Here is a 114,802-nt window from a genome sequence, read left to right on the forward strand (position 1 = left end):
TTAACAGGCAAAAAACGGAAAAGTATAACCAGTAGGAGTTATACAAAAAAAGCAAAAAAGTAATGGAAATGAAAACAAAAATAAAATAAAAAAGTAACAGAAAAACAAAAAAAACGCGAAGCACGAACCCAAGGAACCGGCCTAGGGCTGAAGCCGGTCGTCGGCGGGTGCTGGAGGTCCACCAGACGGGCCGCGCCGAAGATCCGCATCCCTCAGGTAACCCCGGCCAGGACTAACGGCCGAGGTCGTCTGCACGCCGGAGCGACGCGCAAACGCGTCCACTCCCCACGAGCGCTAACGGGCGAATGACCGCTCGACAATGAGTCGTCGATTCCGGGACGACGAGCGGCGGAGGTCCGACAGCTTCGGATGTCAGGGAGCGACTGCCGACCCAGCGGGGACGTCGCCGATAATAAAGGAGCCTAGCAATCAACTATAGGGACATTTCGTATCAGATGACCCTAATTTAGGGGCAAAGGGGAATGGCGGGCCGACAGTGCGCAGACTGCTTGGCGCCTTGAAAGGCCACTGACCTTTGCACTGACGTCACACATCGCGGCACCATGGCGGCCCTAGGAGCCAATTATTAGGGACTTTTTCGTATTTTCTATTCGAGGCATAGGGGAATAGTGGGCCTCTAGCGCGCAACTGCGCAGAACACGACCCAACGGTCGTTGCACCCGGCAAACGCAGACGACAATTTGCTTGCGCTTCTGACAAAGAAAGTGAAGATATTTGCCAAGATACACTTAAGTCTCAAATAAATGGAACCGTAATCTTTTGACAGCTGGGCCGTTCCTTCTGTTGTTAATTATTCTCCCGAAATACTGGCCACTGCTCGCGAAAATATGTGCTCAGCAGACGACAACACGGACTGGGGACGGAAAATAAACGGTTTTCTCTCGCACGGCGTTTGTGCGAACGCTGGCATTCGCGACCACAAAATTTCCTTACACCACATCTCGCAACCGAATAGAAAACAACTGTCCCCATTTCGTAACGCGTTCCAAATGTGGAACGTCAAATACTTTTCTGAAGCCAATAAAGTGATCCGGAGACTGTGTTATCTTGATCAGTTTCTAGAATTAGTAAGCGCAGCTACGCTTGGAGCTGTTGCTCAACAAATTTTGCCTATATCGCGCTAAAATGCGTGCTCTTGCGAGTAGCTTGGTGGGAGGTATTTTAATCTGTAGAGATTTTTATTCTAGAAACCGTGAGAGATAGGTGCGGTCGGTAGAGCTGGGTTGCGCAGCAAGGCAGACATTATGTTGTACCGGGGACAAGAAGTTTCCAGGACGCATAATCGAGAACAAGCGCCGATATCTCTCTTATTAGCTTCCTGCTTAGCTGTCCTGTTGAGCTTATTAGGCAGTTGATCAAAGCCAAACTTGCGGAAGTGATAGCGGCGCTAATGCGCTTCAAAGTGGTTTAATGAAAGCAGATGTTCGTTGGCAGGCGTAACACCTATGCGCCCTAGACCGCTTTTTCCACGGCCTTTAGACTTTTGTCGCCGACAGCACTTTGTATGCGTCAATATTGTCACGTAGTGGTGTCTGCATGCTGTCATGAGAGACGGCAGACGGCCTCTAAACAAAACTCGTTATTGGGGCTGACTTGCGCCCGCAAAGAAATGAATGATTCGGTGGCGGCGAAGCTACAAGTGTTCTCGGAGGTCGTCAAACCGAATGTCCGCCGCTCTCGGCCGAGCTCGATTTGAAGCTTTCAATACAAGGCGTGCAAAGTTATTACAACAGTATGGAGCAACGTACGATGACTTCAGGCTCGCTACGACCCTTCGAGATAATTTTGGTCGAGTCTTGCATCACAAATAAGGCGAAAAAGCTTCGTTGGAGGACCTTCGTCGTTTCCTCGGCAATCAACCTGAGCTCCGCAGGTCTGTTTTCCCCTACGGGGGCTATAGCTGCGGCCAGGTGATGCAAAACCTGTGGTGGACGGCGACGTTAAGCGGGACAAACGGCTTGACAGCACGTATACAGAGGGCAAAACGCTTGCCTAGGACACGTTCTGGGCGTGTTTCAGGCTGAACACGGGATATCTAGCGATAATATTTGGTTAGAAATGATACGGGTGTAAGCAGGTGAAGTTAAACTCGTAGGAGGCGCCACATTTTGCATACATACATACATACGTCATAAATAATTTCGTGTGCTTCGGAAAAATTTTTTCGAGCAAAACCGATTGCAGATTGCTCCTTTCCAGTGATTAGGCAACAATGTAAAGAAATTTCAAATAAACTGAAGAGGCTGACCCACCACCCTTTGTTCGACCTTCCGACGAAACACCTGCAATAACACAGTGTCAGCAGAATGTGTCATCAGAGCATGTCCCCTCGATCTGTCAATCATCCATAATCGGATTAATAGAACAGTCGAATAAATAAATATTTAATTACCATGCTTGAATAATTAGGTCACAAAGATAATTAATTGAATTGAAAACAAATATCTTGACAAAGTAATTAATCAATTGATTAATCATTTACCAAACGAATTAAGCTGCAATTTAACAAACCTTGTGAATTGGTTAATTAATTGCTTAATTAATAAACAATTCAGACACATTACATTCGGTTAAGCCACCAAAATGGTAAATTAACTGGGTATTTAAATTGTTGGCTCAATTAATAAAAGACAAGCCACAGATAACAATTAGGTGCAGTGCTCACACGCAGCCATTCGTGTTCTACTGAATCAGCCCAGCAAATACAGCGCGATAAAGCCGTTTTTCGCCAATGCGTCATCTCATTTTCGGGGAGTATACGTTATCGATTTCATCTCATCTCGAGGGGTATTTCAATCCAGTCCACCCGTGTGCTTTACGGCAAAGTAGATGCACAGGTAATGTTCGTAAAATTATTCAATTGAATAAGGCAGAGCTGTTCTCGAAATCGAATGCTGACACGCGTCCAGCCTCGAGATATACGCGGGGGCACAGAACGACCGGCCCTGGCCCGCGCGGCCGGTGGCGCGGGGTCACGTGACAGTTTTCCCGCCCTTTTCTTCTCTCGGCGGCGGCCATCATGCCCTCCCGCGGCGCGGGCAAGGTCACGTGACAGTTTTCCCGCCCTTGGATGTTCCCGCCTTTTTCGCCTCTCGGCGGCGGCCATCATGCCCTCCCCGCGGCGCGGTGTCACGTGACACAGGTTTTCCCGCCTTTGGCGCGCTCTCGGTGGCGGCCTGACGGAGCACAGCTACAAACTATTTCCATTTCACGGCCTTCTATCGCGCTATTAGACGCGCAGAAGGTTTAAACAGGCGCGTGCCCTGGTCTCAAAAGTTCCCTCCAGCATTAACCACCCGGCGTTGCGGTTTTCGCGCGCGAATCGAACGACTCGACGCGCGCTTGACTCGCCCACGAGCGGACGGATTCTTACCACGAGGCGCATTCTCGGTCGCTCGTCGCGTTCGTACACGTGCAAAAGGATCAGACGGGCGCATGCTGTGGTCTCAAAATTTCCTTTCGACATTGTCCAAGCGGCGGGCGATGTGGTACAAGTACGTCAACACGCGCGAAAGCCTAGAATGATCAAAATCGCGGCTGAAGGCTAACGTGAAAAGCGCGACATGGTTAACTGAGTACGTCAACAACACGATCAAAATCGCGGCTGAAAGCTAATGCGAACACGCAGAAACAACGCGGGCCTCTCACGGCGCTATCGTTCGTGCTTTCGGTTATTATTTTTTCGAACCACGTAGAAATGAGGCGCTGAAATCTCTGCGCTACAGTTTCGTTATGAGAACAGGGTAACTTTATAAAGAGACGGCGCGGACGAGCCCGAAACCTAACGTGAAAAGCGAGAAAGCCTAGCATGATCAAAATCGCGGCTGAAAGCTAAGGGAACACGCGGAGCCAACGAGCGCAGTTTAGTTACAAGAACAGGCTGACTTTAAAGAGACGGTGCTGGTGGTGGTAAACATTTATTTATTAGTTACCTGCATCGCCCCGCATGGCATTACAGCAGGGGGGGGGGGGGGGTGTACAGACTTCATCATAGGTATAAAAACAATTATTGCAGTGCATGGAAAAATGCATCATTAGATGTTACAAGCAATGCTCGATGGCAAACTGTTCCAGTCCCGAACAGTTCTAACAAAAAAAGAAAAACGCAAGACGTCACCCTTGCAAGAAAATTCCCTGACCTTCAAGCAGTGGTCCAGTGGCTTTGAGATATAATGAGGTGCCTGGATATATTGTTCGCGGTTTATGCCAGTTTTCGAATAATAAATCTCATAAAAAAATTTCAGTCTGATGTAGTACCTTCTACGGTCCTTCAACTCTTGCCAGTTAAGTTTTCGTTGGCTTTCTGTCATACTAACTTGCCGATTATAATTATTATTTATTAATTTTTAAAATTCATTTTACGAGGCCTTTTGCGCATCTAATAGCGCGTGCTCCACCAGGCCGCCACCGAGAGCGCGCCAAAGGCGGGAAAACCTGTGTCACGTGACCGCGCGCCGCGGGAGGGCATGATGGCCGCCGCCGAGAGAAGAAAAAGGCGGGAAAACCGTCTAGTGACCCTGCGCCACCTGCATACGGGCGCACATTCGCCACTGCCGCAGCCAATCATCGTTGGGCGCGCGGACCTCACCCACACTCTTTCCCCTCTCTGCCATTTCCGTCTGATTCGTCCGTGGGCGTGCGTGTTCCCGCAGTCTTGAGAATGTCGTCGGTCCGGTTTCGCGCAGTGTAGTTGTAAGAGGAGGCTACTTTAAACAGCCGGCGCGGACGCACGCGAGTCGGTACTTCGCTGCGCTAAGTCGCTTCTCCTCCGCTTTCCCGCATCCACCCGCAGATAACGAAAACGGCGGGAAACGCGTGTCAGGAGATGACGCGCCAATAAAAATACAACAAAAAGGGCGGGAAACGTGTGTCACGTGACGCCGCGCCAACAAAAATACAACACTACGAAAAGGGCGGGAAACGTGTGTCACGTGACGTCCCACCGACAAAATGCAACAAAAACGGCGGGAAACGCGTGTCGCGAGATGACACGCCGATAAAAATACAACAAAAAGGGCGGGAAATATGTGTCACGTGACGCCGCGCCAACAAAATACAACACAACGAAAAGGGCGGGAAACGTGTGTCACATGATGTCGCACCAACTAAATACAACAAAACGAAAAGGGCGCGAAACGTGTGTCACGTGACGCCGCACCAACTAAATACAACAAATCGAAAAGGGCGGGAAACCTGTGTCACATGATGTCGCACCAACTAAATACAACAAAACGAAAAAGGCGGGAAACGTGTCACGTGACGCCGCGCCAACAAAATACAACACAACGAAAAGGGCGGGAAACGTGTGTCACGTGACGTCGCGCCGACAAAATGCAACAAACAGGAGATAAATGGGTTTCAGAAAGCAGAAGGCGTATATAAAAAAAGGGTGAACAGGAAAGTGAACCAAGATAAATGAGAAAAAGTACAATAATTTAATAATAAATAAGTGATCTTAATTAATCAACGATAATATATAACTGCGAATAATAATAATAAATAATTAATAAATGAATAATGAAAGGTAGGGGAAGAAAGAAAAATGAAAGGAAGAGTTGAGTTCAAAACTAACTAAATGGGCAAAAAACGGAAAAGTATAACCAGTAGGAGTTATACAAAAGTACAAAAAGTAATGGAAATGAAAACAAAAATAAAATAGAAAAGGAGCATACAAGAAAAACAAAAAAACTGCTAGCAGAAGACGTATAAAAATAAAAGGGGAAAGTGAACAAATGAGAAAAAGTATAATAATTTAATAATAAATGATATTAATTAATCAACAATAACAGATAACTACGAATAATCTTAATAAATAATTAATAAATTAATAGTGAAAGGTAGGGACTGAAGAAAAGTGAAAGGAAGAGTTGAATTCAAAACTGACTTAACAGGCAAAAAACAGAAAAGTATAACCAGCAGGAGATATAAAAAAAGCGAAAAAAGAAATGGAAATGAAAACAAAAATAAAATAAAAAAAAGGAACAGAAAAACAAAAAAAAAACCGCGAAGCACGAACCCAAGGAACCGGCCTAGGGCTGAAGACGGTCGTCGGCGGGTGCTGGAGGTCCACTGGACGGGCCGCGCCGAAGATCCGCATCCCTCAGGTAACCCCGGCCAGGACTAACGGCCGAGGTCGTCTGCACGCCGGAGCGACGCGCAAACGCGTCCACTCCCCACGAGCGCTAACGGGCGAATGACCGCTCGACAATGAGTCGTCGATTCCAGGACGACGAGCGGCGGAGGTCCGACAGCATCGGATGTCAGGGAGCGACTGGCGATTCAGCGGGGACGTCGCCGATAATAAAGGAGCCTAGCAATCAACTATAGGGACATTTTGTATCAGATGACCCTAATTTAGGGGCAAAGGGGAATGGCGGGCCGACAGTGCGCAGACAGCTTGGCGCCTTGAAAGGCCACTGACCTTTGCACTGACGTCACACATCGCGGCACCATGGCGGCCCTAGGAACCAATTAGTAGGGACTTTTTCGTATTTTCTATTCGAGGCATAGGGGAATAGTGGGCCTCTAGCGCGCAACTGCGCAGTACGTTGACCCAACGGTCGTTGCACCCGGCAAACGCAGACGACAATTTGCTTGCGCTTCTGACAAAGAAAGTGAAGATATTCGATAGATACACTTAAGTCTCGAATAAATGAAACCGTAATCTTTTTAGAGCTGGGCCGTTCCTTCTGTTGTTAATTCTTCTCCCGAAATACTGGCCACTGCTCGCGAAAATATGTGCTCAGCAGACGACAACTCGGACTGGGGTCGGAAAATAAACGGTTTTCTCTCGCACGGCGTTTGTGCGAACGCTGGCATTCGCGACCACAAAGTTTCCTTACACCACATCTCGAAACCGAATAGAAAACAACTGTCCACATTTCGTAACGCGTTCCAAATGTGGAACGTCAAATACTTTTCTGAAGCCAATAAAGTGATCCGGAGACTGTGTTATCTTGATCAGTTTCTAGAATTAGTAAGCGCAGCTACGTTTGGAGCTGTGGCTCAACAAATTTTGCCTATATCGCGCTAAAATGCGTGCTTTTGCGAGTAGCTTGGTGGGAGGTATTTTAATCTGTAGAGATTTTTCTAGAAACCGTGAGAGATAGGTGCGGTCGGTTGAGCTGGGTTGCGCAGCAAGGCAGACATTATGTTGTACCGGGGACAAGAAGTTTCCAGGACGCATAATCGAGAACAAGCGCCGATATCTCTCTTATTAGCTGTCCTGCTTAGCTATCCTGTTGAGCTTATTAGGCAGTTGATCAAAGCCAAACTTGCGGAAGTGATAGCGGCGCTAATGCGCTTCAAAGTGGTTTAATGAAAGCAGATGTTCGTTGGCAGGCGTAACACCTATGCGCCCTAGACCGCTTTTTCCACGGCCTTTAGACTTTTGTCGCCGAGAGCACTTTGTATGGGTCAATATTGTCACGTAGTGGTGTCTGCATGCTGTCATGAGAGACGGCAGACGGCCTCTAAACAAAACCCGTTATTGGGGCTGACTTGCGCCCGCAAAAAAATGAATGATTCTGTGGCGGCGAAGCTACAAGCGTTCTCGGAGATCGTCAAACCGAATGTCCGCCGCTCTCGGCCGAGCTCGATTTGAAGCTTTCAATACAAGGCGTGCGAAGTTATTACAACAGTATGGAGCAACGTACGATGACTTCAGGCTCGCTACGATCCTTCGAGATAATTTTGGACGAGTCTTGCATCACAAATAAGGCGAAAAAGCCTCGTTGGAGGACCTTCGTCGTTTCCTCGGCAATCAACCTGAGCTCCGCAGGTCTGTTTCCCCTACGGGGGCTATAGCTGCGGCCAGGTGATGCAAAACCTGTGGTGGACGGCTACGGTAAGCGGGACAAACGGCTTGACAGCACGTATACAGAGGGCAAAACGCTTGCCTAGAACACGTTCTGGGCGTGTTTCAGGCTGAACACGGGATATCTAGCGATAATATTTGGTTAGAAATGATACGGGTGTAAGCAGGTGCATTTAAACTCGTAGGATTTAATCGTAATTTTTTGCCTTCCTGGTCGCAGCGGCTTTGGGAGCTGTGGGACACACAGTTCGGTCGTTCTAGACGTGTTTTGTCCTCTGTGCTCTCCTCTGAGCCGGTGGTCGCCGATTTCCCGTGGTCGCTGGCCGGGGAGCGGTCGTGGGGCGTCGATGGCGAAACCACTCTGGCCGTTGCGTATACTGACGAAAGATCTGGCCGGCGTAACCACAGCGGAAGCGCTGTGGGCTTGTGGGCTTGCGGGGGCTAGGAGGCATCGTTCTTGGAGAGCTGGTTCTCGTCGAAGAGGGCTTGGGGGGGGGGTCCCGTCGTGGCTCGGTATTGCGCAGTGCGGCGGCGTAGTTCATGGCTTCACCTTCCGTTGGTGTCGGGGGTGACAAGGGGGGGGGGGGGGGGGGGGGCACTTCCTCGTTGATTATGTTATCTCTATATTATCTCAAGATATCGCTACGTTTCTAAAGATCTTAAGATGACGTAGTCGAGTAATGCGTTTGCCGGCCGACGGCGGCGCATGGTCGTTTCATGAACGCGAAAAGGCAGCAATTTCAAACGGGCTTTATTAAATGCAGACTCAACATTGAGTCGAAATATTTCGGAATTAGCATGTCTAATGTTTATGGAAGCAGCAAAAATTAAAACCGAGCAGCTTCATTTTCTTTTCACAACCCCTTTAAATAAGAAAATAATGGCGCATACCCGCTGCGGTAGACTGGCCAAGACACAGGCAGCCACAAGTGCTGAAAAACGCTAAAAATAAACTAAAATAATAAATTTCTAAATAAATAACTAAATGATCTAGAATGCAGATTTGATTAATTAAAAAAAACACTGAGATTGGTGACTGAAAATGAGAATGGGGCTAAACGAGCCGTGTTTAGGAAGCTTTGGTTGCCGGAGAATTTTGAGCATGAGTAGCCAGAAGATAGATTTATGAAAGATTTTAGGATGGCAGCCGCTTCGTGTCTGAAAGGAACGTTTGAATGGCGGAAAGCACATTCCTGTTGCTTTGTCCAAGGGATGAAGCATCAAAGAAACAGAGTAACCCCAGCCGACCGGCTTTAGATTGAGCTGTAGTAACGGGTGCTCTAGCAGGCGCCTCCGTAAAGAGGAGAAGCGGATGCAAAACAACAAGAAGTGATCTATCGTTTCGGGTTCAGCGCAGAGCGGGCACAATGGGGAGACCGCCAGACCACACCTATGTATGTAGAAGTTTAATTGAGGCACGCAGCGCATACGTAGACGCGTGAAAGAAACCTCAAACTTGCGCGATCGCCATTCTTTATCAGGGTGGATGTTTGGGCGAGTTGGTTGCTCATGATGAAAAACTGTAGCGCTCGAGACGAGGACACAACGAAGACGACAACACATGCGCTATTACTTTCAACTGAATCTTTATTTAATGCACAAACAGTTTTTAAATACTGTGCAAGCATCAAAATATCTTCCCACTAGCCTATCATACCGCAAGTCACTTTTCACACTTTGTACAAGCCACCAAGAAAAATCATCTCCTTCTTTGATAAATATACAGATGGGATGCTTACACTCTTATCTTCTAAGTTTTTTATTCGTTTTGCTTCAACAATCTCCCGTGTTAGCTGTTTCCTGCTTCTGTTAATAACCTGGCATTCATCGAACTTCGGCATGCATGCATCTGGGTTGCATTCCTCGCAGTGTTCTGAAAGATTACCTTTTTTATTTTCTATATTCCTACTGTGCTCCCGTAGCCTCTCGTTTAGGCACCTCCCGGTTTGGCCTACGTACACCTTACCACATGACAGTGGCAAGGAATACACAACACCTTCTGCGCAGTCAACAAATTTCTTGGTGTGGTTCTTTGTACAACCTTTATGTTTCACAGAGTACGGATTCTTTACTGCACCAGGGGTAAAGAAGACGCTGTAAATAAAGAGCTGAAATTCAATAGCAGATACCTACGAAACCTGGCCGCTGTAATATATGCGCAGGGCACAAGGAGAGATATGACGGGTCCTTGAAGAAATGCATTCGCCAGGGTAAAAGCAACCTAATTTAAATGAATTCCTCTGCGCCCAGATACCCGAACCAACCTTAATGAACACACGTGAATTGGTACTAAGCATTTGAGTAAGCGGAGTGCCTATGATTCCGTAGACGCGGTGAGAGAGGAACACCGGGATAATGAATCTGTCATAATTATCATAATTATGACAGAAGACAAAGAGCTGTTTAACTTGCGCAAAGCCAGGACCAAGGGCGTCCGCAGAATTTTTTGCAGGGGGGGGGGGGCCCATTGGTTGTTGGCGCCGGAGGGGGAGGGGGGGGGGGTATGTTCGTAGCAAAAAGGCACTATTTGCGGAGTAAATTTATTTATTTATATATAAATAAAAAATAAGTGAAATACACACATGAAATAAAAATTACAAACAGCAAATTAAAGCGTGGCTAGGAGAGATACATTGGAGTTTATCAACGAAGAAACAATTAAAATTAATAAAAAATGCAAGAAGATACTGTCACTTCGTGGAGAAAAGTGCTCAGTCTTGCTGCATACGGGTTCTCGACTCACCCGGATTGATGACCAGCACACAGCCCAATATCGTCACAAACACGCAACTACTGTCACTCAGTCAGTCTTCCTTGAACAGCAACTGTAGACGCCTCGGATTTTTCTGGGCGAATTGCGTGATTACACGGGTGACAAATTCTTTTCTGTACTTCATTACAAGCTCTCGGTGCACACTCATCACGCACATTGATTGGAAAAACGGTTGAACGGGTGCGTTGAAAACAAAAGATGGCTATATATACAACGAAAACTTATTTACAAGATAAATGCACGCTCGCAGCTTCATACACCTCGCTCCATCTTGCTCGCGCATCAGCACAGTCGATCAACCGCACACACACTGCTCGCCGCTCGTCGTTTTCTCGTCCGCTGTCTTGGTTGTTCTCAGCTTGGTTGACAACCGGCCACTAAAACACCGAAGCACAAACACAGAGGCGCGCACACGTGCAAGGGTTTACTTCCGCGCGACTTCCAAGGGGAAGGGACACTCGCCACTCCGGTTGGAAAACTTGTTTTGTGTGTTTTTATGGGGTTCAGTGCCCCAAAACGACTCAGGCTATGAGGGACAAAGTAGTACAGAGTTCCGGATAATGTCGACCACCTGGGTCTCTTTACCATGCACTGACATCGCACAGTACACGGGCGCTGTTGTGATTTGAGGCCCAGCCAGAGGTGACAGGCGAGCCAGGCAGGCGCCATCGGGCTGCGTTGACCAAAGACGCTGGTTTTGGGAGAAGGCGCAAGGAACGCTGGTGTGGGAGACTGCGTCGCCGTGAACAAAAGCAGCTAATCCCCTTTGCCGAAGATTCTGAATGCGGCGCTTCTACCGAACTGCGCTCTCCCGCCGATCGGAGGAGACAGCGAGCGGCGGCGGCGCCAACTCATCGCCCGCTTGCCCCTGAGCAGCCCGACAAAGCGGGGGTGGACACGGCTGATTTGTCCTTCCCTCCTGAAGATGCCCTGTGCACTGTCTGCCTCCGTGTCGCTATCTCTCTAGAGATCAAAGAAACAGACACCCATCTCAAGACGGCTCGAAACACATGCTCGCCGGTGCCGCTGCAGCATGTCTGCAACAAGTCGCCCTTTTGTAGAGCTAACGATGGCGTGGTTTGAAAACGGCGTAAAGACGCGTGCCCGGACGCTGCATTTCGCAGATGTGACCCAAAGCGTGGAAGCGGGGCTGCTTTTACCCTTTTGGCTGAGCGCACCACCGCCCCTGGCGTGCGGCCATCACTCACGCTTCGAGTGAGTGATTTTCCAGGGGGGTGCAGCCGCCCCCCCCCCCTTGCCCCCCCCCCCCCCCCCCCTCCGGACGCCCATGGCCAGGACTACTGCTAAAAATTCGGCCCAATAAATGAGGGCGAAATCGGGAAGGCGGAGTAAGAACGACCGGTCGAGGGAGTGAGAGAGAAAATACCAACACCGGCCTTTTCTTCACGCTGTGAGGCGTCTCTCGCAATGAGCTCATCTGAGTGAAAGCACGTCAAGAAATAAACCGTCCAGCAAATGGAAAGGCATAAATTTTGTAGGGTTTGGAAAGACATCATCAAAGACAATCTGAATAGACGTAGAATTGGCGCACACCGAATGGATGTCCGAAATGCGACGTTTAAGGGCTCAAGAAGAGATTGCACAAAGGAAATCTGTGGAGTATGGAAGCGAGATCAGCTTTCCCTCAAAGATAAGAACTAAGAACAGACTAAAGAGGAAGAAGACCAAAGCGCCGCCTGTGTCTTGGCCAGTCCCCCATTGTCTTCTTGAGGACAACATTGTGACCTCACGGAGACCGCGAACCGCCGCCTTTAACTATGGCCGCCGCAGTTGATCTGGATGACCTTGACGCCGAAGAGGAGCAGGCACCGGCGCATTCGGCGCCGCCCCCCGATCCCCGCCTATCGATTCAACCTTCCCTGGGTGGAGCCGCCACCGCTGCCGCCGCTGAGGACGTGGCCAAATACGGCGAGGCCGAACAGCGGGCGCTTCAAGTGGACGCCATCAAAACGCGGGAGAGGCTGTACGGCAGCATCACCTGCGGCGTGCTCCTCGTCATAGTCGCCTGCCTGCTCGCCTTCGTCACAACAAAGATCATGATGGCGACGGACCCTGAGGTCGCCTACACGCATGTCATCCGCAACACGCACACCCCGTTCGAGCCGGTCCTGATCGACACCAACAGCAGCGACACGCCTAACGAGACCGACTTCAGGCTGGCTCCCGACGTGGATACATTGCTGGACGTCAGCGCAGCCGCCGGAGGATCGGTCGAGCTGCCTGACGCGCCTGCCGAAGGCGCCTACTTCTTCTGCGCGACTGAGGCGTGTAAGAACATGGCCGCTTACCTAGAAGGCCTCCTCAGTCCCCACCGCGACACCTGCAGTAGCCTGTACGACCACGTCTGCGCTGCCTGGACCCGGAGTCACAGACACCTGGCGGAGTCCAGGGGCCACTACAGCGTCGATGACGCCGTCCTGGACGCCGTTCTGGAGAAGGTGGGGCGTCTATGGTCCAGTACGGAGGGTCCGGTCTCGGAGCAACGAGATTTCTACTCCGACTGCATCGCGGGCCGCCTGGTCTCCGAGCAAGACCTCGAGGATATTACCAACGACCTGGTGTCACTGACAGAAGAACGGACGCCGGGCACATTGGCCGAGATCATCGTACGTATGGCTTCTATCGGCGTGTCACCATTTTTCGAAGTCTCTGTAAAAGATGCAAACGACACCTTCTACGTGGACCTCGTTAACTCTGGAGACAGTGCAACGAAGGAGCACGTAACAACGGACCATGAAAGCAAACTAGTGGATCAACCTAACACTGACGAGGGAGACGGCGCTGCAGCGTCCCCATCTGACGGAAAAAACGAGAGCACCGAATTCTTTCTCAATTTGGAACGGCACATGTGCCTCAAGGTTACCCAGATGACTGGCATTTTTAACAGAACTTGCGTCTTGTCAGTAAACTCCTCCAAGTCGCCGGGTTGGGATTATGAGTGGTACGCATCAAAGGGACCGGCACGCTTAGCGACCGCCGTCGCGTTCATGCTTGAAGACCTGTCAGCGTACCATAAGGAAATTGAAAAGATGATTAGTTCGTTTACTTCGTTCCGGATCACCGTCGCCCCTAAGCGGGAACGATTGATCAGATGCCTCCGATTTATCGACCAATATGACCCTGACCTCATATCACACCTAGTAAGAAATAACCTCGCATCGTTGTTTAAAGCGGACGCTGGAGAAATGCTTGGACAGCTGAAAAAGTTTTTGCATAAGAAGATGCCAAATGCGTCCGCTATCAACCTTTATTTGGACGTAGCTGGGCTTTCAAAGAATGCCTTATACACGTATCAATACTCCGACGACCTTTATGGCAAAGATGCAGCGAACGTCTCCAGGCTGAGAAGCTTCCTCGAGAGGTCAACCTGGAAACGATGGACCGGAGGCTTTATTTCGAAAACCTCGGCGCTGTCCCTCACGCCAGCGTTTTCTCAGAACTCGTCCACACTGGAGGTTCGCATTGGCGTGTTCAATCTCTCGACGTCAGAAGACCAGTGGCTTCGTGACCTAAGCATAGCCAGAACTGGTCCTCGCGTATTCAAGACATTGTTTCTGGGCCCGCTTTCTCCGGAACTTGCGCGAACTCGCTTTTTCAGGTGCATCTCGGAAAGGTCGAAGTCTGCGCGTCACTTCAACGAACGTGGTTTGCGGGGCGTCATCCGAAAGGAGGCTTCCTTCGCTGGAGATTCCGAGCTTCAACTGGACTTGGAAGAGCTCGCATCCTTTTACGTCGCGCTTCAAGCCTATCGCGCGCGCGTCGGCGAAGCAGTCGCAGTTCCTGGCAGTCTTCTCAACAGTGACACACTGTTCCTGCTGTACTACGTGTTCAACAACTGCGAAGCTGAGTCGCCTGATACTGCTGGAGGTCGGCTGCAAGATACGACAGGCCCCGATGATCGCAGCTCTGGCGGTTTCATTTCCCGCCGTCGTCGTGTGGACTCTGTGGCAGCCATGTTTGGCGGTATGCTGCTAGAGAAATGTGTGACACTCTCCGACCTCTCTTCTTGTGAGGTAGAGAGTGACGATCAGTTCTAGGCGGCATAGGTTCCCGGTAACTAGCGGCACCTGTCGGAGTCTTGCTGTAACAATTAGAATCGTGTGTGGAGGTATCGCGAGAAAAACAAAACCTTTCCAAATTGAGCCTCGTCATATTCTGTCTGAACTGCTGTGTGCATCTGGCTTATGCCGTGTGCACATGACTGTCCAGTGAGCAGCACGGCGATACCTGGGGTTATTGTTGCGAGTGTCTGCGCTGGCTGAACAGAAGCTAGCGTTGAAAGCATAAGCCGCTAGGGGGGGGTCAGGAACACTGAGGTACTACGTTCGTTAAGAACACCTTCAGCCCCTAGCACACTTGCACGAGCCAAGCTCGTCATAAGCCGATTGTCATATCTGGCTACTGACGAATCCAGCTCGACATGTTTTCTAGCGCTCTGTGTCCAGTTTAAGGCGAGTAGTGCTCGTTCAAAACATTTCTGGTTCGCCAAAAGATTGCAGCACGGTTACTAATTTACTATAATTACCATTTGGGTACCGTTTTCGAAAAGAATTGTGCCCGTAAGGCGGTCAAAAGTAGAAAATAAAGGGAAAGAAGAGTGCTGTCAGAAAGTGTGCTTCTCCTCCTGCCCATTCTAGGGTACCCTCGCGCACCTTTGATTAGACGGGCTCTGAAACACCTTCCCAGGAGCGCACATCAACTAGCTCAGTCACTGCGTTGAGTTGTCACAAATACCTGAGCCAAATAATAGGCTTCTACCTACACGCAGCGGAGAACCCACAACCTTCAGTAAAACAGCAAGTTGAGCGAGTTGATACATTCTCCCCAAACCCGTCTCGCGTCTCCTGTCCCGCCTTTCTCTTCACATTTTTGGGCAAGGTGTGTGAACTGTTTTTTTTTCGCTGCTTTCTCGGTGTGGTTTGAACAGCGCTAAATTTTTTAATTTTGGTGCCGTGCTCCTGAACGCGGCTTTCTCTCTTCTCAAACAACAGGCTCGGCCAATCATGTTATATTAATTTTATGCAAAATCAAGACATAAATTTAGCCTTTCTTATGCACACCAGCCACGTAGTGTGTAGTTCCTTTGTATTTTCATATTCCTGAAGATATTATTCTGATATTCTGCTCAGATTATGTCATACGTTATCAGTTGCATGCGTTTCAAGTGTTTGCGCTGTATTTTTCGCATTTATGTTTATTTGTTCTCAACGAATACCTTCTGCTGTATGTGTTAGCACCCCCTCCCCCTCATTTAATACCAGGGATACCGCAGCCCTTCTGCGGGAGCTCCCAGGGATATTTAAATAAATAAATAAATAAATAAACAAACAAATAAATAAATAATCTTATGGCTGTGACCATTACTCCTCATTGAAGGCCAGGAAAAATCGACTGGATGGGTAAAAAGGCTACACTGCACAATAATCAGATTAAAAAACAGTTGTAAGCTAGTAATACCATATATTATATAGGTTTTCCCCTCCCTTATTCATTTTGTGATCGCAAAGGACCATCTACCACACCCTCTCTCTACCATATATTATTCAGTACATTATAAAGGCATATCAGACCAACATTTTTTGTAATCCAGGTAGCTTTCAAAGCCGAAAGTTGGGCAAGTTGGATAACTTTCATGATGTAAAAATAGCGCGAAAGAAACACGAGGGACGGAAAGGGAACGACGCAGACAAGCTTTCATGCATTGCATTCGGACCTACATTCGTCGGGAGCCTTGAATTTATAAATAATTAATATAATTCTTGTATAACTGAAAAATATGCCTCAGCAATATCCCTGTCTGCTTGGTGCTTGAGTGCTGTTTGAGAGAGACAGCAACATGATTTTCAGAAAGATTGGGGTCACGAAAAGGGGTAGTCATCCCATCTCCATGGTGGGCCTCTTATTCCTAGGCCGAACGGCAGTGACCTGTCCGGCGATGCCGGCCGGCAACCTCTTCGGCCCTTCTCGTGACCCGGAGTTCAACTTCCGCGTCCTAGCTGAGGAGCACGGCCTCCCACTGAAATCCGTTTGATTGATTGTAAAACATTTTATTCGCCGGGAAGAGCTTGGCAAGAGGTCGCGTTTGAAATCGCGAACAAAACTATGTTCACAACTCGCGCTCACCACGAGCCATAGTTGCCGACTGAGAGTTGCTGGCGTTGCTGGGAAGACTCTAAATCTAAATATACAGCGGAAATAACAGTCTGCCAGGCTGTGAGACAGATTCGGAAAGCAATCGTACTCAAAGACAACAACTTGACAAACGCAGCAAACAAGACCGATAAACAGCGATCAATGCTCGTTTTCTTTTCCACACAGCTGCGCTGGTGCCATCTGTAGGGCTGCAGCGTAGAGGCGCACAGCGACTGGGCGACTGTGTCGAGGGGCTGCGGCTTCTGGGGCACGGTTTCTAGGTGGGCACGAACGCCGACCGAAGGACTCCGCAAACAGCAGCAACGGCGTCAGGGATGCCCGGTAGGTTGACGCTTCGCGTCGAGCCTTTCCGGTAGCGTTAAGCATGAGGAGGAGCGCGGCCGGGCCAGGCCCTAGCGCTCAGGAGGAGCCAGCAGCTACGGAGCGGTGGTGGTGGTGTCAACGAACCTTGCCCCACCGTCGCCGGGCCGCCGTGTGACAGCATCTACGGCGCAGCGAACGAGAAAGAGACGACTCGGGAAGAAAAATTAAAGAGCAAACCCGTCCAGCGCCCAAACCGCGGAACGAACATGCCGCGACGGAAGACACCCAAGCCGCTGTACCGCCTCTGCGTCGTCTACGTCGCCCGCACCATCCACTCGCTGTGTCCGGCGCACGACGACGCGGCGACCAGCGTATTCCCGCCGCACGTGAGCGAGGACTTGGTGGACGCGCTGCAGTCGTACAAGCAGTCCAACTTCACCTCGCTGCACCACCTGCTGACGCATCGGCTCCGCCGTATCAGGCTCAGCTTCATCGACTGTCACCTACCCGTCGACAAGCCGTCGCGGCTTCCGCGTCTCCTGCGCCAGATCTCGGAACACGGCAAGCAGCTCGTCGAGTTCTCGCTCGTCGGCGCCGTGGATCAGGAGGACGCGTCGCTGGTCGACGCCCTGTGCAAGCTCCCGCGGCTACGCCGGTTGACGCTCTGCCTCTGCAATGTGACGGACCGTGTGGTGTGCTCGATCGCCGAGCACTGCCGGGAGTTGAGCGAGCTCAAGCTGTCCGGCCAGCGCGTGACGGACGAAAGCCTCTACATGCTCGTGGCGTGCTCTCAGCTGCGTACGTTGCTGCTTGAGAGCGACATGTGCTTCGATCCGCGCATCAGCGTCGCCTCGTCGTTCCACTTGCTGCGCGGACTGCCCCGCCTGCAGACGCTCAAGATCCCGTTCCTCACCGAGGCGCTGCTTCTGTTCCCCGAGGGCTGCAAGCTGTCTCTGGTGGAGTACACGGAACGCGGCCAAGGGAGTGACACTCTCATAGAGCCAATGGGGCCGTTTTTTTTCGAAGGCGATGGTGGCGGCACCTGGGAGAGGCGGTAAACGCATCAAAAATCCAATATGGCGGCGCGCTTTTAGGCGGCTGGTTGTGGCCGGTTGCTCGCGCTACAGTGCACTGTACTCGCGCGTTCCTGGTGCTGGCGGCCGCTAGCTCGATCCAAGCTTTGTAAATAGTGTTGATCAACTGATCCCGCGCTGCAATCACGCTTTAATTCCTAAGTGCTTACGGAATCTGCTCACTCGCTTTTGTATTTCGATGTGTCTGTTGATGTAGCATATGGTGTATGGTGGCGAGCGGCGCGACTGCTTAGCAGATGCGCTCGATCGAGAACGAAAAGCGTAAATGGTTTTGTACAAAGAACAATTTATTAAAAGAACATCATCAGTGACAATCGATGTCAAAAAAGGGATTTTAAGTATGAGTGACATTGCAGTATCAGACAAGCATCCTAAAAATCAAAATAAAAAAACGCCATTATGTAAACCTAAAAGACATGAGCGCACAGAGAATATATAGGGGATAAAAAATGGTATCAAGGTACAGTATACATAATAAAATGCTACATGACTGAATATACGTTTGTACGCGACTTTGTAAAGAGATTTAGGTAAATAGCAGGGAAGTAAAACATCTGACCTGTATTGAAACATATCAGTCTGTGGCTATGAATAAACACACGCAGAGAAAGGCAGAGAAAATTTTTAACCTTTGACTCGTGTAGAAGAAATCACAGTGCGTTGGGCTAGGGACAACATAATATGCTGCAGTGCTAGTTCTTAGTATAAAGACTCCAAGAAAAGCTCACTGTGTGACTCGACATGACGCCAATGACGCTGCTGCAGTGCGAATGTCGCCGACGTCGCCGTTTTCGCTTGCGCGGCTGACCGTGCGTCGTCTGCTTGTCGTCTGCTGCTACGTTACCCGCGTCGTCATCTTCGCAACTAATTTCTTTGATGTCTCATTTTTAATACCTATGGCTGGTTATAATTTAGTTCATAAGCATGTTTTTATTATTGATAGTGGTCGAAAAATTTCACATTTATTAGGCTTAACTGCAGCCCCGTTTACCGCCGATACCAGGATCGCTGCAATCGTTTCGACCGGGGCGCACCCTCGGCGCGGACGCGCAACTTGCAACATGCCACAGCCCTGACGCGGCCTGAGCCCGCTGCTTCAGTGCACTACCGCGCTGCCTCACATCGTCAGGTATAATGCCGCTTTTACTGGTGCATTTCGCGCTTTTGTTGCTTCTGTGCGGTGTTGAAGCTGACACTGATGCGGCCTAAGCATCCTAAACCCTGCATAACGAGTGATTACCAAGTCTAGAACAGGCCAAATCTTAAAGTTTAACCCTACAACGCGGGTGCATTGTTTTGGTGCCTGTATGAGCGTTGCCTTCCTGCCGTTGAGTGTAGTGAAACACATTTAGGCATGTGCGACCAGTAACCTACAATTGAGATAGGTTTCACAAGGTTGGACACATTGCCGATGCCACTGCAAATGGCAGTGCAGTGCAAAGTAGTTTGCAAAGCTTGGCTGGAAAGCTTGCTGCTTAATTATATCTGCTATCAGCTGATAGAGTAATGTTGCACGTATAGAAGCCATCATTGCATTCGTTGTATTGTTTGTTTGCCTTCTTTGACAAATGATGTGTACCACTACTAGTTACACTTGAGTATGCCACTCATCAGCTGATCATGCATAGTTAAGGCTTCCATGCGTTGGTTTAATATTGTTACGTGCTTAGCACGCACGTGAAAAGAGATATGGAGACCCAAGTTAAGGCTATGATTAATCAGGCTCTTCCCACAACCGAGCGTCGCACTCTAGTGGAACTCCTTCTGAAGCACGTGTTCGTGTTCGACTTTGCCAAAGACGATTTTACACCACCGCCTACCAGTCGTATTCATCACACGATCAACACCGGCTCCGCACCTCCTATACGCCAGAAGCCCTATCGAGTCTCAGCCACTGAACGTAAGTTAATAGATGACCAAGTTCAAGAGATGCTAAAGCGAGGCATAATTCGAGAGTCTTCCAGTCCTTGGGCAGCTCCAGTTATCCTTGTTAAGAAAAAAGATGGCACATGGAGGTTCTGTGTTGACTACCGTCGCTTAAATACAGCCACAAAGAAGGATGTCTACCCGCTTCCACGTATAGATGACGCAATTGATTGTCTGCACTCCGCTTCATACTTTTCTTCTATTGATTTGCGATCCGGCTACTGGCATATCCCCATGCACACTGCAAATAGGGAAAAAACGGCATTCATAACACCAGACGGACTTTACGAGTTTAACGTTATGCCTTTCGGATTATGTAATGCACCTGCAACATTCGAGCGATTCATGGATACAATCCTGCGTGGCCTTAAGTGGCAAATTTGTTTATGTTATTTGGACGACGTTGTAATTTTTGGCAAAGCGTTTAGTGAGCACAACAGCCGCCTGGATATTGTGCTTGATTGCATGGAACGAGCTGGCCTTATCCTCAATTCCAAGAAATGTCATTTTGGGAACCGTGAAACAATTGTTCTTGGTCATTTAGTTGATAAAGAAGGTGTTCGACCAGATCCAAAGAAAATTGAAGCTGTCAAAAGTTTTACGGTGCCTTAATCAGTGAAAGAGCTGCAGAGTTTTTTAGGGCTTTGCTCGTACTTTCGACGCTTTATAGCTAGGTTTGCGGACATCGCTTACCCACTCAAGTGTTTGCTGCATAAAGATGCACCGTTCGATTGGACCAGCGAATGTGACGCAGCTTTCCGACATCTGAAATTTCTTTTGACCTCGGGCCCCATCCTACGCCACTTCTGCCCATCTGCACCAATTGAAGTGCATACTGATGCAAGTGGTATCGGTATCGGCGCTGTACTTATACAACGCCATGGTCACGATCAGCACGTGGTAGCATATGCCAGCCGTTCATTGAGTAAGAGCGAAAGAAATTACACGGTTACTGAGCAAGAATGTCTCGCCGTTGTTTTCGCTGTACAGCGCTTCCGCTCCTATCTGTACGGGGATGCTTTCACCGTCGTGACCGACCATCACTCGCTTTGCTGGCTAGTGAGTCTTCGTGACCCCTGTGGCCGGCTTGCTCGATGGGCTTTGCACCTACAAGAATTTAATTTCACTGTGGTGCATAAAAGTGGCCGTAAACACTCAGATGCCGATTGTCTTTCCCGTTTGCCGCTTCAAACGACTGATGACGACGCAGACAACTTTGATGAATACTTGGCGTCACTTTCACAAGGCTTCCCCGATCTTCAAGTTTTCCGAACTGAGCAACGCAAAGACCAAACTTTAACCTCTTTGTTTGATGCCGCTCAAGATTCTGTAAAGAATACTTTTTGCATTCGCGACGGTTTGCTTTATAAGAGGAATTTCGCTTCTGGAGGAGCACGCACGCTTCTTGTTGTACCCGAAAACCTACGCATCACAGTTCTTGAAATGATGCACGACGACACCACGTCTGGGCACTTGGGAGTGACACGCACACTCCACCGCACACAACAACGATTTTACTGGCCTAACATGCGTTCAACCATCCAGCACTATGTAGCCAGCTGTGTGCAATGCCAGCGCTTTAAGCTGCCGACTTCAAGTCCACCGGGCAAACTGCGACCAATCACACCTCCAACAGCCCCGTTTGAGCAAGTTGGCATTGACCTCCTTGGACCTTTCCCACGGTCCTCTAAAGGAAATCGATGGATTCTTGTGTGCGTAGACCACTTAACCCGTTATTGTGAGACAGCCGCGATACCAGCTGCTACTGCGTCTGAAGTATCTAACTTCTTACTTCGATTCGTCATTCTTCGGCACGGCCCTCCTGCAGTTCTCATTAGCGACCGTGGACGCCAATTTACAGCGGACGTTGTTGAAGAACTTCTCCACCTCAGCAGCTGCAGTTTTCGCCACTCCACACCATATCATCCCCAAACGAACGGTGTGGTAGAACGCACCAATCGGACGCTCACCACCATGCTTGCTATGTACGTCGCTGCAGATCATAAGCACTGGGATGGCGTCCTCCCGTTCATTACTCATGCATACAACACAGCGCAACATGAGACAACTGGCTACAGCCCCTTTTACCTGCTCTATGCTCGCTCGCCTCGCTGCGGCCTTGACACCATTCTACCATTTTTCATCCGCGACGAACCTTCTCTTGCGACCACACTCTGCAGAGCTGAAGAAGCTCGCCAGCTTGCCCGCGTTCGAATTTTATCTTCGCAAGAGCGTTCCAAGAACCGCTACGACGTCCAACACCAAGAAGTTTCTTATGTTCCTGGTGACATTGTGTGGTTGTGGACCCCTCTACGCAAGCGTGGTCTGTGTCAGAAACTGTTATCCCACTACACTGGACCGTTTGTTGTGTTGGAGTGCATAAGTGACGTTAATTACGTTATATCACGACTAACTGCTAGTGGTCGACGGTCACGCCAGTCTCAGGTGGTGCATGTAGCCCGCCTCAAGCGATTCCATCCCAGACGGTCTATTTAACCCGCCCGACGGGCTTCGTCTGCGAGGAGGGAAATGTCACGTGCTTCCACAGAGCCTCGACGGAAGAAGCAGAAGAAGACCAGCGGGGAGAAAGGAAGAGAAAGAGCTGAAGGACGCTGGTAGGCTTCCTGCTTCCATCCTGCTCCGACCGATCCCCTCTGTGAATAAACCCCCGTGCGTGCTAAGCACGTAACAATATTCGTAGTGGTCCAGCAACAACTGAGCAGGAACAAGCTCATTCCTCTGTCAAAATAGTGACAACTGTCAGAGTTCTTCCATGTCGAGCACTAAGCGTTTTTATGCCGTTTGCCACTGATGAAACACATTGTTTTTTTTTAATCCGAATTTTCGAAATCTGAAATCAATTTGCTCACACCTTCTTGATTGTCTGAGTGCTCCAATGACATCATACTCTTAGTACTGTGCTGTAACATTTGTTAATCTTGCAAGAGATGTCTGAAAGGAAGCTTCAACTTTTTCATGGCAGGCTTGCTTGCCGAGGCAGAGGCAGGTATTTGCCTGGACATTTGTGTCTCACCCAGTATGTGATCTGGACACTAGCTTTATTGAACGGATTGAAAGTGTGGGGTCTAACTTTTTCGTAAAATTCTGTTCGATTGGTGTGGGTTTGCAAAGCTGCAAATTATTGAGCCGTGCTCTGGTAAGTGCAAATTTGTATCCCTCGCAGGAACTGAGTATAGTCCTCATGCGAGCTGACGTGTAACACCACCCTGTTTGGTTAAGAAATCTAAATTCAGCTTGCAGATGGAATTTTTATAAATGGAGACAAGATTTTGCAGTGTTGTTGAACAGCAAAGCAGTAAATGGGATTAAGATCCGGTCACGGTTCTATTCCCATGCTTGTGACAGCCGGATTAATAGATTCTGACATGCTGTGTGCTTTGTGTGCATGTGTTTACGTGCCCTCATCACTTGAATTCTGCCGCGGCAGCTAGAATTTCTTTGGAGGAGAAATTCTAGAGGCCCGTGTACTGTGCAATGTCAGTGCACGTTAAAGAACCCCAGGTGGTCGAAATTCCCGGAGCCCTCCACTACGGCGTCTCTCATAGCCTTAGTCGCTTTGGGATGTTAAACCCCATAAACTAAACCAAACCAATATATTATTTCCCAGACAGCATAGCAGTAAAATGCAGCAGAATGCATGAAATGCAGTATCTAGCCGTATCTCATGTAATGTACTGCTTTTTAAAAAAAACGTGTTTTTTTGCCATTTTCGGAAGCGGATGGCGTGCTGAACATTGGTATAAACAAAAAGAATGAAGTCATGGAAAACAGAAACATGAAGACTATGTGAACATTTTATTGCTCTCAGTGCTTTGCATTAAAATATCTCAATTCTTCAATTTTTTTAGCTTCCTGGCAGCTACCTTCCGACTGCTGGCCTAAATGGCGTCATTCTTCAATTTGATGATCGTGCAGCCTCACCATGCGTATAGTCAAAGATATTGCCAGATGCGGAAGGACTGTGACAGCACGTTTCACATGTGGAGACGGCTCAGTTTCTAAACTAAGAAACACGATGGACTTTCCTTCGCAGTGACTGTCCGAAACTTTGTGTCGCGAATGTTGACTAGCTTGATTTGCAATACTGCAAATGAAGACACTAATTCTTCTCGCTTGCCTTGATAGAATTGTTGATGGCTTCCTGGAATGTTTTTGTTTAGCGTTGGGTTTTACAGAACATAAGATAAGCAATCAAAAGCGATCAAATTCCAGTTACTTACATTGGAACGCATAGTTGGCGTAAAATCCTTGCGAGGAACTACTATCATCAAAGTTTTCTGCGAGCTTCATCCTTGGGAAAACCAAGCACCCTAACTTTTTGACCACCGTCGCAATTTCCGTGGCACCCATGCACGCAGCACCGGCCTATGTTGTTGCGGTTACAAAATGAGAGTGTTTTGCTTCAGCACCACATCATGGTTTAAACGCAAACAAGTAAAAAGAAAACAGTTTGACGATCTGCAGCTCGAAAACAGAGAAGCCGGAAAAGACAAATGTCAGTACGTTCGCTGCCTAACCTAACCAACGTGGCACGGTCCACCCGCGTCGCCTCCCAGGTGCCATGCTCCTTTGTTGCATCCGCCTGCGTTTCACAGAAGACTCACCATCGTTCGCGGCAAAGCCTTTCGCGGTCGGGCAGCTAGTGTGACGTAGGCCACTGTGGAGAGGAGGAGTGAACAGGCCTTGTCTAGTCTAGGTGGCTTTGTCTGTAGTCGTTGTATACAGTGCACCCCCCTCCTCCTCTTCCGGGGTCACCGTCCCGCCTGATGTGGTACAGTACATGTAAACAGCGGCGTGTCGCCTCCGCGAGATACGCAAGGAAATGCGATCCGCCCCTGTCGTATTAATGTAAACGAACAAGGGTTCTGGTTGCAAAAGTTTTCCTGTAAGTCGGCTTTCCTCCACTGGAGAGCTGCAAGAAAGCTGACTTGGGGTTAGCGCGAGGGGAGATGACTCAGTCACCCTCCACTTTACTCTTCTTAGAAAAGGTGAGGGGGGCTTCCCCCTAATCTGCGTGACCTTGGAAACCCCGACCATCGCCGCCAGCTTTGAGATAGAGTGTAAAAGGGCAGTTTTTTTTTTTTTCTGGGCTGTGGGGTGAACCTGAGGGAGCTTTCCTCAACTCTTTACTGTACTGCGAGCACTGCTCAGTGCCCAATATGGCGGCGCCCATCGACCTCGTTTTGAAAAGGTTTCGCTACCATGTCATAGCGGGGAGGGGGGATTGAGTCTCACTAGAGGGGGAACTTTGGGTATTGTGGTTGCAGAGCACAAAAGTCTTATACATTGTAGCAGAAATAGAAGGACTTGTAAGCTCATAGTGGTGTTTCCGAAAACATAGGCAAATGGGGATGAGCATCCCAGATCTCTCTCGTCCTTTCAACAACTTTCCTTTCATACAGATAAAGGGGCATCTCCCACCTTGCACCTCTGCGGTGGCTCAGTGGTTGTAGCACTCCGCTGCTGACCCGAAAGACGTGGCGATGCGGGTTCGATCCCGGCCACGGCGGTCGAATTTCTGTGGATGTGAAATTGTAGAAGTCCGTATACTGTGTGATGATGTTAAAGAACCCCAGGTGGCCGAAATTTCCGGAGCTGTTCACTACGGCATCCCTCATCGCCTGAGCCGCTTTGGGGCATTTAAGCCCCACCCCTCTAAACCAAACCAAACCTTTCATTTTTTTTTTCAAGCTGTTTACACCAGTGGCCTGAAGTGAGCTATATTGAACCTGCTTTTGTCTCTGACGCTTAGTTGTGGTGACATCAACTATAATACTGTAGAGTGGAATGTTGTTAATTCTAACTCGAGGTTTATTTTAACTGATGCTTTCATCATTTTAGTGTACTGAAAAGGGTTCCCTTAACTGCAACATATATTTGGTCCCTGTCAAGTTTTAGTTACGAAGAGTTGACTGTATTGATTATTTACTTAAGTAGTAACTGATATTAATGTGTGCTGCGCGACAGTTGCATTCTTATATTTCTGCTAGGTGCTGGAAACAAGTGCCCAAATAAATTTCTGGGAAATTCACATGTTTGCTCACACACAGGACGCTACGTAACACGACGGGAGATGTCCCTCCAGGCACGTCGGGCGCGATCGCCCGGGTGCTTGGTGACGCGCTGTACCTGTTTGGTGGATTCCACACCGACCGAAACACCAACCAGCTGTACCGGCTGAACCTGACCACCCTCATGTGGGAACTGGTGGATGCCCAGGGGCACCTGCCCACACCTTGTGACAAGATGGCCGGCTGGACTCACCGTGACTGGTGAGCAGTGGACTGGTGCACAGTTGGGGGGGGGGGGGGGGGGGTGGAGGGAGGGGGGGGGGATAACCACTTGTTGTCTGCGCAGCTTTGGCGTGAAACCGTGCCCTTTCCAGTGCATTCATGCGCTCGTTGCACCTAGCTGTGACTGGCCATGGCGTTTCAAATGAAGGCGCCTTTGGCAGAAATTGTGCGATTTCTGCAAGTTAAAACTTCACTGAATGCACAACAGAAGACTACAGCATTTTTTTGTTATTTGCATCGTTTTCGCATCTGTACTGTTGAGGTGACCGAGGTAAAAAACAAAAAAGAGCGCCCAGCATATTTGAAAACGTATACTGCATACATGACTGTATGGGTTGTGTATATGTTATACAGGTCAGCTTGGAAGACGAGAAAGATGTAGAAGACAGCCTTGATAGAGAATGCAGGGGCTTCTATGCACATGCGCAGTCTAGCACTCCAGTGGCAGTTGCGCACAGCGTTTCATTAACTTTAGTCACTTTGGATGGCCTGCCATGTTTTCCACAGACTGTAGCTTACACCTGGAGCATGAGGCACAACAACCAGTTTTGGCTGTATAAAGTCTTTTTTTTTTTCAGCTGGTCATAAGCGCAAATTGTGTCATCTGTACTCAGGCACTTATTTACAAGTATTGACCTAATTTTATAGTGTACCCACAAAGTAACTGAGGTAATATATATGTTTATATATTATGTAATATAATTTATATATTATATATTCTTTCTTGGTGTGGCTGTCCAAAGCGAATACAGTAAAGCCCACTTTTAACAATATTCAAGTGCCATGGAAATACCATTGTTATAACCAATAATTGTTATAACAGGGTTGTGCCGAAAAAAATAAAAGATGACAAACTTCAGAGCATTTATTGACAGTAAATACCCGAAAGGGTTTGATTGTTCTAATGCCTGTAAAAGCTCGTTAATTCGAACTTCAGGAAACCGGAATAATGTTCACCGTTCACCGATGACCAAAGCACCGCCATCGCTGCGCCACCAGGAGCTTCGCGCACCTCCATGTCACAGGAATCAAGCCGGCTTTCCGGAAGTGATTCTTATGGGAAATTCAAGAAGCATGCAGAACCAAGGGTGCGGTGACAGCTGACAAGAGAAAAAAAATGCGCTGGCTGCATGCACGTGCACTGCACCGACTGATTGGGGGTACTCATGGCGTGCGTAGCCAATGCAGCAATGCAGCAGCTCTCCTGACGCAATGACGCCTGCCTCTTTTGCTATCATGGCGTTGCTGCGCCAGCTTAGTCCATTGGTCGGCCCCACACGCTCGAGCTTTTGTGTTGTAAGCATGGTTTTGCTGGTGTGGTTGTAGCATTTTCTTCTTTCTTTTTCTATAATAGTTGACACTCAATTACCAGATTTAATTGTTATAGCCAATAATGTGCCTTGACAGCATTGCTATAAGCAGTTTATTTTACCATAGAACACATGGCAAAGCTGATGGTGCCATGACTGACCATTGTTATATCCGATATATTGTTATAACCAGTATTGTTATAAGTGGACTTGACTGTATATGCAAGCAAAGTGGATACTATTGTGAAAAGTTTGTTGTTATTTTCCTAGTCTACACCAGGAAGTTTGAAAGCAGAATTTTTGTTGTGGCTGTGTTAAAGCTGTTGATAATGGGTTGACATGAGAATGGTTTTCCATGACTACCCTATGGCCCTACTTAATATCTCTTTAAGTAGGGCCTTAGATAGTAAATCTCTTGTAACCTCTTTGCTTGTGGATTGTCTGTGGAGTAAGAGTTTCACCTTTTAAAGCTGGCTAGTCTGCAGACAATAGTCTGGAGATTGCAATGCATTAGTGTTTGATTGAGCAGCATATGTCCAGACGTAATGTATGTCAGCTGTCGCCTTTTCCTTGTTTTACAGCCTATATGTATTTGGCGGGTTTGGTACAACACCACGCCCGGGAGTATAACGGCCGCCCGACTTCGCCTATGTCCATGACATGCAAGCACCGTGGGTAAGTGTCGAATCTGTAGCTTGGCAAGCTAACTGCCTATACTTCGTCTCACAAGATGTTTGCAGCACTACGGAAGGTAGAGCTCTCTCGTCCAATCAGGACTGCAGAAACACAGAAAATAGTCCCTCGAATATTTGAGGACTGTATGACTATTAATCAAAACAATAAGCATTGCAACTAAAAACATGGTTTGGACAGGTATATTTAAATGGTAGGGAGTGTTTCAATCACTGGTGAAATTGCCAGACAAAGCCCGTACGGACACAGCTCTGCGGAGGCCTGCTGCGAGGTAGTGATGCGTCGCCACTTTCCAACATGGCGTCGGTCGAGTCTGTTGTGTCTCCTGTGTGCTCTACACCGACAGTGCGCTGTTTCCCCAAGCAGGCGAAGCAGGTGGCTTTAAATGTTCTTGAAGCGCTTCGCGTCGAGTGCGGGGGCAGTTGGAGTACAAATGCGCTCATCAAGAGGACGCCAAAGCTCACGCAGGTGAGCGAGCTAACGCTTTACAAGTGGACAACGGAGACGTTGAATGCGGGCCGTTTAATGTGCGTTGCCTCTCACGCAGCACATGGGCTTGTTTTGCATTTCGCCACCATCGACACTCGGCTGCCTCGGCACGCTGGAGTAAATAAATTTATATGCACATGACACAATTACTGAAATTTACTGCGACGCGACAACAGAGGAACTGATGAGAACAGGTTGCGACAAAAAAAAAAAAAGTGGGGCTAGTCCCTTTGGAACGGGCGTCCGCCTGTCCAAAAACAAGCCAAAAAAGAATAAAAAGACATCAAGCGCCACCTGCTAGAGGTAGAAAGAAGCCACCTGGACATCAGGCGGATCGAGCCACAGGCGCGTAGGAACACACTAATGTAGTGCGAGCCATCCTGATTGGACGAGAGAGCTGTACCTTTCGTAGTGCTGCAAACAGCTTGTGAGACGGAGTATATATCATTTCATCTCCATGCGTTTTGTTTGCTTTTTGCAGATATCTTGCTTCCTTGTGTTTAATTATGTGTTTGGTGTTGTACTTGTGTGTCATTATTCCATGTATTATCTCTGCTGCTCTTAAAACGACTGAGTTAGTGGGCCATTAGAGTTGCCCTTAGGCAGTTTTTTCCAGTAGCCCTTTCTTGTATTTGTTTATGCATGGAAATAAACATTTGATTTGATTCCTTAGCATGGCTTCTTTGGCATGCCCATTTCATGACCGCTGAAAGACTCTCTCACTCAGTTAAATATGTTTTCTGCTGGCGACAACCATAAGCATTCCGCAATGTCATGCAGAAGCAGCATAACTTTCTTCAAGAGGAAGAGTGCTAATATCATTGAGGGGCTGTTTTTCTTGACAATGTGTCGTTCCAATAGTTAAGATTCTCCACGTTTCATTAAGGGGGGACACTGGTCTTGAAAAGAAAATTTTATTAATTTAGTCATAGTTATGAAATTTTTCAGGGCACATGTATTTTTGTGCGCTGATTCTAGATATGTCATTTCTTTTCATGTAAAACAATTCCTTGAGCACTTATGCACTTTTTATGCAAGTATCTTGCGGAGGGTTTTGAAGAAAATTTGCTGCAGGAAACTCGCTGAAATTGGGTTCTCTTGATACCAAGGAATACAATAAGGGTAAAATTATCATCCTGGCTCTCATAGAACTTGAGTAATAGGGTACTGAAGCTGCCACTTCAGAAACAGGAATACACACTTTCCTTCTCATTTCTGAAGCGACAACTTCAAAACTCTATAACTTAAGTTCTATGATAGGCAGGGAGACAATTTCACCCTTATTGTATTCCTTGGCATCAAGAGAACCCAATGGCACACATTTCAGCGAGTTTCCTGCAGCAAATTTTCTTCAAAACTCTCCTCAAATACTAGCATAAAAAGTGCATAAGTGCTCAAAGAATTTACATGAAATTAAATGACATATTTAGAACCAGCACACAAAAATACATGTTCCCTGAAGATTTCGTAACTGTGACTTCATTAATAAAATTTTTTTTTTCAAGACCAGTGTCCCCCCTTAAAGTTAACAGTGTGCTGTTTCTAATGTAGTTATTGCTTAATTAGTATTGTTTCTTTCACCTGTGATTGATTACAGATTAATAGGTAATCACAATCTGTTAACCCTACTCTCAGCCACTTGTGTTGCAGCACTTGCTGATGCTTATCCATTTTTCGTGCAGAGGGGATGGACCAATCAGCTTGTCATGTTCGACACCCAGACCAACACTTGGAGCTGGCCTCTTTACAAGGTTGGTGCCTAGAAATAGGCATAAATGGAGCTGGCCTTTTTTTTTTTTCCTCCTGTCATAAGTGACAGACCCAGCAAGGGATGCACTAAACAGCTGTGGCTTCTCTTTATAACTATTTTTAGTGACAGTGACCACCTACGGCAAACCTATTTTTACCACTTGCAAACAGCTAACAGCATGCATGTACTTGATATCTTGCATTTAGAATGTCACAAGTATTCGGCATTCAAATGTGCGACGGTTATTTGGTGTTGTGAATTGCGCCAGACACTGAATAATAAGAGCTAGATATGACGTTCTTTATAGGCGTAAGAAGAATGCCAGAAGCCACTTCTTTTGCATAAAAGAGACACAAATTTGCTCTCATGGAATTTGCTGGGGGTTGTGTTTCTGAAGGGAGGGGGCATACAGGATTTGATGTCAGTCTGCTACAACAGAAGTGTGCATCTCTGACGCAAAAGAATATTGGCACCTGTGACCTTGCGGAGAACTGTGATGGGTATTAGTTGGCTTCTGTGGGGGTGCCCTTGTTGACACTAGCAGTCTGTGTGCCTCTTGCGAGTGATAACGGAAGTCTGTTCACTATTCCAGGGCTGAGCTCCAGTGGCACGGGCGGCTCATGCAGCTGCGCAGATTGACAGCCAGGTGTTCATCTTTGGCGGCCGCCACCAGCAGAGCCGGTTCAACGACATTCATCGACTGGACCTGGACTCCATGCAGTGGAGTGGCGCGTGAGTGTGCTCAATTCTTATGTCCGCGAGCTTTCGAGGTGCTTGTGTTTAGCTTTGTGCCAGTGACCCTGGCTTTGCCAAAGTGGAACCTCGTTGATGCATATTTTTTTTGAAGTGAAGGGGAAAATGTAGAATCCAGACTGCCTAAAAGTTTCAGAAATTAAATATTTGAATGAGGTGCGAAGACATTTATTGACTTTTTTATTCATAAAAGTTTTCGGTTACTATTTCTTGGCACAAGGTCTAAACAGTCTTTTCTAGTACTTGGAGAATTCGGTCCACATTTTCTTTAGCGCGGAAACTTGGCAACAGGCAACACATCCGGCTTCGCCCCGTTGCACCAGTGTGCTGTTGGGAAGACGGCGTAGCGACTGTTCGTCGCTGTGTTTTTCGCTCTACATGCCACGTTCCCCAGATCCGGTCCGCTCGTATGTAAGCTCATCGTTGTAGTTCTCAGATGCTGCACTCCGTTGCTCTTGTGCATTGTGGAGAAGCCGCTGTGTTTTCTTCTTTTGAAGTCTCGTGCCTGCAGGAATGGCTCGCTCATATGTTAGTGCACTTTTGAAGGTTTTTTTTTTTTTATGCTGCGCCGCTTTGCACCACGGCACCGCAGAGAAGCCACCGCGGCAGGTTACTGCTGCTACGTTTCAGCTCTCAGTGTCGCGTGTGCCCAGGTTTGGCCCACTCGCATGTTTGCACGCTTCTACGGTTGGTCGCTAAATGTATTATACAACCAGAATTCGTCTTAACTTTTGAGTGTAGTTGTCAGGAAATCATGTTATCCGGGAAAACCTTAACCAGTATACAAACAGTACAACTTAAGGGAGACATTTTTAATGCCTGCAGTTTAGGGCATATGAACTGGGAACATACCACCGAGGTTCCACTACTTGCTTCGATGTTGGAAAGCGCTGGAGATTTTCGTCTGGTGTACTTGCAACATTTGTGTTGGGAAGTCGGAGTCAGTATTCTAGAGCAAGCGTTTTCAGTGGTGCACTTTCTTTTCTGTAACGGAACGTACAGTGTGCTCTTCTTTGTATGCGGCCACTTAGGTGTCAGAGCAAAGAAGCCAGAAGTTCAGATCGCCTGAAGATCCATCTTGCAGCACAAAGCAGTGCAGCTACTTTTTGCAGTCTTCCAAGCAGGATATATTTACTAAAAGACTGCACTTTTTGTGTGACTGCACTTTGGGCTTGTGTTTGCTGATCTAGGTCACCTTTGTGTAGCCCCTGACCCTGGGCGTTGTTGCTGACAGCCAAAATGTTCTCACCCTAGGTTGGACACCATTGGTGAAAAGCCACGCGGTCGTTCCTGGCACAGTTTCACGGCACTCTCCCCATTTCGCATTGTCCTCTACGGAGGTTTCAGCCAAACAGAGGAGCCACTGTGTGAGTAGACCATGCCGAACGGCTGCCATGCGCCTGTGCCTTTGAACTTGGACACTTTGTATGTGAGTGCTTATGCTACGTCCCTCACTGTTTGCAGCTGACTGCTGGCTGTTTGTGGTGCCCATCCTGACCTGGGTGCGAGTGGAGTTCCAGCTGCCTCCACGGCTCTGGCATTCAGCCTGCCTCAGCAGCGAGGGCGAGGTCATTGTGTTCGGAGGTTGTGCGGGAAACATCTTTCAGCGTGGCGGCATCCATGCGGTGAGTCCCAGTGGTGGGCTTTGCATGTGTCGGGTTGCCGAGCTACTCTTAGACTGTGAGGAATTGATGGACCGAGCTTTCCTGCTAAGCTCCTTCATTATAAATAATGACATTATTAATATATAATGTCTTCCACTCAGAGGCTCGGGCAGTTGTGTTCACTTCCCTTTGGTTTGTGTTGCACAGTGACAGATGTTTGTCGAACAATTTAAAGACAGTAGTTAAGGTAAAAACTTCAGTTGCGTTCTGCCTTTGAAGATGCAGTACGCACTAGCTAGTGTTTGAACCGTATGTCATATGTATTCAGTTGGACATGCCCACCTTTGCCGTCTTTGTTCCAATCCATGTGAACTGCCTTGCAGTTACGTCGGATTAGTTTGGGGACAGTTCCTACATTCAGTTTAATTGAAAAAGTTCTCCTCTCTACCTTTTGCCCTTGCCTTGGATGGTTGATATTTCAGACAGTTCATCGTGGCTGTAGTCATTGTGGGGTTTAGTCAGACTTATTGAAGGCTGCAAAGCCAAGCGTCTTTTGAGCGAGCAAACAAATGACTGTACATATGTCGGGGCATCTTAAGAGTAGTGGTTTTTCACTTTTGCTGTTTGTTTTTCGTTTGTGCAGGAGGACACAATCATCACTCTCTCATTTTCACCAAGGAGTCTCTATCGGTGAGTTGAGCGTGGATGGGCAACGCAGCACGTTATTCTCTTGGCAAGTACCAGGTACTGATGCTTGGTCCTTTTGAGCCAGCTGTTGCATATTGGGAAAGCTACGGCTGACAGCGACTGCCATGGCTGAGTGAACATTTCTTGATTGGCGTATTCCTGCTGATTAGCTTGTTACACATTTGACACAGTAAGTGTCAAGACAGTAGAGAAAGCAGACCCACTTCAAAGCATGTTCTCCCTGCCGATTCTACATTCTTGCCGATTCTTGCGTGGAAACTTGCAAAGTGCTTTGCTTTTTCAACTGAGATGTTGAACTTGCCTCTGCTGTGTAGCTCGTAAACACAGATGATGGCCTATATTGCGGTATGACAGTGATATTTTTTGCCAAAAATTAGACCTGAAATTCCTATTTCAGTTCTTGGAACTTGAAAAATTCCTGTCATGGCCAAAATTTACTTCTCAAATTCTCCGAATGGAACACCACTAAGGTGTGGGTACCTAAAGGAGTAATTTGTGAAACCTCCGACTTGTATGCACAACCCAGGGTTTCCTTCTCCCCCCATGTAGGATCTGCCTGGAACAGGTTCTGCGGCTGAGACATTTGCTGCAGTCTCAGTGGCCAACGCTGCCCCCATCTGTCCGGGACACACTGTACCTCATGCACGGGAACACGCGGGGCTCCGGACTGGACGGATCGTGAAGAAAAAACACAGAGCGCCGGGGCAGTCACCTTGTACATAAAATTATGGAAAAATAGTCCTAATTTATATGGCAGAATAAAATTCTTATTCACAAGGTACCTTGTGTGGAATATCTGCACAGAACCAGCTACTGCAACAGGAGTCACACTGTGGGTACATGCATACCAGATTTCCTCCACCAGCCAACGGCGAGCGTGTAAACGTCTCAAGGCAACACGCGCGAGTCACCCAGAAGCCGAGAACGGCACACTCTGTTGTACTGTTGTGCTGGTGCAAACACTGCTTTAGGAGAGAGCAAATGATTGCCACCCCATGCAGTACGTAATCAACCACGCATTAAACACTCGGATTATGTGGGAGAACCTCTCGCTGCAAACCGGCAAGAAGCCTGCTTAGCTTGCCCCTGGTTGCCATCGCTACCGGCGGGTACAATCGACAACTACAGTAAGCCTCCCCTTCCTTTTTCTGTGAACTGAACATTCATCCACATAAGTGCCTTTTAACTCGAGAGCATTACTTGGCTCTTCGTGCGAAAACCCGTGGCTGAAGCAAGCGCAGCATGCAAATAATGTCGTCGCCCCTCCTGGAGCAGACCACTCCCCATAGCCACCAATCTCAAAGCGTGATTGAAGTGTCCACTGACCCAGGTAGCCAGTTTTGTGCCTTCAAAAATCTATAAACCTTGGGTTGGTTTTGAGAACAGGAAAGGCACATAACTGCCTTCAATTGTAGGTGGACCCCACCACCTACTCAGTGTGATTGAGGAATACACTGCCCTAAGTGAGCCAGCTCTGCTCACTGCTTAAGATAATTGCTTAGGTGCCCCCTTAATTTTGTCTTTCATGCTTGGGACTAAACAGCCTCTGGTGAGCGCTGCCTCTGTATTTCATCTGGCATGGAGACTTCTCCATGCCCGCTGCACACAGTGTGATCCCCATAACAAAGCCTATTAAAACACTAGTCTGGTTTTATGAATTGCAGTACAGACATTTAGTGAGAAGATTTCCTCGAAGCACAACATGCCATCTGATTAAACTGCACGCACATGGGCCAATATGCACGATTCAACAATAATTTATTTCATGACCTATGACAAAACTTCCTACTTTGTACATGGCTGCGGTCGGCAGAACATCCCGAGACAACACAGCTGATGCATTGCCAAGCATTCGTTACACTGGCAACATCTGATGTAATGCTCCCACAGCTAGTTATGACTGCAAAAATGCTGCCATGCATCCCTCAACATGTACCCGAACCACTTCTACATTTTGCACTAAGCACGTTCCACATGCATGCACAAATTGTTCACAAAGTCGGAACAAAACCCTTCCCACAGAAAGCATCAAGAAAAAAATAGCACATGGTGTATATAAAGTTACCCCGCTGAATAAAAGAAAACATTTCCATTTATAAAACGTAAGACCAAGAAAAGAACCCAAGTTTTAAATAAATGAGAATTTGAAAGCGGCAAAACCCCAGCATCCATGCGATAACAACAACCAACAAAGGGAAGCCCACAGGCTTTCCGTCGATTCCAAAGTTAATAAAAAATCATTTAAAGAAAATGATTAGACTCGTTGCTGACTCAACGGCTCATCACAGCTCGACCACAATAAAAAGGTGAACAAAGCACCGCTTTTACAAATGGCACAATATTTCACAAAACAGCTTTTTTTTCCTCTCTTCTATGGCACAGTTCATTCGCTCCTTAAGGTTTATACACTTAAGCGTGAACGCCCTTTTTAAAAGCACTGAAATACACTTAGCGCATTAATAACAGCATGATGCAATGAGATATTGTGAAATCTTAGACAAGTCAATTGCTGTTTACTGTTTGCTCTCGGTTTTTTTTTAGTGCAGATTCGAACTAAGCTCTGGCTTTTGCTATGGCACCTTGGGGCGATATCAACCAGCAGGCCAAATGTATAATAAGCAAATATGGACACTAAACAATGACGCACAGTAAATGAACAGTGGTCCGTGATTTATCTGCCATATCACAAACTCTGCCTCTGCACGTGAACATCTTGGGAACGGCGACTTGGCACCTGTAATCAAGGTGCCGCACATGGCATCTACTGAATGTCACCACTAGCAGCAACTTTTCCCAACATGCTTGTCTTTTGTGATGGAACTAACACCTAGGCTGCCCAAGTACGCTCACCGTGGTAACACAAAATACCACACGTGAATGCCACTGAGATGCACCGCGACTTGTATTGCACATCAACGTTCGATCCACCTCATAAATGCCATCACAAACTTTGTCACTACAATACAGCGTGGAAAACAGCCGCGCTATACAAACATGCTTTTCAAAGCGCCTCACAGTAGGATGCCCTCCTCCCTGTGACATTCACACACCACTCTTATAGCACCCTGGCACCAGTTTTCACCACCACGCAACACGGGGTAAATACTCAAAGACACCAGAAAATACAGGTAGAGAATAAGACAACAAGAATACCATCCCTGTATCAACCAGATAAAACAATTCCCGATCAGGGGGGGGGGAGAGGGCACAGTCGTCACACAGCCGAGTAGGGAGGTCGTAAAACGGGCACACTGATAGTTTGATTGACATGGGACTGCAAGTGTCAACAGCTCCAGCTTAGTGGTCGAGGATGCGCAGGTTGCCAGACACAATCTTGTTCTCCAGCACAGCTGACGCCGGTATGTCAATCCGGTCGCCATGGTTGGCTATGATGATCACCGTGCCCTGAAAACAACAGTCGGAGCTGTTCGTGACACAGACACACATGTGTGGAAGAAACAGCCTGCATTAAATGGTGGTGTTTTTGTTTTGTTTACGTTGTACCTGGCCTGCCAAGGCAGTGTAAGATAATTGAAGGGGACACTTAAAGGTGCACTGAAGAGGATTCTGAACTTGTCTTTTTGCCGCGGGAACTCGATCTACACATTCCTAGCATTCTTAGAAACAGTGACTTATTGCCCTGTGTGGCCGATTTCCCTAATTAAATCAAATTAACGTCCGGCTCCCGCCCTTTTTTTTCAATTCTGCCTCGTACGATGGGCGGAGTCGACCAACGCGTGAAGTTCCTTTCAGCCAGCTCCGTGGAGGCTTTGCTTTCGCTTTATTTTGTTTTTTAGGTTTCCGTGAATAAATAGTTTCATTCGCAGATAATATAGCCGCAAAATAAGCCCGCAGAAATAAAAATACGCGCTGACTATTTGCTACTACGGACTACTACGTATTACTCCGCCGATGGCAGAGCGGCAAGCCGCCACGGGACTGGGTGAAAGGCACTCCACGTGTTGGTCGACTCTGCCCACCGTACGGGGCAGAATTAAAAAAAAAAGGGCGGGAGCCGGCCGTTAATTCGATTTAATTTGGGAAATCGGCCATACAGGGCAATAAGTCGCAGTTTCTAAGAATGCTAGGAACGTGTAGATCGAATTCCCGCGGCAAAAAGACAAGTTCAGATTCATCTTCAGTGCACCTTTAAGCTCCGCCTTATGGGTGTAACGTGATAGTGTTAAAGGGCTGAAGCCCATACATACCACATAATGCCCATACATACCAGCTAAGCCCTCAACTCGAATGAGTTTGTGACCTGCACAACCAACTGCCACGCAAGCTAAGAGAAAGAAGATTAGAAGTCTAGTGGATCACTCACCCTGAGAGAAACGCCCTTGCCAAACGTGACATCGCCAGACACCGTCAGGTGGTCCAACTCCAGAATGTCTGGTATGCTTGCAAACCGGTTCAGGAAATCTCGCACCTGTGGCAAAAGATCAAAAGATGAACTGCAGATTTTGGATGGCACATGCGAATCTGCATGTCCCATCCACATGTGCAGATCTGCACATGTGGATTGGTACTAGCGGATTTTCACTCAAGAAGTTCATAAATAAGCAAACATGCCCTTGCACTCATACTATGGGTCTGTTCGTGCCTGCATAACGTGGTCTAATTTGGTTTGGTGGTAAGTGGAATCACCACTTGCTGTTTTTTAGAGCGTTCAGAGGTAAAGTATGCAAGACAAAGGCTTCGACAGCTGACAGTGTAGAAGAGCAAGCCGCATGACAAGTACTACCTTGGAGAAGTGGTTGTCCCCGAGCTTGATGAGGGGCACAGTGGGGAAGGCACGCTTTGGACTCATGACCAGCGTGCCAAACTTCATGTGGTACAGGTTGCTCATCACCAGCAGCAGGTCCGAGGTCTTCTTCACCGGCAGGAAACGACTGCGCGGCACGTTAATGCCTGCACAACAGCGACACCACCACAAACACATTGGCAGCGGGCCCCTAGGCACAGCACAAAACGCGTTCGAGGCTGGCCTTGAGTATATAAAAAAAAAAACACCTGTGATGCTCACCAATGGCGTTCTGGAAGTCCTTCATTGCTGCTCCAGCTGCTGTTTCTAGCTGAATGATGTTGATGCCAGAGTCAAGCGTCTGTTTCGGAAAGAGAGAGTGTTGAGGGCTCACTGGCACACACGTGCAAGACAGAAGTGCTCAACTTGCCTTGTAGTTGATAATGACCTCCATGTCTATGCCACCGGTCTCCACAAGGTTGCCCACACTACTCAACTTCATCCACAGGTTGTTCGTGTTGAAGATCCTGTGGGCACGAGAGGGGAATGTTGAGTCCAACCAGAACAGAACAAAAAACATGAATGATAAAAAGCCAGATGTAGAAGACAAGGTAACTCACTTGAATTTCTTCACACTCTTGAATTCGTCAACCTGGAAGAAGAACAGCATTTCTACTTCACAGCTTTATTGCTAGGAATCATCGGTTTGCATCGAAATAAACGCCAGCAAATGAAACATTTACATTGCTCACTCAAAATATCAAAGTACTTCAGCACTGACGAGAGTCCTCTAATTAACTTGACAGCATTTGTTCATGACTGTGGGAATTTGTGGTGCTTCAATATACAATGGACCAAAACATGGAGAAAACTGTATGGCCAGTCCCTCGCAGTCAAACCATGCAGAAAGTGACCCGACTGATGATATTGAAAAAAGAAATAAAGCAATGAACTCACATTTTCTTTGGGCACTTGCGCAATTTCCAGCAGGCGAATCTTGTTCTCATACTGAATAAGTGTGCCACCCTACAAGGGATACAAAGAGTACAGTGTAGTGACATCTCTATAAGTTTTTGCTCTGTTCTCTTATCATGGCCAGCCCAGCGATCACATCCGTTCTACTGACAACAGTAAATATAATGCTAGCAACATTTTTAGCAAAAAACTGCACCAAGATCCCAAAGATCGTTGGAGATCTTTATGTTGCCACAAAAATAGGCTTGGCTATCACAACAGCTTGAGAAAATGCTGCAAGCATCTGCGCAACCTGACATGGCAACAGTGTCTCTTATCAAGACTAACAAGCCATGAAACTCTGCATCCGCGCTAAGTGACACCAAAACACAGATGCAGCGAGCCACAAAACGCACACACAGCAAGCTTTTAAAGAGATGACACCCACCTTGACGTCGGCTCTCGTCTTGTCAGTGACTTCCATGACAAAGTCGGGAGCCTGGGCACCATTGGAGGACAGCAGCATGCTCAAAATGTCTGCACAGGTTTTCCTTTGGTTAAGGAACATGTGGTTTGCTTGTATACTGCCACATGTTAGCCTGCCACAGTAACAATGATTCGCTTAGAGTGGCCACTGCCTTCTGGAGCAACTTGGTAACGTCGATCGGCAAACCAGGCTTTTGCCTTTCACAGTGAATGATAAAAAAATCCAGCCATAAGGCCATCTCCAGAGACTATAAACATGCACCTCCGACATGACCACGGTCAGCACAGCTATGCCTTGCCAACAGTGAACAATCAAAGCACCTTGACTGGCTGTATTGTACTAGCTACTTTTATGAGTGAAAACGTTCCAACTAGTTACTGTTACCTGACTACTGTGCTGTGTACCTGATTATGTATTGATCCAATTATGCATCGCAAAGGTAGGCTTCAAACATCCCAGCAGGCTGGGCTCAGTGTTCAGAATAGGCATTGCTTGACAGGAGCACAGTATGGTCATCACTTGCATGAATGTGAGTGTATAAGAGGCAGACAGGAGCAGAGGGGGGGGGGGGGGGGGGGGGCAGCAGGGGGTTGGCAGGGGCAGTAAACTAAATTAACAAATGAGCACCATATGCTCAAAAAACAGCGATGCAATGAGATGGTGCGACAAGAACTGCCGTCGCTTAAAGGGCAAGCCTCATGCAAGCAATGGACGATACAGTACACGGCGCACACCAAGGGGGATGTGCTTTCATTTGTCCAGTGCCCGCACAATACAGCTCGGTAAGCATTCTCGTGTTCCGCCGTCTTTCTCTGAGGAGGCAATGCAGTGGCAGCGGCGATATGCAAGCGGATGCACTTGCTGAGACGAGGACAGATCACAGGGGAGCAGCATACACACCAGAAGACCAGAAGTGCGTATGACGGAGTCCAATTGGCTAATCGCATACGCACTTCTGGGCAAAGAGCGAAATTTTCTGTGGATGCAGAACCAAGTAACAAACCAATCGACAAGGGCAAAACACTTAAGAGACGGCATCGATCGTCGCTTGCTGCCGTCACTTGGGCCATCGCACAAAATTTTGTGCACCTGGAGTACAGCCTTACCTCCACTGTCTCCAGTGGGCTCGACTGTACCATAGTAGGCCAGTGTTTAGAAAGGATACTGAGGTCGACCGTGGCGCCGAGGTTGTCGATGTTGGAGATGAAGCAGTACTCGCGTCCTTCCGTCAGAAAGTGGTCCATCAACCCCGACTGGCAGAATGCCGTGTAGAAGTCTCCGTGGCCCGGAGGGTAGAAGCTGAAGGAAGGGAAAGCGTATAGGCGGCACTGAGTGCACTCTCATTACAACCTACAGCCTGAAGCCGAAACAAGTGTCAGCAGTACTCTTCTGGCGCACAAGCATGTGCAGACAATGAGATAATGGCATGCACACACACACAAAGAAAGAAACAATGGTAAACGAGGAATGTCTGGAGGCATGAATTACAAGCTTCACACACTGTGTTTTGATTTGGAAAGTGATAGAGTCGCCGGTCACTGGGCACACTTGACGACTCATTTGGGTTCACTGAAAGGAATTAATATGAATGATTTCTTTTAGTGGTAAGTTCTTCACCCACTGCTTCAAATGCCAATGCAGTGCAAAGTGCTTAGAAAAATTATGATGCCGACAGGATGCAGGGAAGACTTGCAACTGCTTAACCATCATATTAGATTTCGCGTAGAGGTTGCAGGCAAACACAAAAAAATAGCCAACGATTAAGCTTCTTGGTAATGCGATTTTTGAGAGCAGTTGCTGCAATACTTAAAACACGGGCGAACGCAAACGGAACACGCAGTGCCGAATGGCGGCGGCACTGGGTTTTGGCTTGGTTTGGTTTCTTTCTATTTTTTTTTCTGGAAGGGAGGGAATAATTTTAGAATATTTTCCGTTCTTTTGTCCAAGAGGTTTTACTACTCATCATGTTATTTTTAGTTGCCAGTCATGTGGTAATTCATGTATTTTATTTTATTACTCATTTTGCATGACCAGATTACAGGTTGCATACTGTTAAGCTGTATCGAACAGTAAAAATTTCTGTGCACGTCATGTTTTGTTTTTTTTTTTGTATCCTGGTGCATGTCTAGTTCTGTTTATTTTAGTTGCAAAGGTACTCAATTATATTTTGAAAAATAAAAATAATAATAAGGGCAACAACTTTTGCCTATTTACCTTTTCCTGAACTTTTTTGTTTCATACTGAACAGATATTCGACGTACATTTCGACATTTGAAGAATTTTTTTTTATATTCATATTCGATCCATATTAGAAAATTACAATATCTGAGCACCCCTATTATAAATGTTTTTGACTGGCTACAAAAATAAAAAGTAGACGAGCGAATGAAGACATCAGTGGCCTAAAATCGGACATTCTACAGCTGTGCAATAACACAAACGGGAGCACGTCTAAACCAACTCCCATTCTCAATATGTCACATTTTTTTCTGCACAGGCCACAACAAAACTAAGATTCTCTTTCTTTTTCCCCTCTAACGAGCAATACTATCCCCTGCTTTCATTTGTAGGACTTCTGGCTGGTCCAGCAAATGACACACTGAATTCAAAAATCGATGAATATTAGGTACTAGTCCGTGCATGTAGCTAGGTAGACAGTGACTTGTACACCCCATGTCAGAGACCTAGCCTCGGAGTCAGGTAGCACAATGCAAAACCGAACATACCCGTCTTCGGATGGTGTGGTCAGCGATGTGACGATGGGCATCAGGGTTTCCTTGTTTATCCTTGGATACCTGAAACAAAGCGAACCACACATAATATCACGTTCCCTGCCAGCACCCAACTCAATTCTTGCACAGCCACCACTCTAAATCAGACATGGTGGCCAAAGTCCACTGAAAGCTGGACTTTGGGCCATACAAGGCACAGTACGAGGAGCTCTGGACTATAGATGTTTCTTTCAGCCAGTGTGCTTAGAAAACAACTTCACTCATCACCTTGTGCCAAGCAGAGAACTACAGCATGCAGTCACTACTGTCTTTGGCATCGTTGGATGTCTGTGCCTGTTGTCTAGCACCACACACAACAAGCCAGCTTTCGTCCAATCTGTCAAGCTAAGCCCCTGTATAATTCCTCCCTCTGTGCCATTAAAGAAATAGCAGCGCAACCCTGTCAACCACAAGGTGTTGTTTAACGCCCAGACTACCAATTCAAGAACTGCACGCAGGCAAGCCGCAAACGACACGAACAGGCGGTGCCGCCATATCACGTACAAACACGTCAAAAAGAAATAATGCAACAAAGCCCCGCAAACTGGGACAAAGTTGAGGCAGCATACAAGCACACAAAGAACTTGAAGAGCAGACTGTTAGTCTGCAAAGTTACAGCTACAATGCAGAAAAAAAAAAATCTTAGAGGCACCAAAAGTGATGAGCAAGGCGACTGGGGTACCTGACAGTGTTGCGCTGGCCTCTATTAAAGTTTAGCTCACTGCTGTAAGCATTGAAAAATGCTAGTACTGCGCAAACGACATTCAAGAGTGCGCTCCATGCTACAAAATGATAATTCCAAGCATCAGAGTAAAATGTGATGTGTACAGCAAAATCCCACTGTCCCTCTCCCTCGTTTACGATTCCAGGTATCAAACTTATTAAAGCAGGTGCAACATCAGCCTAAGGCAATGCTTGCAAGGCATATCCATGCAGCATCATCTTGACCGACGTTTACGCATCTCAGTAACGTGTTTTTTGAGTGCAGCTACTGCGGTGTCTGAACCGCAAGCGACCACAGATGGAACATGGAGAGCACAACGAAAGCAGCTCCATGTTTAAGCCTGGGCAGCGCGCTCACCTCGCGCGAATGGATGGCCGCGCGCGCTACTGTGGCGCCATCTCTGAGTAAGCGGCGGCCACAGCTAGCACTCGTCACAATGCGCTATCCCGCATATCTCACCAATGATGTCATCGACGAGCAGACAATGGCAGACATGGTAGCTTGCTACCGTGGTGCCGCAGGTTGCCGCCGCACACAATGCCTTCACACTACCGCCTTAACCTCGTCCTCCACTTTCCTTCTTGCACGCCTCCGTGCATCGATGGTCGGACGACGGAGCGAGCTATTCTGGCGCCATCTCTGAGCGAACGGCTCCACTCTGAGCGTATGCGCGGCATGCGCGTGTGTTTATGTGCAGAGCCCGATTACACTGAGGTTGACGGCGAGGGACGCCGCTCAATCCATGAACGACCGCTTAAGAGCTGCGCTCTAAAAACAATGCCACTTTTACTGCCCGTCAGGCCCCTTATCACTGCAGCAAACAATATACATTACATTATGCAATTCACCCTGTGTGACCGCACTCCATTCTATGACACAGCCCAAAACTCTGCTCGTACCTGCTCTGGAGAAAGGTGTAGATTTTGACTTTGAACCCCTTGTACTTCCGCAGAACCTTGGATGTGTCCTCGTCAGTGTTGAACGAGTTCATCAGCACCAGCGGCATGTTGGCGTTGTACGTCCTGTTCAGGTGCTGCAGCAAAAAAGAAAAAAAAATTTTCAAAGGATCCCCTTATCAAAACGGCACTCCAACTTCCTTAAGATCAGCTGCATCAAATGCGGTTCTAGAAGTGGAGCTCGAGCTTTGTCGGCAAATTCTTGTTGTTCATTAAGAAGTGCAGTGTCCTACACAGGAAGATATTGAGCAGACAAGAGAAGGGAAAAGAGGGGCTCGTTATGACATTATGACATGCGCAACAGAAGCCAACGATCATCGGGACCAAGGAGCTAGTTTTTTTTTTTTTTGGTGTTCATCAATGGGAGATTAGTAGGGCAATTATTTAAAGATAACTGATTAGAAAGCAGAAGAAATAACAACCACAAGCCATCGGTGAGATCCGCACCCGTGGCCTTCAAATTTCGCGTCTGGTCCAGGAGAGTATCTCCCTTAAGGACAGAACAGAACCTCGGCTTCACATATGCTTCTCGGTGAACCAATACATGAACAAATCTTTACGAGATGTGCCCAACAAGTAGCTCTACACAATTTGCACATCCTCTGAGCAATAATCTTAAGTTAAAATGCCTTCGACACCCACATTACGAGGACTGCCTTCACCACTGGTACAGCGCACATAACGAAGCAGCAGCAAACAAAGACACCTTCAAACAGGACATCTCTTACACTGCTGTGCATGTTTGGAGAAGAAAGAAAGGAACGACTATACTCTGTTTCATACATAGCAGGCAACGCTGCCAAAGCTAGCGCGCCTCTTCACGAAGGCTAAGCCTGCACTCAAAAAGTAGTTCGCCATACAACCAAAGCGAACACAAACATATTTCTGTTGTGTCCCCTTATTGCTTTTGTGTGTGTGCGCCCCCGCGTCCTCCTCCTAACGACAGTTCGCATCCTCCTCCTAACGACCACTCAATCCTCCTCCTAACGACCACGACAGTTGCCCCTCGTCGCACGCTGTCGCCGGATGCCCCCCCACGGTGCGCCCCCGCACCCTCCTCCTGTTCTGGGAAGCCACTCCCTGCCGTGGACGCTTCTCCACTCCCTCCTTTCTTCGGGCGGCCAGTTCGGCTCCTGCCTCGGTCGACGCTGGTCGCACCCTCATCGGCTTTAAATAAACGAAGTCTTAAAGTACCGTGTGCGTCTTTCGCTGCATTCAACACAGCGACCGGACACGACAGTGGCGACGAGAAAGTGGATTCGACCCGCGCTACGCAACGCTATTGACAAGCCATGGCTACGCGAGGGTTTCCCAATCAGATACCAGAGTTCAACGGCTCATCGTGGTCATCGTGGGTTGGACGCCTTCAGTTCTACTTTGAAGCTAACAACATCACAGACCCAGCCTTGAAGAGGGCCAACCTGCTGACGCTGTGTGGGGAGCAGACCTACGATACTGTCTGCGTCCTTATTCAGCCAAGCACACCAGCGGCAGTGTCTTACGACGACATCGTAAAAGCGCTGCAAAAGCACTACGACCCAAGGCCATCCGAGGTCTACAGCCGGGCTCGCTTCCAACGACGAGATCAACTGGGAGGAGAAACTGTGAGCGCCTACGTAGCCGCGCTCAAGAAGCTCGCTGCCGACTGCAATTTTGGAACGCTGTCGACAACAGCTACCGGGCAGGAGGGAGACGCAGCTTCTTCTGCTAACACCACCATGCTTCCCTTGGACGTGATGTTACGCGACAGATTTGTGTGCGGACTGAGTGACGAGTCACTGCAGCAGCGCCTGTTCGCTGAGAAGGACCTCACATTCAGCAAAGCTTACGACATCGCCGTTCGAGCGGAGAGCGCCGGTCACCAGCAGAGAGGGATTCGCCGGAACACCGAGCCGGTACACCAGACAAGCAACCAGGTGCGCAAGCCTTCTGTTGTTGTTAAATCGGTCAAAAAGGCACAACGCTGCTGGCGGTGTGACGACCAACACAACCCCCAGGGATGTCGATTCCAGTCAGCCACGTGTAATTTTTGCAACAAGCGAGGGCATATCGAAAGAGCATGCATTACGAAACGGAGACTTGCCAAGATAAAGTCACCTTCCCAGCCTAATCACAGCGTCAACGCCTCAGAGAATACGCCGCTATCTGATCTCCATGGAACAACATCAGCAACACCATCTGTGTTGTACGACCTGAACACCATGAATCTCGGCACGCGACCGAAGATTTTTACAGAAGTAAGCGTACATCACCAGCTGATTAAGTTCGAGGTGGACTCCGGCGTAGCCTGTACTCTGATCAGTGAGGACACGTTCCGAACTTCATGGCCATCTGACGCACCCGCCCTGCAACAAGACGACACGCACCTGCGAACGTGGTCAGGACAGAATCTGCCACTATTGGGCTCTGCCAACGTGCAGGTTAACTACAACGGCCAGACCCATACGCTACCTCTGCTTGTTGTGAAGGGCACAGGATCAAGCCTTCTAGGGAGAAACTGGTTTTCTCCACTAGGCGTGATGATATGCGGCATACACCAGACGCCGAGCCAGAACATGGTTGGTAAACATCAAAACGCCGATGCGCTAAGCCGTCTGCCACTAGACGCAACTGTTGACGAACCATTTCCACCAGGAGACGTTCTGATGTTCGAAGCACTGCCAGAACCTCCGCTTACAGCAGGCACAGTTGCAGCATCTACGCAGAAGTGCGCAGCTCTCCGGCTAGTTTACACAGCTGTTCAACAAGGCAACGTGCATAAACTCAAAGGGGACAACTTCGACGCTTACCGCAGGCGAGCTACAGAGTTGAGCACCCATCGCGGCTGCATCATATTTGGGTCCCGAGTTGTGATGCCGAGAGAACTACGCGCACAAGCTATGTCTCTCATCCACGCCGGACATCGGGGCATCGTTGCAATGAAAAAGTGTGCCAGAAGCTACATGTGGTGGCCTGGCATTGACAACGACATCGAAACAGTGGTGCGAGAATGCAAGCCTTGCCAGAGCAGCCGGAGCGCCCCGCCGAAAGCTCCTGTCCCAGAATGGGAAAAGCCAGACACACCATGGCACACACTGCACATTGATTTTGCAGGACCAATTGAGGGCTGCACTTTCCTTGTGGTCGTAGATGCTTACACAAAGTGGCTTGAGATAAGGCAAATGGGACAGACGACTTCAGCAGCAGTCATTGACAACCTCCGATCACTATTTGCAACGTTCGGCCTGCCACGCAAGGTAGTATCTGACAACGGAACACCGTTTGTGTCTGCGGAGATCCTCAAGTTTTATCGCGACAACGGGATCTCATCAGTTACATCGGCCCCCTACCACCCAGCGACAAACGGACAAGCCGAGCGCTACGTAGCCGAGCTAAAACGCGCCCTTGAAAGAGATCAGACAGGCTCGCTGCAGCGCCGCCTTGCGCGCTTTCTCTTCAAGCAGCACACGACGGTTCAGAGCACAACAGGAGAGACCCCCTCGAAAATGATGTTCGAGCGTGAAATGCGAACCCAGCTCACAGCCATCCTCCCCGAGCCAAAGGCAGAGACGTTCCGGGAAGAAAAAGCAATTCCGCGCTGCGGCACGCTTAATGAGGGGCAGCGCGTCCTCGCCCGACAGTTTCTGAAAAAGCCACGCTGGGAGGAAGCTACAATTGTCAGACGCATAGGCCTGCGCTCTTGGCTCGTCAACATACATGGCACAGTAGCACGCCGACATCTCAACCAGCTGCGTAGATTTACGACGCCGTCTGAGAGCTGTCCGCCAGCGGAGAGAACACGTGCACCATTTTCCCACATAGCCTGGCACCTCTTCCCGGAAGAAGAGACTTCGCCCAGGACAGACCTAGGAGACACAGCGAACAACAGCCAGCCTACAAGTGTTTCTCCCCCGAGCGCACAAAGCCAGCGCGCCTCCACGCGTGAGCGCCGACCCCCTGCACGATACCAGGCAACTTTCTAAGGGGGAAGGAAGTGTTGTGTCCCCTTATTGCTTTTGTGTGTGTGCGCCCCCGCGTCCTCCTCCTAACGACAGTTCGCATCCTCCTCCTAACGACCACTCAATCCTCCTCCTAACGACCACGACAGTTGCCCCTCGTCGCACGCTGTCGCCGGATGCCCCCCCACGGTGCGCCCCCGCACCCTCCTCCTGTTCTGGGAAGCCACTCCCTCCCGTGGACGACGCTTCTCCACTCCCTCCTTTCTTCGGGCGGCCAGTTCGGCTCCTGCCTCGGTCGACGCTGGTCGCACCCTCATCGGCTTTAAATAAACGAAGTCTTAAAGTACCGTGTGCGTCTTTCGCTGCATTCAACACAGCGACCGGACACGACAATTTCGTAGCGACAAATCGTAAGTGCCGTGACTGGCACCTCCTGGACTTCGTTTCACCTCTCGCCACATTTTCGTCCTGCGATTCGTCGAGATTTCGAGAAGCAAAAAGTACACATGGCTGTATGATATGCGGTTGGTCGGGCGAATCGCTTCTACTAAATCCGCGCCCAAAAAGTAGTTCACTCTCCGTGAAAATTATGGCCAGAGAGCCCGAACACTGAGCACCTCACAGCTTCGACCGTCATTTTCAATGCTACTACATCATTTTATATCGCTCTTTGTATTCGTCCAAACAATGACTGGGGTTTCGAGAAGAACGAATGATACGTGGCGGAGTAATATAGTTTCGCGGACACACTACTTCAGCAACCTCCGCAGTGTTGCCTGCTATGTATGAAATGGAGTATACACCCGATGAGCCAAGGAAGTAGCAGCATCAGCCAGCAAGCGACAGAAGGAAGAAGTCACTAGGCAAGACTGGAAGGAAGAAAAAAAGAAACGCACCTCAATCTGCTGGACGGTCATGTCGAGGAAGGTGAGGTCATTGCGGACAGGGATGACCGACTTGGGGCCCTTGCAGCCCATGCTTGTGCCCAGGCCACCGTTGAGCTTGACCACCACCAGCTTGTTGAGCATCGACCGGATGGCCTCCTCATCCGTGGGTGCCGGCAGCGAGTCATACTGGATGACCGCACTGTCGGGCACGGGCTGGATCTTGTCCCAGACGATGGCGGGGCCCGTGTCCTTGACGAACTTGTGGAAGAGGCGCTGGAAGCCCCGAAACTCGGCCTCGACGGTCTCTCGCTCGGCGGCGCTGGCCGTGCGGCAGAGCTTCTCCAGCTCCTGTGCCAGGTGGCTCTGGGCGTCCGCCTTGGACATCTCCTTGAACTCGGTGCTGTCGCTGTGCTTACGGCTGTGCCCATACATCTGCGCACATTGACAGGCATGAATTGCACTGCACTTGAACAATACCCAACAGAAGGAAAAGACAGTTATTAGTTTGTAAAAATTAATACTGGCTGCAACTCAGAAGCACAGAAATACATTTTTTTTTTTCTGAAACAAAACAAAATAACTTTACTAAGCAACAGAATAACAACTTCATTAATGCTTCTCATTTTCAGGCTTGCTACATTAACATTTTTCAAACAGCGCAGACCTCTAGTGCTGCTTTGCTGTCTGATTCAATTACCATGCACAGCTCAACACCAATTAGGTCCAAGGCAATGCTAATCATTTCTCAGTACTTAATTAGGTCATCTCAAACAACTTGACTAGGGACTAAGGACAGCACTGAGCCTCCATAACACTCACAATCTGCACGGCAACAGTTTATCGACAAGTCCAGCTTTGGCAGACCGACAACCGACACAGCACCTAGTTCACCCTTTACAAAGCGCCAGGTCTATGAATGCCTCACGTGCATACAAATGGTAAAATTGCACTCAAAATTGCTGTAGAAATTGAATGAGCTGTTTCGACCAATAGTTTTGTAGAAAAAAAAAGAGCGCGCATTTTTACTAGTGACTCGTAAAAAGACCTCAAATGTGCTATGTATCCGTACCTCAGTTTCATTGACGTATAAACTTGCATTAGATTTGAAAATTGCTTCAAGGGGTGTTATGAAGCAGCTGACTAACGGAAAAGACTCAAAAGCTAAACAAGCAAATAGGGTAACATGGGTCCCGCTATCCTACAACGGGTTAACTGTCCATTAGAGCTGCATGCCCTAACGTAGCACGTGTGAATTTTAAGCCAAGCGATCCCCGCTGACACATAAGCACCCGTCACGTTTATATGAATAAAAGGTATGGATAGAGAAGGCGGAAACTGCCGTCCTTCTTCACACTACAGCTAATGAACTAAAGTAGCCGTTACTGCAGCGCTGCTGAGAGTTTGCGCTCTGTACATACCAACTAGTGGCGATGTAGGCCGCAGCATAAGCAGTCCACCATTCTCACAGGACAACCGTTCTCACAGTGTCTCTCTCGCAATAAAACTATCAGAATCCACATGCTCTGAGTATGAAACTATACCAAGAAAACACATCCAAAAGCTGGCTGCACAAGAACTTGTGTTTTTGATGTCCCTGTGCAGGATAGAAAAGTAGCGTGTTTTGAATTTCCGGTAAAGATATGGTGAACGTCATGGTTTCACCACATGCGGACACATGCAGTAGCATGGTTGCAATAGAGCTTGCCCAATATTTTTCGCTGTTTCAATAAAACAAAAGAGAAGGTACTTGTGAGAGAGGTTATTCTGTGCACAGAGCTTTTAACCAAGAGTGTAGAGGTAGAAGCAATGCGCGTGGCCTCCGCGCTTCGTGAAGCACTCCCACCGAGACCTGATAAGCAAGGTCGGCTGCTCTCTCCACGCGAGCACCTTGTGCTTCTCATTCTTGGCGGCAGTGATTCATGAAGTGCGGATGTCGCGCACTTCCGTGTTCCCTCTCATATTGCTTCTACTCGCACCGAAGAGTTTGGGACATTTTTTGATAACAGGGATTACTTGATAGGCGTATTACACATAGTTCAAAATATAACCTGCCTATTTCTGTACAATCAACAATGTGGCGCCACTGAAAAATACGGACGTGGTGCACACACAAAGACTGCATGTACAGCACCAAAAAATAATTGTATATTACTGTATTTTTACAATACTGGGACCACCCTGACAACCTTGCGTTAATGCATACCAAATCTCAATGCATAATTTTTTCTGCGCTGTCCGGTGCTTCAAAAACAATCTAATTAGTTAAATGTAGGCAGCTAGAAATATGCATTTCAAATACTTTTGAAATGTACTTTTGAAATATGCATTAGATACAACAGCCATTTAACTACCATATTCCCGACAAAATGTTTTATTCTTCTTGTGAATACATCATTCCACACGGTCCCCTTAGTTGGGCCGAATAAAAGAATCACACCAATAGTCTATGCAGAGAGGAAAAAAACAACCCGATCGACATCACCCCTTCCACAGCGGCTTATCAGAGAGCTTCGGAACGCACAGTCCTACACAGTACCACACAGGTGCGACGATAACGCGAAGAACAAAAAATGAAAAAGGCAGCACTCGACAGCAGGAAGTTCTGCGGAAGGTTTGCAACGATGAAAACCACCTGCAAAGATTTGTGATCTCAAAAGAAATGAAAACCAGCAAGGCCTGTTACGTTTCGCCTTCGTCATGAGAAAAAAATCGGCGCGGTTGCAGCGGAATGCCGATGAGTCACGAAGGGCACGCGGGGTCAACGCCTGAATTAGCCACGGAAGCGGCGTCAGTCATCCACCCCGCATCTAGCCAGCCAGCTCTGCAGTGTACCCTTCAATACAGAAAGAAGTTAGCTGCCACGTTCGGCAGTACTAGACATTCCAAGGGGCCCAGGTGTCAGCCGGGTCCAGTCATCAAGTTTGACAGCAGCGTCCGTCTTCCAGGAAGAAGTGGTCAGCGACCGTTTCCCCTACACCGCGCGGACTTGCGCGTGCAACCACACGTGCGACCCTGCACGTGCGACCACATGAAAAGCGCGGGAACGCTGTTCGAGAACCTTCCAGAATCTGCACGACGCAGATGGCATCCTTCTCTCTCTCCCAACACGTGACGGGGACGTGTTCCCTATTGAGAGAGTGTGTGATGGGTGCCACAGTGAACTTTAAGGACACTCTTTCCTCGGCGGGCCCGGCCCCCATCAAGGGAGCCCAGGGAAGGGAAACGCTATAAAACTCGGCGCCTTGGACGGCCGAGTAGCTCCTGACAAGCTCCTGACCATCTGAGCTCATCGTCATGTAGCTTTGCTCCTTGTTTTCGAGACTCTCTTACTGAGACGTTCTCTCAGTTGCTGTTTCTACATAATGTAAATTCACCTGTATAAAGTTCTTCTTCTTGTCTTTCCCTTAACCTCGTCTCCGACCTTCCTCACCCCCTCTCCGGCACGACCATGCTACCTGAGCCGTAACAACTGGTGGCAGTGGTGGGATGCTGCTACCACGACTCGCAATTAACTGGTGGCAGCGGTGGGATGCTGCTACCACGATCTTTAATAGGCCCTATACCACGCAAAAAGCAATAAAGGCGGCACTTGGCAATGGACTTCTGCGAAGGATGCGCAACACGAAAACCACCTGCGTGGATTCATCTTCACCAACAAAAAAAAATGAAGGCCATGATGAAGAAGAAAAGTGAAAGCAGTCCCCCTCCTGCCATGCACACTTCTCTCTAGAAGTGTGCAATGCTGAAAAACATTTGTGTGGGTATGTGGTTGTGAGAAACGCAAAGGCATGGTAACAGCCCCACCTAGCCTTGTCATGACCCAACTAATGTGAAACTCACATTCACTTAACGACCCTAACTGCATGAGCAACGCAACCACTGACTTCAGAAGATCTGACAAAAGCTCACACATTTACCGAGACCCTCATCGGAAGAGGGTGGAGTCGGTGAGGGAACAAACGCGGGTTAATGACATTTTAGTTGAAATCAAGAGGAAGAAATGGGTTTGGGCAGGGCATGTAATGCAAAGGCAAGATAACCGCTGGTCCTTAAGGGTAACGGAGTGGATTCCAAGAGAAAGCAAACGTAGCAGGAGACGGCAGAAAGTTAGGTGGGCGGATGAGATGAAGAAGTTTGCAGGGATACAGTGGCGGCAACTGACAAAGGACAGGGTTAATTGGAGAGACATGGGAGAGACCTTTGCCCTGCAGTGGGTGTAGTCAGGCTGATGATGATGATGCAAACACTGAGAGGTGACTGAAATCGCGCATGTGCATTCTTCAAGTTCGTCAATGACCAGCCAAGCAACACTAAAAATAAAGGACTAACATCCTACATGCTGCCGAAACGAATACGCCATCCACACAGCGATCTCAGAGTATGTTTTAATAGTGAAGCTCCCCATCTTGTTTTACAAAATCTGAAATTGCAGGGCTGCCCAAAGAGTGAAATACTGACTAAATAACTTGCTCAAGTTATACTATTATGGCCCTTTAATGGACTTTTATGGAGAGTTTGAAAGGTGAGCGCAAAAACAAAAAAAAATGGAGAAAAACAGTTTTACGCTAAGCAGGTGCACAACAAGGTTCCAAACACATTTACAACAGGTGCATCTACGAGGACGTGTCAGACCTTGGTAGAACGAAGGTGATATCTGATATGAATACGAATAAAAAAAAATCGGTACTTTGTTTACGAATGCAAGCCAGATGTGAGAGACCTTTCTAATAGCCAAAAAATAAATAGCAATATAAATATACTATATAAACATAAAGTAAAGATATTAAGCCCACTACAATTGAAGCATGCATGCTGGTACACAGCCAGGATATACAGAAAAAAAAATGAGCAAAAAATCTTGGGCTAAGAGCTGAAGCCGTATGCCAGCAAAAATAGACACCTCTGATATGAACTGGGAACAGAGGCTCTTAAACAATGGAGAAGAAATCAGAAACATGAAATTAACTTCCAAGTTGAAAACTGATACGTTAAAAAAAAAAAAATGTCATGAACATAAGAGAAATAAGCTCTTTCTGGTAACGAAAAATCGGTGATGTTCCACGCCATAACCGAAAATACCCTTAATTAAACCCAAAATTCCTTATTTCTGGCTTCTTATCCCTGCACCAACTTGAAAATCCTGTCCATTTGGGGGAAAGCGAAACATTATCGGTTCTTAAAGTTCCCTGAAACAGCATAAAAGCTCCATTTTCACCGAAATTACCTCTCAAATTCTTTGAAAACATGAAAATTCCCCGAGTGAAATGTCGCTGCAAAAAATTAGACGTGCCTTGCATAAGCTAACTTACAAAGTAAATCAGTCCCAACTAAGCAGAACTGGGACCACTTCTTTGCATAAATTCTCCCTACATATAAGAGATATCTTCATTATTAACTAGGCTCAAAAGGCGAACTGAAACGAAGACAACTCATCTGTTACCAAGCCCCATGAAAATGCAAGTGATTATGTGGAATCCCATGGTCCCCTGGCCTAGCACCGTAATAAAGCCATACTATTTGTATAATGCCTAATCTATATAAAGTAAATACACACCAAGTGAAAAATCTAGCACCAAATCGTTAATTCTCGAACAGACTGAGACGATAACTCACTGGGTGTTTGCTATGATCAACAGGAAAGGTAAACGCACTTACAGCTCGAAAAGTACAAAAACAAAGCTTGCATAAGTTATTTGCATTCGCAGAGCAGCTCCAACATTCTACAAATACTGCTGATGCAAATGCTTTAGGTCAGCAAGCTCCAAAGTACCTTCACCCACCCAATGCTTATTGTCACAAAGCTAGAATAATTATATTATGTATTCAAAAGTGATGCCTTGTCAGATATGCATGCCAGCCACAGAAACAACAAGCAAGCTTTCGCATCTCCTAACATGGGTGCAAGTTTTTTAGCACTCTTTCGACAAAGCTTTTTAGAATGTTTTAGCACAGCATTACACTTTTACCACCACCACCATTAGAAGACAACTACTTATGCGCATGACGTGTGTAACTAGTGACTAGTAGTAGAGCTAACTGGGGCAGTATAAGGTAAGCTTGGCTGAACTGAGTTTGATCACACACGACTGCCTTCTGAACTAAATTTGCTTGCACTATCAGCCCTCAATATAATGTATGCATGGTTTCCACACTTCAGCAACCTGGTTCAACAAACTGTTGGCACCAATGCATAATAAAGATGGCAAAAGGTTCTCTCTAACCGCACTTTCATCATTAGCTTCCTCAGTAATGTAATGGTTTCTGGGTGCACAGGGCACGAAGACTGTGCTTTAGCTGGAAACATACATAAAAGCACTCAGACCATGACAACTACAAAACCTTAGCAGGCCATACCATGCCAATTTGCAAGCAATTCATGTAAAAAACATTAAAAAGCATTACCATTAATTCACCATTAATCAAAGAACGAATGCACAATAGGGTCTAAGTGAAATCCTTGCAACATAAAAGAGGCGCTCATACTCCTAATGTTATGGTGAGGACTTGACCAGTACAGCGGTGAATGCTTCTACACATAGCTGGGCAATGGGTATGCTCCCCAAATCATTTTTCTCCAAATCTGAGCAACTCCAGAACCCAACATGCAATGCACCACATTACTGAGAAGCATCTGCAATCTGTCCTGTCCTTGCTGAAGAGGGCAAAGCAAAGGATGCACAGCAAAGCTGAACCATACCTGATACCCCGATATTCGGCGCTCCACAGGTGCATGCTTCTGGTGACAACTGTTCTGGCTCCCGTCGACACTCGGCATCGTTAATGTCTTAATTGCACGGCCAGAGTTAGAGACGCGAAAAAGATGACAAATTAATGTGCCCGAGCGCTACGAAGTGCCTGCTAGCCTGTCAGCGGCAGATGAGAAATGGAAGGAACGAATGATCGAGACGACCATTTTTATTTGCCCCGCAAGCCATCACCAACTGTTTTCTGCACATGTGCTGCACCCAGGACGACCTTGCTCCAGGTGGTTAAAAAAAAACAAACAAACAAAAGTTTGAAAAACAAAACAAGCAAAACATGAAAGCCTTCACAAAGCAGCAGCCGTTCATGCGTGCCAATGTCGTAAACGAGCAGACAGGCAAAACAAATATAAAAAAGTTGCCTGTACCTTCCGCACACAGGAAGCAACGTACATGGTATGCGCGCACAGCTGCCTGATGCAAGCCCCAGCGGCCTGCACATGAAAAATTCCTGCATCGCCTTTAGTTCTACACTGCCATCATTGCTCCGGTGTAGCGGTGGTCATGGGTTCGAACCCCGGACCAGGACGAATTTTTCTTTAACTACGAAGTTTCTGAGAAAGCTGTATAGCTTTCCTTTGTAGCCGTATGGCTGCGCTCGGGTGGACGTCAATGAGTAATTACTCCTTATTACAAACCTACTCCACCTTGGGGGATTCCCCTAAGCATTTGACCAACACAGTTCCCACTTCCGAGTTATTGATCAATTCGCTCTCGTGCTACCATAAGCTTGCCGTCCTGGTTAGCTCAATTGGTAGAGCGACTGCTCCGGTGGAGCGGTGGTCCTGGGTTTGAACCCCGGACCAGGACGAATTTTTCTTTAACTACGAAGTTTCTGAGAAAGCTGTATACGCGCCGAGCACCGCCTATAGGGGCGCCACTGAAAGCCGCCTCGCGGCCGCCGCAGGAAACACAGACGGGGCACTTTCCCCGGCTTCCCCATTGAAGCAGCAAGCATGGCCGAAGTTCGCGCATGTGATTTGCCGTTTGTGCGGGTGCGTGAAGACTATTTCTGCGGAGACAGCCTCCGAAAAGGAAGTAAACTGTTTGAAAGCGGACATGTGTCCGACGTCGCAGCTGTATGGGACGACCCGATCCGCATTCGTGCAAAATGCTTGCCGCAAACAAGTGTCACGAAGCCCGGCTACGACGTGGAGCTGATCGTGAGTACATCGCCTCATTTTTTGGTTTTAAATCAGTGTTTACGCTTAAGCGATGTGTTTCCAGAAAGGTCTCATAAATCCACTTTATTTTTCTGCAACTGCGAGGTGCCTGCCTCGCACGCCCGATCGAGCGGCCAGCAATGAAGGCGCGCGCGACAGACGCTTCGGCGGTACGCTTGTAAACAGGCGAACATGCAAATGCTGATCGGCAGTGGTTTTCGTCGCCTTTATTAAATTCGGCAACGCTGTGATGTGTCGTTGAATTAGCGACAGAGCATCACTTATAGCTACAAGTATGTTTGATGTAACGCTAGTTTGTGCGGAGCCCGCCTCACTGCACGCTGTCTCCTCTCGATCTGCGTTCTGAGAGTAGTAAAATTGTAAATTGTAGATTTCAAAGTCTCGAAGCGGCGCACGGGCTATGAGAGATGCTGTAGATGAGCTCTCTGCATTATGTGTGGATTATGTGAAGAAATGAGTATGGTAAACAGTAAACAATTGTTTTTGCAAGAGGTAGCTTCTTGTGCTGTCGGATTCTGTCTCCCGAAGCTCGCTGCTCGCCTTGCTTTTTCGCGCTGCCTACGCGCGTAGGTCACATCACAAGCCGAGCTTGGTCGTAAAAATAACGCTTCATCGTATCGAGTAATTGCTGCCGCGCTGGCTCAGTGGTTGTGGCGCTCGGCTGCTGACTTGAAAAGGCGCTAGTTCTATCCTGTCCGCGGCGGTCGAAATTCGATGGAGGCGAAATTCTAGAGGCCCGTGTACTGTGCGATGCCAGTGCACGTTAAGGAACCCCAGGTGGTCGAAATTTCCGGAGCCCTTCACTACGGCGTCCCTCATAGCCAGAGTCGCTTTGGCACGTTAAATCCCCATAAACCATAGATTTGTTACTGACGAACTCAACCTGCAAGCAACGGGATTGTTTGCTTTCGCGTAATTAGAGCCAACGCTCTAAGTTAACATGCTTTGATTCAAATTCAGCTTAAAATGTTTTTTTTTTTTATTATTATTGACAGGTACCAGAACTTGCCCTCGAGGATGCAATGTGCACCTGCAAGGCAGGGAATGGAGGCCGCTGCAAGCATATAGCAGCAGTTGTGCACTATGTGAATTGCACACAAAACAACTCGTGTACAAGTGGCCCAAGAAGCTGGGGAAAGCCGTCTGTTAAAAGTCTGGGCATTTATAAAAAAGGAGCCTGCCTGGACAGCTTCCTTGGACGAGCAGTGGAGCAAGTTGTTTCTTTGCCACCAGCTGCTCCACCTGTGCAGGATGCAACGGCAGTTGCTGCACTACTTGATGGACTGTGGGGTGAAGACTGCTCACTGGTTACAGCAATTGGCCACGAGCTCTCTGTGAGAGTGAGCGAAGAACCTGAAGAGCAAGTGGCAGCCCTTTCACCGACACCAAGTGTCACTCGAGGCAATGTGCGCACTTCAGCACTGCACCGTTGTAGTGAACCATGGAGCAACACTGACAACGAAATGGAGTTTTACATGGGGCATGTAATGGCAACACGACAAGAAATTGCAGACATAGAAATGAAAACACGAGAACCCAAAAGGGATGTGAGCTTCTGGAAAAATATGCGTGCCACTCGCATTTCTGCTAGCAGCAAGGCACACACCATTCTGAGGTCCAGGCGGCAACCTGCTCAAGTGGCTGAAGGGCTTTTGAAAGAGAAAAGTTTTTGGTCACCAGCTACAGCCTACGGTATTGCCTTAGAAGCGGAAGCAGTGACATTATTTGCCAGTGAGGCTGGCGCAGAGGTTCACAAATGCGGCCTATCTGTAATGTTGGAGCAGCCATGGCTCTGCTGCACACCTGATGGAATTGCCTCTAAAGAATCAAAGGAATTTTTACTAGAGGTAAAATGCCCTTATACATGCAAAAACAAATCGATTGTGGACTTTGAGAAAAAGGTTTGCAATGTGCCATACTTGATGTTCAGTGGTGCAATACTGGAACTGAAGAAAACACACATGTATTTCACCCAAGTTCAAGTGTCGCTGTATGTGCTGGGACTCGAACTATGTTACTTGTATGTGTACTCCAAACATCAGCAAGTCACCGTGCAAGTTCCTGTAGACAAAGACTTTCTGTGCGCATCTATTCCCAAGCTTGAGAAATTCTATTTCTCACAGTTGCTGCCCGCTTTAGCAAGGGTAGCAAGCAATGGGGCATGTTAATTCGGACACAAAGAAGCATGCTTAGTGTCAAAGGTTTTATCATCACCTTTATTAAATAAACACATTTTCACAGTTCACATCAATGATTTCGTTTTTTTTTCGTTACAAGCAAGAAATACAGGGTTCATGCTGGTTTTCAGCCATGAAATTCAAGGATCTTCAAGGACTTCCAAGGACCCCCGACTATTTCTTTCAAGGACTTAGCAACACAGCATTTTATTAAAGAAACATTTCTTACATCTCATGTATCTAGCAATTATTGCACAAGAGACTTTTAACGTAACAAATAAACCTCTCTTGAGGGCCGTTTACCAATAAAGAGTTGCTAGTAAGAGCGGCAACTGCGATAAAAACAAATTTCTGCCGTTTCTACCCGCAGCTGTACCTCACATCTGTCCCGCGTCTGCAAGCTTCGCTGTTGAAAATGTCGTGGAACTTGACCACACCTTTATTTTATTATAAGCTGATGAATTTGACATCTAGCCTTATGAAAAGCACACCTTTCACTCAGCTCTGGCCACTTTAGACGTGCCGTTGGCTGCGGTTTCAGTGCGAAACAGGCTAGGCGTACCAACGACTACGGCAGCCAAGCAGCAGCGTAGTCCATCGCCAGACGTGCCTGCGCACGGCATCATTTTGAAAAGATTGGCACCTGAGCCAGCATGCTCAGTCTTCGCTCGAAATCATTCTAATAACAAAGCTGTTTTGACTGTTCTGGTGCGAACTTTATGCATGTATAGCGAGCTAATCTGTGCTTGATCACTGTTGCCTGCATGAAGGAATACTCCCTGCATGGAGGCGCAGCTGTGAATGACGCCGAAGCCACTATAACTTCGCTTTTTTATGGTGGACAAATTTTTCACAATGGCTTTAGGGGCATCCTGCGTTGCGTTAGCGGAGCGACGCACGTGTGCCTGCTGTGTGCTCGTGAACTGCTTATGTCGCATGTGTAGGCTCCCTACGCTTACGCCACACCAGGTTCCTGCCCAAACCACATTCAGATTGTGTCTCTTTTCGCTTTGTGCCCAAACCTTGCTCTTGGGGCAGGTTACGGGGTGACGGAAGCCATGTGTGGCGTCGGGCGGAGACAGTGGGGCTTCATCTGCATTTACGCAGAGCTCTTGCCGAAGGGACGGTGATCAAAGCCACAGAGGTGCAGTTCCAGTAAAGTTATCTCCAAAGGGTTAATTTGTGAAAAAAAAATAAAATTTAAAGGATACTAGCATTTTTTAACGGCCGTCTCCCTCATCACACCAAAATTCAAGGGTTTTCAAGGACACCATGAAAATTCCTGAACTCTCAAGGCCCTTAAAAACACTTCTTCCAAATTCAAGGGTTTTCAAGGACCCGCATGGACCCTGGAAATATGTGTTAAATTCCTTGTCTCAATATGATACGAGGGGGTACCCAAAAGAAACCGGACTCAATTTTTTGGTCGGCAAAGCTTCTAGGGTACCACGTTTTGCCACTAGGAGCGCATAGAACGAACATTCCAGAGTCAGTAAGCCGAGTGCCGTCGTTGAAGGAGGTCAGACTAGTTTAGGCAGAGTTTTAGAGTGACGACTGTTTTGTGTGAATGTCGTTTTTGCAATGGCTGATTTTCGTGAACAGCGTGCGCCGGTGGAATTTTGATTTTTGCTCGGAAAAAGTTGAATGGAAACTCTTGAAATATTAAGAAAGACGTACAAGGACGATGCTATGGGGACAACTCAAGTGTTCCTGAATCGCATCCTGAATCAAAGCAACAATCATGCCAATGGAAAACTTCAAATTCACCTCGCCTCAAGAAAGCTCGTTAGGTGAAACCAAACCTCAAAACAATGCTGATTTGTTTTGTCGACGCGAGAGGAGTCGTCCATTGAGAATTTGTCCCGCAGGGTCAGACAGGTAGCCAGGCTTTCTACTTGGATGTTTTGAAATGATTGGGCAACAGTGTGCAGTGGAAGCTACCAGATTTGCGGCGGTCGGGTGACTGGTTTTTCCATCATGGCAATGCCCCTGCTCACACAGCCCTGTCTCTACGACAATTTTGGACCAAAAATGGCACGACCCCTATTCCTCAACCCTCATACTCTCCCGACCTTGCCCCGTGCTACTTTCTTTGTTTTCTAGAATGAAAAAATAGGTGAATGAAAAGCGTTTCGCTGATGTTGCTGAGGTGAAGAAAAAAACGACGGAGGCACTGTCAAGCATCACAAAAGATGAATTTAAACAATGTTTTGAAAAATGGAATGAAAGATTCGACAAGCGTATCATTGCAAGTGGGGAATACTTTGAAGGAGATTGAAGGTCTGTGCTTAAAATGTGAACAAATAAGTTCAAACAAAAATAAGTCCGGTTTCTTTTGGGTACCCCCTCGTACATGCACTGCATTGATGACCCATAAAGTTGCCATCTATGGCTGCTCTTTTGGCTTAATAATTGGCTTCTGAAGATTTGTGAGCACACCACACATGTCAATTATTTTTGCAGCATGTGGAACCAAGTCTGCCGAGAGTTTCTCAGAAAGTATGCGATAAATCTTCATTCTTTGGATACATCGCTCAACATGTATCCTAGCAGTCGCAACCTTGTAAGTTTCAAAAACTTCTTCTCTAGTAAATGGTTCATTAGGACGGGCAAACACTGGCATATGAAATTTAACACCACGGTCTGCCAGCTGACTTCTTATTTGCGGAAACCCCTTGTCGGCCAAGACAATGTCACCTGGGTTCAAAAGATGTAATATTCCACTATCTGTTGTGATTAAGGAATCTGTGGCACGGCCACCATAAGGTCTAGACAGAAAGCTAATTATTCCACTTGGCGTGATGCCAACAAGAAACTTCACTGTATAGCAGCCTTTGTAACTAGAAAACATGAGAACTTTTTCATGCACTGTAGTTGGCGCAGAGCAAGGGACCTCAGTGCAATCAATTATGACTCGACACTGGCTGTAGTGTGGCTTGAAGCAGTCTGGCATCATAAGTTCATTTGTTGCCTTTGAGGGCCAATATATGAGGGGTCGCATTTTCTGGTGTAGAATATTCAGGACGAGAAAGAAATGACGGGAACATGTTGTTCGATGAATACTAAAAAAGACTGCTAGAGCTGAGTATGATAAGTTTAACTTAATCTTCATTAAAAACAGTAAAAGCTTGTTTGATGTGCTCACAACTTCAGCATGCCGTTGAGGATTCACAGAAGCAAGCAGGATATTTTGCAGCTTGTCAAATACTGGAATAGAGACGCCAGCAATGGAAGTCAGAACTTCTGCCCTTTTTGGGGGGTTACAAGCTGCCACACTCTGGTACCCAGTGAAGCCAGAAGTAGGCACTGTGTCAACCACATTCATTGGGTCACAGGCAGAGTCCCTAGTTTCGAAAGATGTGCCTGATGCTGCATCCCTGCAGCTTTTCTTCCAAGGAAGCACAGCCTGTTAGAAACAGATGAAAATTAGTTTTCAGTGCTGCTTGCGTGCATGTTCCAAATACCAAGAACAATAAAATAAAAAGGGGGTACTTGTTTTTGTGAGAAATGTGCAATTAAACAGGATTTACTTTAAAAACCATATAACAGAGGACAGCGAAAGACAGGAAAAAGAGATAATAGAATTTAGCAAACTATATTTTATTTTGCTTGGTGTATCATGCATGCACTCCACTGGCACATGCAAATGAAGCTATAAATATGCTACCACAATGTAAACGAAGCTGTTGGTTGGTCCAATTGCTCCGTATATATGCTCTTTTGTCCATGCACGGTGTGCACGGGAGGGAGAGGAAAATGCATCAAGCACATTAGTTGCAGTGGCAGATAAATGGCCCTTACCTGTGTCTCAGCATCGCATCCTGTCATACAGCATAAAAAAATACTTGGCAAGTCACTGCTTGAAGCCCATGTGCAAGGGTCTGTTTGTGTTTCCACCTGCACAAATATACGAGCGTAGTGTAAGCTGCCACACAATTATACCTTTCCTGCTACTTGCAGTCAAAAGTGCAATGCAGTGAAACCAAGCTTCACATCGGCAAAATAAACTGAGACAGAGAGAAAAGATCTGGCTGCTCCACCCCTCACAAACTGCCTCATACTCTGTCTATGACCTCCATTCTGTTCTGGCCTGTCCTAGCTGCCTTGAACCCTACACAACCCTTTAAGCAGGCTGGATACTGAGAAATATTGATAGGTATATAGCCGTGGGTTACGATGATCAGCATGGGTGAAACACTTTCCTTGAGGAAGGAATGCCAATTAATATTAGAATAATATATATAGACAGCATGCCTCCCCTTTTTTTAATTTGCTGAAAACAAAAGATTGCTTGTAAGAGTTGGGGCAGTGATACATACGCTCCTCTTTGTGAGCTCCAAACCACTGTGTGCAGAGCATTCTTCCTCCGGAAGGTCGGCTGGAGCAGGATCACTGGTTATTTGCAGCTCACGTGACCGCAACCTGCAGTTGGTATATTGGATTCAAGGTGTAGGTGCCCCTTACTAAGGGTTTTTTTATATAAGCAAGCAGCTAATTAGCCATGACAAACCTGCAAATTTGGCATGCTCTTAAGCACACTTGGAGAAATTTCAGTGTGTACTTTTGTCCGTACTGAAAATGAGCCACAACGTAGTTAATGTTGCCCCTTTGTTTCACTCTTCATCTCGACTTACAAGAAACCTCACATATGGTAATTTTTGATTTTGGGGATATTAGACTGGTGCAAAGCGTTCTCAAGTGGACCAAACAAATTTATAAACCATTATCAGTAGAGCCACGGCAGCCTGTGCGAAGCATTCAGTGACACAAGTAAACAAGTGCAAAGCAGCTGAGTAAAGACTGGAGACCCTGCCAGCCTGATTGCTCACCTCTGTATGAGCCAGCTGTGGTTCAATAAGCTCAAATTAAATTAAAAGGCTGGCACCACAGAACTTTTGCCTCGTCTGTCATCATGCGAGAAGTTTCACAACATTATGTCATGTAATTACCTGACTAGCATTACCAAGGTTGAAATGAAAAGCAGCAAGGCAACCAGAAAGCGAATTACCTTTGGTACCTCTCAGATGACCCTGGGTTCGAGCATCTGTAAGCAGTTGGAAATACTGTAGGTAGGTATGATGGGCTCCTCGGGTCATTTGATTTTTCGCCATTCACGAAATGCTGGCTGCAGAGCCTGCTGTTTTTGGTAGGCTCCCAAGGGCTCCCATCTTTGCTAAATTCGAAAGAAAGCAAAGCAAATGTGCGTCAACAAATAAGCTGTAAGAAGTGTTAGTCAAAAACGAATACAGGCGATTATATATTTAAAACTGTCCACGAACTTACAACCAGCTGCTTTCCGATTACATACAAACAAATGCAAAGATAAAGCAAGGTGGCCTGAAGTAAGAGCCACGATCATGACATATTTTCCGCGTAAGAATCAAACCACCACAACACTGTTACACAGCACAAATATGCTGAATTCATGCCAGCTATAAACCGCAATATTTGCGCAGATACGAAAGCCGCAGCATGCCAATTCCGCAAATACACGCAGCGAATGATATTCCGTAACAAAGCGAAAATTTGAGCCAGCTGTGCAAAATCCAGAGCGAGTAGTATGCACACAGTAGCAACGCTTCATAGCTTGCGCGTCGCTAAACACACAGGTGCATAATGAGTTCGGAAACGATCTAGAGCCACGCGTGAAACATCATGCGATTCGTGCTGCGTTCGCTGCGATGAAAAGCGCCGTGCACAAGACGGGCCATAAACGATCAGTTGAGCCACGTGAAAAAGCGAGCAACTTTCTTTCGCATACAACTATGAAAGCAGCAATCAAAATGAACTGGTGATGCTTTACAGGGCATACATAATAGCACCATTAACATTTCATACCCGCACCGTGAAAGCGCTACAGTAAATATTACAAAAGCAACGAGACGCGAGTAGCTAGCACTCACTTTTTTCTCCGGACGGCGACGATCCACTGTTTTCTTCGCTCCTGTTCGTAAGGGCGGCCAGGAAACTTGTAGAAACGCGTTCCCGGGGAGCTTTTGTAGCTGTTCGAGCACCCCACTACGCAACAGTTGTTTTTAGACATGGTCCAGGCTCTAAGAGAAGCATATGCACCGAACGAACGCGATTTTCATGCGCCAGAACCTCGACTGCGTAGAAACGAGATGAGAAAGGCCCGGCGGAAGCCCCGCTTGTGTTTCGTGACGCCGCCGACAGGCGGCGCAACCTCTGCAATGCTCAGAGCGTATAGCTTTCCTTTGTAGCCGTACGGCTGCGCTCGGGTGGATGCCAATGAGTATAATTACTCCCTTATTGCCATCATTCAAACTGAAAGAAATCAGCTCCCCCTTATTTTGCTCCTCTACTGCACAATTTTTAATTGAGGGAATCAATACAGGGCAACCACAATCCTTTATCTGACTTTTTTTTGTGTTCTTCATTTCTGTTTTGTCCACAAAAAGTTTAAGGCATCTCGCTACCACAATTTTTTCTTTCTCTCTTTCTTCTTTCACTTCCACCTTCCTCCCTTCCCTTGCAGCATTTTGGGTGTCCATCAGGACGCGAGACAATTACTGCGTCATTTCTTTTCCTCAAAAAACCTTTTCCCAGGGCAATTTGCATCATTTAAAAAACGTTCCACAGCTTCAGAGTATTTAAACAAATCAGTTTGTAACAACTGCCACAACAACGGTGCTAATGCTGAAGTTCCACACTTCAAGATGATCACGAGCTGCTACTTTATTCAACCCCTTTTAAAAAGAATGTGGTACACTACATTCATGCACTTTCTTGTGCCATTGCTAGTAAAAGGCCTGACCCAATCGAAAACCACTGCAGTATCCTACCCGCTTTAGATTAATCGTATTTGACATTTCAAGATTAAGTTTCTTGGTTGCCCTAACTAGAAGGCTTTGTGATATGCTCAAGAGAAGAAAAAAATGCAAGGCAAATTCTGCAGGAATGCATTTTTTTTTTAAATGTTTAGCAAAAGTGCTTCTTCCCGCCTTGGGCAGGGCACATGTTCTAGCAGTGAGAGAAAAATAAAAATAGGGTGAGGCGATAACTTAAGGATGAAGTCATGAAGTGTTTGGGGTGGAAGTTAATAGGCTTCAATTAAAGTGACCTGTTTTCAACAACCAATAAAGAGGCAGCATCTCCTACGACCCTGTAACTTACGCACGCAGAAGGCTCAAATGCAATACACAGACAAGTGAACAAACACATGACCACGCAGGGAGTCAAACCTATCACGACTCTAAACAAAACTGTACAAACTGTATAGTTAGCACATTTGGTATGTACTCACAGCCAAAAAGCGCAAAAAGACAAAGACAAGACGGGACCAAGACAACGCAAGCGCTTCTTTGCAACTGAAGCAGAAATTCCCACAAAAATATGCTAAGCAAAACCAAAATGAATGCACAGGTCACGTGTTATTCAAGAAAGAAGCTTTTTTTTTTTGCTTGACAACCACACAGACGGGTTTATCACGTAAGCCTCACCCATCTATTTGATAACATAAGCCTCTGTAATTTCACGCACCAATTTGGCACGAACAGTACACCCGCCTTTTCAAGAAGTGGCAGGTGCCTACAGGCATTACGTTACTTCACAAGGTAGAAAGCTTCTCTTTTTTTTTTTTTCCAAAAGTGTTTTGGTGCTGCCATAGTCTCACATTTAAAGGGACTATGAAACAAATTTATCGAGATTACGTAAAGATAGGCAATCCATCACTCGTCACCCCAGAGAAAGAATTTTCGAGCTAGCATGAATAACAACGAAGTTATGGACCAGATTTTTGAGCCTCTCCTGGGCGCGGCCATTTTGCACCGACTGGCGCGCCGCGGTGCGGGCGTTTCTTTGGGGACTGCGGGGCTGCGGCAGTTCCGCGGCCGCGCCTGCATATAGCCGCGCTTCGGGCGCTAAAAAAACATTGTCGAGCATACTTCCACTGCGTGGCTGTGTTGCAGGAAGTATTTACGTTATCAAAGCGATAACATTGACGCGTTTTAATGACATTTAGTTTGACATTCAGGTTAATTGTGCCGGCGCTTAGAACGCGCTCGTGCTTATATCGAATTCCGTCTTGGTGCTCCATCGCAAAGAAACTTTTTATTCAATATCAAGAATTAGGTGTGCGGCTAGTATGCAGTTCCAATTCCCATGCACTCTTATTCCTTCCTGCCGGCCATAAAGCACCCCCCCCCCCACTTCCACAAACGGCTTTCTTGTCGCCGCGCCAGTTTATCAACAAATTACCGCTGTGAGCTCAACTGAGTCGCAGCGCCAACAGAAAACAAATTTTGTCATGGTTTATGCAATCTTGTGCATAAAAACGTACTTTCGCTTAATTTATAAAAGCTTGAATAGATATGAGCAGCTAATCCAGCTTTCACTAATTCTGAGGTCCGAAGTCGCGTTATGTTATTCAGGGCTCTCGCCGCGTGTGAGAGCGTTGCGTAGGCGTTTGGCTAAGTGTGGAAAATGTAATGAAATCGCGCATATTTTCCTATGAATAATGTAGATACCACACCGCTGCGGTGGCTCAGTGGTTACGGCTCTCTGCTCTGGCCCAAAAGACGCGGGTTCGATCCCGGCCGCGGCGGCCGAATTTCGAAGGAGGCGAAATTCTAGAGGCCCGTGTTAACCCCAGGTGGTCGAAATTTCCGGAGCCCTTCACTACGGCGTCCCTCATAGCCTGAGTCGCTTTGGAACGTAAAACCTTAATAAACCAAACCAAGCTAAGGTAGATACCAACAGCAGAAAGATACTATAGATAAACCTTTACCCCCCAGATACCTCTGACATGTGTGCGGAAAAAGCAGCTGGATTCGGTAGCGGTCGTGCTTACAATCCTGTGCATGAAATGTGTTTAATGGGAACAAGAGCAAGCTCAGCGCAAGGATGCCGAACACGTACTAGTGATCGAAAACACGCGCTCCGTCGGGACAACCTTCAGTCTGCAGCTCGCCTATCCAGTTACTATTCCACTGAGTCAAATCAATAGATCTATATTCTGATGCATAAAATTATCATAGATGATATCGCACATAAAAGGCGACAACAAACGACACGACAGCGCAGAAATCTGCTTCGAAGTGCCGGTTTCCAGTCGGTACACTACCTGGTCGACTACCCTCGGATGTCACGTTAACGCGTAACTGCGCACAAGATAACCGCAGCACTGTCTGGAAGAGGGCAAATGTGAGTAGTGACGCACAGCACACACCCTCATACGTTAGCTGATGGAACACAAAACGGCAGAAGCGAACACGTAAACATGCGTTCTATGCGCGGCGCCGGCGCGACCCGCAGTCCCTCGGGCCGCGCGCGCCGACAGATGGCGACTGGCGTAGAGAGTAGGCGCGCGTCCGCAGCCTGCGTGCGAGGGTAAAAAAATCTGGTCTATAGACGATTAAAAATCACGCTCCTCCTCTCCCCCCTCAACTCATACACGCGGAGCACCAAGAAAAAATAAAGAAAACAGCTCCGGGACTGGGCTCCGCCCATGAATACGTCATTCGCTGACGTTCGGTTTACGACTTCCGGTTGTCGCACTCCCGAGGAGCAGCGTGCGTCGGCAGCGTCTCTCCGGTCTCGGCGCTTTCTTTGCTCCCGAACTCCCGGCAGAAAGAGGCGGCAGAGGTAAATTGAAAACATATGCGTGAAGGCAATGCCCTGGCCCGCGCTTGCCCGAGGGGGTCGCGCGGCGCCTCGAGCAGACGATTTTCACCACTACCGGAAGTGTGCCCGTGACGTCGTAGCTGCCGCGGCTCGAACGAATGACAGCGTGTGGTGGCCTATCGACGTCATGGGACTAGTGACGTCTGTTTTCCCGGTTTTGGTTTCAAAATCGCTCCCTACGAAGACACCAAACGGCCCGCGAATTTTAAAAAACGCGATTTTTAAAAAGCCATAATAAATTGCCGGCTCAGTTCCGAAGACTCATACTTGGTGTCAGTGCTTCTGAGCATAACTTCTAACATTTACAAGCGGCTTTTAATTCTTTTCATGGTCCCTTTAAGTAGCGACCGGCCTGGCCAACGTAGGCATTCAAGAGCCCATCACTCTGACAATCTGTTCCAAATCTCCTCTGCATACCACGGCGAAGGAAAAGCAAGCTGCCAACATACATTTTGCACATGCATACTCTGTTTTGAAAACAGAGAAGGACATACGCTCGCCTTTCTAATAATACCAATAGAGACATTAAGTTATTAACAACAATAAAAATGTAGTACGACATCATTATAACATATCAGGTGTTTCAGGGAAACCCGCCACCAATTTTTTAAAATAAGCTTTCTCAATTATGAGGCCTACTTCTGCCACAGGATAATATCACTGTCGGTGGACATCAGAAAACAGTATAATAAAGTTGTCTAGTAAGCCACTTAACTAACTTCTGATAATTGACTTTTTGGCTATTGGAGTTGGACACCCTGGTTGCAATTATAGATTTATTACAATCAGAATGATATGGCTGTTACTAACAACCGGCTACAAATCTCTAATTGCAACCAGGTGTCCAACTGCAATAGTGAAAAAGTCAATTATCAGAAATTATTTAAGCAGCTAACTAGTTATTCACCCGTTTTCTGATGTCCGCCAAAGCAGGTACTACTGTGCCGCAGAAACTGTCTTCATACCTCAAAAATCCCATTTTTAAAAGTTAGCGGTGGCCTTCCCTGAAACAGCTGGCACACCGGGTATATTTTTCAATGAGAGGAATAATATGGGCTTGGAGAAGCGAACCACAACAAAACTAGATCCATTAAAGAGCCTTATCTACAGATACTATGGATACATCCATGCAGTTGCCTCTAACGGTGTCATTGACACGCAGACCAAGTCAGCAGATGCCATAAAAAGGGTTCACCCTCACCACTGGCTTATCAGTGCCTCAGGCAACAGTATAAACCTCATAAATGGCGAGTGGATGGCTTCACCAAGCAAGCCGGGGCCGTTTACGTCCAACCAGCATGCTTGTGGCTGAAGCGTGTACTTACGCACAACAGAACGCATCTTCAAAGCAAGGCCAGTGCTGTGTAAGAAAATGTGGGCACCTAGGGTGAGCACAACATGGGCTTTTTAGAGTGACCCCTCACTTTCTTAGAAAGCCGTAGCTTCAGTCAGTCGCTACTCACGTTAACACAGACATACCCATTGGTCTAATTTCATGCAAGGATTCACAAACAAAACTTATTTATTTGGGCGAAAATTGGTGGACTGTCATTACACCCATGTCTAGTTATCTAATTAGATGCGGATGTACAAAGGCCATAAACATTACACACTACAATTTTGTTGAATGTATCAAGCGAATGAGATCAGTGACTGTGCCAGAGAAATAGGGAAACATTAAAGCAGCAAAAGATAGTAACACGCGAAAATGATAAAACACCTAGAAAAACTGCAGCTGTCCAGCTAGCACAGTTTTTTGCTGGATGGAAACAAGAAATTCATTAGTGGATTACAAACTATGCCACACAGCAGGATAATGGAAAACTCTTCAGTCATCTGCTCCCTGACAATAAAGATTGCCAACGTTTTCTGGCTCCAGAGACTGAAGGTATTTACAAGGAAGGCAGGTAGGTCTAAATAAAGACCAGACCACCACTCAAAAATAGGCATGGCATTGGGGTGACCTTGACAGCAGTGGAGAATGGCACAGAGCCCAACTGCCAGTTTCAGAGTACTTCAACTGAGCTTTTCATTTTTAACTCGAAAAGTGCGAAGCGAGAGGTACTACTCTCTGCAGTACTGTTAGGCCATTCTTTACAATGCTGTCTGTACTGGCTGCCTGTAGTCACCGGTCCAACGAAGAACTCCGGTAGTTCTTCAAACAATTAGAATCAACAGTAACATCACCTCTCTCAATCACCGCAAACCATTTATCAAAATACTGAGTGAAGCCATTTTAACACAGCGAAAGAACAAACCGAAAACAAAACTCGGTCCGCGGCCACGGAACAATGCTTCACGCGACGCAGCGATGGTGTCACAGGTATTACTACAAAAACACTCGTGAGCATATTGAATGGCTGAAGTAGCGACTGAAATTGATTAAGCCTTTTCATAAAATCCCTGAGACAACCTAATACAAGCTTCAAAATTTCAATAATGAAGCAGAGAGTAGGTATTAATGTGCGGGGAATGTTTGTGACGTCAAAAACGCTGTGTTGCGCATAGAAACACTCTGAACTAAGGCCATGAAAAAGGCAAACTTTAAAATCAATTTGCGCCGGAATGAAATGCTGCACGGTTGCCAAACTTGGTGGAAGTGATCAGGAACACGAGGAAAACATATAGCCTAAATTTCATTAGAATATCGCAAACTCAAAAAAAAAAAAAAATCCTCCAGAGTTACCCTTTACCTGAACATTAACCCAGTAAGGCCTAGTATACTGCAAATGACAAGGACTGTTAAAATGTTGACAGCTGTCATGTATGCTCACAAAAGAACAGCAAACTGCTTGCACAAGCGACTTGCTTATGGCCTGCTACAATATGACTCACTGAGAGCTAACACAGCGAAGCAATCGAAAATTTAAACAGGCTGACTGCATTATTCCTATGTTCTGGAATGGTTTCAATTCTCCGATTGCCTTCTGTATGCCACTCAGTATGCGTGCATAGTTTTATCATTTTTAGATGCTCTAATATGACTTGCAAATTTTAATTACACTGTAGGATTTGCTACATTACGTCCAACAGCCTTTTAAATTTCTGCGATGTAGGGGCATGTGATGAGAAAATGCTGGATTTTAAGAACTTTTATCACACATTTTTATTGCCTGGCCATTACAAGGACTACAAGGAAATATTATCCTACATGTAAAAACGAAATGAATGTAAAGTTAAACTCCACTCTATTTCAGTGAACTATAATTGCCAGATCTGATAGCATAAGCAACATGCAATGGTACCGAGAAATCTGTGCGTGCATAGTGCGGGCACTTGATTTTAATTACGCATGACATGATGTGGCAAAACCTATCATTTCACTGCGCAAGCTGTCAAAAAGTATACTTTGTCAAAACAAAATTGCATGCATTGTGTTTTTCTCCACGAAAACCACTGACGCCATACTTTTGTTCTCGGCACTAAAATATTACTATCAATTCTGTCAGCCAGAAGTAAAATTAAAGTGCCCTGTTAACCCAAGCTCCAACGAATATGCAAAGGCCACCTTGCCTAGTACAAAATGCTAACTAACCAGCAGTTCTAGAGCCAAAGCAGCAAGCACTACCAGCTGCTTTCACTTTCAAATTCATTCAGTGAGGAAGAGAACTGCTCACAGAGTTCAATCAGAGCCACCAAATAGCAAGTGCAACACACGAGAAGCACAGAAGCAGTGCATGAGAACTGACACTCACATTAAGCAAGGTCAGCTCAGCGAACAGCTGCAGTGAGTGCATTAATCTTCTTGGTGCTGAATAGGTGAAAACTCAAGGTATTCACATGTACGTCAAAAGCTACCAGCATCTCACTGACCAATCAAAGCATGCTGCGTACAACTAGGAAAGGTTGATGGGCATGAGCTTTGCGATAAATGTGCAAGAAAAGCTGTATACAAGTGAGTGCACGGTCCACTAAATGCCACTGACGTCTCTGGCCACCACATGCACCTACTCCCTCCGTTTACGCGCTCAGTTCTGCCCACTGGTCTTGACATTTCATAAAAGCCCCTTGAAAGCTGCCCAGTGTGCAAGTTCGCCCAGAGGTGCACAGACTTTGTGCCCTATCTCTCTTTTCCTTGATCCCCATGCTGGCTGCACGCGTACGACTGGTCATGCTCAGTGATCCACGGATCGGCATGTATGGGTCTAATTCATACACAACACTCAACACCTCTAGAAACGATCTAGCTGACACTCCTTTCTTCAGCAACCCCATCACCCCCACCTCGTAATTTTGCGGCAGTTGTATAAATTACTTAATATCTTGCACCCCACTCATCCCCGACTAATTGGAACTGGCCAAGCCGTATTTCGAATGAATTGGAATCTGACCGGTTTCAGTCGAGTTTTGGGCAGTTTCAACCGTTTTTGTTTTTTTTTCTGCACTGTCCGATCTCAGTAAACTTCCTTGAGTTAGAATCCTGCATATCTGCGCCCGCACGCAAGCGGCAGTAATAGCGGCACCACTGACTTTCCTCAGGCCAGGCAGGGCAATCTACAACCTGCAAACACGGAATTATCGCTTTCCTTCGCTCCCATCCCTTCAAGGTCGTGAAAGTGAATAGGGCGGACCGATTCCGCGGTAGTAGCCCGAAAGCGATGTTTACACTCGACATCGCGTGGTCACGATACCGCACTGCGCGCGTATCGCCGCAAATCACCTTGGGCGCGGGGAAGTGGCTGCCCTCATGGCAGTAAGGGCCGAGCGCCGGCGCGGTGTCGGAGGAGCGTCGCCTCCGCCGCTTCTCGCCGTCATCGCCGGCGCGCCCGCATCGCCGCTCGGGGACGGGGCGCCTCGTTCCTCCGCTCGGTGCTGGCAGTCGTCGGCGTGAATTTCGTACCGCGGCCAACGAACTAGGTGCGGGGGCCCTCTACGCTTCGCAAATTTTGCCCCATTCACACACACACACTGGCTCCACCGCGGCCACCTGACGGCCGCCAGGCTTCGGGTGCCGGCGCGCGAACATCTTTGTTCTCTTCACTGACTTGGAGTTGACCAAGAACGGAATTTTCGGCCCTTTTTCCGATGGTACAGCTTTAGGAGGGCCATGAAGGCGAAAACTGTCGGGCATTGGCGTCTGTGTGGAGCCCTCACCTAACAGTTGGCGGGTGGCGTTCAGGGAGGTTTCCTCTCTCCACCGGCATATCTGCCAAACGACCTCCTCTTTCCCCTTGTAGGGTAGAGAAGCAGGACAAATGACGACTTGGCAAAAATGAAAATGACCACGAAGAAAATGAGTTAGACAACAGCAGACGTACCTGCAAAATATACACCGTCCCCGGTGTAAACAACGTGACGTCAAAGGGGGCGTTCCCGATGGGCAAAACCGTCCACTTTCGTCTCTGAACCGGTTTTGCATGTGCCGACCGCTCCGCCCCCGCCTTTATTCTCTCGATTACAGCCCCCTCTTTACAGCGGCATATTTTGCCCATCGGACCAAAAACACATGCTCTGATAACGTAGGGCGGGAGAGGTGCAAAAATGAGGCTTGCAGGAGCTCTTATGCGACGACGCCTGTCGCCGGGTTTTTGATCCAACGAAAACCCGGCGCAGTCACACTGACGGGAAGCCGGATTGGCTGGCGGGTACTGACGTCATTTGTGACGTCGCCAGACCAGTAGTGACGTCAACAGAGTTGAGGAACCTCATTGACTAGAGGTGTTGACGTCACCAGACCACCGAATTTCAACTGACTGGAGGTAAGTGAAGTCACCAAACCAGGCTCGTCTGTGTGAAGCCCCCACCTATAGCTGCCAACCATGGCAGGTGGTTTACGGGAAGAGATCGGGAAGAGCAACCTGGGTCTCATAAGGCCCACCACAGACCGGCTGCCACACCTGCCACTACCCAAACATCCTTTCCCCCGCCGCCTCTCTCCCTTAACAACTATTACTCCTCACCTGCAAAGCAACCCACAGCTGAAACTACACCACCGAGGTCGCAGGAAGGCATGCACGTCCCACCACACAAAAGTATACAACGCAAGACAAGACACACTAGCTATATACTGACGCAACACCGCACCTTCAAATACCAGGCACCCACACAGCCGCATATCTGGACACCAGCATTAGCCGAGGAGCAGCAACCCTCAGAACCACGAACATCCCAGAGGCAGAACGCATGGCCATATTGCACCCTGCTCACAAACCACGCATCCGTCTGCGCAGACTCCCAAGCAGCATACAGAACCTGCCGTAAAGGCACGGTTCCTCCATCTTCAGCTAACACACTACGCTGCCGGCATCACAGCAACAAACCACCATTAGATGGCGCCCTGGACACGAAGAGGCATCCCCAGAAATGAGCGCGTTCGTCCGTTTACCCGCGAACTTAGCGTCCGGGAGCCGGTGGATGGCCTCCCGAACCCACAACCATATATACCGTCACACCCCAAATGAGTCCCTCAACTACCGCACCGTCATACAGCACTACAGGCAAAGCCGCATTATATACCCTCGTCCTCACTCCACACTAGCTCCTTTACACAGCACACACTGGAGACATCTTCAAATCAGCTCCTTCCCATACCCTCAGTTTGCCCACCTGTTCCACTCCATCGTCTTCCCACCGCACAGTAACACTTGCCGAGCCAGACTTCCCTGCGCACTATCGGTGTATCTAGGAATGCCCACGTCCAACGTGTATCCCACCCATTCCCTCACCCACCCCAACCTCCTAGGAGACCGCACTTCTGGCCACACCGGCCGGTGAACAGCGCTCAAGTTGATCCACTGGGCCAGGCTGGAGGGGAAGGCCAGAAGGCTCTTGGTCTGAGCAGCCCTAAGGTTTAAACTTTTCTATTAAAGTTTACTTTCTTACTCTCTCTCTCTCTCGTAATTAAAGTTTAATTGCTTTCTCTATCTCGCAATGCTGTGCGCTACCGATGGAGGAGAGGATGTGAGCATCGCGCGTTACCGCGGCTTTCCCCTGCCCGTGGAATATTTCTGACAAGGACCGACTCTGCCAGTAGAACAAACAAACAAAAACCCAAGATGCGAAGGGGATGGGGGCAGGAAAACGAAGCACGCATGCGAGTGCATGTACGGGTAGCATGTGCTACCGAGCGGAAGCTACAGCGAATGAATAGTGCACAGCTTGCACACGCCACAGGTAACCTCCGACTATGCACCTGCGCGCTGCGCACTCGACGAACTGATTGCACGAGCGCGGACCGCTTGTCAGCCTTCCTTCCGGCCTCGCTATTGTGACGTCATCGGTTCCTCTCCAAGGTTCTTGACCCCTCAATGCCACGGAGCACTGCTGACATGCGCTGGCAGTACTACAGTGAGTATAATAAGCTAGCGGTGCTCTCTGGGTGTCCCGCTACATCGGGAGGGGCTTGTTCGCATCACATCAATCAAGACCAATCTATTCGGAGGTCGCCGGTTCAACTCCCTCAGCTAACGGAGCGTCCCTGGTCGCACATCTGATACTTCGAAACTGTGAAAGGTCCTGGCGAGGAGGATAGTTAAAGGGGCTCCAATAACGTTGCGGTATGTATGGGATGTTAAAGCACGCCGATTCACGAATATTGTCCAGCAAGAATTTTTTTTTTATGCGCTTCGTAGAAGCTGAGTTATCTGTAGCCAAAATTTGCATTTCAGCGTGTTCGCGCCTTTTCCTCTCCTCTTGTCGCTTTTTGCACGCTGGAAGGTCGGCGCTCCTCCGCCGGTCCCACCTCCGGGGGCGGAGCTTCCTGACCCACCAGAGCTACGCCGCATATTGGCCGCCGCCATGGTAACTGTCTGACGTCAGAAATAATCTAACCAATTGCCATCTCTCAACTTGTATACGAAGATGCGAGCGATGGAGGAGGGTGCGAGTATGAAAAATGGCTGAGGCTTAGCTAAGGTTAAGCCTAGTCAGATGCGAAGCGTATTGATGGCTAGGCTTGGTAATACATGGCTTTCCTTGGTTGACGTTCATCCCGCTCTTCATCGGCCTCTGTGGCACGCTGAAGCTTTCGCTTCTCGTTCAAATCAGCCCTGCTTCTAGGCGGCATCCCAACACCTGGCCGCCTCTTAAGTGCCCGTAGAGCGAGGCAAGCTCAGCTTTATACCGCTGCTGTAGCGTCACGTGGTCAGCTGCAGCGCCTCTGATGTGGAGCCTCCACCGCCGCGGCCGACCGCGCGAGCCGGCAGCCCATCTCTCCTCTGCTGTGACGTCATGTTGTCACGTGGTCACGCTAAAGGTCAATGGTAGCTCCACCGCCGCGCTCGATGGGCTGTAGTGTAGCTCTAGTAATATGCTTCGCATAAAAGTCACCGGGAAGGGTTCGCCAACTATCGCGCCTGATAATGGGTTCCCTGTTGATTGTAGAGGTGTATTACTTGGCTCGGGTGATCACGACAACACAATGCGTGATTGAGCGAACTGATGTGCTTTCCTCGGAAGGTGTTTCGAGCCCCTTTAATTCTCACCCTCCGAGGATAGCGCTTGTGTCTTACTATGTGTCGCCCAGAACCTTAAGTTCTCGAACGCTCAAAAATAGCACGCGGACGATGAAGACTATACACTGCTATGGCACGGTTACAGCAACCTGCATTGCAGTAACACCAAATATCCTTGTCATGTCCTCCAAGGTATTTCCTTTGCATTTGCTGCCCGGCGCATTTTCCCACAGGAAAGTAAGGGATCCTTGACTTAGTTCTCTTTTCTTTTACGCCCCGTCTATTAATGCCAGGAGCCTTTAAAGCAGGACCTGTGGCGGAAACGAGTCAATTAAGCTTGCCGTTCAGACACCATGGCTCTCGGCACTCCGAACCAACTCTATGGCGCGTGAAACATTACTGGCAGAAAAAAAAAAAAAGAGGTCGTTTCCACATCCGGAGCCGACGTCAATGCGGCATGTCCGCAGAGCCCGATATATATCGCACACAGGAACCCTTCGCTAACGGGCACACACCCGTAGATATATGCTGCAACGTGTTTCCGGACATTGTAATTGCGAGCAGGGTTAACGCGACGAGGTCGATGTAATGTGTGTGCTGTCCCGTCACGGACAACTGTGTAAATGTATGTAACTTTCTGAAAATCCTAGCCGATCCCAACTGGTTTAGGGAACGATTCCCAATTGGGACCAATTGAAACCACTGGGTTCTAGCTGGTCCCAATTGGGAATTCTTGCAATGTCGCCAGTTTGGGACCGGTTAGATTTTCACCTATTTATGTACTGGTGATAACGCTTTTTAGGTGGTGATGATCGATTTATCACGCCCTGACAGAGGCGGCGATTTCGCAATACTGCACGAGTGCTCACATAGCTCTGCCCTATGACAAGTTTCCAAGCGCCTGAAGCTTCCCATGTAAGAACATGGCGATGGGAGGAAAGGGGGGGGGGGGGGGGGGGCGGTACCCTATAGCACTCTTAGAAAAAAGGTAGACTTGCCAATTTTGGGGTAGTAACTGGTTGTCACATATGTTACTACCCTGTTAGTAACTGCAGTTAGCAACGGTAAGGTTAGTAACAGTTACTAAACCATTGATTAGTAACGGCTGCTACCTGTAGTTTGTAACGGGAAGCTATAGCAGTGTTTAGTAAGAAAATGAATAGAAAACTCGCATATATTGCTAGATTCTTCGTACGGTGTGCTGGCGCGGCTTGTTAAATTTGTGCATACTGGAAAAATAAAAGGCTAGGTAGTCAGTTTGACTAATTCCCGAAACCAGACAGAGCGTGCTGGCGTGCGTGCGTTTAGGCGTATCGCGCATTACATGTACAAACTATGCGAGGTGATGGCATCAACAACCTTACCATGCGCACAGAAAGGTTCAGAACGCAACAAAAGCCCAAATCAGACAGTCACACTCGCGCACTGCGCGTGCACAGGTAAATCTTTCTCAGTCTTATATACTCCGTAAATCTGACTCTCATTTACGGGCTAGTGGCTCTTGACGTTTAAGATACCAGCGTTAATTATGAAGTTGAGACAGCTTAGTCTGCCTAACCATACGCCCCTGCAGAAATGTTTAATTACAAAACCAATTTATTGGCACGACAGTCTTTGTCAGTTATATTCTTTGACTTTATTTTAGGGTAACAGGAACGGTTACTAACAAGGTAATAACTGGCTATCATGGTAAAAAGGTAGCAAGGGCTACTTTTTCTAACTATACCTTGAAGAGGGTAGTAAATAGCCGATAAAAAGTAGTAAACTGAAGCCAGAGTTACTAACTGCTGCTCTTACTACCTTTTTACTGCCTTTTCACAAACTTTTTTTTAAGAGAGTACGAACGGATGGTGGCACACCGGCGGACCACATGCACAGCTCATGCGCAGTATACTTATCACGCCCCCGATCTTGTCGACGCAGCCAATCGCAAACCTTGGCCTCAATTAATACGCGCTGCAGTACTCCTACACTGACTGACAGACGAGGAGCGCACGCCGCCGACGCGGCAATACACACGCAATCTCTGGAGACGACCGCCGATAGGGAGAGATAGTACAACCTAGCGGAATGTGTACACGCACGGCGCACTCCACGCATCAGTCCGGCTTCGATAACGGCTCCAGATAACGCGCCAGCTACGTGGCCGCCCATTTTTCGAAACAACAGCAACGTATATAAGCCACGAACCACGGAGCGATGAGAGAGAGAGAAAAAAAAAAAAAACACGCGTCGGCGCGACGACAAACAGCATTCGCATATACGCGATAACGAATATCGCGCGTGCTCCGAGTTTCTCCCCGATCAAACAATCAACAAAAAAGAAAAAAAAGGATAGGCAACTCACGATTCGCCTCTCCGTAAAAGTCGACATCGCTGCAAGGTCGCCGTCTGTTTTTTCGAGAGACTCCAAGCAGACGGGCGCTGTTCCAAGCCCTCGCTAGAGACGGACACCAAATACTATATTATCGAGACCAAGCGTATGTGCCGCAGCGCAAGGTCAGAGCGGTCGCCAGAGCGGCGGCATGATCGACCTTTTCACACACGCACGCCGGCCGCCTCTCATCTGTTCCTCTATTTCAACGGCTCTGCACAAAGCGGGTCCTCAAGAGTTGTTATGACGTCATTTCTCTTCTCCACCCGCGCACACCCGAAGAAAACCGCTAGACGCGGGCACCCCACCGGACCACGGCCTCGGATGGCGCGAACGAAGTCTACGAACACAGACGACCCTCTCAGCTGACGACGAACATGGCCGCCAGGGCAGTAGCGTCGACGAAAGCGAAACTCGACGATGCTTTCCAAGGGCACGACAGAGAGAAAGAGAAAAAACAAAAAAGTTGGCGCGCGACCCGACAAGTGATCAGTGCGTGTAACAAAACTTCCGCATATTCTTCTTCTTTTCGACCAGCTCGAAGGTCGCCGGTTCAAACGCTTTCGGCCAAGGAGACTGACTACCGACTGCGCGTTTGACGATTCCGGGTCTTGAGGCAGGACCGATTGAGCGGACACGTGGCGTAATTACGGTAATTGTCTGTAACGATTTCGGTTTGTCCGTAACGAACGTCGCCGGCACGACCCTCGAAGGTAAAGCGGCAGCAGACGAACAAAGAGCTAATGCAGACGAAACCGAAACTGGTCTGCACAGCCGGCTTGATTCGCGCTTTTATTATCGATATTATTAATTTCGCAAGCTGATCTTTCCGCAGGAGTTACCGCTCAGCGTCCTAACATACAAGGAAACTCAGCAAGCGGCAATTATGACGCGTGCAGTGCTAGAAAAAAAAAAAAAGCCCATCAATCAAGCGCATCCAGCCCTTCCAACGTTCTACAATCCCGGCAATACACGAGCGCTAAACGCAAGTTCCGGTTTATTTCTACAGTGCACGCCGACGAAACAATCGACACAAAGGAATGGCGACCGATCTTTTCACGCGTTACCAGCAGCTGCATGAGCGTTGCAAACTGTAACGAAGGGAGAATCAGAAAAACAGCAGAAAGCACAAGTACGACACCACAAGTGCGCGAAGAGATTTGCACTCAGCGACAATGTACGAGCGCTTACAACGCGTGCGGATTGTATCACCGAGGGATATGTGCAGTTATAAAGTCGGAATTACGTATTTACCAACGCAACGGTAATTTCGCTACTATAACGTACGGTACGGTACAGTTAACGGCACGGTAAACCCCGCTACGGTAACTACGGCTGCGCGCCCGCCGGCCGAAACCTCTCGCCTCGCAGACATAACGGTGCTTCGCGGAGCGAAGCAGACGAAAACAAAGAGACCGAAAGGAAACCGGAGCAGGCGGACGGGGGGCAATCAATGCACGACGGCCGCGTGGCGTCGTGTGCGCGCCGTGCAGCAAAGCGGCGGCGCGGCGGCGTCCCGTCGGGTTCGTCGTGCCCAGCGTTGCGTGGAGGAAACAACGCCCTTTCCCGATAAATTCATCCGTTTCGCGTCCACCACCCGATCACGGTGCGTGCCCGCTCCAGAGCAGCAGCAGCAGTGCGTACTCCACTGAGGAGGGTGCAACGGCCAACGCCGCCAGATGTGAGATCGCGCCGACCTCTCTTTTTCCGTGCCGCCGCGGTCACCGCTCGGCCTCGCTTGTGTGTTCGCGCAGTGGTTGCGCGCCCATGTGAAACCTCGGGGAAGCCGAGGAGGCTCAAACCAGCGGCGTTCCATCGCCATGGTGCTCCGAAAGTCCGAGTACCGCAAGAACTTCAAGTGGTTCTCGGCCGACAAACGGAGCGCCCTGTGGCTCGAGAATGCGCTGTACCGTGCCGAGCGGCGCCAGCGCGAGTACGTGCACGAACCGCTCGGCGACGAGATGGACAGCGGCTACGAAGTGGGCGACTCCGAGTCCGAGGAGTGCGGCTTACCACCGACGAAGGTGCGGCAGAAACGGTTGCAGTTGGCCGCTGACGCGGCGGTCGCCGCTGCTAGGGCCATCGATGACGAGGACGACGCTTCGATGGGAGACGACGACGGCAGCTGCTGCGACGATCGCCGAAGAAGAACCCCGCTGTCTCCTGTCGCCGCCGCTGCTGCTGCACGCACGGCGGACGTTGTCGATGCCCGCCTGCTCGGTACGTGTATGAAGAAAGACGACGACTCCGTGGGCTCGTATGACAACAATGCGGGCGCGCGGAACGCGCTGTCGCACGTAGACAGCCGCGGCTGGACGGAAAGGGCGTATATGCAGACGTGTCGGAGCATACACGCCCGAGATTTATTAACTATATACACACGTCACGAAATATTCTCAGCCAGACGGCACACACACGCCTCCTTGAAGAGGAATGATAGACAGTGTGAACCGTTAATTGTTCCCGTCGCTGCGTTTGCGATCGTGTATTGCCACACACTGATGGATCAGAATTGTTGTTTCACAACTGCGTCTCACTGGAGAAACAATTAACGGTCCACCAGCCGTGCCTAAATGCGACGGGGTCGTCCGATACGTAGAGGAGGAGTTAAAAGCTCCCCGGAGAAATAGCAGTAATACACGTAGCAGACGACTCCCCGCCCAGCCGTCTGCTACCCGACGGAGACTCGCGACGTAGCAGACGACGGAGAAAGAGCATGCACGCCGAGCGGACGAAGAAAAGAAAAAAGAAAGATTGATGAGTGAGAACAGAAACCACCCAGTCTCGCAACTAGTTGGCAGTGGAAAGGATGCTACGCGAGCTCGAGGCGACGTCGGAGTACACTTGCGGATGCCGTCGCCTCGCGCTCGGAGCTTCCAACTCGATCCACTGTGCACAAGTTGAGAGGCAAAGTGACATTAACGTACCGCGGAGTCCCAGCGTTCAAAATGCGATCGCCTCTGCGTCGTCCCCGGCGGTAGCACGCCGTTTTGGCGGTGATGGGTCGTGGAACCGTTCATCGTGATGATGCGCTGCACGTCCTTCGGCCGGGCTGCGGCAACGTCAGTCGTTAATGTGAACGCGAGCGATGCGCGCGCGATCTTCGACGCGCGGCCACCATCGCGATGATACGCGTCCCCCTCTCCCACCTCTCCCCTTCGGTCTCCGAGTGTACGCAACACATTACGCATGGCTACGACGGAACGACTCGAGAAAGTGAGTTACAGCGAGAGAGAGAGAGATTTCTTTTTTCTCTTTCCTTTCTTTCCAAACGTCATCTGTTCCAGGCGTACGTGTCGTCCGCAAAAACACTCGTCGCGTGCTGACGACGTCGCGTGGACAGCGTGGGTCGCGGCGTCACCGACGGCGATAAAGGCCGAGGAGCGAGAGTGCAACACAACAGCGCGATAACAAGTGCTCCAGAGACCCATAATCTTATCCAGGACCAGGGAATGCGCCCAGATAGACCTTAATAATTACGTAAATTCGATTGGGAGCAAAACAACTCCACATGGCTTTTGCGAACTCATCATGTTTGTTACATTTACTGCGTCGTTTCCTTTGGCACAGGAGCACCTGGGGGCATACACGCGGCCACACAGACCGCACTGCCAGCGAGGAAGGATAAAGCGGTGCAGACCGTACCGGCTGAGATCATGAGGCTCTCCAGAATCAGTGAAGACCACAGGCAACGAAATCGTGAGTTCGGCGCTCAACCTACATTGTTCCACAGCACAGAAGTTCTCGACGCATGTGGTACGCCTGAAACACTGACCTACTAGTTCCAGCAGTGCACGTTACACCTACATGCACCGTTAGCCCACTTGCATGGGCTTTGCCTCTATGCAGCATTTTAATGACTACTTTAGACTTGATAGAACAATGGAACGGTGCCACTCCCACTGTAAACTAGCGCATGGCAGCGACAATACGAACTAAACACAGGTGCTTCCAGCCTGCAGGGCTCACAAAGTACAGAACACCTGACACAGCAAAGTTAGAGGCTGCAAAAACTCCTGCTCATTCTTCTCACACTGTTTGTTACGTTAATGCTAGCAATTCTATAGTGAGCAAAACAGCCAGTGATGTCCAAGCAGATTGCTTCTGGTGTCGGGATGCCTGGCACAATAATAATTCCCTGCTTTCTAATGTCTCAAGTAATATATGATGCTTACTAATACTTGCCTCTGGTAGCTATAATCGTGTATACTGTCAGCTTAGCTAGCTTGATATAACTGTTCAAGGCTGCCCATAGTTTGAACTAACAGAACATGAATAGGCCGCAATATTAGTCGTCAAAAAGTCAGCAATCAAGTTTTCAAAGTGCATGGTGAAATTCTCATCCCAGTTATCCTGGGATGCACACATGCTCAAGCCCTAGCGTGAACTTTCTTGCTTTTTCTGCAGCAGTTAAAGAATGGCAGTATGCGATTGGAAAACTGCACACATAAGTGGAAAAAGTAATTTTTTGAACAACTTCAAGTTGTCAGGCAAAAGAAGTCGAAGCAGAAAGAGCTTAGTTCCAAATTCCTTAAAGGCCAGAGCAATAAGTGGCAAACACGGACTACCCATCAAGGCACATTAGTCCAGAAAGATAGCACACACAGCATGTTAAAGAACGCAAACATTTCAGCACACCACAGCAATGTATACACCACGCATTTAGAGAACTCTATTGAAAAAAAAAAAAAAAGCCTACTTCATAAGGTGTTTGTGAATCTATGTGAAATTTAATGGCAGAAAAATGCTGCAGGCAGTTGTCATCTAGAAACAAATTGCCAGCTTCTAGACCCATTTTTACTGCACTGCATCACCTCATCAAACAGGCAGACGTATTTATTTATTTATTTATTGAAAGTACCTACAGCGCCCATGAGGCATTATTGTAGGGGCGATATTACTATATACAATAACACATGCAATGAAGATATTGGAAAACATGTCAGCAAGGATAACACAACATATTAAAGAAGACTAAATGAGTTTACAACTAGTAAGAGTGATGGCACAGCGCTGGTAAACGCACGAGACCTGGAAAAAAATACATCAGATTATCGCTTCAACAGCACTTTCGAAATCAGGTGCACAAACCACATCATTCGGAAGCTTATTCCAGTCCAGGATTGTGTTAGGGAAAAACGAATACTTAAATACATTAATGCGGCATTGATAACTATTAATCTTTTTCGTGTTACCGAGTCTCTCTGAAATGTAATATGGCTGCTTTAGATAAGTGTTTTTATTAATACCGGTACAATCATTGTAAATACTGTGCAAGAACTTCAGCCTGCAGATTTTTCTTCGGGTTGCTAAAGTCTTCCAACCAATACTGTCACGAAGTTCGGAGCTCTCTATATGAAAATTAAAATTTCCAGTCACAAACCTTGCAGCGCGTTTCTGTACCCTTTCTAACTTGTCAATGAGTGTACCCGTGAAAGGGTCCTTACACATGCATATTGCAAAAATGCAATGTTATGCAATGTTGCATCGCAGAGAAAGTTGGATATTTGTCACAAAAGTCTCAGCCTCACCGGCTTGCATAAAAATGAGGCATGGTCTGCGAGGCATAGGCACTGTGCGATGTCAGTACGCAGCAAAAAACACCAGGTGGCCAAAATTATCCACAGCCCTCCAATACAGCGTCCCTCATAACCTGGGTCACTTTGCAACGTTAAACCCCATAAGCCTAACCAAACCAAACCTAATTATTTCTGAAGTAAAATGGCTTTGTCCAGTTTCCTAGTTACCGTGACGCATACCACACACACAAAAAAAACAAAAACCAAGAATTTGACCAAGTTGTAACTCAAGACCGTGTGCAGGTCAAATCATGAGCAATCTCTATCATACTGTGCTTGGTAGGTTCACGGTATCTTTAGAAGTAAAGCCCGTGTTATTAGACAAAGTGTTTCAGGGAGAGACTCCACTAAGTTTTCTAAGACCATAGACACCTAATTTTTGTTGCATGTTTTCTTCTTTGAAATGATCCGTTAGACAGAATGCATGGTTCACCACGTGGTATTCGCCTACGACCGCTAATCAACAAATGCCATAGCACTGCAATCCATGTTTTAACTTCCAAATGGACAATTCCTAAGAACCAAGTGAGAGAAGGATGCCCTTACTGTTCCCTTACTTAAAGACATTTTTTGTATCCTACCCTAGATAGCAACACAATACTAAACACCAGCTGCTATTGTCGTTATCTAGTTACTTTCTCATGCAAAATATGTACTTTTTTCTATTTACAGTGCATGTTAATTTAATCAATTAATCAATCAATTAGTTAATATGACTAAAACCTTTTTACCAACGTGCTGTCTCACAGCTGACCGTGAAACAAGGCTGGTTCCGATACGGCATTCATCACATTCCCTCTGGTATCCTAAAACCTTTTTTTTCCTCTCTCTCCACATTGTTTTCAAAGGCACCAGAAACCGGGCCAGTCCCCGAAGAGGACCCATCCAGTGCCAGCGCTGCTTTGCCCTGTGGGGTGCCCCCTTCGAGAACTTTGGCTCGGGAGAGGAAGTCGACACGATAGGCGCCAAGCGGACATTCAACGTGGCCGCCTCAACCATTGAGGTGAGGGCCAGCTTCTGCGCAGCTCAGTGTTTCATGCATCCAAGTGTTTCAGCACAATATCACCGCCGTAATGCCACTACCATTACTTCCACTGTCAGGCATGGACTGCGTATGAGTACAATTTGCATGTGGGGCAGCAACAGTAAAGCGTGCACAGTGTAGTAGGGGTTTAAAAGATTTATCTAAATGGTAAAAGTAGTTGTAGAGTGGCAACAACTTGCTATGACGATTTATTCACATGGTACAATTTAGGAAGTGTCTAATGCTGCCATGATGGTACTAGTAGTAGTACGTGGGTCTTTATGACTAAGGCCATACTGCACCAAGCCCAAAATAAGCATAGTTATCTAGAGGTAGCAATAACAAAGGTCTAAACAATCAGTTTGAACATAGCATGAAACATGTAGTAAAGTTGTCTTGCACCATGAATGTCAATGACAGTAGTCAAAAAAGCGGCTGAAGTTAAGAAGGATGCCAGTGTTGCTAATTAAAAAGCTTTTTTTTTGTACGGCACAAGTGGATCATCACAAACTAAAAATGCAGGGTTAGGGATGCACGTGCAGTATATCTTGCCAAAATAACGATGCCACACAGATGCTGGGGGTGCTCCTTTGAGAAAGATCGCCTGAGGTTAGTTGCCACCAAAATGTCAGCAGCACTTATCAGTGCTAGAAAGACTACCTAGAAAGATTTATCTATTCAAATTAGAAACTCGTGACAATTTTGCTGAAAGGCAGTACATGATCACATTGTCAAAAAAGTGTTCTCCAGCATTGGACTAATAGCACGAGTTTAATTTCACAACTACGTCTACACTCTGTGGCAATTGCACCTTTGTACTAAATTACTTTCGCACATTATGGCCGGTGCACCTTCCTACTAAACTACCTTTGCACTCCATGGCAGGCACACCTTCCTACTAACTACATCTGCACATTATGGCAGGTGCACCTTCCTACTAAACTACCTTTGCACTCCATGGTGGGCACACCTTCCTACTAACTACATCTGCATTTTATGGCAGGTGCACCTTCCTACTAAACTACCTTTGCACTCCATGGTGGGCACACCTTCCTACTAACTACATCTGCACTTTATGGCAGGTGCACCTTCCTACTAAACTACCTTTGCACATTCCTACTAACTGCATCTGCACTTATGGCGGGTGCACCTTCCTACTAAACTACCTCTGCACTCCATGGCAGGCACACCTTCCTACTAACTACCTGGGCACTTTATGTGAGGCACACCTTCCTACTAAACTACCTTTGCACTCCATGGCAGGCACACCTTCCTACTTAACTACCTTTGCACTTATGGCAGGCACTCCTTCCTACTAACTACATCTGCACTTTATGGCAGGCACACCTTCCTTCTAAACTACCTTTGCACTCCATGGCAGGCACACCTTCCTACTAACTACATCTGCACCTTATGGCAGGTGCACCTTCATACTTAACTACCTTTGCACTCCATGGCAGGCACTCCTTCCTACTAACTACCTGGGCACTTTATGTGAGGCACACCTTCCTACTAAACTACCTTTGCACTCCATGGCAGGCACACCTTCCTAACTTTATGGCAGGTGCACCTTCCTACTAACTACATCTGCACTTTATGGAAGGTGCACCTTCATACTAAACTACCTTTGCACTCCATGGCAGGCACACCTTCCTAACTTTATGGCAGGTGCACCTTCCTACTAACTACATCTGCACTTTATGGAAGGTGCACCTTCATACTAAACTACCTTTGCACTCCATGGCAGGCACACCTACATACTAACTACATCTGCACTTTATGGCAGGTGCACATTCATACTAAACTACCTTTGCACTCCGTGGCAGGCACACCTTCCTACTAACTACCTGGGCACTTTATGTGAGGCACACTTTCCTACTAAACTACCTTTGCACTCCATGGCAGGCACACCTTCCTACTACTACATCTGCACTTTATGGCAGGTGCACCTTCATACTAAACTACTTTTGCACTCTATGGCAGGTGCACCCTTCAGCACTGGCCGCCATGAGGCAGCGGCAGAGGTCGCCAACTCCACCACCGCTACGGCGCAAGACCTTCCGCCCCGAACGACCCCACTCGGCACCCCCGAAGGACCGGCGTGTCTGGATCTCCGAGTACAGGGACCAGTATAAGTGAAACCACACTGGGAGGGTGCAACATAGTCAAGAGAGGTTGTGCCCGCTCTACCAAGCCAAAGACACCCAAAGGCCATAGTGCACGTCAGTCAGCAAGCCAAGTCAGGCCACAGCCAGTTCCTCTATGCCCATGTTTGCCGTGCCACCAGCTAGTAGAATGCTGCGTGTTGCGTTCTCATGATGGTCGGTGAACAGCTGCCCATGCAGCCTGAGAAAATCAAACACACACGTCTATCTCTGGGTTTTGCATTTGTATTGCATTTGAGAAAGTCACACTGCCAGTGCACACGGTATTTATATTTATGCAACCACACCACAGAAGTTCACACAGTATCTGATGAACAAGCCAGCAAGCTAAGCTAGCCGTTGGCATGAGCCAAAACTTAACTGCCATACTTAACCAAACACATATGTGTCACAACAGGGTACTTGTGAGTACCGTTTCATTTTTTATACTGGGGTTGTTAGAGAGAACAACTAGAATTAACATTCATGAATGCAGCCACAGAGCTAAAGAGCTACATGGCTCTCTCAAATCAAATATGCACTAAAAAAACTTTTTCCCTATGAAGGCTCAAACCCAACATAACCGCCAGACTTGGGTGGTCGTAATATTAGCAGAGAGCACTAGAAGACTGAAGTGGTCTATTCAGCCTGAGGCGTATGACTGAGAAGTGTTGTTCACTCCCTTTTATAGAAATCTGCTCCCTAAGCATACAGGCCTGGGTTAAAGCTAGTGGCCACAAACTCGCGCAGCTAGATCACAAAAATTTTAAGTACGACATCAGCTGTGCCAGTCAGTTTAAATACTGCACTGAAATTAAGCTACAGCTCTGGGCCACAGAGGAGACAATATTTAACCATGCCTTAGCTCACCTATTGTCGAAGTGTGCATTAAGAAAAGGTTTGAGACCACGATAGTAGCTGACACAGCTTTGCTTCTAAAGCCTCACATCCGTCCACACAAAGGCATAAGCCTTGACAACTCCTGTGCCTCAGTCACACCAGTAATGTAGCACAGCTGTATGGTTTTCTGCACTACCTTTTAGTTAGACACGAGTGGCTCCTAAGGGCCCCTATTACATATCAACTGTAGTCTAGACGATTTAGCAGCTCGTTACATCAGACAAAGGCGATGTTATAGCGCTGTCATACGGACACTTCTGATATCAACTAGGTCCGACCCCGACTGAAGTTTCAGGCATGCTTGACATGCAGCAGTTCTAAACGTAACCATTCAATCCCAATCAAAAAGTTGGTTTTCTACATTCCAGGTGATGCTATGTGCACATATAATCGTAGAACGAGGTGGCCAGCAAATGAATTCGCAGTAAGATGCTTCCGATCTCAATTTGCTCTTGTGGAGCAGCTGTAGCAGATTCCATCAATAAAGCCTGCAAAACATTACACTACCAGCTCGCGCATGTAGGTGCTGCATTAGAATTTACATGTTTGGTCACTAGTGACAAGACAGCCATTTCGTGTCGAGTTATATCACAAGTTTTTAAATTAAGCCACATCGAATAAAATGAAACTCTTAAAAATTTTGTAGCTTCGGTAGAATATCTTTCTGTACGTTTCATTTTTAGTTTGAATTTGAGAGTTTCCTGAGAACGAGAGTAGCGGCCCTCAACCAGAATCGAACATATTAATCGCACTTCAGAAACATGTTTGGTTCAAGTAGGATTGGGACCAATCAGCATTATATTGGTCATGCAGTCACAACATACACTCACCAAGTTCAATCCCAAATGACTCAGTCAGGATCAAATTGCCGTAGTGACATGCAACATGACAGTAGGACAGAGGCCAGAGGTGACATCATGCATTCCAGGAAGCACATTCCATGCCTGCAAGTGCAACGTTTAGTAACATGCATGCTTTACTTGTAACTTTTTTTTAAATCTTCCTCCACTGGAGTGGGGTACATGCAGACGTAGGATGCAGGTATCACTGCCAGGGTACCTCATGTACCAACATCGTGGTTGTTTAAGAGTGACTGAACAGTGTTTTTGATATCTGTAAGGCTGCAACAAAAGATATGTTTACAACGTTCACGAGTGCCTAACTATGTGTGTCAGCATGCACGTGTCGTTTGTATGATTGCTTGGATACAAATGTACACAGTGTGAGACAAGCCTGTGAATTTCCACTTCGCTGCCACAACTACTGAGCAGCACTGAAAGCTGGCCGAATTGGTGTAGTCGCTCATTATATTGATGAATTCTGCGCAATATTTTACACAAAGCTCCTCAATTCTGAGTTCCATCATATATGAATCATTCACCTAAGCCACATGACAAGTGATCCTTCAATCTGACATTAGCCATGGCACTTCAGGCCTGATCACAGACAGAAATGTAATGCTCCAATGCAGTGCCATTAAAACACTGCCTAATGCCAGTGAAAAGAGGGGGACAAGGTATCTATAATTTCTAGAGCATGAATTGAATACCTCAAGCTTTGCTGGGATGTCAAAGCTTCAGTGCTGGCTCCAATCCGTCAATTAAGTGCAAGCACAACAATACCTCAGATATCACTTAAATTTAGTAAATTGCCCTGGTGTCAATGATCTGTAGCGTTCTGAGTACCAACAAAGAGCGATTTGCCAAACATGCTTATGCATCTTCACGGGTAGCAGCACTCCTTTCAAAAGAACACGTCCAGCGAAGCTGTCTTCCAGCAGCGATAAATGTGTTTGTGCTTGGCAGGGTACAACACGAAACTTCTGAAAACACTGACGGATCACAGTTTTCGAGTCTCCACACGACGTGAGTCAGCACTAATCGCACGTTTTAGATTGTTTTTATATTATTATTATTATTGCCTTTGTATAGTCTTGGATCGTGTCCGGCGAATATTTTTCCACCAATAAACAAAGAAGATGAAACATCAATGAAGCTTGCCTTTTCTTGCATATTTGCTTCTCCATGACCTCCGGCCGGTATGGATAGCCCACCGTTCTGGAAACAAGTATGCGTAGCTGTGACGTACGCTGCACAAGAAATCTCTCGTAAGAAATTCGAAGCCATAATCCGCAGAAATGATAATAATAAACGGTAAATCAGGCGAGACAAATTTACGTCTCGTTCATCGACCCCGTGAACTCCACGATGGAGGCAGTTGTCAACTGTCAAGTGCAGTTTGACGTGTGAAACACGAGCGGCACCCAGACTTTCGCGCACATCATGACACTCTACAAGGTAGGATTGATCCTGTTCGACACAAACCCTAAAAACGAACTTTCAACCTTGCTTTTCAGTGCGAACAACTTTTACCCAGGCGGGCTGTCAAAAAAGCAACATGTCCGCCGGCGTCAGTAAAGTGATGCAGACGAAGAAATGACGCCGGCGAGCAAAGTTTTGTGCTTAAAGAAGTAATGGACTTTTACTCGACCGCTTACCATATCGTAGCTGACGCTTCGTACTCGCGGTAACCGAGAGGTTTGAAAATAATTACGTTTTACACAACAGGTGTCCTGAAGTGGAAACTTGTATGCGTCAAGGAGAGTTCAAAACCGGCTGGCATGCGCTGCGAACGACCGTGGCGCCAGATGCGGATATTTCGGGAACGCCGGTATGTCAAAAATTCGCGTAGTCTGCGAATTCAATCAAAAATTGAGATTTAAATGGATTATTTTCTCTGCTTCTCCGTTTTTCAGCCTGCAGATCACGTATGCTACACCGAGAGAAGGTGAGATTGCTGTTGCTGCCGAAAATCTTTGCAGAAAATCATAAGTTGGTAGGCCACCATCTCCAGCACACAGCCTTTTTGTCATTAAATTTGACGAATGTTGAAGGGTAGAATAAATGACAGCTATGTGCGCGAGATAGAATTTCTTTTTGCGACTAAATGTCACACTTATCACTAGCGCAGACTAGCACCAGAATCAATGATCAAGTGAAAGCTGAGCGGGCTTCGCCACTGAACTTTGAAGTATTGCCGGAAAGGAGCGATCTAACGTGTTCTCAGTGGCATGCCGAATGTATGGTTAAGACACCCTAGTATGGTGCCTAGAATATACTTATTGCTTTCCTCAGCAGCTTGTCACATTAATTTTCAATCTGAAAGACTTTAAATGCAGCCCTATACGTTGGTTTTCGTTTCTTTTATGTTGTGAATTTGTGTGCTTAGAACAACAATCGACTCGAATATTACCAATGTTACTAGAACGTACTACAGACACAAAATTTTTGCTTGCGTGTTTTCTTTTTTCAAACGATGGGTTAAGCACTGGTATACATGGAGCACCCCATTGTATTCGTTTGCGACGACCGCTAAATAGTTTATAATCGAATTTCTTCTTGACGCTGTTTCGGTTTCAACTGCCGAACGATGGCTGCGACATGTAGGTGATGTTTATAGGTCACGTGAAGAATGAAAAATCTGCTGTATAATTGCTAACAGATCCTTGTATGTCATTCAATGTCTTGAAAGAGGCTGGCTAAAGTGCTGTAGTGAATTAAAACTACGTATCAATGATGGTATCTAAACCGCCTTGAGCGTTAGCGCGTCTTACCCCGCACCTCCACCAGATGTCACGTCGGTGTAAGACGCGCTAACGCTCAAGGCGGTTTAGAAGGCTCCCAAGAACGTCCGGTGCCGAGTCCGATGGTGGCGAACTTCGTCCTTTTTGCTTAATGTCCTCACGTCGTCGTCTTCAGTAGCGCTAGCGTCAATATTAGTTATTCTCATGGAGGAAGGATGAGTTATTCTAGTGCATCATGTGACCTAACACCAACTACACGTCACAGTCATCGTTCGTTTGATGAAACCGAAATACAACGAGAGAAAAATTTAATTCTAAATTATTTCGCAGTCGTATGCGAGTACCACGTGGTAATCCATGTATTCTGATGTCGAACGCATCATTTAAAAGAAGAAAACACAATAAAATTGTATCGATGTTATGTCGGCCTCACGTAGGCGAACAGACCAAAACTGCACGGGCCGACCTTGCCGAAATACCTTGGGCCGAGGTTGGTGATTGACATCGGCCCAATGCGTTTTGCCGACTTCCCGATGTAGGGCCGAGCAGGAGCCTATTATATACAACTGAGAATTGTTTGGCAAGTGGCTCGAGATTATGTGCCAACGGCAGCCCAAAAATAACCTATCACGTACCTCTGTCCAACCATACGCCATCACTGCCCCGATAACCGATAGCAATCCCTAGTGCACAGTGGCCAAATTTCGGATTAACATACAGTAGCGACAACAGCAGACATTTATAAAGCACGGGGATACACCTTACCTTTGCATGATATGGGCGTGAATAAGCCAGGCTGTTTACTCTCATTTTCAAATTCATTTTGAGCCAGAAAAAAAAAAATGTGCAAGTAAATAATGCTTCACCACTACAGACAGCGTGAGAAGAACAAAAGAAGCAAAAGTGCATTTCTTACTCCCATCCTTTTTCTGCGGAGCAAGTCAGAATAACAACACCAATCAGTTCAGCCAAACTGGCCCATTTCTCAAGTAATGCCAATTACAAAAACACTGCTATTACATTTGAAGCCCCAAGGCTTTATTGCAGAATACTTTTAAGATGCTATCAGTACCTCTCAGTGACTACAGTGGAGCAGTTTACTACTGTACTTAACTATTTGAGAATTATAACAGAGAAACGTGAAGCAAAGGATAAAAGAAAAATATGAAACAAACTATACGCACACCAAAGTATTTCTGAACTGCTGGATCATTTTATTAAAAGATAAATCTTATATACAGAACGTCAGCTGCTACCTATATATGTATACATAATATGTCTGTTGTATATATAATATGCATATATTAAAGTGTGTGTGTGTGTGTTGACGAGAGGCCGAAAAATAAACTGGTAGCCTTAACAATGACTGTTTCTTGTACCCAAGTACCGAGAGTAACACTCAAACAGCACACCCGCCATCCGTTGGCGGTACACAAAGTATTAGAAGAAAAACAACAAAGTTGACACTGCAGGTTACATGAGCAAAAGGAAGAAGAAAAAAATCCAAATCACAGTTAGGAGGCACACTATCGATCACAACCAAGGTTGTTGTGCAGCAACTATAGTACATGGTTAACTCCTTTTTCTTATAAACATGTGCTCAGCAAAGTGTAAATGCAGCACGAGTGTGTACAAGAGCGCGACAGGGAGGGGCATCGTGCACATCTTTACAAACTCAGAGAGTGCACTAAAAATACAAATAAAACAGTGCACACGCATTACGAAGGCTCCTCGCATGAAAGCAGCACTCAACAGCAGTCTATGCACACTGGGGTGGAGGGTCTTTAGACTAAGCCACAGAAACCCATGGGACAGGCAGGATTTCATTTTCATAGCAAAACAACTAGTCACTTGACTAACAACCACACTACGTCTACACTGCCTGCCATGGAAGACTTTCGACATTTCTAGTATGAACGAGCCCCGCCAATGACCAACATCGTCATCCCAATCCGCAGCTCAATTTACGTTCGTGCCAACTGCTGTTGTTGCCGTTGCGTCCAAGGGAATCAAAGAACTGAAGAGGACAGCACGTTAGAGAACAATTCAAAACGAGAGCCTTCATAATGCAACACCCGCATTGACTGTTACAAACTTGCGTTTACCTGCACCAGCAAAAAGACCTGTAACCGAGACATTCTGCTATGGCGAAGAAATCGAAAGTGTATACGTCCCGACGACATCGGCGCACGACAGCGTTTAGTACATGCCGTGCTGACTACTAATACTACACTACAGAGGTTGAGCTCCTAAAACTCGCAAGGCAACATTTTCACCCCAACACCTGCGCGACCAAAACAGAAAAACCCGCCAAGCAGTTGAAGGAGTCGAGTGACTGCGGAAGTCGGCTCAATCTCCTCCCAAACGAGTCGTTTCCGAAAACCCCGCAACCACTTTTATTGCACACGTTTACTTTGCTGATATGCTCCTCCCAACATCTCAAAATGCAACCAAATACAAAATGAGGGAATAAATGACAAAGAAGTGCCTGCGCTTCAAACGGATGGAATGTTAAAAAGAAGGACTATTAAAAAGAAACGAGAAACTCTCGTGCCGTTTTCAGCACGCAAACTCGATAAGCACTAAAGGAATCGAGCCAAGCTGCTCTGCACTTGAACATTCAAAATCTATGCATCGTGCATGACAACACAGTGATAGACTCTCAATAAAAAGGGAACACAAATGTACAAACAGATCAGCTTAAAATAAATACCGAACACTTAAAAGCCACTGCGGATGACGCACACCCTGACTGAAATGTGATCAGGCAAGAGAGAAAAGGTGTTTATGGCTCCTGCCACCATCTGCTTTATTGAGGGCAGCCGAGTGAGGAGTCGACAGATAACCTGCGACCAAAACTGACGCCACCTGTCATCAGTAAAGAAAAAACAAGAGAAGGCCTACCTGACTAGACGAACATAAGCTAAGTAAGCTGTCCAGCCATTTTTAAATTTTTTAAACAGCCTAGAAGTCTTAGAAGCAGTCATCATCTATTACTTCCATCAGTCACGTTAGCCAGTTGCTAACAAATGCCTGAACCTGCAGAAGGAGAAAAAAACACTCTAGGCATTTCAATTGCCAATGTATTCTCAGATCGCAACACAGAATGCAAACAAGATCTTGTTCAGATACTCAAGACTGGATACCATGACATCTTCAATACAAGGTACACTTCACGTAGCCCTCGATATGTTGCTGTCAAAAAAGCTCCAACAAAGACAAGTGCGTGACAGTGCAGCTCGTCCACTTGTCACTGAGGCATATGGTCACACTGTGTGAGCTTTGAAGAATTAAATAGCAGCTTCAGCAAAACCCTGGGAGACGCTTCGCTAAAGCACAGACTTCACACTCTGACGAGTGTAAGATGCTACAATGCACAGAAAAAAAAAAAAAAAAAAACATGCCACGCTCCTCAGATGCGACAATCAAACAGACCTTTCAGTGCTCTCATCACGTCCTCACTGCTCCTACGAGTTCAAACCCGAACGAAATAATTTTTTTTTTCATTTTTTTAAGACACAAAAACAGGCCTAGCTGTGGTATACAGACTGTACAGCTCTTGATCTGGCTACAAGACATCTTGATAATGACAAAAAAGAAGAGGGGAGAGGACTGAGATTGCAGTAGAGCTTTGCAAAGCATTTTGCTCGCACAGAAAGTTGCGCTCAAAGATTCTTCATTCACTCTCCAACATTCTTCGTTCCTTGGGGAAAGCTCGTGACAGCTTGGGCAAATATCTGCTGGCAAATATCCCAAAGACTGAATTTTCTACCTCTGAACAGACTCCATCCAGTTTGGAGGTGTTTCCTTGAAGACGTTTGAAGACTAAAAAAAAAAACAATAAGAAACCGAAGGAGAACACTGCTTCTTCCAGTCTTCCTCTCTGTAAACATGTGCTCTTGGGTAAAAAAGAAAAATGAAAAGGGAGACCTCGAGGGTTCGAAACAGGACACACAACAAACAAAACAGCAGTGAATAGGGAAAGAAGACAGTTCATAATCAAGGACGGAACACACACAAAAGGAAGACAAAAAAAAAAAAGAGCGGGAGAGAGAACTGGCAAACAAAGGATGCCGCGAGCGCACGGCCCAGTTCTCTCTTCCCGAGGAGGGTGGGGGGGGTGGGGGGTGCAGAGGGCGGTGTCCGCTGAGAAGGTGTGGCTTGGTGGAGTCGGGTGGTAGGTGGGTAGGGTCGCGTCGTCCGACGACATCAGCAGGCGCAGTCCGTCCCCGCACGCCTCTGCTGCTGCGAGCGATTCAGCTTGCGCAGCGTCGCCTCCCCGTACTGGATGCCCGACCCAATGCGCTCGGGGTCGAGCTCGCCTGCGAGGAGGACCAACTTGAGAATTTCATCCCAGTTTAGGTTTCTCAGCGTCTTGTTCGACACTCTGTTGGGTCCCACCGCGGAGGTGGCACAGAGCTCACTCCCTTCTCCCGAGCGGTGGGAAGCCATGCTGGTTAGCTCGGACCCCAAGATTCAAGTACGGGCAAATCGAGCGAGCCAATGAGGTCGCCGCCAGCCATGGGCTGGCAGCCCTCTAATATGTGTCTCCTACAACCTGTTCTCAACGCAATAAATGTCTTACAATCCAATCCAATCATCCCAGTTGATTGGCTCAAAAAGCAGAGCCAAACAAGGACTGAAAAAGGCAAGTGACAACTCGTAAGCAGATTAAACAAGAAGTCTTAACTAATTAATATAAACATTGACCTTCCTTGTCCGAGCTATGTAAATGAAGCATAAAAGAAACGCATTCTCACTGACCGACTCCAGCTGCCTCATCCATACTCTTCTGCATGTGAAATTAACATTAATTTGACGTGCTGTAAGTGAAATTGTACATTTCTCTCCGGCGTCCTTGTCTTGTCTGCGCTGTTTTAGAATGAGTACCTACCAACTCGCCCAGGATTCTATTTTGGAACAGAAACGCTTCACTGATAGTTTTGGATCTAGCCTCAGCAGGTCTCAACTAATTCCCTCTATAACGAGAAAGTAGCGACATTGCCCTTCTATGCTTGTTTTCCTTCTCAAACCTCCTTTTGCCCATCACTTTCAATAGGGGCAAAAATGTTTCGGTGCATACAAAGATGTGAAGCTTTGCCACTATTATTGTGTTGCAACCAGGCTAGTACAAAAAGGGTTTTTTTTTCGTTCGAAGTGAATAGTATTTGAATACTTCTGGCACACAAAAATGTTGAACGGCACAAAGGCATTTCAAAATCACGTATTTTTCGAACACACAAGATTATTACTATAACAGAAAAAGAGAGTGCATTGAGACTTTCTCACACTCATTGAAGCTGTGTGCATGCCCTGCAAGAACAGCCATTGGAAATTGGGAAAGTCAGCCTACATGCGAAGCTGATGTACTTGTGTGGTGTGAGAGGCCTATCTATGAGACCCCTGACTGCTGGTCTTCACTGTGATTGCATCGTTGTGCAGCTATTACTTTCAAGTGACAACTCCATGAGCACCTGCTAGGCGTACACACGTGCCTGCGTGCCCAATGCCTGCTGCTAGCTCCCTTTCATGCTTACACCATCAGAGTTGATTAGCAAATTTCATGTGGAGAAGAGTGGATGAGGCAGCTGCAGTCAGTTCACACTCGCCCCGCTGAAGTCAATGCAGCCACGCTTCCTCCAATTAGATTAGCCCAGCGAGGTCCACTGCTGCTACCGGAATCCGCACTGCTATCGCAATCGCCCTGGAAATGCCGGCCAGTTGTTTACACGCCTGCTCCATCAGGACCAATCAGCATGTGCTCACTGATGGCAGCGGCTCGCGCTTTCTAAATCTCACTGCTGTGTGTAAGCCGCCGTGCCATCCTGGAGGAGGTAGGCTGAACCGAAACCACATGCAGCAAGGGCTCCAGAAATGCTATTTGCTCGAGATGAATGCTTCAAGATCTGGATACCAAACATCCGGATCAAAGCGAATACAGAATATACTTTACTATTCCCATTTTTTACTTAACTATTAATATTTGACCAAATATTCGAAATTATGTCGAATATATTTGCACAGGCCTAGCTGAGACTATAATCAGTTTTCGGTGTGAATATTCCACTCGGTGAGTAACCATTTGTGCAATCATGCACCATTAAATGCACGAATTAACACCTTTAAGTACTCCTTTTTCCCCAGAACGATTACAGACTGGAATAATCTAACTAATGATGCAGTAACCCAAACTTCACTAAAAAAGTTTGAAAGCCACCTTTAACTTTTTATAATGCCGTACCGCTGCATTTCTGTGTTTTCGTTTGTACTTTTTGCAATTGTGTTCTTGATCTTAAATTGTTGATCAATTGTTTTTGAATTGTTTGCTTGTACCTGAGACCGTTTTGCTGTTTCCAGAATTTATGTATTTCTCTATTGTGTGCCCACCCTGCGAAGGTCTTGTAAAAGATCGCAGTATCAATAAATAAAAAAAAAAGTTGCTACGGCAGAGCCGCCTGTTGCAATGGCACATTGTGACCGTTTTTCCAAGGGTGGAGCTAGGCTTACCGGATTAGCACATGAATCAGCTAAAGCTGTTGTAGCTTCGGTTCAGCCACAACTGCCCTCAGGCCGGACATTCCTGCGCCCTTGTCACAACCTCCTCCTTCGACGATCGCCACCCTCTGGGTTCTTCCCGTGGCAGCCATGTTCTTGGCTGTATATTCCTCCGCTCTCACCACAACCTCCCAACCCCCTCTTTTGCTTCCCTCTCGCAATTCCCCCTTCCTTCCCTCCCCTAGAACATCAAGGAATGATGCTACCCTCTCAGTATAGAGGGACCACAGCCTCAACTCCAAGCAGAAACTTCTATGCACTCAATCTATTGCTGCTACTCATGCATCACTGTGCCTTCGCTCTCCTTGCACACAAGCACACGTGCACCAGGCACGTAAGTAAACAATGACTCGGCAACTCACCGGACTCGATCTTGGCCAGTATCGTCTTTGCACACTTGAGAAACGCCTCCTCCACATTCTCGCCCGTCAGCGCGCTGGTCTCCAGGAACATCAGCTCTGCAAGGAAAGGGTGCAGTGCAAACTGTAAAAACACTGAACTGAAGCAGCAAAGACTGCAGAACGACAAGACCAATACACGCAGTTGTTTGCCCGGAAGCATCGAGGTGCACTGAAATGGGCACTGAACATACCTCACTGCTGCTAGCCACTGCAAGCGGTCACGACTACAGTAGAACCTCGTTAATTCAAAGTCCGTCGAACCGCGAAAAATTATCGAATTAACCGGGTTTTCGAATTATCAAAAATCGACGAAAAATGAGAAATAAACGTAAGAATCATGGCTGCATCAACACTGCACCTTTATTTTGCCTGAAAAACAGTCACTTGAAGTAGTCATCGATGCACGACTGCTTGGCGTGGTAGTTAGAGGTGCGTACATACTCCGACGTTCTCGGCGCGCGGGCGAGAGCCGGTTGTGGACGAATACGTCAGATCGGCGACGCTATGCCAGGCGCTCCGACGCGACTGCTACTTGTGGTGACGGGAGGGGAGGGGGGTGGGGGGTACGCTCACTCTTCTGCCACCCTTTGATTGGGGGCACTGCTTGGAGCGGAGCTCCGACGCGAGCGCAGAACGTTCTTCATTCGACACGCCGCCTGGGAGAGGAGGCGAGTGGCGAAGGGAGTAGAGGGGAGGAGTGGCGCGGGAGGCGTGCGCAGTGCATTCCGGGTGGGCGGCTTCGGCGCGCTCAGTGCGAAATAGAGACATGCTCCGCTCCACGGTGCGGTCAGAGTGCGCCGAAGCCGCCGGACACGTCCGCGGTCATAGCCGTGCCGCGCGAGCGCTACGTCGGAGTATAAACGCGCCTGAACACAGAACACGTTTGATCGCGGCACCGAACAACCAAAACACTACGAGCAGCGCCTGCCATGAGCTAGACAAACAATGGAAACGGAGCCAGAAAAATTGTGACCTAGCGGCACCTGGTTGTTGCTTTGTCAACTAAAGCTAGCCTCCGAGACTGGTAGTAGACTGTGCAGATTGCTGAGGCACAACAAACCACCGGAAACCGAAAATTGATTTACAGTGCCGCCTGGCTGCCACTCCAGCAACTCAACTATACTGGCCTCAGAAACTGGTAACGCATTTTTCTTTTTGTGAATCACGGAGGCCATGGTTTAAGCCTACGTATTATCCGGAGAGGGGCGCGCTGGCTGTTCAAATTATCCGGCAAATTTTGCATGGAAACTGTTGGGACCGCCGAAAACCTTCGAATTACGCGGGATTTCGAATAAACCGAGTTCGAATTAACGAGGTTTTACTGTATGTAGCTGTCAAAAGAGCACCTGAATTGCCAAAGCATATAGAGTTGTGCATTGGGCTTGTTGGTCTGGTTGCATGATTAGGGGATGAAGTGTGAAATGATGAGGACGAACAAATATGCTGACAGGACTGGAGCAAGAAAGCCACAAAAAGCGGTCGTCCTCCCCCCCATGGCATCAGCTAGACCCCCATGTCCCCCCCCCCCCATGACGTCAGGAGTAAACCATAAGATTAACACTAAAGGCCTAGAGAGGGCCATAAATGTTTTCGCATTCACAGCACGTAAGCAGTCTTTAGTACCCTCGATAACTCTTTGTTCATCCTCTAATCGCGCTACTAAAGCATGCCTCCCAGGGCATAGTGTCTGAGCATTGACTATTAGACAAAGCTAACTGTACAAAAAGCAGACCTTTCAAAAGCGTCTGACCATGTTCGATTTTTTCAATTTGACCATGTTCGACCATGTTATGATGAGAGTTTGAACCAATTCCCATTAGTGACCCCGTCAACATGGCCAAACTAGGTGCATGCTCACTGCATAAAGCACAACTTAGCATTTTGGAGAGGAGGAATAACCGCGAACTTGACAGGACTGAAGAACGAGAAGAGGACAGGACGAGCGGTAACTAGCAACTGAAGTTTATTGAAAAGAGACATGTTGCAGCAAAGGTTGCATCTGCGCATAGCGTACGAGAACAGATAGTGACACGTGGAACACACGAGATAGTTAATGAAATACATGTCACAGGATTAACAGAAACCGGGTCTCTCTATCTAAAAGCGCCACGGAAGGCTCACTCACACACATATCAAGCCCAAGTTTTTGCATGTGCGCCGTTTCTAAAATCTCCCTTTCAAGCCTCGACCTGCCCCTTCCGATGATGGTGGCTCTGTTGAACTGTGGGTAGCAGCCATCGCATTTCCTGCAGTGTCTTGGCAGATTAGCGCCATTATCGGGTTTCAAGGACCGGAAGTGCTGTCGCAGCCTATCGTTTAGACATTGACCCGTCTGGCCAACGTATACTCTGCCGTATCGCAACGGGATGCGTTGGCCAGATGGGTCAATGTCTAAACGATAGGCTGCGACAGCACTTCCGGTCCTTGAAACCTGATAATGGCGCTAATCTGCCGAGACACTGCAGGGAATGCGATGGCTGCTACCCACAGTTCAACAGAGCCACCATCATCGGAAGGGGCAGGTCGAGGCTTGAAAGGGAGATTTTAGAAGCGGCACACATGCACAAACTTGGGCTTGATATGTGTGTGAGTGAGCCTTCCGTGGCGCTTTTAGATAGAGAGACCCGGTTTCTGTTAATCCTGTGACGGGCATTTCATTGTTTTTTTTTGTTAGTTTTTTGTTCGTTTTGATGTATTTCATTAACTATCTCGTGTGTTCCACGTGTCACTATCTCAGTTCTCGTATGCTATGCGCAGATGCAACCTTTGCTGCAACATGTCTTTTTCCAATAAACTTCAGTTCCTAGTCACCGCTTCTCCTGTCCTCTTCTCGTTCTTCAGTCCTGTCAAGTTCGCGGTTATTCCTCCTCTCCAACATGTCAGATCAACTGGCCCAAAGCTTCCCCTTGTTGAACTTAGCATTTATTCATTCATCATACCAAGTGATGGATGATGTGTCCCCAGTGCCTGGTCAACCCCAGTACCACGCCTGCTCTCTTCTGCTAGCTGACTTTGTTTTCGCTACAAATTTTTCTCCCATCCGCAAGCAGGCATTGTAGCCTTGCTTCCAGAGACCATCAGTGTTCTATCAAGGGATGAACACTGCACCTTTCATTTTGAATCTCTGCTTTATCCCACACTTGCTGCTGCACCATCTCAGCAGTCAGTGTAAGTGCAGTGCTATGTTAAAGCTGCTGCATGAGCACTTCCCAATATAACATATTTTACTGTTTTCTTTTAATTCTGACACCACGGTATCATGCACCTTCCTCACACTTTTTGTACCACTTTTTTAACACTGTGTTGCAGCAGAAAGCACTTCGCTACAGCCACCTGCTGCCTGCAGTCAAAAGATGAATGTGCACACGAGAGGCTGCATGATGTTTGTTCCGACATCTTTCACCTTCCCTTGGGGGGAAAGCAAAAGCATGCAGGCAGTGGTCACCCAAAATCCAAATAGAAGCCCTTGGGGAAAGTGCACTGAAGCTGCTCAACTCAACTGTGATGATCACGACTCCACTATTGATGACTGCTCTCAAGATTTCTGGGACAGAGTCCCTTGAATGGTGCATCACAACCACCCCAGCTCAAAAATTCTGACCAGAATCTGAGCAGAAGAGGGCCAGGGGGCCCTCCACTGCGCCGCACACAGGCGTTATGCTAGAGATGACCAAGACCCACCGTTCTCCTGGGCGAAGCGGCTCGCCTCGAGGAAGGTGACCTCGCGGTCATCCTCCAGGTCCTTCTTGTTGCCCACCAGCAGGATGACTATGTTGGGGCTTGCCAGAGTGCGCGCATCCGTCAGCCAGTTCGTCAGGGCATTGTACGTCTCCCGGCTGTGGCCACAGGGCGGGGCAGGGAAGAAAACAAACACAAGGACACATCGCAAGATTGTTTTTCCTTTTCCTGTGTGTTTTGAACTGGCCGTTCTGATTTCACGCTCCTGTGACGTCATTATCTTGACTGTCAGAATACAGCGAGGCCATGACAACTTAGCCAAACGGATTCGTTCAGCATCGCTAGCAGCCGGCGTAATTAGTACCCCTGTCAAGCGCGCAAGTTAAGTGCACTTACGGGGAGTGCGCTTCGGCATCCCGAGTGACACTTTGGGCTACGCGGTGCTAAACCGGAAAGCAAAGTGCACTCGTAGTAAAAAAAAAATGGCGTCAGAAAATGAACGGAATTTATGAAGAGGTCGATGGAAAAGAAAAAGGTGTCATAATAATTGATTGCTTAACGTGATAGCACAAATAAAACAACGTTCGACCGTTTTTAACGAAGGAAAAAAAATAGAAATAGAAGAAAAGCCAAGACCAGCCAAGACTATCCAAAATTGCGGCAACAAACAAGATGGCAGCGGGCAGCGTTGTTGCATCGGATCTCGTACCTTTGTTTTGTTGCTTCGCTTGTAGCTACAACGAACGAATTTTTTCTAAAAACAGTATTATAGCACGTAAAATAAAGTTGCAAGTACTTTTTATGCACTATACGTATGTGTCTTTGAAGTCGCTGCTGGCGAGGCTACGCACTAAGCGCTCAAAGTGCGTTCTGTGAACGCACTCCGACATGAGTATGCACTTTGTCAAGTGCACTTATGTTACGACGTTTAGCTGTGCTAGAGTGCACTTTCAGCAAGTGACACTCTTCGTAAGTGCACTTTATTTTGCGCGCTTGACAGGGGTATGAGACGTATGAGGCAGTAAAAGGCGCCAGTTAAAGTGTGATCAGCGGCGCTTTCAAACCGCCCAGTGATCGGAATATCCGAGTGAGAAACGACACACAAAACTCAATCTCAAGTTTGGGAGACAGTGACAATGCCTGCAGTGTCGAGTGCAGATGCAATGACAAGCGGAGAGGGAAATAATTACAAGCGGTGGGTTGAGGGGCAGCACAGGCAGTCGAGGTGGCGGAACCCTCCCCACCCCAGTGAAAAACGGGTGTTTGAACTGCAGACTCCGGGTTGCTGGTTTGTTGCATGACAAGTGCTCTTCAATGCACAACACACCACCCGAACCACTTTACCCCGACACATGTGCAAGAGACTGGTTTCTGGTTCTAGTCGCTAATTTCTAATCTCGTGGTATGTGGGCCTCCGCGTCTCCTACCCTCAACAGAGTTGTACAGATACAGCAAGGAACTTAGTGGAATATACCAGTTGCACTGTTTGTTACATGCAGGCAGTATCGACCCGGCAGCTGAGCGGAAGCTGGAGAACCGACTGGAGAACGCACGCCGTGTGACCACTTGTGCCAGCAAGGCATACCGTGTGACTGGCAATCAAAGTTCTCATTTAGCTGCCACTGGTTTATCACTGACCACGGGAACTTGTTTCGCTTACACCACTGCCCCTTGTTTCATCTGCACCACACTTCAGACCAAATGGCACGCATGCGTGCCAATTATTGCCACTGCAGCCCATCGTGGCATGCTTGGCCGGTGGTTACGATGTGGACTTTCTATTGCTTTTTCGGGTCAGCATGTTCTTTTGGAACGGGGGTGGGCATGCCACAGAAGCCAGAAAACTCTTTCCAGTCTCGAGCTTACAGGACGCGCAGGTTTTATGGCTCCTTATGGGAGTTTATGGTGCCTGCTCGTTCGCTCCAACCGAGTTGTGATGTCACAGTCACTCACTGTATCTGAAACACAGTGCTATTGTTCTAATGTATATTTATGACTAACATCAGCCTCATGCATAGTAATCGTTGTTATAACTGCAGCCATTATAAATGGGCTCGACTGTACTGACAGCTTGCTGCGTACTCCTGCACCTGTATCCACTGTACCGCAGCCACAGAAGTAGGAAAAACTAAGAGGGTGCATGACATCATGTAGGTAACCATTCCTAAGCAAAATGTGTCCAATACCTTTTGGCACACTTGATGCTCTGAAAAAGGACTCAAATAAGGTTACCAGGTTTTGAACACTGCTTTGCTCGGCTAGTGATGAAGTGTGAAGCTGCATTACTTTGAAACTTGGACTAGACCGCAGCCCAAAAATGGCATGCCTAGATGCCCTGCACTGAGCGTAGACTTTTTCAGCCTAAGTTCCTTTCGACACTACCGCCGCTCTCATTCCAAATCTTGAGTCGCACGGCTAAGGCGTGGCGTTCACTAAACTCATCAGAAAAACCACAGCCCCCGAGTGCAGAACACTTTATGGTGAATATGTGCCCAGGAAGTCTAGACTGCCATGTCGACTTGGCCGACAGCTAGACCCAAGTTTGCCAGCACCATGGAGGCAGCGGACTAAGACTGATAAAACCACCTTCCACGGTGCAGCAAAAGCACCATCCGAGGCTGTGAGGAGCTGCCAATCGCTGTTCGGTGTCTTATCAACCCAACTTCTTGCCATTTTACTTCTTGTATGAGATACCACTGCCCCTTCAAGTTTCTTCTTGCCCATAGCAACAGACAAATCAGCCCACACTGTTTCCCTTTTCAACAACATTCCCATTTCCTACGCATCTCACTACTGACGTCTGCTGTGCACAACATGACAAGGCTCCCATTACAGCCCATTCTCCCTGGGCAGGTAATAATGGGTGTGTGGCGTATTCTCAAGCTATAGCCACAAGTTCAACCTCTCTGTCTTTTTTGTTCCTTCGCACACTTGCACATTACAACAGAGTGGTAGCAGTTTCAGTAGTGATACTGTACAACCAGCAACGAAAGTCACACACTTGGTGACCAGTGTTTGTAACACTAGTTGGCATGGCACTGCATACTGGACCAACCATCACCACAAGAGCATCGCAAAAGAGCGGACCACCCACCTCGTAATGTCGTACACCAGCAAGGCACCCGCCGCTCCTCGGTAGTAGCTCCTGGTCACAGACCTGGGGAGAAAGGAGGAAAACCGTGAGGCTAAGACAGCAAGTGTACCGGCACCACCCACTGAATGGTTTCCAGCTACTCAGGCAATTTCGGAAGTCTACCATAAGCCATTTTGTCTTTCCAGCTGTGACCAAGTTTGCAAGCACAGGCAAAGGAGAGGAAATTTGAAAAAAGTACTAGTATTACCAGTAGAATGACACGGCTTATATTATCTTCCCCAAATTACACCGCACGACAAAGGCCTCTCTAATTCGTCCTCAAAAATAAAGAGAGATATGTGTTACTCTGCGCTTGTTTTCTGGCCGGGTGGTCTAAGGCACGAGAAAGGGACAGCATGTCGTCAGCATTAAGAGCGCATTTATTCCAGCTCATGACAAATGTATCACGTAAAAAGGCTGCAGGAAAAGCGTTTACCGTTCCTCACTAAGCAAAAGGAACACGCTACTTTTTGACCGCGGATGTAGGCAGCGCAAACTAAAGCACTAGCCTTGGCAACGTTGCACCTGATGTATGAAACAGACTATAGATCATTTTTTTCCGACAATTCGCCGCCTATGTAGATGACAACCTGATTAAAGATCACTCATTAAAACATAATCAATTCAATTCAATGTCTCGCTGTTGGCACATTCCTCAAGAGCATACTGAAATACTGGCGTGCTCTGAAGGCATGGAAAAGTTGCCCCTGACATCTGCATCCGCATGGCAAGAAAGCTTTGCTCCGAAATCACAGAAATGTCAGATAAGCGCGATGAGATAGGCCTGTCTTATCAGGTTACACTCACAATGCCTCTGGGTGATAAGCTGATAAATCGAACAACAATGTCGATGAACTAGATACGGGCTGGGCAACCTCCACAGGCAAAAACCACTCACGACAGGGAAGTATGAACAACAGCGAAAACAGTGCATTTGCGCACTGTTTGCCGAGCCAGGAGCAACCTCTTGATGAAAACATAGCCTGTTTGCTCGACCTGGCCTTCAGCACAGCTTGGCACAATTTCAACTAATTCGTTGCCTTTGGGCACAGCAAGGCGCAGAAAATAGCACCCGCGTCAGAATGGTGGAAGTGCTGCCGATGTCCCACAAACTGAAAGAAAAGTTCCCCATGAAGACTCTCATTTAAATGACGGTTCCTTAAATAGCGGGATGAGTTGAAACGAAGTCGAGCCAAAGAACTAAGAGCAGCAGAGGTTGCTACACAGATAAAGGCAAACCTCAGTGATATGAACTGAATTCGGAAGATTCTCAATGCTATTCAGAAGCAAATTTCGCACCCCATTAAAGGAACTGAAATGTATGTGGAGTGGTACGGTGCATGGATTTTCAAAAACTAATGCCTCTCTTTTCTAACAAAGATTAATGCGGGAAAGTTGCAACCTATACAAAATTCTCAGCGAGACATGCTTCACAAATTTTGATCATATCAATTGGGACATATGCACAACAAGGAAGGTTTCTGGATAATATATAGACAGTGTGCATCCTTTGTTGAGTATGTTCTCATAAGAACTGTACGCTGTGTCCATACCAGTAGGAAGTCGACAACACTTCTGTGAATACTTGTCGCTTCCATTCTTTTGAATTAAACAAAGAAGCATTTAACTTACAAAACAGCTCGAAAGCTGTAACAGCTGCATTGTTGGTGCGATGTACTGATGTGTCAGACAGGTCCAATAAGCTTTCAAACGCCTTGAATACTTTGCATCAGAACGCGCACACGCATCCTTCCTGTGAACTTTAGTATGCAGTAAAGCACCGTCCACATTCCATGACCGCCACATACAATTCCTCCGCAACAAAAAAAAAAAAAGATAGTCCATTGTTAAAGCTTCTCTTATTACCTAAATAAGACTCTAATCACAAGCAGAAAATAAAAAGGTAAGTACATAAATAGCTGATTTCGCTATCTGTTGTGATTGGTCAGTGGAGAGCCCCATGCGTGTCATGGTCCATTGTTGTCAACGGCAGTTTTTTAAGGCGGAAGCCTTTAATGCATCATCACTGTAAGCAGGAGTTGTCGACAAATGTCACGCTTTTCAATTGGTCGAAATGGTCGTGACGTCACAGTGCGCGAATTTCAAACGGGGCCAATTGTACTTTGGCTACTAACCATGCAACCAATTAAAGGGATGGTATAGTGATGCTCCATGTAGAATAAATAAAACCGAGTAGGAAATTGGTCGAGTTGGGGAATCGAACCAGGGCCTCCAGAGTGCGAGATGAGCACGCTAACCACTCAGCCATGCCAGCTCAATGGTTTGGAATGAACAAAGGCGCTAGTGAATACAGTGTCTTCTTTCACTCCCGTCTTCCTCCCTTCCCTGACAGATACATTTCCTTTCCTCAAAAACCAATTTACCGACAAGCAAGGCGTAGAGCTGAATAGGCGAAGGCATTCTGTGTACTCCCTGGCAGCGTTGCAAGAAGCTGTTGCGTTCCACTCTTAGAGGCGAAGCTTTACATCTTAACCACACATCAGTGACACAAGCAGCAACACCGCGCTTAAGGCTTTCGCCTCACCGCACTTTAGGTCAACAAAGTGCCCCCCTGTTTTCTTTTTTAAAACCTGTATCCTACAGTTCATACATGATAAACAAGCAAGTCTTGTCTGAGCGGCTTCACTGACCAGCAACGCCCGCGACAGGCCTTACCTGAACCGCTCCTGGCCAGCCGTGTCCCAAATCTGCAGCTTGACCGACCGGCCGCCGACATTCACCACCTTGGAGCCAAACTCGACGCCAATGGTGTGGTTGGACTCCGCTTTGACTGCACACACACGCACACCCCCGCAAGCGTCAAAACCAAAGGGGCCATAAGCACAGAACTACACAAATGCTAGTCCCTGCTGGTGCCTCAAGTTTAAACACTGCACGTTTCTTCACAAGTCTGGGTGTCTCATTCTGACAGTCACACTCGCCACAACTGTGATAACTGTGACCATGAGACTCCCCAGAGCAGTAATCTCAATTACTGCACTGAGAGGTGTGCTTATTTTCAGACCACAACATTTATTTCCCTACTATTTGCCAGCACAGTTTCTAAATTTTACTAACTAAACATCTCAGTTTTGGTGCCTTTTCGTCCTGAGCTGACCTGGTGCAATAAACCCCGTTTACTTAACTCATTCTCAAAGTGCTAAAAAAACTTAAATCTTTGTTGGACGTTCAATTACAACGCGCATAAAAATGTTTGCCCGTTGCTTGAATATGGCCGTTACTTGTGCCACCCCTAACTATTGAGCTACATTTTTTAGACAATGTCAATGTTTAAACTGGCACTGAGGACAAAGTGAACTTTGCCTGTATGGATAGGTTACCACATTCTGATCACAAAAAACTACTTCTACCAGAAATAGAGCTTTGATAAGCTGGAAGTAGTTAAGAACTGAAGTACAGGTATGGCCCCCACCAGTAGTTTCTGCAAGTAGATTGCATTGCATTTAGGCAGATTTTTGATCACAGATCCACAAAGCTAGACAACTCCTCCGCTCACTGCAGAGAGGTGATCACAGAGTTCTTAAGGTGTTCTTAAGGCATGGAGTTAGAATCAAATTTAAGGAAAATCTTTGAATCCAATTTTCTCAGCAACAAGTGCGTCTTTTGATCTGCAAGCCATCAACAAGCTGAAAGCCAAGGAAAGGCTAGAAGAAGCTCACGGCCTCCCATGTCGTGCAGCAAAAAACATTTGATGGGCAGAGCCTGACCCACACCAGCAACATACAAAGTGGATGTGAAATGTCTTTGCTTGCTCGGCCCTCCTAAGTTCCGGCCTGCAGTGACAATACATCCTTACTGGGAAATAGCTGTGCACTATTCAGCCTCATCGTATTTGGTCCTCTTTGAACTTATATGAAACCCAGCCATCAGCCCCCCCCCCCCCCCAAAAAAGACAGAAACCACTGCTTCAAAACTCTACAAACAGCTGCCATAATCATAGCAAGTTCCCTGGCACCTCCCCCCCCCCCCCCCCCCCCGTAAAAAAACAAAAAAAAACAGCCATTGTCCCGTCTCTCTTCTTTCTGCAAATTTTCAATGAGGTCACTAACAAAACAATCTTCCCACAAAACTGGCTTTCAAGCAGAAAGGCGGCTGTGTTTCAGTTTCATTTTATGTTTGCTCTGGATTGTCTTGGACTCGTTACGAGTACCTGTTCCTGTGACTGCCTTAGTCGGCATACCCTGTGCACATCACGTGACTCTGGGATATAAGTACATGTTTCATTTCAAATGACCCTCTATCACCCATGTGTCCAACTGCCGAGAATTGCCTCTCCTTAATTGGATACCTCAGATCATCACAAAAAAAGGTACCCTTCACTTTATTGCGACATTAGCTGCAGTTTGCTCCCCAAAGATGAAACCGGTGTACCAAGAACTTTTCCCCGCAAGAACAACCAAGTGATGTAGAGCCACTAGCAAGTCATTTTCACGTGTGTTCATAGTTCTCAGTATCATTATGCAAACCTTAGTGCTTTCAAGGTTCGAAGCAAGCCTTTCATGGAGGGAATAGGGTGAGGCAAAAGTTTGCAGAAAAAAATAAGCCAGATGTTGCATGAATGCTTGCTTATCTCCTTACCTAACTTCAGAGCTGAACTATCACAGCATTGAAGCACTCAGGCAGGGATTACAGAAAGTGCACACGACACAGATGACATCCTGTCATAAATTGATCGCACGCACTCGACTCACTAGTTGCTCTATCCGAACATCACAAGCAGCCGACGCTGACCAGAAAGCCAGAAGAGAGCCGCTTTTGCTGTGATCAAGGCGTGGGCTACAGAAGCACTGTAAATCAGCAGAACAAACATGTGGCATAGAGGGGGCACACGTGAGCAAAGCAGCTCGTTCAATTACTCGTCTTTTCCCCCTATTTCGTGCGTGTTCATGCATCGCACCTACAGCTTCCTTTTTATCGTGCAAAGCCACCTTTATAACATCCCCCAAAACACGCATCAAGGAATGCATTGACTGATGGGTAGCCATACCCATTTCACGCGTTGTGGAATTTCTAGCACGCTTCCATACGAGGAAGCCTCACATGTGCGCCTATTGCTCGGCCCAGTTCAGCGTGCAGTGTAAACGAAAAGCAAAAGGCGAGCTGCCTGTGACACGACGAGTATTGCGCTGTCAAGCTTATCCACCGCGGAAACCTTATGGTCGCGTCGGCGATGACAAAAAACCCCCTCTCCTTAAAGAAAGGGCGAGGGGGCAGCCCACGTGACGCGATGCGTCGGAACATCTCGGGCACGCCACACGCGGTTGTTACCGAGGGCAACTCACACTTGTTTTCAATGAACTGGTGGAGAAGGCATGACTTCCCTGTCCCCGCACTGCCGATCACCAGGAACTTGAACAGGTAGTCTGCAAGGGGAAAAAAGAAAAATAAATTGGGAACGGACCCGGGATTAAGCCGAACAAACAGCTCTGCTCAGAGGATTAACGGGGCAACGCTAATCCCGCAAACGCAATTACGCGCAACAACGCGGGGAGGGCCGGATTCGGATGAGAGATTAAGAGCGCGGGAGCAATCGGCGCTTCGAGACAAGTAACGCACAATAACAAACCGCACCGAGGCCTTCGCTTTCTTACGCGGAGGCCACCCTCTGCTCGCTAGCAGCATTTCTTGCTCGCGAAAAAAGAAAACAAGGCAAAACTGTCGCGGCAGCTTCGCGGTTGACAGGCGCGCAGGCGTCGTAATCCGTAGTCCCCAGGGGCGTCTCGGATTTTTCAGCTCCCTACCCGCGGTGCGCGTAGCCAAACAACTGAGCTGTCACGCAACTGGAGACGACTCGCAACAGGCACAACCGCGCTTTAAAACAATCTAAGGTACGCGCGGAACACAGTTCATGTCCCAAGTCGCGATCGCGCACCTAAATCGCGACCGTGAACCGAAAATATCAGTCGCCGGCGGAGACAGCAACGCTCGCGGCGACGCGAAACCGGAAGACGTGGACAGCCGCGGCAAAACCCAAACATCGCGCCGCATAAACAATAAAACGCCCGGCAATAAAAGACACTCGCGGTGCATACCAGATTTCCTACGCTTCAGCATCGCAGCAGAGTGCACGGCTTCTCGCAAGCGCGCTGTCGTGGACTCCGAGACCGACGTGAGCCGCACCCGGCCGTCGTAGCGAAAAAAAAAACGAAGAGCGGGGCTAGGTTTAGCCTGAAACTAACGGAACGACGTCCGGGGCTCCGGCTCGCGGGGTGAAATCGGCGCAAGACGGAGTGGTGGTCCGCGGTACACGACTACGCAGCCCCGGGGTCTGCGATGTAGGCCTACTACTGCTCCGAGAGGGGAGAACCCGCACTACACATACACACACACAGCTGGTCGAATCGGCGAAAGGGGGCCACTCAGGCGAGCGACCACTTTCTTCTCCTTCACTTCGCGAACGGGCGACCACGCGAGCATCGCAGGGAACCCGGAGAAAGAGCGCCGGCCATGCAGTCTCACTCACCGTAGGACTCCGACATGCTGCACGCTGCGATGCCAGTTTTCGGGCATCAAATTTACACGGCGCCCGTGCAGCGCTCCGAGTCCGCTCCCCAGCTTTTTGCCGTCTGCAAGTGTGCGAGACGACCACGGCGCTCTGGCGGCTACTTCCGCAGCTCGATAAAAAAACAAACGACCGGCTAGAGGCACCCACTTGGTGACGTAAAACCTCCCCCACTTTCCTGTTTTGTATGCGACCTTTACCCCAGCGGAGATTTTGCTCTTCCTTCCCGTACGCTTTAGAAGAAACACCACTGCACCGTTGCGATTTATTAGAACACGCCCGTGCGTGCCGCAAGATACGCAGTAATGCGCATTTGCCTTTGTGTTTGGTAGCCGTCTAGCTTTCCTCCATGCCGTCTAGTCTGACCGCTGTTGCTAGGCGCGACGTACGAAACTACGCAAACAGCGGTAACCGCTGTTCAAGGCGGCTTTGCTCTGAACACGGCAAGCAGCATTATGCGCAGATATGTCAAGGGAAATGCTGCGAAAATTAAGCCTAGGCCGGCGCAATACACGTATCAAGGCTGAAAGTTATAACTATACAGTCCGATAAAAACCGGCTTTCCGTCGGCTCGCGAACGAGCTCGGCAACTGTCAAACGGGGCTGTGAGCGCGCCAGGCTTCTGTTCAAAGCTGACAGTGTTTCAAAACGGATGAACTCCATAAAACCACGTCCCAACATTCGGAGAGACTCGCTTCGCCGTAACACAGCTGCATTTATGTATCGACGAAAAGCGATGTCGTTTAATGAAACTTCTCTGGATTAAGCGACATTTCTTCGATGAGAGAGTCGTGCACAAAGTTCACCGTCGCTGCGTCCGTGCCGGACAGGTTGTAGCTGACAAACACCTGGCAGCCCGTACGCTTCGACAGTTTGGACGCCAGTGAACTTGACGTGAGGTCCGACGCGTCGCCCATCAGACAACTCGCCGTGGGCGCACTCTCGTACGCTGTAGACATGGCGACAGCGAGGTTTTTCATGTTCCCGCTCTGCGAGCCGATCCACAGCAAGAAACTACAGTCCATGCGAAGCACCAGAAAGTGCACGGCGTTGCCGTTGAAGAGGCGTCTGAACTGATGAGTTGAAAAGCTGAAATCCATGCCCGCCGCTGGAGGCACTTTGTCACTCGCGGCAACGCTTGAAGACGACGACGAAGCGGTGGCTGCAACACTCATGGCTCTCGACGACGACGAGTGTTCCCGTGCACGCTTCCTTGTGGCAGTCAACACGAAAATGTTAACGGCGGCACGGCGGTCAAAGAAAACTATCGAGCGTCAGCAGAAATACGCGATCTGCGGGCGCGGCCATGTTGGAGCATGACGACAGCCAGGACGTATGAGAGAAGCGCCGCCCCTCCGATTCGGCGTAACAAGCTGCGCCCTCTGGGAAGTAGAGAAGATGGAAAGATTTTTTTCCCCCCCTTTTTTCTGCGTACTTTCTGCCTTTTTTTCTCTGCAACGTCCCTACAACGTGCAAGTTCGAAATGTCTTCAAGACACAAGGAAAACGGGCACAAATAAACGAAAAAATTTACGTTCTTCCAATTACCGCGCGTTTAAAACA

General features: G+C 47.6%; 5 protein-coding genes, 1 long non-coding RNA gene and 1 pseudogene across 11 annotated transcripts; 3 read left to right on the forward strand and 4 right to left on the reverse strand.

Moving 5' to 3' along the window:
• Window positions 1–16,975: 16,975 nt before the first annotated feature.
• On the forward strand, window positions 16,976–34,509 carry LOC149331603 (kelch domain-containing protein 2-like; annotated as a pseudogene). The gene is made up of 10 exons (XR_016285088.1): window positions 16,976–18,057; window positions 19,257–19,310; window positions 26,179–26,400; window positions 28,313–28,406; window positions 30,596–30,664; window positions 31,256–31,395; window positions 32,671–32,783; window positions 32,881–33,041; window positions 33,664–33,710; window positions 34,278–34,509. The product of XR_016285088.1 is annotated as a kelch domain-containing protein 2-like (transcript).
• Window positions 34,510–35,469: 960 nt separating this feature from the next.
• On the reverse strand, window positions 35,470–91,961 carry LOC149331604 (UTP--glucose-1-phosphate uridylyltransferase-like). 4 transcript variants are annotated; one of them, XM_089556769.1, is made up of 14 exons: window positions 91,865–91,961; window positions 91,368–91,424; window positions 49,199–49,621; window positions 44,308–44,441; window positions 42,640–42,708; window positions 41,079–41,212; window positions 39,875–39,963; window positions 39,430–39,498; window positions 39,093–39,124; window positions 38,903–38,999; window positions 38,755–38,833; window positions 38,473–38,639; window positions 38,053–38,157; window positions 35,470–37,133 (listed from the first exon to the last, which is right to left on the reverse strand). In XM_089556769.1, exons 1-14 carry the CDS (start codon window positions 91,865–91,867, stop codon window positions 37,026–37,028), a joined length of 1,566 nt encoding a protein of 521 aa, XP_089412895.1. In that variant the 5' UTR covers window positions 91,868–91,961; the 3' UTR covers window positions 35,470–37,025. The 4 variants fall into 4 exon arrangements, with proteins under 4 accessions (XP_089412895.1, XP_089412894.1, XP_089412897.1 ...); XM_089556768.1 differs by lacking the exons at window positions 91,368–91,424; window positions 91,865–91,961 and adding an exon at window positions 82,648–82,828; XM_089556771.1 differs by lacking the exons at window positions 91,368–91,424; window positions 91,865–91,961 and adding an exon at window positions 81,734–82,054.
• On the forward strand, window positions 56,800–59,084 carry LOC149331605 (uncharacterized). The gene is made up of 3 exons (XM_089555747.1): window positions 56,800–57,113; window positions 58,130–58,865; window positions 59,065–59,084. Exons 1-3 carry the CDS (start codon window positions 56,907–56,909, stop codon window positions 59,082–59,084), a joined length of 963 nt encoding a protein of 320 aa, XP_089411873.1. The 5' UTR covers window positions 56,800–56,906.
• LOC149331606 (uncharacterized) lies at window positions 59,330–65,448 on the reverse strand. Its single transcript, XR_016285089.1, has 5 exons — window positions 65,215–65,448; window positions 64,320–64,484; window positions 63,631–63,733; window positions 63,113–63,208; window positions 59,330–62,717 (listed from the first exon to the last, which is right to left on the reverse strand). It is a non-coding gene; the product is annotated as an uncharacterized LOC149331606 (long non-coding RNA).
• Window positions 81,111–91,357, forward strand: LOC149331607 (uncharacterized). Its single transcript, XM_089556778.1, has 4 exons — window positions 81,111–81,940; window positions 83,294–83,419; window positions 86,148–86,302; window positions 88,307–91,357. Exons 1-4 carry the CDS (start codon window positions 81,541–81,543, stop codon window positions 88,460–88,462), a joined length of 837 nt encoding a protein of 278 aa, XP_089412904.1. The 5' UTR covers window positions 81,111–81,540; the 3' UTR covers window positions 88,463–91,357.
• A 2,180-nt stretch (window positions 91,962–94,141) lies between the features above and the next one.
• Rab4 (RAS oncogene family member Rab4) lies at window positions 94,142–113,783 on the reverse strand. 2 transcript variants are annotated; one of them, XM_089556782.1, is made up of 7 exons: window positions 113,202–113,783; window positions 112,021–112,101; window positions 109,394–109,508; window positions 106,679–106,741; window positions 103,588–103,742; window positions 99,868–99,963; window positions 94,142–97,272 (listed from the first exon to the last, which is right to left on the reverse strand). In XM_089556782.1, exons 1-7 carry the CDS (start codon window positions 113,215–113,217, stop codon window positions 97,160–97,162), a joined length of 639 nt encoding a protein of 212 aa, XP_089412908.1. In that variant the 5' UTR covers window positions 113,218–113,783; the 3' UTR covers window positions 94,142–97,159. The 2 variants fall into 2 exon arrangements, with proteins under 2 accessions (XP_089412908.1, XP_089412906.1); XM_089556780.1 differs by lacking the exon at window positions 113,202–113,783 and adding an exon at window positions 112,771–113,151.
• Window positions 113,784–113,920: 137 nt separating this feature from the next.
• LOC149331609 (proteasome assembly chaperone 4-like) lies at window positions 113,921–114,573 on the reverse strand. Its single transcript, XM_089556783.1, has one exon. It carries the CDS (start codon window positions 114,413–114,415, stop codon window positions 113,984–113,986), a length of 432 nt encoding a protein of 143 aa, XP_089412909.1. The 5' UTR covers window positions 114,416–114,573; the 3' UTR covers window positions 113,921–113,983.
• Window positions 114,574–114,802: the final 229 nt, after the last annotated feature.

This window comes from Amblyomma mixtum, chromosome 8 (genome assembly GCF_055824585.1).
Source record: "Amblyomma mixtum isolate Tamu chromosome 8, ASM5582458v1, whole genome shotgun sequence".
Classification (NCBI taxonomy): Eukaryota; Metazoa; Arthropoda; class Arachnida; order Ixodida; family Ixodidae; genus Amblyomma; species Amblyomma mixtum.

Bases quoted from the DNA above. Each gene is read 5' to 3' on its own strand.
- LOC149331605 (XM_089555747.1), top strand. From the start codon at position 56,907: ATGGCCGAAGTTCGCGCATGTGATTTGCCGTTTGTGCGGGTGCGTGAA. The intron at 57,114-58,129 runs GTGAGTACATCG...TATTATTGACAG, and splicing joins GCTACGACGTGGAGCTGATC to GTACCAGAACTTGCCCTCGA. The intron at 58,866-59,064 runs GTGAGGCTGGCG...CTTGATGTTCAG, and splicing joins AGCAGTGACATTATTTGCCA to TGGTGCAATACTGGAACTGA.
- LOC149331607 (XM_089556778.1), top strand. From the start codon at position 81,541: ATGGTGCTCCGAAAGTCCGAGTACCGCAAGAACTTCAAGTGGTTCTCG. The intron at 81,941-83,293 runs GTACGTGTATGA...TTGGCACAGGAG, and splicing joins TGTCGATGCCCGCCTGCTCG to CACCTGGGGGCATACACGCG. The intron at 86,303-88,306 runs GTGAGGGCCAGC...ACTCTATGGCAG, and splicing joins TGGCCGCCTCAACCATTGAG to GTGCACCCTTCAGCACTGGC.
- LOC149331604 (XM_089556768.1), bottom strand. From the start codon at position 82,740: ATGAACGGTTCCACGACCCATCACCGCCAAAACGGCGTGCTACCGCCG. The intron at 38,640-38,754 runs GTGAGCATCACA...GCTGTTGTGCAG, and splicing joins GGACTTCCAGAACGCCATTG to GCATTAACGTGCCGCGCAGT. The intron at 38,158-38,472 runs GTAGTACTTGTC...CTTTTGCCACAG, and splicing joins GGGACAACCACTTCTCCAAG to GTGCGAGATTTCCTGAACCG.
- Rab4 (XM_089556780.1), bottom strand. From the start codon at position 112,792: ATGCTGAAGCGTAGGAAATCTG. The intron at 106,742-109,393 runs GTAAGGCCTGTC...CTTTCTCCCCAG, and splicing joins GCTGGCCAGGAGCGGTTCAG to GTCTGTGACCAGGAGCTACT. The intron at 99,964-103,587 runs GTGGGTCTTGGT...CTTTCCTTGCAG, and splicing joins CCGCTTCGCCCAGGAGAACG to AGCTGATGTTCCTGGAGACC.
- LOC149331609 (XM_089556783.1), bottom strand. From the start codon at position 114,415: ATGAGTGTTGCAGCCACCGCTTCGTCGTCGTCTTCAAGCGTTGCCGCG.